Source organism: Dermacentor variabilis, chromosome 1 (assembly GCF_050947875.1).
Source record: "Dermacentor variabilis isolate Ectoservices chromosome 1, ASM5094787v1, whole genome shotgun sequence".
Lineage (NCBI taxonomy): Eukaryota > Metazoa > Arthropoda > Arachnida > Ixodida > Ixodidae > Dermacentor > Dermacentor variabilis.
In genome coordinates, this window is record NC_134568.1 from 118,817,102 (window position 1) to 118,961,280 (window position 144,179).

The 144,179-nt window shown below is 43.3% G+C and overlaps 2 protein-coding genes across 5 annotated transcripts in view; both read right to left on the reverse strand.

The window, feature by feature from the left end:
• Nucleotides 1-6,115: 6,115 nt before the first annotated feature.
• Nucleotides 6,116-89,140, reverse strand: LOC142583664 (carboxyl-terminal PDZ ligand of neuronal nitric oxide synthase protein-like). Of its 2 annotated transcripts, XM_075694157.1 has the most exons (11): nucleotides 88,456-89,140; nucleotides 88,080-88,151; nucleotides 87,629-87,718; nucleotides 87,145-87,203; nucleotides 85,096-85,204; nucleotides 73,707-73,857; nucleotides 68,973-69,253; nucleotides 46,436-46,645; nucleotides 42,508-42,660; nucleotides 41,731-41,976; nucleotides 6,116-17,488 (listed from the first exon to the last, which is right to left on the reverse strand). In XM_075694157.1, the coding sequence occupies exons 1-11, from the start codon at nucleotides 88,561-88,563 to the stop codon at nucleotides 17,132-17,134; spliced, it is 1,836 nt and encodes a 611-aa protein (XP_075550272.1). In that variant the 5' UTR covers nucleotides 88,564-89,140; the 3' UTR covers nucleotides 6,116-17,131. The 2 variants fall into 2 exon arrangements, with proteins under 2 accessions (XP_075550272.1, XP_075550277.1); XM_075694162.1 differs by lacking the exons at nucleotides 85,096-85,204; nucleotides 87,145-87,203; nucleotides 87,629-87,718; nucleotides 88,080-88,151; nucleotides 88,456-89,140 and adding an exon at nucleotides 76,403-77,487.
• A 6,434-nt stretch (nucleotides 89,141-95,574) lies between these two features.
• Nucleotides 95,575-144,179, reverse strand: part of LOC142583645 (E3 ubiquitin-protein ligase COP1-like) — a 56,442-nt gene continuing 7,837 nt past the window's right edge. For 2 of the 3 annotated variants that reach the window (XM_075694151.1, XM_075694140.1), the window contains exons 8-21: nucleotides 139,413-139,535; nucleotides 138,109-138,235; nucleotides 132,918-133,035; nucleotides 132,746-132,806; nucleotides 132,580-132,662; nucleotides 132,365-132,473; nucleotides 117,356-117,437; nucleotides 116,234-116,350; nucleotides 110,319-110,436; nucleotides 107,995-108,119; nucleotides 96,115-96,203; nucleotides 95,978-96,037; nucleotides 95,872-95,916; nucleotides 95,575-95,801 (exon numbers count right to left, since the gene is read on the reverse strand). In XM_075694151.1, coding sequence (XP_075550266.1) covers nucleotides 95,784-95,801; nucleotides 95,872-95,916; nucleotides 95,978-96,037; nucleotides 96,115-96,203; nucleotides 107,995-108,119; nucleotides 110,319-110,436; nucleotides 116,234-116,350; nucleotides 117,356-117,437; nucleotides 132,365-132,473; nucleotides 132,580-132,662; nucleotides 132,746-132,806; nucleotides 132,918-133,035; nucleotides 138,109-138,235; nucleotides 139,413-139,535 — 1,275 coding nt within the window. In that variant the 3' untranslated portion in view covers nucleotides 95,575-95,783. The remainder of the gene's footprint in view (nucleotides 95,802-95,871; nucleotides 95,917-95,977; nucleotides 96,038-96,114; nucleotides 96,204-107,994; nucleotides 108,120-110,318; nucleotides 110,437-116,233; nucleotides 116,351-117,355; nucleotides 117,438-132,364; nucleotides 132,474-132,579; nucleotides 132,663-132,745; nucleotides 132,807-132,917; nucleotides 133,036-138,108; nucleotides 138,236-139,412; nucleotides 139,536-144,179) is intronic. The other variant, XM_075694147.1, reaches the window with a different exon arrangement.

The window sequence follows — 144,179 nt, forward strand, 5'->3', positions numbered from 1 at the left end:
TGGATTAGAACGCGGGACTCTTTTCAGATGCGCTCTCACTTGTGCGCGCTTTGCCTCCGTAGCTTTCCCTTCATGGCCAGAGAAAGTTGTCCACAAGTACAGCAGACGACTCACTTGACGACGACAGCAAAACTGAAGACGTCATTTTGTATAACCCATGCCTCAAATATGTATACGTAGCAAATTGGTGTCAATATAAATTTGCAGTTGAAATAAATCACCATTATCACCACGTGCGCAATCTGTCTCAATGCCCGCAGCAAAATTACGTTGAATCTGCCGCGAAGCGAGTCTCTGCCCCAATCTAGTTCGCTCGCAGCGCCCTTGCAAAATTTTTCCACATGCAGCGCCTCAGCGGGAGAGCGCCGTTCGGCCAACTCGACTATTGTCTAGTACACTATAGACCAAACCAAACAAGCGCGAGCGAGAACTGACACGAGCTGACGAGAGTACGAAACGAGCAATCTGGCCGAGACCAGATAAGAATACACATCGAGCGGCCGGGTGGGTTCGCATGGTTCGCACGACACTCGTTTCCCGCGCCCCCGTCACTGAAGGGGCCACTCTCATTGGTCTCGGCCGTTCGTGGCTCGCGTCTTTCATCTCCCACTCCACGTTCGCTCTTTCATCTTTTGTTATGCTAGTTCGCTCGGCTAGGCCGCCGACGCTCGCCGCAGGAACGGGCGCCTAAAAGCTGCGCTCTAAAATGTGGGTCATTCATGTGCATATGTGCCGCTTTTCAGCGAACCTCTTCGATGCCAACTTTCCTACGTGCCACTCGTCAATGAACTTCTTTGACGTCAACTTGGGTCACTATGTATGTGCCTATGGTATGTGCCATGGGGCATAGCAGACTTCACTGCGGAGCCGCCACAAGGTGCAGCACACCCAGAGGCAAGTGCAAGAGAGGAGCCCGGCGTTGGCACAAGTCTCAGACATGACGCGTTCGGCTATTCGCATACTTGGATAGTCATCGTAGATGAGTGAGTGAGATAACTTTATTTGGAATCCGGCCAGTGGGAGGCCCGGGCCTGGGGCCACCTAGATGGCCTCTGGGAGCTGTTGCTCCTGTAGGGCCTCCATGGCTTGCTGGACGGCCCAAAGTTTATCTTTGAGTTCCGAGCTGAGTAGCGCAGCCGATCACCGCGCTCGTAGATTTTCCAGGGAGACTGCCATTTTATCTTGATATATTCTACATCCCCATGTGTTGACGGGTGGCTCCAGAAGACTTGCATAGCTTGCATACATCACTCTCGTACACCTAAGGGTAAAAAGTCTTTAGCTGCATGGGACTCATATGTTTGTTTGTAATCGCCTCCAAGTAACAGACTCAGCTCTGTTCAGTTTAGTGTGAGGTGGTGGTAATATTCGCCTCCGATTTCGATAGAATTTGGTAATATCGCTAAATCTTGTTAATCTGTCTTTTTCTCTCCAGATCTCCTCTCCTCTGTGTTCTCCTGACCGATGGAAGTCACTCCCTGCTCAGCTCGGCGAGCAAGACCTCGAACTTCGTGATGTGCTACCTCATTGGAGTAGATTGTGGGAATGTCTGCCCGAATTTTTTTTCCTCGGCGTTTGTGGAATTTTGCAGTGGAAATTTACTTCTCCTGGACAGTGTCAATTGTCGGCAATTTTACTATAATTACTAAGTATTATTATTATTATTATTATTACTATTAGTTATTAAGAATGCTGGAGGGATACGCACAAAATTGTGTAATGTTGGCGATTAGTTTCTCCATCACCGCAGCACTGCAGCTCATTGCTTTGGCTATGACGTGGTAGTTTGCCTCAGGGATGGGCTTGAGTTCCCCACGCACCTTCTTCACCAGGCCGAAGTTCCTGTGATTTTTTTTTTTAATACTTAAAGAACCTATAACAAAGGTACAAGATTTACAGCTGTGCGCAAGGTGAAGACAACTTCACAGGGGCCACTAAACAGCTATAATTGAGCTCTAGAGTTGCTTCGAACAGTGGGGAAAAGGTTGGACAAGTGTATTGACTCTGTTTTGAAAGCAACTCGTTTTCTTTCTTTCATAAGGGGGGGGGGGGGCGGTCTCGACCCACGAAGTGACGACCGGATGGGTGAAAAGCTTGTCACTGAAACTGTTCCAGGAAGATAAAGCATTTCTGCTTGCAGATATGAAGCTTTTCTTGAATTGTATATTTTATGAGTGCATTCTGTGCATTCTCAGCAACTGTTTCATCAATCAACGTAGCAGAATCTGCGAGAGTACACAGTTCTCCGCATTCTCTACAAGCACATCTGCCCGTCTTTCCGTCTATTCCTGCTTCCTACCGCGGCCATCCACTTCTTCACATGTGACTTTCCCGGCATTCGTAACATACAGAACTTTTGGGTTAGGTTCTGTAGCCCAGTACGTTCGACGGTCTCCCTGCAAACTTGTCGGAAGTGCACTCTCGGCGTATCAAACTGAATACCACCTCGCGTGTCCCCATGATTGACACGTCACCTATCTTGCAGGGACTTGTTACAACTTACCAGTTACAAAGTGTGCACCACAAACTCATACGATGAGGCTCAATGCATCAAAATTCATATGCTCTATCCACGCAAGCCACAAGCTGCGTTGTCTTGCGCTTAGGTTTGCATGTTCACAGTGGTATTCCACAACTTTCGGCTGGCTAAAAAAGTTTGTGGTGTGTTCACATAAGTTCAACCGGGTAGGTACGGTGCCCATTGTTAATTTTAATCAAAAAATATATTTTTTGCCTAGCAATATGAAATAAATCTTAGTCTTGCGAGAAAAATAAATCTGTTTTCACAAAAAAAAAAAAATGGAAGCAGCCGGTCAGTCATAAGTGATTTTTGTGAATTGTGCCAAATCTGCATTTTGATCAGCTCCCAAAGAAAATGTGTTGTGGCTACGGTTCTAAACAAAGTACGACTGCTATGATGGGGAGAAAAAGATGGCAAAAATGTAAATTGCACAATATTGGTCAAAGTCAAGACTTTTTATTTCTCTGTATCTGCGAGGAGCACGGTTTTCACATTTTCTCAGCCTGCCATGAAAGCTTAGAACGACAGAAAGCTGAGCTAGTTGGTAAGGATTCATTATGCAAAATAGAAGTGAGGCGTGCAGACAGGACACAAGAGTAGAGAAGTGGACAACACGAACGCCGACTATCAACTGAAGGGAGCACTGAAGCGAAAAAAGAAAGAAGACACAGAACTCATCTGCGCATGCTCAGGAATGGTAACACCACGTGTCAATTGGGTACACGTGCCGGTCTACGTGAGAGATAACTGTTAAGGCACCTAATCTCTTCCTTATGTAAAGTAATCGAAGGCTGACTCACGCACGCGCTTCCACCATTATAGATATGCCATGCCTCTACCATAAGACGCGTATCTTCATTCTCATGCCTGTACAATATCGCGCATTCATCTAACTCTGGCATGCAGTTGCAATCTCGGCAATGTAGCGAAAGATTAGAAGGCGATCCACCGGTTAACGACCTTTTACGTTCCATTAGCCTCTGATTGATACACCGTCCCATTTGCCCTACGTAGAACTGGCCACAGCTAAGGGGAATTTTATACACCATACCCAGACAGTACCCAGACAGTCAGTAAAACTGTTGTTCTTATTGTACTTTACTGGACAAATATCTGTTCGTTTTTTGCCTTTTACCCGCTCCTGTTTATTCAGTACGGCAGCGCATATCTTACCTAGCTTATTGGGAGCAGTGAAAGCAACATTAACATCATATCTACTAGCAACTTTTTTAAGTCTGTGCTACACTGAATGAATATACGGAATAGCCACTACTCTTTTTTTGCTATTACTGCTTTCTGTAATCACGTCCGTCCCTCTCGAAACCGACTTCTTTAGGCGCTCAGCCACAGTGGCCACTGCTACACTAGGATAACCTGCTTCTACTAGGCGCCGGACCTGCGCATTAAAACTGGCGCTCATTCTGTGCACGCAGGATCTGGCGAGGGAAGACTTAAGGCACGACATGGCAATTCCGTTTTTTACTAATTTAGAATGCTTGGATTGAAAGTTTAGCAACGGCTTCAAAGATCTTGGGGAGTACTGCCAACAAACATGATTTTGTTCGAAGATCAAGGAAATGTCAAGAAACTGAATTACGCGTCGCTGAGGAAATTCCTTGGTAAACTTTAATCCTCCCCCATAAAGTTTAAATTGCTCACTTACTGAGGTAGCAGCGGAATTGAATTCTTCCCTATTGCAGAAAATCAGGTAATCATCAACGTAACGAAATATCTTGATAACGCTATCACCTAAGGCTTTCTCTAAGCAGTTGTCAACCTTACTCAGGTAAATGTTGCTAAGAATAGGGGCAACCTTTGAGCCAATACAAATGCCTGATTTCTGCAGAAAAACACCTTCTCTTCACCCAATCAGCGTCGACTTCAAGTACATCGAAAGAATTTCTAGAAAAGCTCCCGTGGAAACACCGCATCTGTCAATAAAAGCTGACTCTTGCACTTGTTCTTTAATGCACTCATTTACGGAATTTAGCAACCCGTCATGCAGCAAGGAATAATACAGGTCTTCGACATCCATACTAAAAGCTGTACAATCACCAGGATTTTCCTCTCTCAAATACTGAACTAGTGCCTGAGAATTACGTAGGCAAAAGGGGTCTGAAAAACCTAGTGAAGCTAGGCAGTTCTGTAGGTAACTAGCGACACAGACCTGCCACGTCCCTTTCTCTGACACTATAGCACGAAAAGGAATTTCTTGTTTATGGGTCTTGGCCGAGAAAAACAGTTCTAAGGGGAGGGATTTAGCTTTCTTGACATTATAGACAAGCCTATCAAGATTATGCCTTGACAAGAGGTCAACCGCACGTTGTTTAACTACCGAAGGCTTGAGTTTTACTGGCTGCAAATTCTTTTCTATGGCTGAAATCGCTTTTTCTGAAAACGTCATCTGGCATAATTACGAGATAACCTTCCTTGTTGGATATTACTGGTCTAAGTTTATGCTCCACAAGGTAATAAACTAATGGTCGGGCAGGGTCAGGCATCTTAAAATGAAAATTTGATTGTTTAATGCTAGCAATGCAATCCGAAATACAGCGTGAGCGTTCTTCTTCCGGGACGAACCTGGTTATGCAGCACGGTATGTTTATAACGTCAACGAGTTTTATGTTAGGCTTAAAACAGTGCTTAGGACCTGGATGAGTTTTGTGTCTTCTTTCTTTTTTCGCCTCAGTGCTCCCTTCAGTTGATAGTCAGCGTTCGTGTTGTCCACTTCTCTACTCTTGTGTCCTGTCTGCACGACTCACTTCTATTTTGCATACTGCCATGAAAGTTGTTGAAATTTGAAGCAAACATCTTTGCCCTAGGCTGCTCTGAAAATTCACAAGTGCTCAAGTTTAAACCTGTTATTAAATTAGCACTACTTTTAAAAATATCTTTAAAATAAAAGGCCATCATTGAGTTTCTTAAAAATTTCCCAAATTGAGTTTATAGAACTAAACTAATGTAACCTGGAAAAACATGTTGCATCATGTTTTCTTTCGGAATTGCAAAGCGATAAATTTGACTGAAGAAACAGTACCCCCGCTGCGACATAGGGGGTCCTCACGTGCTCATGGTTGCAGGTTCCTTTCTTTTGAGAGACGAAAATGTTCCAGGACGGTTCAGAATGCAAGGATTGACAAAACAGAAAATTTTGGGGTGATAACACTTGGCGCATTATTGGACAGAAATCGCAAAATCGCATGGGTGCAGCAACAAAACGTTGGGGCATTGTCACATGGTTTGGAACGCTTGCTCCAAGAGGAGTTGCATTACCCCTTCAATTTAAATATTTCATTACCTACATTGACGTTCTTAAGTTAAGGCTCAAATATGTTGGAAATCTCTACTATGTGCACTTATATAAAGGACACACTGCTTCAGGATAGTCTGCCACAGTGTCAGCCATAATGTCAAAGTTTCTATTGCAAATATAGCTGTAATGGAAAACTACTTTTTTTTAGCTCCTGCTGCACACGGCTTCTTTAACCTATGGCAGTGCACACCTGCTGCTAACCACGAGGAAAAACCTGAATTAACATGAGATTGCACATCACCCTTCTTTCTACACAATTAAGGCTAACACAAAGCCAGAACTGCTGAAAACACTTTATTTAGTAGTGCTCACTAGAGAGAGGAGTCTATGACAGCACTCATCTCCATTAAAAAAGAGAAAATCTCCAAAATCCATGCAAAAAATGTGTGTGGCATTTGTTAAGTAGACAGGAAAATGTGGCACACTGTGTATGGTTTATACAAAATCCTTGTCTTATGGCACAAAACAATGCCTTCATAAATAGTGACAATGGCAATAGGTGGTCTCCCTGTGAGAGACTGTGCTTCAAACTGAGCACGAGCAACACACCTTGCAATGTGCCAAGAACAGGATAACAAAAAAACACCAAAGTGAAGGGCAAGTAAATATAATGCCTCTACTATTAGGTACAATGCCCTTTTTTAACCAACCTGAGCAAGCATGCAAGAAAACAACTCGGACAAAACTCAGGCCACACTCGGTGCAGTGAAAGATGTGCTTGTAGTGAAAACAACATGAATGCAGGTGCATCCTGGATCAGCCACCTTTTTTGACATTAAAGCGACTAGGCTTACACTGTTCAACAGTTTTCCCCCTAAAGTTAACAGAAGAAGCTGTCTAATAAGAGACTAACTTGACAATGTCTGCAATCGCTAGAACCTTCAAACTAGAGCTAGTATGACTTGCCCATTCTAGACAATCAGAAGAAAAAAAAAAGAATATTTTGGGAAAGCAACAATTAAGAGATACAAAAGGTCAGTGAATCAAAGTGGGTGACCTCCTTAGGAAGTGAGCAATTACATCCTGCCTATTCAAAATGAGATTTAAAAAAACGAACAAGAAATAAAAAGGGTAATTCTGCTGGGAGTAACACACTGGCTTAAAGAAACTAAAAACCTTAAAAACTAGCAACCTCAAATGCCTGGCATATATTGTTCAATGCCTGAACAAGCTAACAGATAAAGGGGACCTGCATAACTTCGTCAGTTGTAGGCTCTGATACCAAATGATGATTTACCACCTTATAGTGAAGCTAGTACAAACTGCATCAGTTCACTGGCACATCACGGTATTACATGTCGACATCACACACACACAAAAAAGAAAAGGGGCACAGAGAAAAAAATAATAAATGCAAAAAAGAAAAAAAAAACATTCCATTTCAGGACAGAAAGCACTGGACATATGTTAAACACAGGGCGGGAAAACTCAAGGTCAAAATAGCATCACTAAACGAATATGTGCTGTTGGATAAGTGGCTTACAGAGAATGCATTGTTTATAATAAAACAACAAATGACCCTGCATGCAAGCAAGAAAAATGGATGTTGTCCAACTTTCAGAAAATGGCTATTGAACTCACTATGGGCACTTGTAACATGGGCAGCACCTCCAAAGCTGCAATGAGTATTTTACACAGAGCACCTTATACCTTCCTCAATGGTGATGTCAAGTGAGTGGGGCTGGCAATGCGAGTAAGAGAAGAACCGAAGGTGCTTAGGAACCAGTATAAATACAAAAACATTCCCTACAAATGAGAGCACTCAGCTTCGTGCTCAGCAGCAAACTCATTTGAGAGTTCTTCTTAGGTCTGGTGACCATAATGAAAATTGCATCATGCTGAAACTGCTTTTTCACTGTCTGCATATGCAATAATATGAACAGCAGTTGTACTTTTGGCAGTGATCTATATGTGAAAGGATAATGAAGTGGCAAAGAGTTTTTGTAATTTCAACATAAACAAAAGCATTTTTCCCAACTTGTTTTGTGCTTGACTTTTTTTTACATTGCCATGTGCAGTATGGACTTAGTGTTGCTGTAGCAGAATTTCACTGTGCATAAAATATACAAATGCAGCCACACCTTGTAGGCAGACTGAAGCTCAATCATCATTGAAGTCACTTGCCTACTCTTGATGTAGAAAAAACTTTTGAAGATATATGTCAAAGCACTTCTGCGCATGCTGATCTTTTGGAGTACATAATACCAAGCCATACATATTACTCTGCTCATTCTCAAGAAATAAACCGTTCCGAGTGACAGACTTGATACCAATTCATTGGGCAATGTGAAAGACTTATGCACCAGAATCATGGAAGGACAATGTGTTCACGTGAAAGAGGCTTAATGAAAAAGAACAAGACAGCAGTAAGGAGTATTTGGCACAACAGATTGATGGTCACCTGAACAATGCTCATGCAACACAAAAAGGCCTGGATGTAAGTACAAAAGCGCAACTAAGTTGACAACTTTCAGGAACTTGACAGAATATGACTATCTACACTGACATGACCAAAGGCAAGTTTACTAGATGAGCATGAATGCACACACACACAAGAAAAAAAAAGAAAAGAAACAGTTCGGCAAGCTAAATTCTGAAAGAGGAAAACACTAGGGCCTTCAGGGGCTCGCTATCAAGACTCAGGAATGTGTGAATGTGACCCCCTTATCTCAATGAGTAATATAGTAGCCAGTCTACTAAAGTAACACCAGGTAAATCTGTAATAGACTGCGATGTTTCATGCAACAGTAAGGGACAGACAAAAAAACACAGCTACTTAAATAAAACTGGGGCACGAAACATAAGGCTTCTTTGAAATGAGTAGTGGATTGCCCAGAAGAGGTAGGAATAAAATAAAGTGCCATATTTTTAATTGGTAAAATGCATAAAAGAGAGCATCAGCATCTGTTTTATGCATTAGCAATATAAAGATCTTAACAATGCATGAGATTCATGTCATACTAATTGTTGGTGATAATCATTAACACTACCACGCTGAGAGCCACTGTACACAAAAGCTTCCGAAGGCACGAAATTTATCTAATTTTTGCTGTATCAACACGAAAGCAAATATACACTTTTAGGCCTCAAAAATGCAACATGACAGGGACACAAGGCTCACATTTGGCACAAACCAGAGGCTCTTCACTACAGACAACCAGCAACCACAACAGGAAGCACAGAGAGCGTAAAACTTCTGTGGACTTTAACAAAGACATTCGTAACAACCTTAAATACCAACTACATTAAGCACACATGTTCTACGGTGCAACAAGGCAAAACTTCGCATGGCACCTTATGATGGATTAAATTCCACAGCTCATATTATTGAACAAGAGAAGTTTCTGTCCAAATGCATCTAAAGCCTTCTGAAAGGTGTGCAAAGATGCATTTCTGCTCTCTCGAGGTGCGAAATATTGAGCACATTTGTGCTGTAAACTGACATTACAGCAGTCCGCATTTTCTTATGTTCTGATCGGGCTTCCACACAGCAGTTTAAGCCAACATTCATTAAATGTATCCATATGGAAAAACAAACTACAGCACACCTAAATAAACCTTAAATATAAAAAAGAAGGAAAGGGAAAAAGCCCCCAGCAGAGAATGGCAGCACATGGTTTCTTTGTGCTGGATGTGCACTAGCAGATAAAGTGCTAAAAGATACATGTGGGAAACAAGCTTTCAGCTCAGTGCCCTTTACTCTTCCTCATAGCAGTGGCTGTGTATGTGCACAGCAGGCAACAACAGCATGGGACACTGTGGCAGGAACAGGATTAGCAGAATACTGCTGCACCTATTTCTATGTAAATGTGCACATATTGAAACAGGATTTGCACATTAGCCTCTTGTGCAGTGAAATGCTAAGATTTGGATGAGGGCATCCCATTTATTTTAAGCAATGTTCTCACGAGTGCCAGCAGATGGTGTAGCCCATATTCCTCACAGCCATCAATGGCTTGGCCACAATAATAGGCAAGCAGAAAATGTGCCTTGTACAACTTAATGTGCTGAATGAAGAGATCAAATACAACAGCCGCACATCAGCCACAGATATATAGATTTTATGCAGTATCTCGCCACTTGCAGCTAGCAGAGAACGATTCACACTTTTTCATTTCAATCTCAAATAGGGATGAAAGCTACCATTATTGCTTCCCAAATAAAACCTTGCTCATTCCAAAGTGATGATATCATTATGACCAGTTCAAGCACTGATTCAGTGTAAGTGCTGATGCCATCATGAAAGAGCAAGCCTAAATCTATGCTTACACAGCCACAGCTTGTGATCACATCGGTTCACTATCCAGCAACTTGCCAGGCTAGGTGCTTATGAGTTGTAGAATTCATCTGCTAGCAGCACATGTGCTGTGTCACTGCTGTCTGAATTGTCAGTGGAGCTGATAACTTCGAATTTATTCATTGACTGACAGAGTTGAACATATCAAAGCAACACAAGGGTTATAAGAGGCATCATGGTGGAGGGCTCCAGATTTATTTTGACCGCCTGGTGTTCTATAACATGCACTGAAAGAAGAGTACACAAGCTGTTTTCTATTCTGTCCCCATAAGAATCTGGCCATGGCACTTGAGAATCGAACCCGCAACCTCGAGCTCAGCAGCGCAACACCATAGCCACTAAGCTACTGCGGCAGGTGCTATTCAGGAAGTAGTCAACCACTTTCAATTTAAGACTGCAAGGCAGTGGGTTGGAAACGTTTCCACAAATAGTGACAAGGGCACACAACGTGTGAAGTGGCCATGCAGTAATTAGCAAGCAATCCAATGCATCTGTGACAAAGATTTAACATAGCATACACACACTAGTGTAGATGCATACTGAAATACCTGAAGGTGCAGACCCACACAGCAACTAGTGGTAACATATTGTGACAATGTGCTTGACCAAAGCACACAGAACCCTTATTTAGGAAAAATATTGCATGGTTTTACATCTTAAAACAACAATCTGTCTATAAGAGATGTAGTGGTGGGCTCCAGATTGATTATGGCCAACTGAAGATCTTTACAGAGCACCAAAAGCTCAGTACAGGAGTGTTTCCACACCTATCATTGTTGAAACACAATCACCATGGCTGGGGACTAAAACATGCTACCTTGTGCTCAGAAGGAGAATGACATAGCTAGTGTGCCACCATAGCAACTCGTATCAGTCCTCGAGTGCACCCCACTAGTCTAGTGGCGTAAACGTGTTAGCAGCACCATAACTACCACAAACATATTTTGTATCTGTCCTTTTTCAAAGAAACAAGTTGTACAATGCTTCAAACGCATTATAGTTGATCACAGCCTCACAAAATGGCACTGCTGGCACTTGTTTGCAGATGGGTTTTCCAGTACACGCAACAGCACATATGCCCTAAATCTCCTGCCCTTATATGTTAATGACATTATGTTTGCATGCCCCTTGCACTTTTTCAGCTCCATGAACTACGCTTCCTTTAGATGTTAAATCACAGTGCACATGATTCGGCAATAGTAGACAGCACTACACTGCCAGTTAGGGGTCAGAAACGAGCAGTATAGTGAATGATCACTTGATAGTGATATCAGCAGTGCTCACCATGTCACAGAAGCTTGCTGGAACATACCACACTAACGTCAGTTTTGGAGGCTGTTACAGTTTGAAGTCAGCTGCTTGTGAAGGCTTTAAAATCAAACTAAGAGATGCTCTATGCAACAATCATCAATAATAGTTCATTGGATATAGTCAAGTAGACAAACAAATCAAACACCAGCACTCTGTGTTTGTAATTTTGTGTCAGTATGCATTTTGCAAAAGTCTTATCATTATAGCGGCATCAGCCACATGTGCACCGAGAGATGCAAAGTTATGTTTTTTATGTTGCTTCAGCCGAAAAAGTACGAAGTTCGCAAGGTAGAATGTCATCACGAACCCTCACTCCTATAGGCCTACAGATGCTTACAGCTAAACAATACTACGTAAACATCTTATGGAATTTCTTAAACTGTTTTGTGCTTAATAATGAATGTAAGCATTAGGCTACCACATGCCTCACATTTGAAAGTTTAGTGGAAGAGAGATTCACAGCAGTATATGGTCATCCAAAGCACATATAGTGCAATCTTGCTAAAATATATTGCTTCAGCTCCTACTTCATCAATAAAAATTAACTGCAATTAACAGCTCCTCCTAAGGCTTGCCACCTTCCCATTAATGTTAACCCTTTGTTGCATGGTGTCCACTGTAGTGGACAAATTTCTGCGATTTTTAGAGCAAGTTCAGTGTACGCCAGGTGCTCCTGTGCATGCTGGTCACTACAGTGGACAAAAAAGGTGCGTTTTCGATGCGCTAGATGGCGCCACCATACTGCGGCTGCCTCGAAATTTTGCTACGAAGATGGCTGCCCCCTGCTCGAGCGGGTAAGTGACGTTTGTCTTCACTTTTTGGCTTACCATTCGCACATTTCCCTAATTTGCGATGTATAATTATGCGGAAACAAGAAAAGAGATACTGTTAGGTACGCGCCATTGATATTACGACTGAGTAAAACATAGGTCAGTTTTCCGAACAACTTCTTTCAAATGTCCACTGTGGTGGACACCATGCATGGCGGGAAAACGACATGCCCATGTGAGGCTTTTCGTAAGGGTTTACTGCTGCTGCTCAGATTTGAGTGCATTATTTATTATGTTCTATATAGTTTTTAACGCAGCTTTACTTTGTTCTCATTAGGAGGATTCCGGCTTCAAAGAAGAAATTAACCGATGCGGAAATCGATAAACTATTGGATGTCCCGTTGCCACGGGACCAGGTGAATGCGCTACTTGGAGAAGACTTGCCATCTGGTAGTGACGATGATCGCCTTGACAGTGAAGATGATAGCCAGAATTAAGTAGAAGTGGACAGATGGAGTGATATAACCGATAGCAGTGCGAGTGAGGAGGAAGACGTTGACAGCGATGCTGAAGGCGAGGGCGCACCAAAACAGCATCGCATTCAGAAGGAAAAGCCGAAGGTATGGCGTTGGGATAAGAGAGATATTCCTCATTGCACCAAAGTGCACAACGAGCTGAAGCCTAAGGCTGCAGCTGCTGAAGGCAAAACTGCACTGAAAATGTTCAAGCTCATGTATGGTGAGGATCTCATTGAGCTGCTAACATTTGAATCTAACAGGCACAGAATATCTAATCGTCCAAAAATGAAGGTGATAACAAAGAATGAAATGGAGGTTTTTTTGGGCATATGCATGTACATGTCAATAGTCGACATCTCCTTTAGGCGTTCGTACTGGTCCTCAAACACTAGGCAGGACATGGTTGCTGACGCAATGACGGTGAACAGATGGGAGGAAATATTATCAGTTCTTCACCTCAACGATGCTGCTTTAGAAAAGAAGAGTTCTGAGGAAGGCTTCGATCGCCTCCAGAAAGTTCGTCCAATGATCGACCAACTGAATGCTTCATTCAAGAATTTGGCTGAACCAGAGTCTTGCCAGGCAATAGATGAGCAGATCATCCCCTTCAAAGGAAGGCACTCGCTAAAGGTGTACATGGCAAACAAGCCAAAAAAATGGGGATACAAAGTCTGGGTAAGGGCCGGTCAGTCCGGGTATGTTCACGAAATAGAGTTTCACGGAGACAACCTGAAGTCCGACCCGCCTGACGCACCCCAGACTATTGGCCCGTCAGGACGCGTAGTGCTGCGCCTTGCCAGAGCTGTACCTCCAAGTACGTTCCTTTTTTTTGACAATTTCTTTGCGTCCCCAGAGCTCCTGGCACACCTAAAGGATAAGGGACTGCATGCGACATGCACCCTGCGCAGAAACAGGGCAGCTAAATGCCCGTTGATGCCTGAAAAAGAGCTGAGAAAACAAGGCAGGGGCTCATTCGACTACAAAGTCGATAGAGAGCATGGCATGATTGTTTGTGAGTGGTACGATAACAGGCTTGTAATGGTGGCCTCAAATGTGCACGGTGTCAACCCACTTGTAAAAGTGAGGCGGTTTGACCGAAAACAAAAAAAAACACGTTGAGGTCGAAAGCCCTACACTAATCGCAAGGTACAATGAAAATATGGGCGGCGTCGACAAGTGTGACATGCTGCTTTCTATGTACTGGACCCACCTCAAGACAAAAAAATGGTACAAAAGAGTAATTTTTCACCTGACCGATTTGGCTGTCGTAAACGCATGGCTGCTATACCGCTGTGTTGCAGCAGAGTGTAAGATGCAGCTAAGCCACTTCAAGTTATCGATGGCGATAGCACTGATCAAGGCAGAATCAAGGACCACTGTTGATGAAACTGATTTTTCTAATGCACTAGCATGCTCAGCCGCAGCGAAACGAAGGCCGCCTGCGAAAGCAAGCTTGGTGTCCGCAGACGTGCGGTACGACAGCGTAAGCCACTTCCCCCGCCAGCAAACGTGTGCAGCACAAAGGTGCAAAATGAATGGCTGCAAGCGGAAGACAACATACCTCTGCGGGAAGTGCAAAGTGTTCTTGTGCATTGACGGCAAAAGTGACTGTTTTTTTTTATTTCATAATGAAGAGTAAAGTGCCCTTTTGTTATTGGAAGAACTTTGCCTGGTGGAAAAGGCAAACATAAACATTTTTACTTTCCCCTACCGGAGCTGGTATTCATGTTGTCCACTGTAGTGGACATTCTGTATCTTCCAAAATAAACATTTGAAAGAGATGAAAAAATTTTTCCCGTTTTTTCTGATGCAGAAAGACACGAAACAAGAAAAAAATCACAGTTCGCGCACGTAATTATTCCGCATGCAACAAAGGGTTAAACTAAATTCAACAAAGAGGACATCAGATGTCACTCCAAGTAAAATCATTATTTGGTCAATAACTAAAAAACACTATTAAGCACCAGAAGTAGCACCACTGCCGCATGACCCAAAGATTAAAAATTCAGTGGCAATTTAGCAGTAAATGCAAGAGAAATGCCGTTAGCATTACACTGCACCTCTTTGAGGTCCCAGATCCATAATTTAAACTGCATTCATATTCGCCACATTGCAAAGTGTTGTTCAGAAGCTCACTCTAAACAGATCCCACCTCTTTGAGAAGCAAAGTGCAACTGACGGTGGCCCAGAGCAGACCACCGTCCCAGTAGCACTATATATATATACACACACGCACACAGTCGACTCTCGTTACAACGGACCCTGATAATCCCACAAAAAATGTCCGTTATATCCAAAACGCCTCACTTCCGAAACTTTCGTCGCGATGTCTAACAACTTTACTGCAAAGAGTGAGTGACAAACATCCAAAGTAAAAAACAAAAAAAAAAATGCGGCAGTTTTGCCCGAGAGGCGAACCATCGATTGTGATTGCAAATTAAGCAAGATAAGCGTGGCAGCAGCAGCGAGCGAGTTTACCTTCATGCTGCCTCTCACTTCAACGCGAACTAAACGTCGAAAGCACAGCGCATATGAAGCTACCAGCAATGGCCGCACTTTGTCCACATCGCAGATCGATTTCAAGATACAGCGCCTGCGCGGGCGAGCACTTTGTCCACATCGCAGATCGCTTTCAAGATACGGTGTCTGGGACGTAAGCAGCAGCCGTCGGAGTAGAACCCCCCTCTCTCTCGCCTCAACCCCCCACCCCCTTGCCTCGTGTGCAAAAGAAAACGGCGCGTTTCCGCCCTGCCTTCCTCCTTCACGTGCGCGATATTGAGCCGCGATCGCCGGCTGACTCTCGCAAGTCAGTTGTCAGCCCGTGCAACACGACAAAAGTACCTTTTATACGCCCCATTTTGAAAAAAAAAAAAAATTTGTAGCTAATTTCGTCCGCTGTAGCCGATAGTCGGTTGTAGCATGGTCCGTTAAAAACAAACTTCGTTGAATTAATAAAATAGGCAGAATAAACTAAGCCTGAAATACGGTCCGTTATATCTGAAAGTCTGTTGTACGCAGGTCCATTGTAATGAGTGTAGACTATACATATATATATACACACACACACACACACACACACACACACACACACACACACACACACACACACACACACACACACACACGCACGCACACACGCACACAACCTCTACCATGTGACCGGCTTCCCACACTTCTTGCACATGCACTTTTTTCTGCTTTGGCACTCCTAGCGCTAACACATTAAAAAATAAATTCTAGGGTTTCACAAGTCAAAACCACAATATAATTATGAGGTATGCCATAGTGGGGGACTCTGGATTAATTTTGAGCACCTGAGGTTCCTTAATATGCACGTAAATACAAGTACACTATTTTTGCCTCTATCGAAAATTTTGCCTCCATCAAAAAGCAGCCACTGAGGCCAGACCTAAGAATTTTGATGAGTGTCGTGATTAAAAAACATGACTGTACTTTGTGCACTAAAGTACAGTCAATGTCTGCTTCAGCAGTAATTGAGTGAAGTAGATTTTCAATATTGTTAAGTACATATAGCATACATAAATATAAAAGCATCATGGGGCTAAGCACACACCACTTAGACAAGGATGTATAACAACTTAAGAAATTACTAAGATGTGGTGCTGTTATGTTACCAGAGTTACCGCAGACACAGTTGCTACAGAAACACAGTGGACACAGTGGCAGATAATAGAAAGCATTTCAGGGTAATACTATAACAAAAGGTCCAGTCATTGTGAACTGCTATCAAAAGAGATGCACATGTAAAGGAGTTGCGAGAACAAGAACAGGTGAAGTATATTTTCAAGTGATGCTGTGCTTACAAGACTTCGAACTATCAGCATTGAAATGCCAGCGATGGGACTCTGATCACACTGAATATCACTCTTGAATAGGACTTCTACAGGTGCCACATCATGCGATTCAACAGGTTAAAGATAAACAGAAGGAGAAACCGAAAAGAGGGCAGGATAGAGAGAGTGAACGTCAGGTCCATCATCAAATTAGTAGGCAGTATAGTCACAAAAGCACTAAGAAGCCCCTAACTTGCATGTGTATGCTATTTTAAGTGTCTGTGAGACTTTATATAAATGTGAAAGTGCCATGTGTGCTTGGAAGGCCAGCAAGGTGAGAGGAATCAGTCTGACCGCACGCTAAGGTGTGTGTGAACTATTGCCATTAGAGAAAAGCAAAAAACCGTCAATCTTCATCTCCCAAGAAAAAGCCAAATTCAAGGTCAGGAAAATGAAGACTGACTCAAAGCTTCTTGAAGCAGGAGAAGAGAAATGTGTCCAGCAGCAGCCACATTGAATGCACAGATGCTGTGCAGGATCTATCGGAAGGAAAGTTGGGTGCAAGAGGAAGGCAACTGTCATGGGAGCAGAGGTAAAGTATGACCCCTCAGCTTTTGCCAATGGCACCAGTTCCTAGAAAATTCTGCAGGCCAGGCTCGCCTTCATCAATGGTGAGCCGGCTGATGTCAGGAAGCCGGCTCAAAGATGACTGGGAGCTTGGCACTGGGGCACTGAATTGTCGCAGAAACAAGCCTCCGCTGCCCCCAGAGAATGGTGGCACAGGTCCAGCCGACCAGGGTGGTGGTGATGCGGATGATGTGCTGCTACCCCCGTCTGCAAACACAGGCAGCTCCGGAAGGCTGCCAGGACCCATGGCTGCACGGGCTGCTGGTGAACGGCCACCCCCTTGGCCCTCCTCACTCGGGCCTCCTTTCATGGCGCCCGAGAAGCTCAGATCGTCTAGCTGCAGTAATCATTGACATTTAGTCATTCGCCCTGCTAGCAACATACTATGTATGTGAATTGTAGTCTACACTATGCCACAGCCACTTCTGAGTGGAAAACCATGTTAGAAGGACATGCACCAAGTGTTTCACAGCAATAGCCCGCTATGGCACTTTGTCCCTCCCTGCTTCTAAACAACATTTCAGTGCTGTGTGGTAACTGTGATTGCACGGTACACCACAAAGCTGAGATGAATCATATCACAGACTACTTACAACAATATGTTGGCCTGTGGTCATCCCATTTGTAGTAAATGGCAGTGAGCCTTGAAATTAGGTAACCTCACTGGCTTATGCTTTCTCTTAAAAAGGTTTAGTGGAATGACTTTTTGCTATAGAGATGAAACACTAGCATACTGTAGTTGTGAGGTAGATAGCAGACACCAAACAACAACTAATATGTAAACAGAATTTTTTTACACGAATCGTGACAGATACTATATGTTCAATAATCCTTCAAAAGGCCCCTAATGGAGCCCTTCACCTGGCTCCGTCAAAAATATTGGTTACAGTCCACTTCCCAACCACAACAAGGCCGACAGAACTGATCCAATTAATTGGCAGCTCAAATAAAAAAAAAAGTCTGAAAAAATATCCAAACGCATTGGTGCTTCATTTGGCAGTGTTTACCCAATCCTAATGGGGTGCTCAATCCAACATGCACTTGATTTTATAATACGAAGAATGTAGCATTCTCCCGATTCTGTCAGTCATAAATAAGATGAAACCTGCAGAATGAAAATTTATTTACACTTAATGTCCTTCATCATCAATCTCAGCCTAGCAGTCCATTGAGTTTGATACTCCACACTTCTCAACCACTCCGCTACAACTGCAAACGGGATAGTGGCCCAAGCCTAGACTAATGTCACTTCGTCCTGCAATGCGTGCAAGTATCTGGAGCTCCAAAAACATATGCAACTACTCTTACCACTAGTGTAATGCATAAACTAATTTTGTGGTAAGAGGTGGACTACTCTGAGAGCAAATAAAGGTAAAACTTCATCTTTCTTTTTTAATTTTGCACCAGAACCTTATGGTATGTCAGAGTGATGTCACAGATATTAAACTATTTTTTTCGTATTTTGGCCATTGTGGTGTGGTAAGATTTCCTGAAACTTGCTAGGTTCAGTCTTTGGCTCCTTTATAATGTCATCATCATCATCAGCCTGGCTACGCCCACTGCAGGGCAAAGGACTCTCCCATACTTCTCCAACTACCCCGGTTATGTACTAATTGTGGCCATGTTGTCCCTGCAAACTTCTTAATCTCATCCGCCCACCTAACTTTCTGCCGCCCCCTGCTACGCTACCCTTCCCTTGGAATCCAGTCCGTAACCCTTAATGACCATCGGTTATCTTCCCTCCTCGTTACATATCCTGCCCATGCCCCATTTCTTTTTCTTGATTTCAACTAAGCTGTCATTAACTCGCGTTTGTTCCTTCACCCCCAATCTGCTCTTTTCTTATCCCTTAACATTACCCTATCATTCTTCTTTCCATAAGCTTGTTGCGTCGTCCTCAATTTAAGTAGAACCCTATTCGTAAGCCTCCAGGTTTCTGCCCCGTACGTGAGTACTGGTAAGACACAGCTGGTTATGCACGTATATCTGTCATGTAATCTATCTTTACTGACAAAAAATAAACTAGACCCAAGCAGACACTGGAAAAATCCATGACGTCATGGTGCGCTGGTATAGAAACTTCAAGGTGGTGTTAGCTACCCATTTTTTTTCTTGCATCTTTTCAGGTAAGAGTGACTTTTTGGCACATGTAAGCATAATTTATCACAACGGCTCAACTTATTTTCCTCTTTAGTGTCCCTTTAAAGCCTGAAAGTGGCGTATAGTCATCCCATTCCTATGTGAACACCAAAGAGATTCTTTTTCGTATTTGCCTGACCAAAAAGTGCCCAGAGAGAAAGACAGGGACCATGTCATGAGCACATGCAACGTAAGGTTTACTGCTTTGCAGTGCACCTTTGGCACTCTGCCAGTGCTAGAGGTGATGGCAATGAGAGGCGATCTTTACAGTCGGTACCACATGGGCTGCTGTACATATGCTCTGCCCAGTAATGAACATGAACTGCCATATAACTTGTGAATGAATATTTTACAATAAAACGAATTTGCAGTAATGTGTCAATATACATTGGTTTGCAGCTGCTAAAGCAGCATCGACCTAACAGCAACCTCGCGCTGCACGACAAGTCACTCTGCTACCCTTGGCAGGAACCTTCAGTGTCAGGCATGGTTGTGAAACATGAGGGAAAAAAAAGAACATGCACTGCAGAAGTCAAAGGGGGAAATGACATTGTAGCAGTATTGATTTCGAGAAAGATAAAGAGAACGGCGGCTGGCTAGGGACAGGCCATTGCCTAGGAATCAAAGTGGGCGCATGGCTCAGATCACACACAGCCGGCGCGAGGGCCATGCGATTTATTTGCCGAGGAACGACTGTCAGCTAGGGCCTTCTGCTAAGTAAAAATATGCTCCTATTTATTGTGGCTCATTGTCATCACTGATCTTGCATGCCACGATATAATGATGCAGCAATATTTCAAAGGAATAAGAAAAAACGTCCACTGAACACTTGAGTCAAACCGAGGACTTCTCAGTCATGAGCGCAATGCGCTTGCGTGACGCCACAAAGCACCAACAGAGGGCGAGCTTTTTCCGGAGTATTTAGCTAGCTGCTGTCGCGTAGTGCAGCGTGGCTGGGGAGAAAGTGAGCGAAACATCCTTCTCCACATTACCACAGCCACTGGCAGTACCTATGGAAAGGCAACTTTCGAGAAACAAAAGTCTCTAGATGTCTCCCTCGCAACTCATGCATGTTCATGACAGTCAGGTAAACACGAGAAAGAAGCTCTCGTCATGAACACTTGTTCTGCTGTCATCTTGTGATGACAATGGCAATGACGCCAGTTCTGACAGTAGACTGTAAATAATGCCGCAAACAAGGTTTTGGTTTCATATTTGACTTTAACAGTTCAGGCAATTTTCGGACCCATTTTCTTAAAAAAAAATTATGATCTTAGAATTTGGTAAATATGCTAATACAGCAATTCCTCAATATAATGAAATCGCTTTACTCGAAATATTGCTTTATCCTAAAGTTCTTCCAGTCCCAACCCAAATGCATGCATTTTAAGCCACATTACTTGAAGTACACGAAGAGCTTGACCCGCTTGGAACGAAGTGGCGAGCGGAGCATCATCGCCGCCAAGCAGCAGCGACTCTTTTGCACATGTAGTGTCAAATGAATACTACCAACAAATTAGTCTCATGCAGGCACAGAACAGGCCACAAAAGTACCAAACCCACGACTGGTGACCGCCTAGTAACGGGTAAGTACCAAGTGAGTGCCAAGTGCTCCCAGTTGTTTACTGCCCAGCGAACGGAAGCTGTCAAATTCCACGGTGCAGTGCGCCCGCACTGTTAATCTCGGTCGCAATTGCGTCGCTGGTGTCCCCTGTGATAGAACCCACATTAAAATAAAGTTTTCCTGACGCCTTGCATTGCCAGAAAACTTCGGTCTCTTGGATGCCAAAAAGTGGCCAAACGACCATGGGCAGACTTGTGCCGTGGCATTCCATGGGGGGTGCTCGATGGATGAGCGAAGTTTTACCCCTCTAAACAGCACTTCTGGTGCTGAAACGTGCCGAAAAGCACAAAAGAAGTGTCCCTCTGATTATAAGTGCCATGTTCGACACAAGGAGCGACATTAACAAATCGGGAAGATGACTTTAGGGAAGTTGGTCTAGAAATTTGCTCGCCGCTCACTATAATCGGCCTGCATCGCAATAAAACACTGCCCCTAGCTTTGTTGCACTTTTGACAGTGCAAATTGACCGATAACTTGCCAAAAACATGAAAGATCTGAGCCAGTGGTGAGTGAGGCTGTCAACGTGGCGAGTAAACGCAAGCTGGCGTTTCCCTGGCGATTTTCTCGAGCCTGTCATGCTCAATTCATGCCATTCCAACTTTATACAAACGGTCTAAATGTGTGGTAGGGTTACTGAATTTTTTTCCTAGACATTTGTCAATGGCACGGATGGGACAGTGCGTGAACACCAACAGTCGAACCGTAGAATTAGCACAGTGTCGTTGACAATGGTGCGCCGAGAAACTCTTTGCAAGCTCTCTCTTTGCAAACAGCTGCACACCTCAAGAAAAAATAGCCCAGCGATCATGCAAAGTCCCTACTGCAAAACTGTTCAGTTTTCAGGATCGTGCTGCATACCCACAATGAGCAGCTAATCGTTTTTTGAGCACAACAAACACAACCTCAGACTTGAGGCATGGCATCTGGGGCACTTTACAGCGCGATACTCATATCGTCTACCGTGACCTACACAGCCCCCCTAGAAAAGCAGCCACTGCCTTCCCCTCCTCATTTGCTCTCCAGTCTGCAAGCCATCTGGACGCCAGTCACTCCTCTCACTTGTCTTCATGTCAACTCCTCGCCTCCTCGCTGCCAGTTTCGACATCGCTGTTCCTTAAAGCTCACTCTTCTGGCTTGCCTTCCAGAGCACAATCTTCCCCCAATGGGTGCCCTTCCGACGCTCCTGCTTCTTTGTCTCCACAACTCCAATCACCTTTCTTCTGCTACACGTGAAGCCAACGCTAAGCTTGCCATTGCAGCCGTCGCCATCACCAGCGTCACCACCATCACCATCACCACTGACGAGGAAAGCTAGATGCCCTGACAACATTTTGAGGCTTCTGCCTTCTGCGTCACCTACCGCATTCAGTCACTTTGGCGCTGACAGCGCGTGCGTTTCATGATGATGATGTGTGTATTCTATGGTGCAAGGGCCAGGTTTGGCCAAAGAGCGTCATGACAAGTGGTAATGTCAACTATGTATTGTGGATGGCGTGGACAATGAATTCCTCATGGTAGATGTGACATGGCTGTAAAAGGGTCTAAAACCTGTCACTGTAAGTGGCGTAAAATATATAGGTGCTAAAATAATGATGCTGACTAAGTAGTGATGTGGGCCATGGCAATGTGCTTTCGTTAAAAACATGATGCAACAAAACATAACAGTGACACCAGAGTTTCAAGAGAGCCCTTGAATGCAGGGCTGTTAATCACGTGCTATAAAGTTGCCTGGCCAAATGATTTTCAGGGTGTCGGTTTCGGCTAAGAAATCTAAGACTATTTGCAGATTAAAAAGCGGTTCATAGCTAAGAAAAAATGCAGGGTAAAGAGGCATATTTTTGCGATACGCAGAAGGAAAGTACTTTTTCCTCTCTGTTTCTATTGCAGGGCACTGAATAAGGACATGGAGGACTGTGAGACTATTGCCGCACTTACAAGTTGGAGGATCGCCTCCAGTCAAGAGATAAAAGTGAGTACCGTATGTGTGGCCTATCCTTAATCGGCAAAGAAGTACTTCCTTGTACCGTGCTGTTTTCCCACTTATCCAGTTCCCCAGTTTTGGTATTGGCATGTGCGTTTGGATCCATGCTGCAGGCCATGTGTTGTGTGTTATTAGGAGTGCTTCATTAGGCATGCCTCGCGTGTGTTTTTGTGGCCTACAGTGAGAAATGGCTCCGTCTGTGTCCAACTTTGGAGCAGAAAGTTCTGGTGATAAAAGTGGAAAAAGGTGGCCGGCAGAAAACTGACATCGCGAAGGAATTCGGCATACCACCGTCTACTTTATCAACTGTACTGAAAAACAAGGAAGCTGTGCTAGATGGCTTTGAAAAGAGCTTCTCGGTGAAGAGAAAGAGGAATCGCGATTCAAAATATCACGAAGTGCAAGGTGCACTTCTACAGTGGCTGAAGAATGCCAGGAGTGCAAACCTCCCCGTACATAGACCTGCACTTACTGTAAAAGCCGAAGCTCTCGCCCTCCAAATGGGCCATAAAGATTTAAAGTGCAGCAATGGCTGGCTCGAGCAGTTCATGAAACGACACGGTGTGACCTCAAAATCGATCGTTGGCGAAAGTGGAGCCGTGAACCGTGATACTGTAGACATATGGCGCCAACATTGGCTCCAAGCTCCACTTGAAAAGTATAAAGACAAAGACACCTACAACCTAGATGAGGCTACATTTTTCTACAAGATGCTACCGAATCACACGTTCAGGAGCGCTGGCGGATCCTCATCTGGAGGAAAACGGAGCAAGGAGCGTGTCACGGTGCTGTTTCGTGCCAATGCAGCAGGCGAGGACAAACTTTCCTTGTTGATACTGGGCAAGGCGGAGAAGACGCGGTGCTTCCGAAATGCAACTATTCCCAAGGAAAGCATCTGCAGAAGTAACAAATGAGCATGTATGACTGCTGCTATTTTTGAAGACTATGTGCGTCTTCTGGATAGACAGTACAACACAATGAATCGGCAAGTGCTTTTCATAATTGACAATTGTCCGAGCCACGGGAATATCAACAACCTCAAGGTGATCGCTGTGGAATTTTTGCCTGCAAACACAACTGCGGTACTGCAACTGACGGATCAGGGCATCATTGAAACCACCCGAAAGCTGTACCGCAAGGCTCTTTTGCAGCGCATGCTCACAGCATATGACACCAGCAAGAGGTACAACACTGATTTGCTTGGTGCAATCCATTTGCTGAACTTTTCATGGAAAGAACCTACATCTTCAAAGGTCACCAACTGCTTTGCGCACGCCGGCTTTTCCCGTGCCGTCGTCAGTGACCCTTACGATGACCAGCCTGACGATGAACGGACTTGCAGCGATTTGTATGAGGCTGTTCATAAAAATGCTGGCCAAGAGGTAGAAGGCGACTTCGAGACATTCACGTTGGCCGATGCTGCTGCTCCCGTGGTCGCCCCAGCGATGGATGCAGAGCTAATTGACACTGTTGGTAGTCCCAACAAGACGAAGAGCCAGTGGACGAAGAGCCACGTGAAGTGCCAACTATGGTACAGACACGAGAGTACCTACACCTGCTGCGAAATAAGGTTGAATGCATGGGTGACGACCACGGCCTCGTGCAATGCTTGGTCAAATTAGACCAGGGGTTGCTCATGCCCGGTAAGAACTTGAAACAGCCAAAGCTCAGTGCCTTTTCTGCACCTGAATAAAGTTTTGATTCACTGAATACACTGTATTTTCACTTCCTCGCAGTTGTGGCACAATTAAAGCTTGAGTGCTTTAGCTTTTCTCGAGTGGTCACTTATATCGAACTGCCGCTTAGTACAACAAATTTTTTCACCATCCGGCTGACTTCGTTATAACAAGGGATTACTGTAATTCATTGTGAGCTGCTATTCTTCCTCATAAATTTGCTGAAAATCAGTGTTTTCAGTTGAAGATAATATGACTGACACTTCACTTACAGGCCCCTAGCGCCACCAAGACATACACTACATACACTGCAGTCAGTGGGGTCAAGACTGTCTCAAGCCTGTGGCATGCGCCACGTTTTGTACTCAAGCCTTGGTACTCCGTTTGTATCGTTTGTATCTTTTGGCCACCGTCAAAACGATGAAAGTGCACCACTAATGTAAGCAAAATAACTCTTTCAAACAATACATATAGAAAAACATTGCTCGGATAATTTTTAAACTGCCCAAAGCAAATTCAGCTTAAACACTCAAAAGTTTTATAGCATGACACACTTCTCGAATGAGTAACAGCGAGAAAGAGCGAGCTGTGTGGACTAGGCTTGTGCGACTAGTAGTGCTTTTTTGGTTCGAAGCGAATTAAAATCGAATAGTAATTCTTCTCGAATAATTTCGAAGCGAATACTTCGAATAGTAGCAAGTAAAGAAAAAAAACGGCCGAGGGCTAAGGTCTGGGATTTATTCAAGGAAAGTAAACAACTTGATCATTTACAAAAATCTAAAAAATTTCGTGTAAGAACACTAGCTGTTCCACATGCTGGGGTTTGAGGTGCTCCCTTCTGCAGCTTACAACGGCTCCTGCAGTCGAAAAAAGCCTTTCACTTCTTGTCTGGGTGGCTGGTATTGAAAGATACCTACGGGCAGCTGCAACCAGGGTTGGGTAAAGGTGGCTTCCCTTGCTTTTCCACCACACAAGGGGGTCTTCGGACCGGGAAAGAAGGGGGGGCCTTCAATTACCCAGCAATCTCATCCGAGATTGTACGGCTTGACTGATGATGTGAATGTGAACTGAAGTGTGTAAAAGCACTCCCCACAGAGTCCCCTGATGGGTCTGCAGAGCAGGTGCTGTTCTCACTAGTTGCTGTACCATGTTGATCAACTGGCACAGTCTCTTCTGCTGCCGTTGTGAGTAGAGTGAACGCCCATTTCTTTGCGGGTCATTCAGCAAAACAGACGTCTTTGTATCTAGGATCGACCAACATTGCCAATGCAGGAAGGCGTGACATCTTGATATCAGGGAACCTCGTCTTGATGCTACGCAAAAGGTTTGAGGCAAGCAATGCTGCCTCACCACCTTCGGAAACATGTACAGCTAGAACCACCTCAGTACACTGCAACAGGGGAACGACTTGTGACAGCGTAGGATATCTGTGCCCAGACAGTTCAGTTGTGGCATGGTCAAGTGGCTTCAAGACTTGCACAGCTGCATTCATAAGCTTCCACTCACTTGCATTCAAGTTTGGAACTGCGTCATATTCTTAAAGTTCTACAGTGATGACCGTATGGACCTTCACGAGCCTGGCCATCATGGCATGCTCACTGTTCCATCGCGTCGGGATGTCTTGTATAAGCTCAAGAGGGTCCAGCTGCATGTTTCTCTGAATTTCCTGAAGCCGTCCTCAGGCCTTGGTACTCCGTTTGTATCTAGCCACAATTGCTCTGGCCTTAGCACAGAGCTGCAAATACCCTGACACTTCTCTTTTGGCATCACTGACACACAACTGAAGGGTGTGTCCGAAACACTGCACACCACTCCAGGACGACCGGGCTACTGCAGAAGTAAAGTTCCTTCTATTATCCGTAACGATGAAGATCGGCACAGTATCGTGGGCTGGAAGTTCCCACTTCTCTATGACACCTGCGACAAATAGCTCCAGGTTTTCTGCAGTGTGAGAGTGTCATCTCCGTGCAAGCTAATGCATCCATGTGTTGCATGAAGTCAGTGTCCATGACGTGAGAAGTTACACAAACGTAGCTGTCATTTGCCTGCGGTGTCCAACCATCAGTTGTGATTGAAAGCGACTCCACACCGCTTGCAAAAATGTCCCCGAGCTTCTTTTTCACCTTCTCTTTGCTTGATGCGTAGAGGTCCAGAATACAGTCGAACCCGGATATATCGAATTCGACAGGGATCGGAAAATAGTTCGATATAGCGAAAATTCGATACACAGATATAGGCCAAAAAAGCACTCATGATCATAAAAAATTGTGGCTTACCGTTTGGAACAGCCGCAAATCACATAGCATGTGCATACAATATGAAAGCGCTTTATTTCACGGAAAAAAAATCACTAATTTTGGGCTGCTTTTTCCTCTGGGAAATGAAGTTTAAAACACTAGTCTCAATGTTCTCGAGACTGTCCAGGTGCGAGAGCCCAGTGCCTTCCATTTCGCTGCAACAGCGCTGAATCAGGCTGAACGCTGACGCCAGTTCAGTGGCTATGCACGGACGCGTTTGTTCGAAAACACAGTTGCCCTTGTCATCGCTGGAATCGCCGTCTTGAGCACCAGCTATTCCAGCCACAATGTCCTCATCAGCGAGGTCGGCTACCGCTTGAACTTCGCTGTCAGTGTTATTGAAGTCATCAACAGTAACTTCGGACGGGACGGCGCCGGGAAAATTGGACAAGTCGCGGAACGCATCCTCCAAGCACTCATCGTCATCTAAAGCTTCCAGACATTCATCTCCGGCCACTTCAAGGCCTGCCTTGCTGAAACAGTTGGCTACTGTGGCCTGCTTCACGTCGCCCCAAGTGCCGGTAATCACCTGGATCGCGCCGAGCAGGTCAACCTTGAGATCGGTTCCCATGCGGAGGTTTACGAGGAGCCGTTGAATAAGTCGCTTCCAATAGCCTACCTTCAATGCCTTTATGATACCCTGGTCGAGGGGCTGCAGTCTCGCTGTGGTGTTCGGCAGGAGAAACTTCAATTCGATGTGCTGCAGCTTGCAAGTCGTTTGATGGGCCGAACAGTTGTCTACCAGAAGGCAAACTCGGCGGCCCGACTTGACCAACTCAGCATTTCAAGCCTGCAGCCATTCAACAAAAAGGCGACGTGTCATCCAGGCCTTCCTATTACAGCCGTAGCAGACGGGAAGCTGTTTACAGTTCTTGAAGCAGCGCGGTGACTTGCTCTTCCCGATCACGAATGGCCATAGCTTGCACGAGTCGTCCATGTTGGCTGCAAGCAGCACCGACACACGTACTTTGCTCATTTTACCGCCGTGGCATGAGGTTCCACGAAGAGCGAGTGTCTTATTCGGCAACATTTGCCAAAAGAGACCAGTTTCGTCCGCATTGAAGATTTCTGCAGGCGAAAACTTCTCAGTGATCTTCGGCCACTCCTCAGAAAGCCACTGCTGCATCTCCTGGCTGCTGACAGCCCCACTTTCGCCTGAAATGGCCTTTCCTACAATGCCGTGGCGGTTTTTAAACCGTAGCAGCCACCTAGTGCCACCGCAAAAGTTCTCTTTGCCAAGAGCCGTAGGAAACCATTTGGCCTTTTCGATTAACATCGGGCCATCCACAGGAATATTTTTCGCTCGGATTTCAAGAAACCACGTATAGAGTGCCTTCTCCACTTTGTCAAAAGCAGCAGGGCGCACACGACACGCTCCCGAGCGACTTTCCTCACCTGCTTTAAGCTTGATGTCCTGCTTGTTTTTTTAAGAACGTACTTAAAGTACTCCGCGGAATGCCGAATGCGTCTGCCACGAAGGACTTCTTTTCTCCATTCTCGACACGCCGGATTACTTCAAGCTTTCTTGCAAAGTCCAGATTCTTCCTCTTTTTTATGTCCGCAAATGCCATAGCTCACCAGATGACCGCAATCACACACGCTACACACGGCACGTTGAAACAGAGGTACGCACAACAAAACGGGCGATGCGCGGATGGAGCAGTCCGAGCGAAGCCCGTTCAAGCGGCAGTCAACGGGGCTGCGAAGGAACGACAAAGGGAAAAGAAAGAAGAGAGCAGGGAAAAAGATTGGCGGAATATGCCGTCGGAGGCACTGTGTTCGTTTTTTGAGCCCTCTCTGGCTCTCTTGTCTCCCCTGGCCCACGAGCGACCGTGCCGACCCCTCACTCTCTCTCTGTCCCTTTTCCCAGGAAACGTGGCTTGGAAACGTCGCCGCATCTCCATGCCGCGCACTCTCTTCGCTGAACTCCAATGCCCTTGCCCAATGCACACGCCAGGGGTAGAGGAGGAGCGAGAGAGCTCGCGCCGGTGGGGCACAAGAATGGGGGAAAGGCTCTGCGTCTCCGTCGCTAGGTGACGGCCGCACATGCGCAGAGGAGGAGCCTGCTGACTGACTCTGCGGAAATGTTTTCCCCTGAGGACCGGACACGAATGTCTTTGGGAAAAGCGCACCTTCCAGGGGCACGGCGCAGCGCGGCGTTCGATATATCGAATGTCCGACGAAAATGGAATTCGATATACTACTCAATTGTCCTATACTTTTACATAGTATTTTCAAGGGGGTAATCTGTGTGTTCGATATAGCCAATAATTCGAAATATGCGAGTTCGATATATCCGGGTTCGACTGTAATGGCTCTCGAGAATGTTGTCCGAGAGGGCACGGCGTAATCCGGCATAGCGAACTTCATCATGTCGAGGAAACCCGGTTCTTCGACAATGTTGTAGGGGTGCATACCCCGAGCTACGAAGTGAGCTATCATTCTTATCATCTGTTGGGGTTTTGGGGCCGACGCTTTCATTTTCGGCTTGAAACTGTTGGCTATGGATGGCCTTTCGCGTGCGTCCCGCTTCTCTTGGTAGTCCTTGTGCAAGTCCAGGCGTCTCCTTAAATGCGTTGCTAGGGGTGTTGTCGTACTTGTCGGGGTCTTCAGGACTGCCTTGCATTCAAGACATCGAGCTTCCGTTCCCGGTGGAATCATTACAAAAAGGTTTCAAATTGGATTGCTGGCCACATGGTGCTCCCTGGAGTGGTTGAAGGCGGCTGGGATTGATCAAATGCCGCAGCAGCAGAGACAGAGTCGGCCACTAAATGCAATCGACCACACCACCACGCCGACGAGATGCGTTTTTGTACACCTTTGTGCTGAGTATAGTTCTGTTTCCTGGCATGGTTTGGATTGGATTGGAAAAAGTATTACTGAATCCAAAACCGAAACTTCCGAAAACGCCTTCACCCTTCCGTGTGTGGCTATTCGTTCGAGCCGAATACTTCGAAATTTCCGAATAACAAAATTCGAATCGAAGCAAATATCGAACAGTGCATTATTCGTTCAACTATTTGAAAATATTGAATATTCGCACAAGCCTAGTGTGGACCAAAAGATGGACTGTCAGGACTGTAAAAGTTATGCTGTTATTTTGAAGGTGAAAAATTCAACGCAAAATCCAGGACAACCCACAAAGAAGAGACGAGACAAGCACTGGCGCTGACTGCGCTGAATTTTTCACCTTCAAAATACCACATACCAACTAGCGCCAACCGAAGTTTTATGCTGTTATGCTCCCAGCAGGATGGGGGAAATCGAGCTGGAGTTGCCAAATACTGTGAGTGAAGCTGTGCTACATCTTCAGCTACAAAAGTGCAGGGACTTGCACTACCCCTTGACATTGACAACATCGTGTGATCAGATGTATTTTTTCGTTCAGCGACAGTCAGTTCATGTTCTGCGGACATGCTGGTGGGGCCGCACATAATACCTTTTTGCATATGCACGTTATGCACTGGTATATCTTCTAAATCACCACTCACAAGCCTTTTATTTTGTGTAAACATCGATGCCATGATATTAAAGCAGTTTACTTGGAGCAAGTTTGTATGACTAGCATCATGGCTTTGCTTGACCTATGTGACTGCACCAACCTTCAAAAGTGAATGCACAAGCTAGTTCTGATTGCCTAACATTATAAAATTGTGCAGATCCCACACACTGTAGGAATTCTTGTTATGCAAAGCATGTTGCTGATACCTGGCTATCCAGTGTTGTTTGGGGTAGTTGTGTGTGTGGGTCATGAGTGTACATGTGTAACAATAACACGATGACGACTATGTTGAAGATGATCATATGGCAGCAATGGCATGATTTCTATGGTGGCCGTTTGACGTGAGCTTACGACATGGCAATCGTTGGTTCTACATAGGTAACAGGCAAGCGTAAGCAAGAGAAGCACGGATTGTGACGTCATAAGCGACTATGTGTTATACAATTGTACAGCTATGTCATGTGGTGTATGTAAAGTGACTATGTCAAGTGACGATGACATTTGTACTCCGGTGAAGAAATGTTAAAAAATGATTAACTTGAGTGACTATGAAGTCAGTACGACATCGCACAATTTTTATGTAGTGTAAGATGCTACAAAGAAAGTACTGGGAAAAGCGGGCTGGTCAGGGAGATAGGACAGTCTAACGCGGCGCATGAAAGCAAGAGCTGTCACAAGGAAAGAAGATGAGAAAGTGGCCCGAGGCGCACATGCTAAGTATTTCAAAGAACTGGCTGGCTTTGGAACGAGGGAAGTATGTGTGCGATCATGGCCTAATGGATAGAGTACTGGGCTGCTGTGTTCGACGCCACAGGTTCGAATCCACAACTGGTCATACATTATTTTTAGGGGTGTGTGAATGTTGAATGTCACGGAATCGAATTGAATAGCGAACGTTTAAATGATTCGATTTGTGAATCGAATATCTACTATTCCATATATTCGACACGGAGACCCATGCAGTGCCACATGTCGTGCATGCCATGGAGCCCCTCATGCTCGATGCTGAACAAGCGGACGTTTCACTTCATTTTCGGCACTAAAGGAGCATTCCTCTCTTGCCTTCTCCCATATGAGAGCTAAGGGCCTACCTTTTCTCTTTGATCTCATTACCCCAAACCCAACCTCCTTTCATTTGTCTTCCTTCTTGCTCTGCAGCCCACTTCCAGAGACTGTTCTGTGTGCCTTGTGTTTCACAGTTTATGCTGTTTCGGACTACAGTATTTGTGCTGCAGACATGACGATTGCGACATGGAGGCACCATTGCCCATGCCATCATCTCAGTGGTTGGACAAGTCACTCTTCTGAGAAAAGCAAGCGGACTTCTGTTTGGATCTCTAGCTGTTTTCGCATAATATATTGGTGAAATAATTTGCATGCATAATCGACACTGTGTGATCGACACAACACACCACTTGTTTGTAATGCACAAAGGTGGTGGGGGCCCCAACTTTTCAAAGCAATACGCAACAAGAATTATTGGTAACTAAATTCTGGTCATGCTCTTTGTTAACCTCTTCTACTCCTCAAAAGTCATCTCAACGTATTCTCATTCTTCATGCAGAGCTGGCACATTTCTTACAGCAGGTGACTTTCATAATTTATTTCCCCTGTGGGGACCCCGTCTGGACCCCTATCTCCTGTTCACTCGCGACTTGGGCCATTCACCTGCGCGATTGCTGGGGACATGCAGTTCTAGCCTTATTATGGATAGCGTGCATTCGCCGCAGCCGCTGGTGCCGGCGTGACGCGGAGCTTGCTGCTTGCGCACGCAGCTCATGTTATGCCGTGCGCCGCACATAAGAACAGTGCCTGAGGAGCGGCCCCTCTCGCCCTCTCTTCGGCTTCTCTCTCCTTCAGCATCGGGGCTACACATGCGCCTTCGCCCAAAAGATTGACTTTCGGTGCTCTTGGCTGTCGGACGTGCAGATCCACTTGGTCGCGCACCCCTCTGAGCAAGGCGGCCCCTTTCTGTGTAGCAAACCTGCTCGGAAGACCCAGCGTGGCGGAGCAGACTTCCCGGAAGCTTTCAACCGTAGTCTGCGACTGCCACCCTAGTGCTGTACTCCTGTACTGTACGCGCATTTTGTACATAACAGGGAATAAACCCCCATTCGTTGGTACCACGGCTGGAGTCATCTCTATGCCTTGCCGGTGAGTCTGCGAACCCACCACGGCACCCCTTTGCGATGCGCTGCAGAGTGGGGACGAGCTACGTGTCTCCTGAGACCTTAGCTAGCCTGGTCTGGGCACGTTAGCCTGAACCCCCACATATCTGGCGCCCAACGTAGGGCCCGAATCCACGACCCTGAGATTAAGAATATCATGCTCTAGAGACTGAGCTAGTCGGGCCCAGGCACGTTAGCCTGAACCCCCACATATCGGCGCCCAACTAGGTTTCGGCATGGCACCTGAGCAGGCTCCTTTGCGGCCCCATCGCAGCCCGAGTCCTTGGTTGCAGACCTTCTGTCGTTTGAGGCAGCGGACAATGCTGTAAGCTTTAGGGATGCTCTTGGTGGCAACCCCATGCTATCAGATGCCAGGCATGACCCCCTAGGGACGCCTATTGGTCAGTCTGTTCACCTAGCGGCACCCTACGATCCAAGCTGCGGGAGCCCTTTAACTGCTCAGCTGCTTCATCATTCTGCCAAGCAGGAGCCATCCTGCTCCGCCGGCGACAGCGATCCACTATCCGGCCTCAGTTGGCCTGGAGAGCAACCTTTTCACAGCACCGTCAGCCGGCCTCCCACAGGCCCGCACGACGTTCCTCCGCTGTTCGCCGGTCCCTTAGGGCCACGAGCGGGCACATCCAGGCAGGCACCCTGTGAGCCTCACCAGGACCAATCGCCACTGCACAACGCAGCCGCACAGCTGCTATCATCGCTGATGGAAATGGTGCAATCAAAGGCTAATGTCAGGCCTCCCGAGGTGGACCCTAGTCCCTCTAGGCCTGCCCTGCCGAGCAACTTCAAGGCACATATTCCGACGTACAGCGGTTACTCAGACCACATGAGCGCTATGGAAGACCTGGAGTCTCTATGCCAAGACCAGAAAGCGATGAGGCTGGAAGACAGCGTAATTATAGGCACCATATTGCCTGTCTCGCTGACTGCCCAAGCTGCGCGGTGGTACCGCCTAGTCGGTCAGCGCGCTGGTAGCATGGAGGAGTTTAGGACGCTGTTCGGCCATGAGTTCCTCGCGCCCGACTATGAGCAACGCATGTGCTGCGAGTTGGAGCTTTGAACTCAGCACAGGGACGAATCTCTGCTTGAGTACGTGAGAGCCATGCAAAGTCTTTATCTCCTAGCAGAGCACTCGGCGTCGAACTCTGAGAAGGTGGAGAGGGTGGTTCGGCAAGCCCATCCAACCTTCGCCGCTTACCTTCGAAACGGCCGGTTCCATGACCTGGACGATTTGGCTACTGAAGCAAAGCGCATTCAGGGTGACATTCTGGCCACACAGGCCTAGTGCCCGCTGCCGGCAGTGTCGTTGTCCCTTGAACCCCAGTGCGCTTGGAATGGCGGCAACATACCGCCCGCCCGACGCAACGGCAGCCCTCGTTGGTCAAACGGAGCAAGGTGTGTGGGAGCTTTCTGACCGCACTCTTGACTCATACTCGTATGCCAGGCGGGCGTGCACAGTCGCCCAGCCCGGCCGAGCACGAAACTGGGACCGCCGAAGCGGCCCGGCGGTGAAAACTGATACCAATTCCCATGTGGCGCAACAGAAACAACCGCCGGCGCGCCGCGAGCAGCTCGGCCTGCACACAGTGTCGTCTGCTGCAAGTGCAATGAGACGGGCCACATTGCCCGGGAGTGTGCAAACCACCGTGCTACCGAAGGGCACGATCGCCCGACAGGAAACAGCGTGCGCCGCCAGTGACTCTGCCTTTGCAGCTGTGCCAGAAAAAAGTGGTTCCTTAGCCCCGATGGCGTGTAGGGTCGGAATTGATAACACATCACCAGCCCCCTTCCTAGCGCTCACGATCGCTGGTCGAACGTTTGCAGCGCTACTGGACAGCGGCGCCACAGCCTCGTTGTTCTGGGAGGAAGTTTTGGCTCAATTATGCCGGCACTCATACCAGCTGCGAGCCTCTGCGAGCCTGCAACACCGCCTTCCATCTCGCAAGCAGTGCCACTACCTCGTGTGGCTCGGCGATATTGATGGTGCACTGGGAGGAGCGCATACGCCATCACAGGATCGTGTACCTCTCTGGTCTGTCCGTTTCCGTGATAGTAGGCCAAGACTTTCTGGTCCGCACTGGGATCGTGATAGACATTGCTAACAAAGGATACAGGGAGGGCCCTTGTGCGGACCTGAAACCCTTTGCGCATTTCCCTGTCGCTTTGGTGGCACCTAGAGCCTCAGACCCGACACCACGGCAGGAGGAGGGGTGAGTCCCATTCACCCCCCAGACTCCGGCTGTTACAAAACCCGCTGTACACGGCCCCTCGTCGGCCAGCAAAGCGGGCAGAGCTCGTTGCGAGACTCATTCTCCCGAGACGAGCGCAGCACTAGCGGATAGGATTTCACGTAATCCCACGATCGCAAGCGCGCATGGTGTAACAAGCCACTCGCTGTTGCCATTGCCTGCCAGTTTGTCGGAACGTGAGAAGGCGCGCCTGTCACCGCTGCTGAACCAATTTCACACGATGTTTACAGACTGGCCGGGACGCACCACTCTTGTGCCAGATCGACACCGGATCGACACAGGCGACGCGCTACCATGGAAATGCAATCCTAGGCCCTTAAGTGTGGCCAAAAGGAAAGCTATCGACCTCGATATGGACGAAATGATTCAGATTGGGGTAATCCGCCGATCTAATAGTCCGTGGGGTTCTCCGGTAGTGCTAGTCTCGAAAAAAGACAGCTCCTTTCATCTTTGCGTGGACCACCGCCGACTCAATGAAGTCACTCGGCAGGATGCTTACCCTATGCCGAGCATTGACTCAATTGTGGCGAGCCTAGGTAGTGCACATTATTTTACCACTCTAGCACCGATCTGGAAAGCCGCGGTTACCTGCAAGTGCAGATGAGCCAAGGGTCGCGGAGAAAACCGCTTTCCCCTCGCATAGAGGCTTGTATGAGTTCACTCGCATGCCCTTTGGCTGCTTGGGCGCTGCAGCGACTTTCCAGAAATTGATGGACAGAGTTTTGGGAAGGGCAAAACAGCAATACGCCCTATCCTACCTAGATGATATTGTCTTCTTCTCTTGCACCTTTGAGGAACACGTCCACCCCATGGAGGACATCCTCGGAAGGCTGCACGCTCCTGGGATCACTCTGAACCTGAAGAAAGCCCATAGCAGAGACCTGTGTCTCACTGCTAGGCTTGACAATAGAGCGAGGCCACGTTTTGCCAAGCGAGGACAAGGTCCGAGCTATCCTGGAGTACCCAATGCCGGCGAACATACAGGCCCTCAGATGCTTTTTGGACATGGTGAATTACTACCGCCAATTTGTGTCCAACTACGCCGCTCTACAGGCTCCCTTGACCTCATTGTTGAGGAAGTCTACAAGCTTGAGCTGGTGTCTGGAGCAAGATGCTGCCTTCAGGACTCTCTCTAAAACTGTTGTGGACACAGCCGAGCTGAAGCTGCCCGACCTGAACAGGGAGTTCGAAGTCCAAGCTGACGCAAGCGACCTGGGAATAGGTGCGGTGCTGCTCCAAGAACATGAGGACGTTCTTCGGCCAGTGGCCTTTGCCAGCCGGTCGTTGACGCCTCCAGAGCATAACTATTTCGCGACCAACGTGAGTGTCTAGCGTTAGTGTTCACTCTGCATAAGTTTAATGACTTCGTCGATGGAGTGCCTTTTGTTGTTGAAATGGATCACATGGCATTCACCTGGCTGAAGCGCTTGCACGAGCCCTCAGGCCGCATCGCGCGCTGGGCATTGACGTTACAGCGCTACAACTTTGTTGTTCGCTATCGGAAGGGGAGCATATTTGTGGTGGCCGATGCCCTGTCGCGCGCCCCCGTTTCAGACCCGGACACTTTTGACCGGCACTTCTCCGAGACACTTCCGGACGAAGCCGGAGTCCTTGTCTCCAACGGCGCGAACAGAGCGAGTTCAGGCGGCAATGCGGACTATAAGCTATAGGCAATGCGGACGAAAGTGCGTACCTGCTGGACTCTAACGTCCATGGGTATCGCATTCAGCAGACAGGAGCTGCTGGAAGCTCAGCGGAACGAGCCATTTTATCAGCAAATCATGACGAGTTCGAAAAAGAGCACAGCTCCGAAAGGGAGCGAGGCAGCAACGCCGATGGGCGCAAATTGACCGCTGGTATTGCTGTTGGCACTGGGTGCGACGCAGCTGGTATTGCTGCAGGCACGTTGGATTCGTACCTGCTAGATGCTGACGGAGTGCTCCTGCGCTATATCCCATCTGAAGAGGCTCCTCATGAGTCTTTTAAAGGGACACTAAAGGTTACCAGAAACTCAAGTTAAAGTGGTAGAGCAATGTTCTAGAACGTCTAAGGCGTCAATATAATCGCGAACAGAGCTTTAGTAACCGAGAAATTGAGGTAAATGCATGACACGATTTGAGACCCCCCAGCGACATTCCGGTACTAGCCCGATGACGAAAGGACTCCTCATAATTTGTGTTACTAATACTCAACTACTCGTATTAAAAATATCATTTCATTCGATTATAAGACGGAAAAAAATGCTACTTGTCTACGTCTATTCGATTCTAAGAAAAAATAACATTTTGACGTTGCCCTTCAGTAATATGGGTGTTCGAAAGGTTTCGTTTTCGCTCGACTCTGCGCCGCGCACGCTTTGGAGTTTCAGTAGTTTCGTTATCGCGTCGTGCTGTGAGGGTTCTGCTGGCTCGCGAAACTTTCATTTGGAACAAGCAGCGAGAATGCCACGTCCATGTGATGTCGTGGGATGCCCTCGTTGCTTTCCCGCTCCGGAGAGCCGGTGTCGAGGCTGCCGTCGTAGTACGCAACGACGCCGGCAGTGCGAGCCCTCAGCAGCAGGTCGCGCTCGTCGGTGCTCAAATCGCTGAAGTTGAGCCCACCATCGTGAGTCAATCTGTCGGTGTCAGGGTCCATTGCGACGAGCGTCGAAGTTAGCGTCATAGAATGAAGTACCAGCTTATGGGCGTCTTGCGCTGGAGTTTGAGGTATAGTAGCGGCGCCTGGTGGCGGTGCGGGAAACGACATCTGGGTCGTGCCAGCTTAGGTCGTATTGAGCCCTGGCTGTGGCGAAGCACGTTTCTAGGCCGAGTTTTGCGTCGATTCGCACATTTTTATGCCCTGTTGCGAGTGCGAAAAGGCTCGTCGCTTCTCATAGACCACGCCGACCACGCTGCGAGCTCGTCGCAGCCTATAGTTTAACGAAAACGGACTCTCCGTGTGCCGTGGGACGTAATTCGTTTCTCCTTCCGCTAGCCACCATACTCCCGCTTTCGCTCTGCTGTCGGCTCTGTCTTGGCTCTGTTTCTGGCCGCGCGTTCGCGTTTTGCGCAGAAAAGCCGTAGCGCCGTCTGCGGACGCCGTTCTACTCACCGATGGCACAACGTCACTATGAGACCATGATGTCAGTACTCCTCAATCGGAGGGCGGGCGATTTGAACTGCGCTAAAGGTACGCGGACGCTTCAGAACGCATTTTCTCTTAAAATAAGTCTCTCCTTGGCACGAAACAAGCGTTTCGAGGTTTCTGTGATGGTATCTCAACAGTCCACGTTGACTTAATAGTAACCTTTAGTGTCCCTTTAAGGTGGTGATTCCCCGCAGTCTACGGAGGGCCACCTTGAGCTATTTCCATGACTCGTGGTTGGCCGGACACACGAGTGGCTGAAGAGTTGTGCCGCTCTGCAGCCTGGCCAGGCATGAAGCGGGATGTACTTCATTATTCTTGCTCATGCCGCGTGTCAAAGTGTGAAGCCCTGTGGTGGTAAACGCCCCGGCCTCATGTAGCCGATCGATAGCCAGCTACCCTGGCAAATCGCGGCCTGTGACGTTATGGGACCTTTCCCAAGAAGCTGGCAAGGTCACACATTCCTGCTGGCCGTCATAGATCATTCCACGAAGTGCGTGGAACTTTTTCCCCTTCACAAGCTAACAGCACGCGTCATATGGGACAAGTTGCTCAAGGTATTCACCCGCTTTGGTTTTCCGGCAAAGTTGATCACTGACAACGTGTCTTATTTCACGGCCAAGGTGTTTGTCGATGTTTGTGCAGTCTTTGGCATAAAGACCGCAAAACAACGACTTATCGCCCTCAGGCCAATCCGACCGAGCTGATGAACCGAAATGTGAAGCCCTTGCTCGCGGCCTTTGCCCGGTGACACAGGGGCTTGGACGCCTGTCTCCGCGAATAGGTTTCTCTTTGCGCACATCGGTGAACCGTTCGACTGGGTACACTCCCGCTTTCCTCAACTTCGGGAGAGAGCTGCCAAACCCTATGGATCGCGTTCTGCGAACCGGCAGCGGGGCAGATGCCACTGCGTCGGGTGTCTTCGATTACGACGCAAGTGCGCGCTAGGATGAGCAAGGCCTTTCTCATGCCCGCACTAACCTGGAGAAAGCACGCGCTGGACAGAAAGCACAATATGACCGGTCCCATAAAGAGGTACATTATCAACAAAGGGCATCTCAGCCTCTCTTTCGGCCAAGTGGTCGGGCCCATAACGAGTGGAGACTAAAATGTCACCTCTTGTGTATAAGCTGGTGGACTGAAACGGTAGACCATCCGGCAGTCCAGTGAACGTCTCCTACCTCAAAGCTTTTGTTGCCAGAAACAACTGGGAAAAGGAAGAAACACAGCAAGTACAACCGAGCAAGACGGCGGATCGCAATCCGCATACTCGCCAGTACAACTTGCGAAACCGCTCTTAGTCACCACTTCTCGCTAGTAGGCAGAGGGACCTCATTCCCGGCTGAGCTGGCAAGCCGAGAGATGTGACTATAGCGTGAACGCGCGCGTTAAAATGAAAAAAAGGCACTCATTAGCCGAATAAGACGCTTTTTCGTAGTGCACAGCGTTCTCTGAGGGGCGTGGTAAATCAAAGTGATCCACGAGCCTGCCGGTGTGAGCTGTGAAAGCAGACCTAGCCGTTGCCTTGCTGCACGGGCCCGGGGAACTCTATCTTCCAGTGGCGCTCGAATGGCATGAAAGGCACGGTTAGCATTTCAGCGCTGGCCGGAGGGGCACATGAGGCTACTATAAGCTCAATATGACCGTTTCCGTGAGCCTCCTCCTTCCCTAGGGCAGCCACCTGCAAAGGTGAATGCGCCAGGGCGAAGCGTCATTTGGCAAGCTGACGGACGCGGTATGTGCTTCGTGTTCTATGTAAGAACATTGTTGTCGAACTGTGAAATTCGCTGTTGAAGTGTTATTATCATCGGAGTGCGAACTTAGTTGCATGAAGTGTTAATATTATCGGACTGGTGCTACACAGACGCCTACAATGAACCCGCCCCAACACGCCTCGAGGATGTTGACCAACTCGTCCAGGTCTCACGGGAGCCATCGCCGCCGCCACAGGCACCTCCAGTCGCAAGCCGTCCGGGAAGTCACTACGGTTGCACTCACTCCTGAGACCACAGCATGACCCGTGGTCCAATCTAGTGCTTCTGCCACCTCCACATCCTTCCCAGTGCTGTCGTTACCTTCATCTCCACAGCCAGGTTCTTATTTGCCTTCACGCCACCACGTCGATACGTGGGCCATCCAATCCGGCTCCAAAGCGCCAATTTGCTTCGTGTCGGCGAAACACTGGAAAGAACAGAGGAAGGTGGAGAACGACATGAACAGGTGAGGGATCCCACGCATCTTCCGCGCCACACGGTGTCAGCCATGGTTGAGGCCTCGGGCGGAGCAGTCATGGCCCCTGACCCTTCAGCAGTGTACTGCAGGGTCTGCGGTGTGCTGAGGCTGTGCCGGTCCCATGACTCTAGTGGGGTGCACAAGCTTCACGTGAAGAAGACAGAGCCAGCTGCCGGGGAGCCTGGGACAGCTCCAGCCACACAGGTGCTGAAGAACACGGACCCGGACGTCAAACCTGCCCTGTTGCATTCCGTTGTCGGCGCTCTCGCCTCGGACCCTGCGTTCGCGGCGACCATCGCGGCAGCTGTCCAGTCGGCGATGGCGCTGGCACCCCTCCACAGCTCTGTCCTTTCGCGGCAAACCGGAGACACCGACCTGCCTGGAGAGAGTCTCGACTTCGATATTTTCACTTAAGGAAATACAACAGGTGAGACGTCAGCTTTGCCATTGATTGCGGTCAGCTCCCCTTAGGGCCGGCCCGAGTCTTCAGGAGGGGAGGGGTTGTGGGGACCGCTTTTGGACCCCCGTCTCCTGTTCACGTGCGTCTTGGGCAATTCGCCCGCACGATTGCTGGGGACACGCAGTTCCAGCCTTATTTTGGATAGCGTACATTCCCCGCAACCGCTGGCGCCAGCGCGATGCGGAGCCTGCTGCTTGTGCGCACGGCTCACGTTACGCCGTTCGCCCCACGTAGGAACAGTGCCTGAGGAGCGGGCCCCTCTCGCCCTCTCTTCGGCTTCTCTCTCCTTCAGCATCAGAGGTACGCGGGCGCCTTTGCCCAACAGAGTGACTTTTGGTGCTTTTGGCTGTCAGACGTACGGACCTACTTGGTCCTGCGCCCCTCTGAGCAATGCGGTCCCTTTCTGTGTGACGAACCTGCTCGGAAGAGCCAGCGAGGCGGAGCAGACTTCCCGGGAGCTTTCACCCATAGTCTGCGACTGCCACCCTAGTGCCGTACTCCTGTATTGTATGCGCATTTTGTAGATAACAGGGGATAAACCCCCATCCGTTGGTACCACGGCTAGAGTCCTCTCTACGCCTTGCCGGTGAGTCAGTGAACCCGCCATGCCGCCCCTTTGCGTGTGCTGCGGAGTGGGGACGAGCTACGTGTTTCCTTAGACCTTAGCTAGCCGGGTCTGGGCACGTTAGCCTGAACCCCCACACCCCAAGTCAAGAGAGTTATGGCAGTCATAAAATATGGTAGCTGCTCAGCAAATTTGATAATGAAGCTGGCTAATAAAAGCAAGCAAGCGCACAAGAGTCAGTAAAAAAGACTTCAAATTCAGGTAGGAGAGTGTCAAACATTCGCATGTGCTTATCCTATGCGTGTGCCTGTCTTGCAATCACCTTGTCATGGTGAATTAATGAAGCATGCACCGACTAGCTCAAGAAGTTCTTCTCATGCCCAAGTTCCTAATTTAAAATAGTGAAATGAAGCGTATGCTAGGCCAACTGTGTGCTGCTTCCCAAATTCTTTGCATTGTTTCACTTCTTTGTAACATTATTAGTGACTAGCCCAACACATCTGTTGCGCTGTCGTGCCAAATAACCCAACCATAAATGCCCAACTGACCCGTAACTGGAGGTTGCTAGTAGTGACTGAAGGGGACGAGTTGGCTGTGGAGGCACCAGTCAAATGGTGGTGTGGGGGCGTGGCTGGCGGGGGGCTGCTGCTAGCTGCTGCTGCTGCTGATGGCCCTGACAGCCAAGCTAGGCTTCCCAACTCAAAGGGTTCCCCACCAGGGGGCACTGGAGAGGGCGTCTTCCCTGCAGCTGGTGCCCCAGAGAGCAGGTCCAAGAACCGTGGTGGCGGACCAATCTGTAGGGTGGCAATCCATTTTTAACACACAGGCAGAAACAGCAGGCACATTATAGACTGGAGCAAAGCCTCTTCCATCCTGAAGAGTTCAATACAGAAACATGATGACATCCTCATGCACACAAGCACAGACTTTCACAATAATATGTGCACACACAAGAAAAAAGATATACAAGTTTGTGTTCGCATTGCTTTAATTTTTCTTTCAAAGCAGATAAGAGGCTGTGGGCTTTGTCTCCAAAGGTATCAGCAATAAAAATGCCCTTCAGAAGACTAATTTAAATATCAGAATGCCAAACAATTTTAAATATCATAATTCCATTTAAAAGTTTAATGCCAAATAATTTTGCAACTGCCTATACGACAGGTTAACTTTTCAAGTTGGAAGAAAAAGAAGGCGCTGGGAGGGGGGGGATGCTCTATACCAAGAGGGTTCCAAACTCTGAATTCTTACATTATTAGCTCAAGTGAACCGAGAGATGAGGAGTGTCAAAAAGTCGAGCACCAGTCTAGGCAGTACAAGCATGTCACCTGAAGTGGGGATGGAGACAGGTCAGGTTGCAGATGGTCAGTTTTGCCTTCAAGTCGGTTTATCTTCTTTTCCAGCTCCTGGATGTGTTTCACAAGCAAGTGGATGTGCTGCAGCAGCTCCCGGTTGTGCACTATTAGCTGCTGGTTCTGTGACTGCACATGAAAATGAGAAAGCATAAAAGACGCACGCTTGCTCTTCCAGTAGCCACATTAGATAATGAGGTTGAGTTCCATTAACTAAACTTTGGTACGCTGACAAAATTGATCAAATGAAGCAACAAAGTTCGTGAAAAAAAAAAACAGGCATAAAAACCTACAAACTGCTTCACTTGACAGTATATACCCAATTGTAACATGCCCCAAATTTGGTGCACACATAATTACTATGAGTTTATAGTGGAAAATAATGCACACCCAAAATTAACACACACCCACTCTTATAAGCTAATCATTCAGTAAAGAGGACAGAGAGCTCTCAGTATACTACAGGAAACAGTTTGAGCTTTTGGTGAAAAACGATTTGCTGTACTAGGATCATTGCGTAGTCTTACCTACTGCAGCCTGCAAGAAGCTGCTCATGCTACTCCCATCAAAGAGTGTCTTCTATGAAGGCTAGCGCAAGGTCTATATTTTAGTGGTGCAGTTTGGACCATGACATCCAAAGCATAACCACTACTTGTAACAACTGTATCCAACCATTGCTCATGCCGCCAGCATAAAATCCTGTAAACTGGCTGTAGATGGGCAAAAGGTGGCTGCGGCTACCTAGCAATTACATGTGGCCACTTGTGGGGTCTCACACCTGCCTTTAGGACAAAGGAACAACAACACAATAGTGCAAACAATCGAAAGGGCATTTATTGCACCTTTCATACATTAACGCCTGCTAGCCGAATTGCTATTCACAGAACATGCCGATGGGCGCGCGACAAATCGAGTAAGTCCGACTCACCACAACCAGATAACATGCTAATATTTTCACCCCTATGCTGAACACTAACACCTAATCATTTGCATGCACGGTCACACAAACGGTAACGCATGCAAATAATCATTTTTGTCCATTCTGGTGTCCTGCTCCCAAGCCTTTCGCAGGATGATCCCACAAAATGTCCATACCGCTCCAAGTAACCCCACCTTTAGGTGGCGCTAGCAGCGCAACACCTCACACCATCTCTCATACTAATCTGCAAAAACACCACCTGCTGCCGGCTCTTAGCTGCACGGAGAAGTCGGATTTCGACTTCTCCGCGCAGCTAAGAAAGTTGGAAAAGCCATGTGGGGAAAACATCAGGAGATGTGCAAGAGTCAAGCGTCTCTGCACACTACACGGTAAGATAATATTAATTGTTACGGCTTCGCATAGCCAATGGATCAAGGCTGTTCCTGTGGCGTGTGCCAATTCCTGCAGAACAGATGATGCTCTGAGTTGGTATACCATACACAGTTGTGTCCGATAATGAAAGGGCTTCCACAGGCTGGGAATTCCGTCAATTTATGCAATGCAACGGAATCATACACATTCGAACATCCCCATATCACCCACTGAGCAATGGGCTGGCTGAGCACACTGTGTGGACAGTCACAGACAAGTTAAAGAAGATCGGAAGCAGCAATCTAACGACTTCTTACGCTTGCATCTTGTGCAACTACAGGAAAACACTTCAACTATCAGGACTTTATCCTTCTGAAAATCATCTGGGTTACCGGCACACAAGGCTGAATTTGTCTTTTCCATCCAGGAACCACCCCACTTTGTTGGGCAATTTTAATGAAGACGTCGGTTGGAGCTCCATCCCGGGACAATATATCTACATGTGGAACTATAGCACCGGTGACAGGTGGAGCTGGGGACTGTTAAGGCCATGACCAGCACTTGCCTCGTGGAAGTGGAGATGAAAACCAGGCAGGTCTTTGCCACACAAACGAAGTACATAAGAGCAGTGTAATGAATGAAAAGAAAGGCCAAAATGACTGCCTGCGGGCACCTGGTGATATAAAGGACACATGGTGATAGAAGACAAAAGAATGACAATAATAAAACATCGAGTACCATTGTCATTGGACCACATGTGCAAGTGAGTGGTCCATTCAGTGACGCAGAAGACAACAAAGTATGGCAATGTGTGCCATCATGATGGGCCAAGTGGGCATATGAGTAGTTCAATAAACAATAGCTCATGCTATAATTGGGCCACGTTGCAGAGCAAGTGCCTAAAAATGGGTAGTAGCAAGAAGAGCGACAGGAAAACACAGCAGAAGCTAGACAGCGGCCACCAGCCAAGGACATAGAACATGACGGACATCTCTGGAGACCCAACTCTCTGGAGCCAGTGACCAAGGCAGCCAGCCGGGCATCACTGAGTATAAGCAGGGTTCAAGGCTGCCTACCGTTCCACCACTCCCACCATTCACTCCTGCCAAAACCGCCTGCAATTAGGGCGGCTGCGTGAGTGACGACTGCTGTGCGCCAAGCCTGGGCATGCGTGGGTGCCTGGGACAACTGCTAGGCAACCCTGACCCAGGGCCGCAGTATGCATCATCGTCACCCCCATCTCTGTTATCCACTACCACCAGCACCTTGAATCATTGAAAGCCGCCACTAGCCAGAGCCCACGCTAATGGCACTATTAGTGCCACACCTGCCTGTCCACGAGTCAACGCAAATGGCATATCATGAGAGCATTGGACATTCTTTTTACTGACTCGTAGGCTGCGCTTCGGTAGCAGGCGCATCCGAACTTCTAGGACTTTGCTTCAGCAGTGACAGCATCAGTGCATTGTGCTAGGCTTGTTTGCATGCTTTGTTCCTTTTCTGTGTTGTTATTGCAAATGCAATTGAGTGCATTTCAGAATGAGTTGTCAGACTCTCTACAATGTCCTTTCCTCGACAAACCGTATGCCGTCGGCAAGCGAAATGAACATTTGCCAACCTTTAAATCTTCACATGCAACAAAGAAATGCCATCAAAAGATGATACTGCAAGACCAGTTCTACCAGACTACCCAGTGGCAACAGAAGGCAGTATAGATACATCAGTGGTGGCATAAGTGCTACAGTGGTCTACAACAACCAGAAAAACAGTTGACAGTTATGGTTACTAAGATAGACATGTTGCAATGCACTTGCTCCCAGTAGTAAACCCAAGTGCAGAGCACACATGGACCATTGTTTCTTTTGTTTTCTCTCTCCCACCTTCCCATTGTTGTTTCCTTTAAATCCATGAGCGAAAAATAAAAGCTCGTTTTTTGCACAGTGACTCAGACCACTCCTTATCGGAGGAAGTGTGGCTGCTGCCGAAGTAACAATGTCTCAAACCCACAACCTGATTACAGAGATGCTTAAACAGGGGGCTTCAGATTAACTTGGAACACCTGTGTCTTTTCAAGGTGCCACTAATTCTTAGTAGACAAGCACTTTTGCATTCTACCCCCATTACATTGCGGCTGCAGCAGCTGGGAATAGAGCCTGTGACTTTGTGCTCAGTAGCAGAACATCACAGCCACTAAGCTACCATGGTGGGTCATGAGTCAGGTTCTTACGCCAGCGCCACCATGACGCCACAATTTTGTTTACCAACCCGTCTACACATGCACAGAAATTATTGGGCACTGTTGCCACAACTATACTAAATGAAAGATAAAGCCCTTCATTGTGCAACTTATTAAAACCTCACTTATGCTTACTTGTTAGGGCTCCTTCAACTAAGATATCTCAGCCAATGAGTGTTATAGTAAAACAAAAAACAACCTACGAGATTAAAGAATATTAAACTCTGTACAATAATTTCATGACTCAAAGGAGTCCCTCCAGGAAATTTACACTGTAGATCTATTCACCGCAGCACACACAATACCAATCGCATAAACACCAAGTCAGTCAGGAGGATAGGAGGAGAAACAAGCACGCTTTGAGGTAAGGCACCTACCATGGCCTCAGAACGGGCTGTTGCCTCTGCTGAGAGCTGATCACGTAAATGGCGGGCCTGGCTGATGGCTGACTGGGCCTGCTGGGCCTGATGCTCCATCTGACCCCGCATCAGCTGCAGCTGGTGGTACAGGGACAGTGATGTCCCTTCTGGCACCAGGGGCATGGCAGCTGATGGTGGGGACACTCCGCCATCACTCGCAGCAGTGACCTGCACAACCGTTTACACGTATATCACTATCCACTCATCACTCGGAGAGTTCAGAAAGCAAAAAAGATGTAGGAATCAACATATGGCACATGAGTATATTAAACAATGATAGCAGACAACCAACAAACATCTTCAAGTATTATAACACCATACCAGACAACAGTCTTTGCACTGCTTTCTGAACTTATGGTTGAAGGGACAGTAGTGAACAAAATGGTACAAATTGTGGTTTCCTGTGAAAAACTCATTATCTTGGTTTCTAATCTATGAGTTGCATTTTTTTTCCACTGTTCATAGAGTTTCATATTAGTACAACTAGAGGGAAATCTGGCGCTGCGATCGTTCAACCATCATGGGAATGATGGGAAGTACAGGCTTCGGATCAGCATTCTGTTGACTGGCGAACTAGTCTACAAGTATTTTATGGCAGTTTTGGCTTCGCTTCAAGCACAATTGCGATAACCTGCAGAGGGACAGTGCAATGCAGAGCTCTCTGCCTTTGTTGTGTTGCTCAAGTGGCGATAGCGCGCTGAGCCAGCGGCTGGGACGATGTTTGTGTCGCGTTGTGGTGTCGAAACCCTGATGAGAAAGCGACGGCATCGTAAACGATGAAAGATTATGTTTTGACCGTTTGGACCTTGGTTTGTTAAGTGTGTTAGGTTGGCGCTGTAGCGTTACGTGCTTTATGAAACTTCAGAATAGGAAAAAGAAGGCACTACTGATATATAAGACAGACAGTTGTATTACTACTGGCTTGACAATTGAATTTTATTGAGGGCTTTATTATGCATTGCTTGTTTATGTGCTCATTGAAATGCGTGTTTCAGGACTTTGAGAACACAAACTTACTTGTGGTAGGAAAGGCTGCTGCCCCCTGGCTATAGTCTAGTGTCGCAAGATGTGCAAGTGCAAAGCCATGCCATAACGCTTCGGAAGTGGTACGTCAATATAAAATATGATGAAGCATACTCGTAGGAGGCCACTAGCGTCCTAGATAGCACTGTAGCAGATTTGCTTAAAAGTACTTGAAGACGTTCAGCAATCGTGACAGCCAACGCAGCCTTTCGAAAGAGCGAGAGAGTTCGCAAGTGCCTGTCGTCTGCGAGAAAAGTATCGCATTTGCAGCGAGCAGGCGTCGTAGCAGACAACACTTGTAGCATTCCGCTCAAGGGTGCAACACTTTCTCACAATATATTTCCATAAATACTTTATAAGTATTCTTATATAAAAACATGCACGGTTGTTATTGCTGTTGCAAAAATGAATAAATAATTATTCTCTGGCGTTAAATTGGGAACAGAATCGCACAAGAATGCATACCCTGGTATGTTCTGGTGATAAACCATAGTAAACCGTGCTTCCATCCCAAAGTCATACAATGTTTATGTAGCGTGTTGTACATTATATAACATACTGCAGAAATATAATTAGATTTTACGCGATAATATTTGAGTATAGCTTCGTTAACTGCGCCGCAAGCAAACGGCACTAGTCTAAAGAACAAAGTCAATCCGAAGCCTGTACTTCCCATCATTCCCATGTAGGTTGAGGCAATGCTCATGAGAGCACCGTAGACACTAACGCCACATTTCCCTCTAGGGTATTTATTTAGAAACTCTATGCCACTGTTGTCTAACAGGGTACGTGCTACTGCCGCCAAGGGGAGAGATGGGTAATTTTGTTTACTGACGGTGCCATAAAGCTCCCATTCCCACTTTGTTAATTTCATGGTGCTCACTGTTGCCTACCTTTCCAAGTTTGTGTACTAGAGGATGTTTTTTTTTTTTTCTTTATCTCTTATGATATATCAAACTTGCAGTAGCATGCCAGGCCTTTTGCTCTGCTAATCTCTGCAGTTATCATTAAACTTTCTATTTATAGCACACTTTTTCACATAGTGGTTGATGAATAAGGTTTCCTTGTGATATATTCTTGGAAAACACCAGTTTTATTTATTTATTTATTTATTTATTGATACGAATGCATCAAATGGCCCATTGAGCGAAAAAGCCGGTGGCATCTGTAGCAGCAAAATTGTGCCTAAATTCCCATTGGCTGCAACGCTACGTCACAAGCTTGGATCAACAGAGCAGAGCCGGTGCATCGGAACACCTACTACTGCAACAGCATGCTAGGTGTTGCGTGAGGGGAGAGGGCATTGCCACGACACCACGTTACCAGTGTGCCTCGAAGGAGCAGATACAGTGCCGCGACGCTGTGGGGCAAGACGGGTTGTCATCGGCAAGGCAGTCGCGTGACATGTGTGTAAGGGTTCCACCACCTCGCTCTCGGTAGCCGGCACATGGTCCGTATCTCTCTCTCTCTCACACCACCACTGGGCTTAGCTGCTGCACGTGCCTGCCAGCCTTGGAGGCCGCTGTTGCTTCCTTGATCTCTTATCGTGCAGGATGTCAGTAGCATGCGGCGGCGGCACCACAGGCTGCTGCTGCTTGCTGGCTCAGGCAGCACGTACCGCTATGGTACATTACTCACAGTGCGAAACTCAAAAGATGGCTTAGCTGCGTTCAATTGGACCTTAATGTTTTCACATTCACAATCATGAGAAGTGCTTAGGTGTCCTATATTTATTTATTTGTTTATTTATTTATTTATTTATGTATTCATTCATTTTATTATTTTAAATACCCTCAACCACCGAGGCTTTAAAGGGACCCTGAAACGATGTTGTACAAACATACTGAGCTGTTAGAGTAGGTCCTTCTGATATTTAATTGGTGCATCTAAGTGCTCCGTGTAAAGCATGTAACTTATTATAAGGTTTTAAAAATGTACATCGCTACCGATTGCAGCACACTGCTCGGCTAAATTTTCAGCCGCCTCTACCCATTTGATGTAAATTGCCCTCATGACGACAGTAGGGGCGAGCTACCTGATTGGCTACCCAGGGTGCATCATCGATAATTTTTCGAACTTAATGGTGAACAAATGCTGTTCGTAACAGTTGGTATGTTAGTTAATTTGTTTCTATAAAAAGAAAGTAACAGAAAGAGAATGCACAAGAACAATTTTTCAGTACAGTTAAGCACTTCCGGCACACAGCAAGTTTCGCCTGCTTGTGTTACGTGCTCCATCTTAACGAGAGCTCCGCGGTCAGTGTCGGTCTGTCTTTTCGTGAGCACCATGAATTGCCTTTGTTGCGTTGTGGGCTGCAAACGTAGCGAGTGGCAATATGTCAAGCTGCGACATCGTGTCCCTCTGCAAGGCAGCAGATGAGCAGAGTGGCTGCAGTGCATCAGACTATCGGTATCCGATCGGCGCCAGAATTTGCGCATTTACAGCCGTCACTTTACACCGGAGGATTACTACCACAATAGCGTTTCGAGAGTGCGGTATTCGGGTAAACACAAGCGAGGGGACAGGGCCTGGCTGCTTGACCATGCCGTTTCACGGGATGAGCAGAAGCACAAATGTGAATGATCTGCACGGTGCAGCCACCTGGCGGCACAGAATTCAATCAAACACAGTAGCAGTAACGAAGTGTATTCTTCTTTGCCATCGGTGTAAATTTTTTGCAGGAGCGTAATCGTTAACATGCTGTTTTTGTAAATGTTTAAAATGTTTTACACTTGGTTAGAGCAATATTAGCTCTTTGGTTGGTTAAGCTCTGGGCCAACAGGTGGCTGGACTGTGCAGACCGATCAGGCCGCTCACGTACGTCTACGCTAAAGCTGCTTCATTAGCTTGAGTTTATGCCTCCACCTATCCGTCGAAACGCCCAGCTCGCCTGTGGTTACCGGAATACCAGACACATTCAGCACTGTGACAAAATGCTCACAACGCACGGTGCTTCGATAGCTCTCGCTTGGGGTCGACTGCCAAGCAGCTACCGGAGATGGGTTGGAGAGGCTTCGCGCACCCGCTCTTAGAGAACCGGAAGTAGACGGTACGACGTGCCATCATGACACAGAGCCAGTGAAGGCGGAGCTTAGCCCCGATCACTCAGCGAACGAGTTGAGGAGAAAATGCATGTCTATGGAGGAGGGTAACTTGTAATCATCCGTAGCTCTCTTAATATGAGATGCTTCACACAAACTGTGGTGCGAATGATTAACTTTAGCTGTACCCTACGCATTTACGAAATTTGTCCAAACCGTTTGTCCTCGTTAAAGGGGCCCTTTAACGAGGCGAGTGAGGTTACAATTGACAAAGCAATTAACATTTTTTTTAACGTGGCATTATTATACAGTTGTTCTAGAAGCAACAAAATAATAAACACCGAAATACACTAACTACAACAAAAAGTAAAGATGGCATCACAGTAAACAAAAATAGTTCCTAAAAAAGAAAGAAAACAAAGAAACTAACAACAGATAGCAGTACGCAAGATGCATACATACAGTCAAATGCTTCTACAACGAACGCCTCTAAAACAAAATGACCAGTATAACGACGGATTGATTATGTCTCTGGCGAATTCCTATCTTTCATGTGTACTGTGAACGCCTCTACAATAAAGACCACCCCAACAAATTGGCCTATACAACGAAGAAATTCAGGCACACTGATGGTGGATTTGTTGCCTCACAACAAATGGCACATTCTCTGCCCTCTGCCGATGCCAATTAGCTGCGCTCTGCACTAGCACTAACGACAGCACTAGTGACGCACTCGACGAGCAGGCTGATATCATCAAGTGTTATAGTCCTGCTGTACTGCTTCATGAATCGCTCAACTAGTATGCTGCTTGCCGTGACATACCAGTGAGTGCGGCAGCTGATAAATACACTGCAGTTGATGATGATGTGACTATTGTAACTGATGAATGTTGAAGCCTTCCAAGCCCTCTGGGGCAGAAAGGATATGAATTTCAACAAAGGCAATGATGAATAGCTTGTAGACAGGCAAAGAATTTCGATGGCAGGGAAGATGTAGCTGCATTCGATGATCTGGAACTTGGCGTCTCCCCGCATTTCATGGCAGAGCATGCCGTGAAGCTCGGTACAATGAGATTGGCTACAGTTGCACATTCTGCCAGACAAAGTGCGCAGAAAAAATAGCGACTTATTTGAATAACTCTCTTTTAATTCATGTTAAATAAAGGATTTCTCTTCCCTTGTAGAACATGTATAACCTGCTCCAATATGAGTGGTACAGGGCACAATCTTTACAATGAAGTGACCTGTATAACGAAGGATTTTGTTATAAGCATTTTGTTATAAAGATGTTAGACTGTATAGTGAATGCTCAGATAATTTGCACTGCAAGAACAGATATGTATGATACATATAAGAATGAAAAATATATTCAGGCATCATCATCACCAAGAAAACAATCAAATAAAAATTTGCACAAAAGTACATTGTTGGTGACAGATGCGACAGAAGCCAGTAGGTGGTTCCAGTCATTAGTTGTGCACAGAGTGAAAGAATCAAAGAAAGTCTTCATACTGCAGCTAATGCATCCCACTTTATTTTTGTGGTCAAGACAAGAACAACAATAGGTGTGTGGTGAAATGAGCTGGCTGTGCAAAGACGTGTGATAGTAAATTTTATGCAAAAGACAGACAAAATACCCTTCGGTATAGTGACAGCAAAGACAATGGTAAGCTATATTAATGTTATGCTGTCTGTGGAATTGTAATTAGAGTGGCATTATTCTGCACAAGTTCAAGGGCTTGAGAAAGGTTAGCTTGGATAGAGCCCCAGATTGAAGCTGCATATTCTAATTTTGATTAAACAAGTGTCTTATAGGTGAGTACATTTAGAGAGACAGTTGAGTGCATAATGGGCGGGCTATGCAGTGCGAATAACATAACATGGCTGTGGGTATTGAAGAGGCTATTTCTTGAGGTTAGTGGTCTGGTACAATGCAGTGCCAACTTTCTGAGCAACCCTCTGCAGTAGCCATGGCATTGCACTGATAAGCACAAGGTAACGAGTTTGACCCTGGCCACGGCAGACACATTCCGATGAGGGTGCAGGGCAAAATCTTTCTGAACTGCGTATTGGGTGCATGTTAAACAACACCAGGTGGTCAAAATTAATGTGGCATCCCCATTATTGTGTGCTTAATTATCAAGTCATGGTTCTGGTATGAGGTTTAGGGTTTTGCCCAGAATTTTGTTAAAATCTTTCTCAGCAGTTTAGCTCAGAGAAGGTAAAATGCAAAGTATCATATCTTTTTCTCCACAACTGTATATCGTATGTACTGAGATCTTAGTGAAATTACATACAGTACAAACACACAGGACAAAAAAGAGAAGACCCATACACAAATGCTACTTTAGACTGAGATGCATAGCTGATACTCCTTACCACTGCGAAATTCTACAGGCATGCACAGCTCAAACCACTTCCACAATGCGTAAAAAAAAAAAAAAAAAGGATGGAAAAGCGGGGGTGGCATGACGACAACAATGAAAAATGAAATTTTCTGTTTTAACTTTTAACCACAAGTAAAGACAAGAAACAAGGCATGTGCATAAGTTTTAAATGCTACTGATGAATAATATTGGTCTCTTCATACATATTGCACACGGAACATCTGCTAACAAATGTATCAGGATATCTTTGCAAGCTTGCATGGCAGTTGCTTCCAATTCTTGCCAATTGTTTTTCTGTGCTAGGACATGCGCACATGAGAAGTGACAACCACTGTAATTTCACTGCGATTGCAACTAACTGGCCACATAGTCTAAGATTATACATATAGAGGGTCTTCGTTAGCTGATAAACTTATTTAGAACTTTTCTCAAAACCTAAGTGTCCAGTACTTATATCATCATACATGTCTATAGTACCTATGTCATATAACAGTTCGTAGCACCATATAGTCGAAAGGTGCTATAGTCATATCACAGAAAATGCTACAGGGTTGCTTTTCACCATACCAACCTGATATTACAACTCTACTACCAAAATTAAGGAAAACCTCCGTACACTGTCAAGATGTGATAAAAGCAAAGCTGATTAACCCTTTAATGATGGAATTATTAAAGGTTTATGGCGAAAAATCTTTTGCACAAGATTTTTAACTTGATTAGCCCTCGTAATCAAATGCTACCAATATTTTATGTGAAGACTGGATTTTCTATTAACTCCGTGGTATGTCGCGAAACGCCGTCTGCCACCTAGGCCAAAAAATGTTGCACGAATATTGCAAAAAGAAAACAACATGAATCCGAGGACAGTTCATGGCTTAACTTGCGCAAAACTGCTTATTTTGCACTAAATATGACCACACATTTAACGAATGGGGGACAACTTTTCCTGGTAGCCTATGGCGGTTGAACATACTGAAAACAGTTGACAGTTTTGTTCAGACTTTAGTGATTGAGGTGCCTTCCTGGGCCTGATCCACCAGCTAACGCATTGTGCTTAGCTCCGATCTCCGGGAACCGCCGCTGTAACGGCAACATGGTGGACACGGCTAGCATGCCGGAGCTAATTTCCCGTGCAAACTGTGCTGCTCCCTCCTGGGGGCAAGTCACCGTGCAAGCACATGTCGCCGAGATGCATCCTGATTGGCCTCACAAGTGGCGGCCCCCGAGCATCCTCTCCACCCGAGTTCTCTTCCACTGAGCGCTTCATTGCCACGGCAGATCTGGTTCTTTATTCTATGGGCAGATGCTCACAGGCCCGCAACGAAGTGGTTACGTGGGACCTTTGCTCCCACGACTTCTCATTCTTGCACTTGGTAGACTGCTACCCGGTTAACCCTAGTGCAGCAAGCGCGCATACTCGGTTGGTCTTGAGGTGAGCCTTTGCCTGTAAGCATCGTGACTGTCGCACTGTGCTGTATCTTGGGTGAATAAACTCGTGTCTGTTGGCGATCTGACTCTGGAGTCTTCTCTTCGCCATGTTAGAGAGTCGACGAACCCTGCCGCAGCGCCTTTGTGCGTTGCGGAGTGGAGGAGCATCAAGCCCTTTCTTGACCAACGCTCATAGGGTGAGCCTTGTGCAAACCCATCTCCACAAGACAGTTGTGCACACTGCACTTTGCACACACAAAAAACTGCCTGTTCCTTGCCCCCTGGTCACTTGCATGGTTGGCATGTGCTACTGACCATGCCAGTGTCTGGTGCTGTCAGTGCTAATGCAGACTTCAGGCAGGGGGCATAGCCAAGGGGGAGAGGTGGACTCACCAGACACGTGCCCTCCCCCCTTGTAAATACCATGAAGTCTGTTTCAGAACAAATTAAGTAGTATTGCATTTGTCAGGGTTCCATTTTTGACGCACTTAATTTTTCTATTACATAAATGACACCACAAACGTTCCACCCACACCAGACATAATCCTGTATGTCAAAAACACAAACTTCTTTTTCAGAAAGGGAGGTTTCTTTAGTGGGAAGCTACTATCTGGTTTGGTAATTCACCAGGGTGGCTTCAAGTACATAAGCTTGAATTAAAGCCTTAAGAAAAAAGCATACATGCAGGAAAAGAAAAAAAGAAAGGAAGGAACATGTTGTTCTGGCCCTATTACATATGTACAATATCCGCATTATGCATCCAGAGTTCAGCAATGGAGTCATCGAACATGGTACATTGTGAAGAAAAGCTAAATTGGTTTCATCGTGTTGATAACATTGGAAGTCATACTTCTCACACAATTTGTTTGATTGGTAAGTTATGCACCTTCTACCTCCTTAGTTAAACAATACAGCTGCACTGCATACCAGTCCATTCACGTCTATAATACTGTCTTTATACGAAACGGCAACAAAAACCAATGTTGACAGTCTACATGTTTTACAATAGTGGATTCTGTGTGCAAGTGAAAACATGCCTTACCAAAGTCACTTTGCACATCTTTTTAAAAACAGCATTTCAATGATACAAAACCTTACAAGCAAACAGTAAAAGCGACATATACAGTAGAACCTCATTCGTATGTTCTGGAAAAAAATTCGAGAAAAAAATGAACTGGGAAAACGTATGATCTGAAGTTACTAAAAGATTTGGCAGACTCTATTGTAGCTGACATCAATGTAATGCGCAGCGTTGCACGAATCATTGCGGCACAAGATGTTGACATGCGCGAGTTGGTGGTGCCCGAGCAGTCCCGAGGCGTGCACTGCTGTTTTTGCTGCTTCGGCAAGCATACGTATGCACTCCTCGTATTCGGTCTGGGTTGGCAACTTCTTAAGGCTGGGCATTTTGGCAGGAAGTTTCGACATGCTCACTCAGAGAAAACTGTTGAGGCAGGAGACGTCAAAGCGCTTTGAGCTGGTGGGGCCCGAGCAACCCAAGACATGCACTATCGTTTTTATATTGTGTAGTGTGTTAAAAGAGCAACGGGGAACCAAAACGAAACCGAGCTGGTGGCAACGCCAGGATGCGATGCTGCCAGCGTGAAACACGACGCTCACTTTGTGCCACCTGCCACAGGGAATGGTGGCGCATTGGTGTTATCACCTATAAAAAGCGTGCAGTACACTGCCAATGGCACCATACAAGCTGCAACAGACAGGCGAAGATGCTTATTGCAATAGGGTTAGCAGCAACAGCTGTAAAGGTGGCACGCGATGACTCGCAAGATTTGCTTGTACAGGAATAGGAAACTGAGTGCCCGCCGGCATTTTCATGTCACACAGGCGGGTAAGTACTGCGGCAAAGCTGCTGCGTCGGGGGTTACTGTTCTCGATCACACCCGCTTCAAGCCTTGTCTTGTTTACATGGAACCTAGGGACCGAAAAATGTATCGGAGGATCTCGATTTGGCAATGTAGTGAACGTTGGTGTCAAAAAATTGTATTTCTTGGGAACATATCAAACAGTAAAAAATAAATAAATAAATAAATAAATAAATAAAATGAACATAGCTATATAGGCAACAGGTGCGGTATAAGTTTGGACCAGTAGCGCCTTCATGCAGCGATGCAGCAAATGTAACAACATATGATGGCTGGGCCAGGTGCAGCAGGCGCAGCCACCAGCTACAATTTTTATGTTTTACATTGCAGAAACACCACGTGGAACAAAATCCGAACTATGTTGCTTTCTTGGATGCACAAACAGTTACTTAAACATCACTGAAGATGGTGATGCCATACGGCTCCGTCGGTTTTCGTCACTTCCTCACACATGGAACAGCGGAAAGCCTGGATATGCATGGTCCATAGGAAATGGTACGCACGTTTTCGATGGTGCTTATGCTTTTGTCTAACATAAAGGAGGTGTTCATTTGCAAGAGCTCCGTGTTCCATGTAAATTGTGTCTTCACCTTTGCATGTGCGACCACTCTGGAATTTGGGCACTGAAAGCGAACACGCAGGTTTATAGTCGTAATTATGCCGTCCTCTCAATGGCTCAGTCTTTTCTTATAGGGTTTTTTTTTTTTCCTCACGCTTCCGAGCACTGGCAGCATCTGGTACACGAATCTGTGCGCTCTGCATCGACAGCAAACACCAATGCAGCGGTGTGTTCTTACTCCCCGTCAATGCTGGCCTTAAACGTGCACCGGTCACTGCCACCGGTTCTCATAGTGCCAAACTGTGAAATAGGCCAAGACTGAAAATTGGGCTAGTTTGAAAGACATTGGAATTGCCGAATCATCGTAAAAAAGAAAAAAAATGGACAGAGTATGGGAACAAACTGACACATAGACGATTGGCGATGCAGTGCAAGAAAAAGAATGGATGGGGGGAGATGTACATCTATCTTTGCCCAAGATTTTTGTGCTGCTTCGATAATCTGCGATTAAATACATGACAATGTTAACGTGGATAGCAAAACATCTGAATAACTGCTGGAGTTCCACATCATAGCTTGCCGCAGTGAGCTTTGTTTGCGGGGTGCATTTGCATAGCAATTTGCTTTTGTTTTATGCTTTACATACCACCTGATGTCATGAATGTGACCTGCCTCATACAAGCAACAACATTTCTTAAGGGCAAATGCATGAAAATGCATTTTCCAGTTCATTAGGCCTTAAAAACAGCAGTGCGAAATCACTGAAAGCGCCATGTACCCCTTCGTCCCGTCATTTGCAACACATGCCAGTGCTTTTACTGCTGCTATTCGCGGCGCTGTTTGCCAGTGAGCTCATGCTGCCTTACAACAACGGCCCAGTGCCTACTGGGTCAGTCTTCGTGCTCTTGAAATGGGATCTTATAAACCGGGTTCTACCACACAACACCTACAATACTTAGAGAAGGGAAACTGTACCTTCCCCAGTACAACGGAAGTAACAGTAGTGGTGGCATTACGAACTAGAGTATATGACCGAAAAATGGCACTGGCAAAATCAAAACTAATATCATCATCATTACGTAGTGAGCATTATAGCAACTGTGGTAGCGGCTCATGGGGCTGGGTGCACTGCTCGCTTGCTGGTTTTGAGCATTTTCTTACCACTGTCGGGGCGGTATTTGTGTGTACAGTACTTTAACACGATTACAGATATCTTTATTATGTCGCCAAGTGACCAAGTGGCCTCAACTGGCAAAACAAGAAAAACACTTCAACCAAGTAAGCTTACTTTGTTTATTGTCAATGGTGAATGAAGCAGTACACGCCCAAAATTTTTGTACAGGTCAGGTAGACTTAATGCAGTCAGTCACCAAGTTTACAACATACAGAAACACAGATATTCGTCTATTTAATGGAATTGAAAGCTGAAAACTAGCGAAATTTCCTCATCATGTTCGGCGTGCCACTAAAGCGGGGAGAACGAAGCTTTAGATAACAATATTTATGCTAGGCTACCCTAATACTGTAGTTGCGTACAGCACTGCTTGTGATGTTTCATATTATACATATATTGTATGCGTTCAAAAATTCCAGCTAGATTAAAAAAAGAAAGAAAAACTTCTAGGCAAGGATGTAGTGTCAGAATGATAAGCTCGAGCAGCAATGTCCCATTCTTTTCATCGGCAAGAAGCATGTAGCGTAGGAAAAAAAATATATATATATAGATGTTATGCTAAATTTTACAGCACATATTGTCTGCTATTGATATTTCTCGGGCACATTTAGTGTTCACATGTAGCATTGAAGGCTCTGACAGAAGTCAAGTACTCATAGGAAAGCAAGGAACATTATGGAGACAACAGTGCTTACAAGGAATTCTGCAAAAATTGTGTGAATAAACAAGGACACTAAATAAAAATATAAGCGAGCCCAAGTAATGCTCACAGATCCTTTGAAGTACGATTTACGGTTTCATGGTGAAAAAAAAATTTTGCTTTATTTATTCAAACATGGTTGCAAGGAGATGAACATTTCGAGTGAGTAACAGAGGTGAGCAAGGGAAGCCTCAGCCTGGAGCCAACGTTTCAACAAGCAAACACATCTGTGAGGGCGATGATGAAAACAAGTTCCCAAGCTGAGGCTTCCCTTGCTCGTTCACTGTTGATTGGCTGAATGTTAACCCAAACTTGCTATTCTTCAAGTATACTTCAAAAAACATTTTGGCAACACACTGTTCTCAGATTTGTCATCTGCTGTTTGAAGAGAAAGAAAAATTCTTTTTAGTGATTTGTCATGTTTGTGAAATGTGGAGTAGGCCGGTTATGTGAGCTTGCCTTTTCTAGCTATTTCTTATATTACGGTACAGGGCTAGCCTTGTTATTGATTACGTGCAAACTGTACACGAACTATGTAAGAGTGACTGCCAGAGATTCAGTCAGCATGACGTATAATTTCCTCAAAATTGCATTGAGCGGTTTTGATCATTCTAAAATTCTTTGCACTTTCATGCAGCAAATTACCATTATGAGGCAGCATGTGATACTTGGTGGTAATGCCCACCAAGTTGCTTTGCAAAGAGCAGATGACAGAGTTTGTGCATTGGCAAGCAGGAGCGTGCTACATTGCTTCTGTTGTGGTCATCATGGCTATAATGACTAGAAAAGAAACATGCTAACTTCTCTGTTTGTCATAAAACCACCTTAAAAGCAAGTAAGCTTGTATGTCAAATTTTAGCATTCTCGCTCTGTACAGTACAAAACTGTAGACTGTAGCTTTCCTGATAGGGTTCACACCCCTCTATCTGGTAACCTTGTGAACATTTCATGGTGAGGCACATAGTTCAAGACAACCTGTTATCATTATGGTGACTGTTGAGCTTCTTATGGCTTGACATAGGCAGCTTGCAAACCAATAATCTCTCTTTTGTCCATCTTCCTGAAAAAAATGATGAAGCCATGACAAACACGCAAGCGAAAAAATAGTGAAACAAAAGTTAGTCCAATAAATGGACAAATCGCAGTTCTAGGTGAAGTGTCCAGAGACATACCTTGTGAGGATTCTGGCCCTTGACGTTACTTCCAGTGGTGATACATTCACTGTTGACTTGTACGTCCAGACACAACAGAGTCCATAGAGGTGAACAAACATCAGCAGCGTCTTGGAGGCTGGAGTCAAAACACAGAGCCTCAATTACTGTGGTGGAAGTGTGGATGAGTTTGTGATTCCTGCTTGACTAAGAACAGTGCACAAAACACTCCATGACAGAAAAGCGTGCGCGCACACACACACACAAACACACACAACCACACACACAACACTGTTTTGCATGTGCATTTAATTTCAATGGTGTGCTTGAGTGGGCTGTGCTTAGCCAAGCCAACGGTGTAAGAAGTCGCTTGGGTGACTGAGCGGCACAGGCTGGGTGCTAAGCGGAGGGAAGGCTTGGAGTTCTCCTTTCTCCATGTGTTAAGAGAGGGCGCTGGAAACTATCGCCCGCTGTGCCCACTTCGCGCGCGCCGAGATCACTGACTGGTTGCCGCTATGCCGTCGCCACGTGTTTGCTGCGCACCATGTTTTGTCAACACATTTTCCACTTGCCTGTCTCAACCTTCGAACTGTTTCATGAGCCTGCATAATGGGAAGGTGTTTTGTACCGTTTTGCAACAGTGGTTACAAGTCCTGCAAACAAAAGTACTTGCTTTTCAAGCCACCAAACGAAGAAGCAAAACTTGAAGCATGGAGACGGGCTATATCTCGTAAAGACCGCATACTCCAAAATACTGATCGAGCTTGTGAAAAACATTTGGCTTTCATTTTATCCTGAAGACATGGTCTGCGGAAATTGACGGTCATATCCTGATGCCTGGAACAAGAAGAGCGGGCCTTTTAAAAGACGCTGTGCCGTCAATTTTCGAAGGTGCACCAAGCTACCTCTCCAGGAAGATTAAAAGCCCTCGAAAGCAAGTGAGACGGCCAGCGCTTCCTGCGGCTGCTTCTGTGAGTAACCCGAGCAGTCACAACAGCAGCGTGCCGACGTCAGCAAGCAACATAGATGTTTCTCCAGCAGACACCAGGGAAACGTCTTCTGACGATAGCAGTTGTGTCGCAAAGTCCAGTGAGAATGACTCATCTCATTCATTGTTCGAATGGCATTTCAGTGCAGTATCTTGCATTAGCCTACCACAGCCTTCATGAGCAGCGCATCTCATCGACGTAGCAGGAGTGACAGACGTCGTGTTTATTGATGCTGCGGTGGCACATAGGACAAGCGACAGATCATTGGTACTGTTTAACAGGAAGGCGGTCCATATCGCAAGTGGCATGACAGTCCAAGACTACATCTTAGACAAGTTGATAGACTCTACTGCAGTGGGGGTAAGTCCCTTCACCACATCAAACCTTGAAGTCGAATCTATGCTGAAAGTTGTAGACAGCACAGATGTGTGCAGGGGAGGGCTAAATTTAAAAGGCTTTGCTGATGTATCCCCCGAATGTGCTTTTGTGGGCTCTCAAACGACCCGGAGACACAACAAATGCCTCTTGGTAACACCTCAAGGTGCAATCTGTAGTCTGTGTTCTGGCCTTGCTGACACCCTTAGAATCCATGCCGATCGCCGAGCTGCGCGAGCCAAGCAGGATATACCTTTTAAGCGTTTCAGGTTGTCGGTGGTGCCTGCCCATCAACAGAAGCTTTCTGCTTGGCGACATGCAAGGTCAGCACTTCAGCGGTCACGAAGACGACTTGCAAAGCGTAACAAGCTGCTATTGGGGCAGTTGCAAGCAGCAATGCAGCAGCTAACAGATTTGCAGGAGCAAGAACTCAATGAGAAGCTGAAGGGACTTGATATACCGCCACCACAGCTGCTTTTGTTACAAGAGTGTATATCAGCGGCTAGGTGCGCATCGAAAACAAGCAGACGGTATACAGATGAATGGATTCTGTTGTGCCTTTTGCTGCACATACGAAGCCCGGCCACATACTCTTTTTTGCGAAACAATGAGCCTTTGCCATGCATCATCACAGTGAGAAAATATATAAGCATGGTTGGTCAAAAGTGTGGATTTGATGACAACTTCTTCAAAGCCCTCAAGATAAAGGTTGCCACAAAGACCACGTTCCAGCAGAGGGGAATCCTGATCTTGGACAAAATTCAAGTAAAGAAAGAAATGGCTGTCAACTCAGAGACAATGACATGCACCGGCCTTGTTGATCATGGAGAAAAAAATGAAGTAATGAAATCACAGATCACAGCCTCGTCGTTGCTTTTGCTCTGTTCGGTGAAGCCTACTTACAGCCAGTAGCAGTGTTTGTATCTAAAGGACCAACTAAGGGGACGCTGCTTTCTCAACTCCTGATACAGTGCATCGTACACCTGGAAAAAGCCAGAGTGTTCATCGACGGAGTAGTGTGTGATGGTGCATCCACCAACCATGTAATGTGGAAGTATCTCGGCATCACTGGTGCACTGGGTGAAGTCCATAAATCCTTTGAGCGCCCATTGGACAGCTCTAGAAAAGTGTATGTACTGTCCGATACTCCTCATCTCTTCAAGTGCCATCAGAAACAGGTTTCGGGATAAAAAAAGGTTCTGAAAAAAAGACGAAAAACTGATAAGGTGGTCCTGCTACAATGCCCTGTTTGTTGCGAACGGCAAGAACAAAGCAGCGCTAAAGGTGTGCCCCAAAATAACATACAATCACGTAAACCAAGATGCTGAGGATGCAGGTAAAGCTTGCCACACAGATATTTAGCAACTCTGTGGCTAAAGGAATTCTTTTCTATGCAAAGAGGCGCGCACCTCGTTTAACTAATGTTGAGCCGACGGTTGAGTTCACACTTTTTCAAAATGATCTGTTTGACGCTTTAAACTGGCGGTTCCCCGCAGAAGGCTTCAAACTGAAATGCAAGGATTTTTATGTTCTAGAATCTGCATCTGAGTGGCTGGAGTCGTGGGAGCAACAGGTCGTGAGCGGTGAAATCCACAAGGACCTTTTTTTTTTATGCAGTCAACTGTTGAAGGCCTATGCGTGACACTGAAATCTGTTTGGGAACTGTCAATTTACCTGCTGAAGGACTATGGCTTCAAGTATGTATTGACAGCGAAGATTAATCAAGACCTGCTGGAGCATTTCTTTGGCATAATCAGGCAAGCTGGTGGTCAGAATAAGCACCAACGTTTCCCACGTTCCTACAGCTGTACAGCATGCTGAGCTTGTATTTTTTTGGCAAAACCGCCAAAGTTTGGGAATTGTATGGTGCCTGATAAAAGGCAAGCAGTCGTTGTGACTTTGGCTGATATCAGAGAGATATATGAGGGATCAGCAACGCAACATGCAGGAAAGTTGTATGAATTGAAGCAAAGGCTTGACGGGCTCATTGATGAAGGAAGCTGGGAGCGTGATGACATCCTCGATTTAGATGAGCCTGTAGACGCAGCTGTAGTAGTAGTAGACTGCATTGTCTACTATGTTACAGGGTTTGTGTCAAGAAAAATTCACAATGGAACAACCTGTTCCATTTGCAAGGATGCTCTTGAGGAAAAAAAAAAGGTCTTGCAAATGTGTCTGAAGCCAATCTCGTGAATTGCAAAACCAGAGGCTGGCTCATGCACCCAAGTATGCACCTGTCTGACTGCTTCAAATACACTGAGGAAAAGTTTGCAAAGTATGCAGGTCACAGGGATGCATACGACAAAATTACTGATGCTGTGCTGGACACTTTCCACTTCACATTTCTTTGCAGTATGCACAAAGAAGAAATGCTGGCGAAATTGCTGCATTACTATATCGGCCTACGCATGTCAGTAGAGCAGGCAATTGAAGAACAAGCATGATGAAAAAAAGAGCCATGACTTGCGCAAAATGTCAAAGCTTGTGTAAACACGACCTCTTCAATGAACTGAGCATGAATTTTCTTGAGTTTATGCATTTCATGCGCTTTCATCGGGCATATTGTGCGACTTCTTCTGTTATCGCTTTTTTACTAAAGATTCTAAAATTCAATCAATAAATGACAGGAAAAAAACACGTGTTGATGTGATGTTATGCTAAATATGCAGGGAATAGCAAACAGATACAACTGAGGCTTTTTAACAAGTGATGCCAAATAAAGTAGATTAAAATGTCACACGCTTCATTAAAAAACACTGTTAGTCTGTATTATCACACGATTGCGACAGCCCTCATGATCGCACCAGTAGCTGTTCCAAAATCCTATAACAATATGTTAATACCACCGTATTGCTCAGGCCTTTGCTTACGTCATTAAGGCGAGATATATTTATATGCAGCCTCCAATAAAACTGAACCATAAGCCGGCAATCATTCCTCTGCCCTATTTGTTTCATACTGCATGTGAAGTGCAATTTCGGTGTCGGACTTTGTCGGCACTGTGCAAATCATTATTAACATTGATTAGATGCCCAGACCTCACAGTAAGTACAAACCGTTCGAAGGTTGTTGAAAGCGCTGTGTTGAAACGGAAAATTTCAATGCCTCGAGCAAAGTGCTTCTTATACCATGAGCGGGGCACAGTGACAGGGCTTGCGGGAAGCAAAGCCAAAAGGGCGTAAGTTCTTTGCGCCATCTATCAGCACTCCCTAAAAGCAGAGCTTTACTGCAGCGCGCCCTGTGACGGTGTCTTCTCGCCTAAGCTACTTCTTACACCGTGGCCAAGCCTTGATTAGATGACAGTTGCTTCTGCAAGATACAAGTAATAAACACAGTCATTTTAATAAGTCTCAAATACAATTAATCTAACTGTATCCCCAGAAGTACATTTGCCACTAATGTGCAGTGGATCTATCGTGGTTTACCATTTATGCAGAAACAGCCAAACCTATTTATTATTTATGCTATATTCCATGTCATGAATTTGAGCAACGTGGCAAAATAACAATAGCCTCGTTTAAATTGCTTTTGAAGCACTGCTTCTTTACTCACCGGTGCACACGCCCAGAGGTTGCAAGGTTAATCCACTTTCATGGGTAGTCTCCAAGCAGACTGCTCGGTTCCAGCGATGAATTTTCGTGCTAGCCAGCACATTTCTTTCCAGAAACATGTAATTACACGGCCAGGGGAGCTGATCACTAACGATGGAAGCTGTGCAGCCGTTACACCAGTGAAACGCCGCCCCTCCCCCCTCCAGCTGATAAAATTCACCGTCTTTAAAGATATTCACTTGGTGGCGGCTATCGAATGTTGGAAGCATAAACTGGCAGAGATATTATTGTCATCTAATTAAAACGAACCTGTGTGATGCTGTTCAAAGGAAACGACCACCCCATTCGCAAATATTACCATTGTACAAGTTTCTTCGATAAGGGGCCTGGAATGCAATCAACACCAATGGGCTACTGCTTGTTGCATGTAAGTGAAGTCTCAAAACCTTGATTCAAGTAATAAAGCAGATACTTTAATAACAGAAGTCTGATAAAACTATGACCTACTTATTTTGTAAAAAAAATGAAATGGTAACTATGTATGTTGCTTAATATATGTACATTTATGGATAAAATATTTAGCCGCATTGAGCGCCCCTAACAGAAAAAATCTGAATTAAGATGTCCGACCAAATTACAGTAGCTACACTTACGCGCTTCATGCTGGAATGTGTCGTGAATCATTTTTCATCCTCTGTGGCGATTGCTGGAACTTGAGTGTGTGATGGGCCTGGTTCTACTGTATACCCTCAAAATCAGATCACAATATTGTCATGTGGTGGTGACGTTCAAGAACACAGTAACAATACTGTGAAAGACAAAACTAACTTTTATTGGGCGAACCTGTACCCACAAAAACAGGCTACACTTAAAGCGCAACGATAGTGGCGAACATGGTCGGCGATCGTCGAAAATCTCATCAGCGGGTCAAGCGCGTCGGCTTTTATACAGCAGTTGCCGAATGTTCCAGACTAATCGTTCGGACCCGCATGCCTTCCACAAAGTTCTACACCATTCGCGTCACGCGATGAAATCAGATAACACAAGGTTCGGCGACAACAGACAGCCGGGTAGAAGCATCGATAACTTTCCAGAAACTTCGGATACATGCAGGCGCGTCCCGCGCTGTGCGATTACATTTGTTAGGCGGCGAAACGTGGTGGCCCGATAAAGATAATTACACGTGTCAATATACACCTTTTTATAAAGGCTTCTCAAGGAAAACAGGTGAAACATGAAACACACAACTTACAATAAGAGTGTGATACAAAAAAGCTGCAGCACACAAAAACAATCCTACATAATCCAAGAATTTCTGAACCGCATGTCTGACATCATTTCTGTCAAACCTACCGTGGTTACTTAGTGGCTATGGTGTTGGGCTGCTAAGCACGAGGTCACGGGATCAATCCCGGCCATGACGGCAGCATTTCGATGGGGGCAAAATGCCAAAACACTCATGTGCCTAGATCTAGGTGCACGTTAAGGAAACCCAGGTGGTCCAAATTTCCGGAGTCCCCCACTACGGCGGGCCCCATAATGAGATTGTGGTTTTGGCACGCAAAACTTCATAATTTAATTTTTAAATCCCTGTCAACCAAGAATCACTGTTTTTTTTTTAATTTCAAAGAAAGGCACACATTCTTTATTCATCAAGAAATTAGTGTCCATTTCCTGCTGGTTGATACACATAGTTACTCTTGGCTTTGTGCCATTAAAGTTGGGCAGTCTAATGCCATAAACTTTGATTGTTCAATCTGCTTGTATATTATATAAATAACTTTTTTTTCAGTCCTGAACAGAATGCTTTGTATACATTTCCTGCCTTGGCTTTTGTACAATGACTGCAGTCAAAGTCATGTCTGAACTGATTTACTGTTATCAGGCTGCCTATAATGTCTGAGCGATGTGTGAATTATAATGAGATAAGGGGGCTAACACAATGTCAGGCATTTGCGCTTTTTCATTAGAGTGTGCAGAAACATGAACCAAGGAAGAAAGTGACAGGTCAAGTGCTTGCCCTATCAATTTCTTCCCACATCCAAGTTTTCATGCACTCTGACCAGTATGAACTCCATTCTACCTTTATGATCCTTTTCTATGAGCTTCCTAGTCAAGGCAACTGTCAGTATTAATGTTGACTGAATAGACCATCTAAATAAGCAATCAATCTGAATGTCATTCTGCTTGCTGCTCTCTTTTCAAAAATGTTTCTACCAGCTTCTTCCCTCCTGTTGCTGAGCTGATTAAAGGGACACTAAAGGCAAACAATAAGTCAAGCTTAAGTGATAGATTAGTGCTCGAGAATCTCTAAGGCATCAACATTATTGTGAACAGAGCCTTAGTAATCAAGAAATTAAGGTAAGTGCAGGACAGAAATAGAGACTCCCCCAGGACATTCAAGTACTCGCCCGATGACGAAGGCACTCCTCATTTAAATTTTGTCACTAGAACACAACAACTCTTTATAAAATAAAAACATCACTGTATTGCATTACAAGACAAAAGAAATGCTACTTGTCCAGTTTTTTTTTCCATTTTTAGAAAAAAGAACTCACTGACATTGCCCTTGACAATGATGCAGGCAGTCAAAACGTTTCATTTTCGTTCAACTCTGTGCTGCCCGCACTTTCACATTTCAGTAGTTTTGTTATTGCGTAGTGCTGCGTTAGTTTTGCTGGCTCTTGAAGCTTGCACAAACTGCCAGTAACGGAGAATTCCACTTCCATGTGATGTCGTGGGATGGCTGACCGGTCCACACCATTGACCAAAACCAGCTGCAGTGGCGAATCCACCACTCTGTCTTGGCGTTTGTGTTTTGTGCAAAAAAGAGACCACTTTCTGTCGGGGGCTATTTTACTTACCAAAGGCAGCAAAGGGCAGTGATGGCATATGCAACGCCACCACTCCACGGTTGGGTGGCAGGAGATTTCAATTGCGATAGAGGTCTTCGGACCCTTCAGATGCAATTTTCTCATAAGCCAAGTCTTTTCTTCGCACGAAACAAGCGTTGCGAGGTCTTTGGAATGGTATCTAACCAGTCTATTTTGACTTAGTATTTGCCTTTAGTGTCCTTTTAAATACAAAGGCTTTATCAAGAGATTTACCTTTCAGTTCAAACAGTCATATTCTCTTATATGAACCACACTGTGCAGCCAGAGCGAGTAGAATAAGGTGATCCGAGGAGTTCCAGTTTTTGCTAGTCACAACCATAGTAACAGGTAATGAAGTCAAAGAAGCAGTACGGGAAATGAATTACGTTTGATTAAAACGTAGAAATAGTAAGGTAAAGAAAAAGGAAAGTTGACGAAAAGATAACTTGCCGCAGGTGGGGACCGAACCCAAATTATGCATGTGGTGCTTTACTCATTAAGAGACTGCTGCAGCCATTCTCTGCCCACTTTCTTGGGTGTTTGTGCACAAATTAGCCCTGGGAGCATTAGCCAGCACAGCTCACGGCCAAGCCTGTTACTCAAAGGCTGCAGGTTTGCCCTGTTGGAAAGCATATGGTATACTGATAGTTTTGCTTCATTCATATGGACACTCTAGCATCAGATCAACATTGTCCATAGAGTAAGCTGGCCATAATGGTAAATTCAGATGAAGAGAATGAAAATTAAGTACTAATATTGTTCCAACATTAGCTGGTTCCTACATCTTGCCAATCACAGTGGAAATGACATCTCACAAAATGGATACTTCGTATCCATCTGACCACTTCTGCACATTAAAGATTGCAGAGCCCAATCAAATTGAAGTGCCCCATGAGACATGAGAGAGGACCAAAGGCTTCACATTGATTAATTTCTTGACAATGGCGCTTTCATAGCTAGGCGAATCATACTTGCCAGCTGCATTTACCAGTGTTTTGTTCCTTCATGCATTTTCGGTCACTCTTGCTCATGAAAAATTGCCTTGTATCCAGCACATTGCTGAAGATGAAAACCACCAGAGAAGCTGAACACACTTGGCACTTATTATGGGTGGCAGCATTGTTTATGTGTGAATACTAAAGCCTGCAGCATTCGACAAAAGTGCCTTAATAAAAACACAAACTATGCGGCAAAGTAGCTTACGGTATGTAGATATATGAAGGAGCAACACACTTTAATCTTTCTTTTCTTTTTTTTTTATCTTTTTTTAAAGTCATTTGCATAACCCTTATTCTGGATCACTCCAGTTAATCCTCATGATCGAAACAACCATAGTGCATCCTGATGAGCAATCAACTCACCAATGGCTGAGTGCAAGCAATCTGGTTCACAGCTGGCTTTGATGATTGTGACTGTTGCTGCTGCTGCTGCTGTTGTTGCTGTTGTTGCTGTTGTTGCTGCTGTTGCTGCTGCAGGAGTGTCTGCTGTGAGCTCCCTGTTGCTGGGGATGAGGATGAGGCCTTTGAACTGCAGTGAGAATCTTGGTGTGATGTTTCAACAGGGCTGGATCCTGACAGTGGTGCTAGTGGCTTGGTGTCGTCGCACGTGCTGTCTCTGTCAAACTTTTCACTCTGGTCCTTTTCTGCAAGCAGTTACATCACGTGAGATTAAAACAGTTGTATATTTGCAACCTGCCAAAAGTGGCACTATGACAAACAGCAAAACGTCTTTCGTAATGCCACGAATCATACTTAAAAAAAGAGACGTACAATATATACTCGTGAAAGTGCCGCACTTTATTTTTTGATAGTCTTCGCTGGGTGCAGCCCTTACACGAACCAGGCCGATGGTGGCCTGCTAACGGTTCGTACTGTTTCTGCAACAGTAGCAGATGGTAAAAGAGGCGAAAATGGCATAATGCTGCAGTAAACAACCTCAAATGCCGGCCTATTGCCTCTGACCAGCGCTGACCCAAACAGGGCTCCCTTTTCTAGAGGCGAAATGCCATCGATTTGACTGGAAACATTGCCGACACAGCTGAGACAACGTGCCACACAAAGAAATAATGGCGCGGTGGCGCTGGCCTGAGCGATGTCGACAGAAAAGCAGCTAGCATCATCTAGCAGCAACGGAACTAACTTCGCTTTCCGGCGGGATGTTTTTAATTTTTTCCCAAAATTTTGCTCTCCAAAGTGGCAGTGTGGCCCTTATGTGACTACATATGGTAAAACAAACAACTTCTCATTATATTGTATCTTTGTGTAAGTTGGTAGTTTATAAATAGCAAAAACATTCAGTGCAGAAAAAAAAAAGAAACAATGTGTGATAAGGTCAAGAAGACAAAGAGAAAAACATCTGTGTTTAGTCTTGACCTTGTCCCTGTCTTTTCTATTTTCTTTTTGCACTGCAAGTTTGTGCTATTATTGGCACTCCTACACACCAGCATCTTGTACACACCCTTGGGGACTATGGTCTAAGAGCTTAGGCACCATGACAACATTGAAAAAAAGAAGAGCGAACATTCTTTACAGAATGGGCATGCAGCTTTGAATCAAGTGAAGCAGCTTGCACATATGACCAACTGTAGTGCAGATCACAGTTCCAGTTTTCCCGTCCAGGCCACGCAAAAAGCAAGTTTCACTTATCTTGGCCATGCTGCTTTAGCTACTACTGACTCTAGTAGAAAAACACATTCAGCAGACAGGCTCACTAATGCTGAAGTAAAATAGACCTTAAAGGGCCCCTCGCTAGGCCCCATAGCACATTTTGGTTATACGCTGAAAAGTTGTTACATGCCCTCTAAAGAGTGTTCTATCGCAAGAATTTTTCAAATTAGGTCACTCTTGCAGGGATTGAAGTGCCGCGAACTATTGTTTTCAGGAGGCAAGAGTCACTGCCAACCCAGACACTCTCTCCACTTGCTCAGTTTAGCCTCCGCAAGCGAAATTTCTTCCCCGCCATCTCCCGTACCAGAGCCGGAGGATTGCGTGACGAATACGTCCTGGGCCCTGCCTTCTTTTTTTCTCTCTCTCGTGTTCTTCCCGAGTGGCGCACTTCCGGTGACGGTCTCGTGTGCAGGCTGTTGCTTTTGCCTCATTTTAGGCAGCAGACGATTTTGCGCGCTCTGCACGGGAACCCCTGATTAGTGATATAAGTCAGTGCCACAGTCACGAGCAGTGAGGCAGGCGCAAGAGGGTGAGAGAACATGATCGTAGTGCTGAAACATGGTAAAAAATGACAGATTTGTTCTCTGTATATGTGACTTCACAACATGGGAACAAGCATATGAAATGAAAGTACATCTCTCTTGCTACGGTAAAAAAGTAAAACAAAAACCCGCAGACATTCGGTTTCTGTGTTTTATTATTTTTCTAAACTTTAAGTGGTACATTGAAGCAACAGAATAAGTACATAACTGCCATTGCCTCAAATAATTATCTAAGTTACCTGTCACTGTGAGTGACGTCACAGCACGGCCATGTACGTAGGCGCATTTGCGCAAATGCTGTTGACTCTCTGGCTGGGAGCACAGCACTCGCGAGAAGATGGGCAAACGGCATTGAGTTTGAATTTTAAGCTCTTTCCGCGGCGCTGTAGGAATGTAATACTTACCATACACAATTGCTAGTGCACATTGTATGCGCAGCGCTTGTCAGCTCAAAATGGCCAGACCTGGTGAGGGGCCCTTTAAAAACTCTGTCTACTCTCTCAACTCCTTCCTGCAAATGCCTATCCTCCCTCAGTCACGCATAACCAACAGATTCAAGCCCTTTATTCATGTCGTTCTGAGAGTTCTTTCCCCTCTGCCACTACACTGTTGAAAGATATCACAAAACTGTTTTACTTTCTTTTCCCTGTTCTTAGTCACTGTTGGAAAACATAGTGCCTTCATTGCGCACTGCTTAGTAGGCAACGCTCAGAAATTCTGGAACACACAAGAAGTCCGCTCTTGCACTCAACAAACTGCACATTAGTCACCCTGATATTTGCCTTGAAGGTCACCACAAGAAGGTGCCCAGAAGTGCCCCAGCATTAGTTCAAAGGACAACACAAAAGCTTTTAACTTGTAAGATATGCTGCAAGCAACACAAGGTCAAACAAAGCCTTTCCTGTCAGAGATGTGCAATGTAATTTCATTTAACCCTTTTTCACCAGAGGAATGGTGATTTGATCACGACAATCTTTTCTTAACACAATAACTTCTACACAGGGGAACCCCATACTTGCAAGACTTCTTACCAATACTATTGCATAAGATATTTATACTATTGCAAGATTTCTTCACTATATCTGGTTCCTGAAAATTACTGGTGTTTAATAGTTTAGGTTCTTTTTTAATAAAATATATCTGTAGAAAATTATGTCCAAAGCTACACAACAATCTATGAGGGATGCTGTAATGCACAGCACTGGGATAATTTTGACAGCTGCGGGTTCTTAACACCAAAAAATTACTATTAAGACTAGAGCCTTGCAATCATTCAGCTACCATGGTAATGATGGTTAGTACATGAATTTGTCTAATCTTCGTGCTTGAGGGTGTTATATTTTACACTCTAACTTCCTAAATTTCAAAGAAATCAGTTTTTTAATTACGGCAAGGTAAGAAGTTTGTGCGCACATGTATAATTATTGCAATTTGTTGCATCTATACTGCATTATTTTGGTGAAAATGATCTATATGTCAACTTGCAAAGCAGTTTGATGCATGAAAGACAAACTTTAGGCAAATCCATGTACTGGCCATCATTTCTATGCTGGTTGCACCGCCACGTTTGCAGCTCCTTTAGATCCTAGTGCCAGAGCTTCCTCTAGTAATTTTGTAGAGAGCTATGCTTAACATGCACCTGAATTAAGTACATGAGCACTTTTGCATTACACCAACGTCAGAAAGCAACATGGAATTGGGAATAGGATAATAACCTCTGTGCTTATAATTATTAAGGCTTTAAACTAAGCTTAAACTGAAATTAATTTATTTATGCAGACATGAAAAATAAGAAAATGAGTAGAAGATCACATAAACCCTATCATTGAATGAAAGTAAAGACCAGCCAGCCACTGCCAGGAACAGACATCTTGAAGTTTTTTTGTTTTTTTTATCAGAACAAGTAACATTTTTTTTCAAATTTGTCGTGCGCATGACAAGATGTATGCAAAAAAACAAAAACAAGACTGCTGCTATTCCTTGCTTAAAGCCACCCAGAAACAACCAGACATTTTTATTTGATGTATTTGACATAAGCACACAATAACATGTGTTTATGCGAAAACGTCAGATTTTTTTTATGTTTCAATCATTCCATAAAAAAAAAGGCAGCATGACTTGCTCATTTACTGTTAGATGGCACACTGTCCACATCTGTTTCTGCAATGTTGTGATAAAGAATGCCAGCTGACAGCATATGATTGTCCATTTTCCCCATGTCCCCATGTTCATTTTTTCAGTTCCCTTTTCCTCTGATATTTTAACACATTATGGTTGCCTCCAGGGAAACATAATACAAGTAGTCGCCGTGGTGGCATAGTGGCTTTGGCATAGCGCTGCTAAGTTCGAGGGTGCAGGATCAAATTCTCGCACCTGTGGCCGCATTTCAATGGAGGTGAAACAAAAAAAAATGTCGATGTACCAGGCAATGGACGCAAATTAAAGAAACCCAGGCGGTCAAGATTATTCATGAGCCCCCACTACAGCATACCTCATGATCATATCCTGGTTTTGGCTAGTAAAAGCCTGGAATTTAATTTTTTAATAGAAGCATAAGAATTTTTGTGCACCGTCTCCTAATCAAATAAACACACAAACCTACTCTGACTGTGCAGGCAATCAGCAAAGTCTATAAGACAACAGTATAATTTTACTTCTCAATCATCCAACTTTAAAACCTGGACAAAAAAGAAACTATTCTAATAATGTTTTCTTGAATTAGCTTAATTCAGAATGAGTAAAGGAGCTAAGACAGATAGGAAAAAACACAGAAAAAGAGATGGGGAGCAGCACTAACGTAAATGAAGAAGTACTATAGTACTTTCTTTTACTCTTGCTCTCAATTATTGCTCTGTTAGGGTGCTCAAGCGACAAGTGTTGTGCAGACCTCTGGAAATAGAGTTGTCACTGCTGCTGTGCCGAGTGGCTGACGGGAGACTGTCACTGGCTACCAAGTTGGAGGTGGCATTGGCCAGGCTCAGTTTATGGCACACCTCAAAGGCTTGCCCAATGGTGCGCACCACCCGCATGGCCTGGCTCTGCAGCAAAACACAGAGATTACCAGTCTGACACCCATAATGAGTACCTGAGCAGCACCGCAACAACATTACGGCTACATCTCCTACAGAATGAATGCCTGCATTGGCTTATGTAAAAAATAAAAATTTAATCTAGGGGGTGTTAGGGAAATATTCACACAGTGAAATACGGAGGCTTCATTCCAAGTTTTCTGCCAGCATGCCCCAACAATGGCTACTGGAAGCACTCATGTAACTTCAAGATTTCTAACTCAGCATCTGCCCTTACTTGGACTTTGATAAATTAACCTCGAGAAAGGAAGAGGGGGTTTCTGACAAAAAAAGTTCCCTGCAAGCTGCTTGCACGGAATCATAGAACTTCAGCCCCATTTGCTATTTTTGAAGAAGTATAATGCTGAATTCAATGCAATACATTTTTACACAAAAAGCCTAAATTAAAGCAACAAGCTACATGCTGTATTATCAGGCATAACACAACTCACCCTTTCCAAAGGTTGATAAGAAAGTTGCAGCGTTAACGTGCCCATACATCCTTTTACCACCATCATTTACCCATTTCTATTTGATATACTTCATGAAGTTATTGCATTTCAGCTCTACATTTAGTGCACACATGTTATGTGGGTATTTTTGTACAGACACCATGCTTTGCGTTCTCACCAAAGCAGTTCACAATAATTCAATTATTTTGTGCTTTCCATAACACAAACAGACAAACTTTCACTAACTCGAATGTTTTCACCATGTGCAGGGGTGACATAAAATAAAAACGCCATATCATTTAATTCCATTTTCTTGTCTTCATTTGTTTCAATAACATTAGCATTTGCAATGATAAATGCCAAAATATAAAAGGTTAAAAAGTGCTGGATAAATAAAACAAAGGTGGCTTAGAGGCAATTTGGCACAAAAAGTACCATAAAAATTAGTCTTAAATGCGAGGCCAGCATAAGAATATTTACTGGCAGAACAAGCCTGAATCAAGTTATTCTAAACATTGTACCCGAGTATAACTTCATTATGCTTTAAAAAACTAAACACATTTTCAGCAAGTGTAGGTACTCATTTAATAAATGGTAATTCCATCCACTCCATTATGTTGATTATCTCAAAAACACAAGGCTCCACCTGGTACTGTTTGTTATCTGCTTGACTGCCCTTTCCATTACCTCAATTCAGTTCATCTCCTGTGCCATGTGTTTAAGCTTGGCAGTACTAGAAATAAGTATGGTACCCAAGCAAGTTTAGATTCACCAGTCCACAAAACGCAATTTTCGCCACGTGCAAGAAAATTTCATTATCAACATGCTGCTTTAGAAAGCATTCAAGTAGCATGCACACCATGAAATCTTCCACTTTTAAGGAAATAGCTTGTTGGTGAAAAGCTTATCACATTTGTGCCTCATGTTCTCTGCTGAAGTGCAGATGCAGAAGAAAGGATTAAAAACAACACACTTCAAAATAGAAACAGCATAAATGGTTGTTTTCTCTTATTCTCAGCCTAGCCCTTGGTACTGCAAGTTACAGAATTGGTTACAGATGTAATACATGTACTGTTAACATAGAATTAGGTGCTACTTCATGGTACTAAGAAACAAAACTGATATGTAAACTGACATGAGACTTCCACATGAAACTGCTGATGCAAACCCACTCAAAGAAAGGCTGAGGTCATACTGGAAATGAAACAATCACAATGACAAGAGTGACTTGGTAAACAAATCTGACAATGTCAGAAAGGCCTTCATTGAGCCTTTCTGTCACTTCAGGATCACAAGGAACTACTTACAGCTTCTGACAAGTTCAAGGCATAAGCTCACACTGATGCTTCAAGCATAGTTGACATGACCTGCTCCTTCTGATTTCTGCCATCATTTCAGGTTTTTTTTTTTTTTTTGCTTTCCTACAGTGGCAGGCAGCTCATCTACAAGCTGACATTACAAGCATAACAATATCTCTAAAGGCAACAATCAAAGTTGGTTCAGCCACAGTGTTAATGTACACATCATACCTTTCCACCGCTGTCAATGCTCAAATCTACTCAATACTCAATGTACCATTGCAGTAGCAAGGCAGGCAAATTCAGTTCAATAACATTTACAACACTGCATAACCCTATGGGAATTGTAAAGTTAACTATATCGTTATGCTTACGAATACACACACACACACACACACATATGCGCACATACATGCACGAACATACACGCACACACACACACGCACACATGCACAAGAAGCTTGACAAGGCTAAATAATGTTAAGCTGTCCAAGTATAATTGCCCTTTTTGGGGCATTACAAAATCAAAAGCACCATAGAGGCAAAAACAATATGATGACAGAGTTCTTAAAGCAGAACAAAGCAGTAAACAAGCTGGCAGGTAAAATACATGTTTCGACACATGTCAAGACAGCAGCCACTTGGCCATAAAGTGTTCCTTTTCTTTTTTTTGCTAACTTAAGTATATTTCATTTCGTAGTTGATCAAATTTAGTCCATATGAAAGGCTTAGAAATTAATACATTCACAGCACGGCATCCCTCACCTGGAGTTCTATGTCCTCTAAGCTAATGCTCCTCTGAAGGCATGACGTTGTTCCAAAATCTTTTTGCAAATCACACCTTTTTGCACCAGCACTGAAAAGAGTCTTGCTGTTGCGTATCACATTCCGTGTGGCCTTGGTTGAAATACAGCCAGAGTTTGTCTCACACCCATTGTCAACTTCTGGTTCACGAAAGCTGATTCTCTTGACTGCCTTATTTGTCAATATAGCTGGTTCTTTCTCTTGACTTGCCTTTCCCTTCTCTGTGTGGGAGCCAGACCTTCCAAACTTTTGTGAAAATGCTCTACGCATCCTTGAAGTGTGTGGCCGCTGCCATCACTTTTGGCAGCCTTCCATATCAACATGTAGCCAGTTTGTTTTTGACAACCCAGGGTCTCTCTTATGGCTTAAATAAATCAATAAACAGGTTAACTAGACTGATAAAATCAATGAGAGATAATGCACAAGGAACAGCAAGCAGATGACAGTTGCAGTAACAAATGAAGCATTCCATCTGCACTTAATCTGTGCTTGATCAGTGAATGCCACAAGAGCACCAAGAAAGAAAAAAACTTGCATATAGAAATGCAGTGCCGTAAAAGTAGTGCAGAAATGCCAAAGGCCAAAGTTGCACTACTGCACACAATAAACGAAGGCTTCATGCATGCACCAGGCTTGTAGACCCTATCGAGCATCACAATAGGACTATTCTCCTTTTCTTCTAGCAAAGGACCACATCACTTCACACGCTGGTACTCCACCACAAGAGTCTGAGAAGAGACAAGCAAGTACTCGGTGTCCCTACTCAGTTCATGCTACACAAAATTAGCACTGCACTTAGGAATAAGCTCCCCTGGCGTGTTCCAACAAACCAAGCATCAGAGAGGGAAATCAGTCTTCTTTCAGCACACAGCACACAAGATCACTTCCTTAAGCTGAAGCCCAATACAGCAGTCAATTTTTTTTAGATATGCAAAAGAATGAATGGTACTGCATGAACAGTAAATATCTAAGACTCCCTCGCAAAAGCTTTCACAGGGTAGAAAATGCCTTTTTCTCACTGGCTAGACGACGAACTGGAGGCAGATTGCCCGGCTTTACGTCAGACGCATCGTGAGCAGGCCAGCCCCTCTCCCTCACCATTCTAAATTGGGCCCTCTCCCTCGCAGGCACTGGAATAGCGCACCACCGACCCTCCAGGGGGAGGCCAGCAGCTCAGCTCCGCCTCCCTTCCCTTGCTGTGGTGATGCGTGCGACACGCACAGTGCATGAGGGCGTGCACTTTGTTCCTGGCATGCTGTAAAAACAATCTCTAACTTGCGCGTCCATGAGCAGCTGGCTTCTTTGTCGCCCAGTCATTTGTCTTTACTTTTGTTGTTTTAGCCATTTCTTTGTTTCTAGTAATTGGGGCCACAAAGGAGGCCCACACAGAAGTGTCAGAAAGTGTGTAGGACCACACTGCTCACAGCTGAAGAATGGTAAGTAGCCTGTACTTGTAAACAAATTTGACCTGCAGTCCGTTTAAAGCCTCGTAACAAAATAAACCATCTTCAAATGACTACAACAGAAATAACTATTTTATGCAATAATTCCATCAAGCGCACAACAGCTTAATTACACCCTTTTGTGATTAGCAGCACTTTCAAGTCAAAGACGCAGCTACTAATGCATTAAAGATAGCTAGTGCCAATATTCTCAACCAAAAACAAATCTCGGCTTATATTTAAAAGGATACACACCCTGCCTGACCCTGCCTTTTTCCATACAGGAAGCAGTGTCACATAGTTGCTCAATTGTTTTACAGAATATGTGGAGCAACCTTTTAATTGCATTGTCACACAAGAATGGATAAAGGAATTTTTTTAACTGGCAGTAATATAAATGCTGTTAGTGGCAGTGCAAAGGTGACCAACCGCAGTTTCCCACTAAATATGCCATTTATGAAAACTGTAAAGCTTTCTTTAGAATTTCTTGGTGCAATTTACTGTAGTAAGTTTTGGGTGCGTTTTCCTTCTAGTACACTATGTAACCACAAATCATACTGAAGTGCGAAACATAACTTAATAAATCTACCCTGTTGCTTCAAAGAAATATCTAGGGGTGCAATTTTTAGGCTGAGCTTTCTACACAACACATGGAACAAATTTTAAAGTGCCATAATGAAAGATCGCTGATTTTTTTCCCATCCTAGAACTGTGACATCACTATCTCGAAAAACAGTCACAGATATAGAACAAACATTTGGCAAAATATAACTATTTGGCATAAAGAAATAGTTTCATGGAGCATAAAAGGTTTCAACATCAATAGTGACTCCATCATGAACCACCAAAATCATTATAAAAACAAGTATGTTCCCAAATACTCACCAGAAAATGAGAGCACAGCAACTTAATGCAAGAAATTGGCTGGACCAAAAAAAGAAAGCGCAAAAATGTTCTTTTTGTTTTTTTTTTCCTGTGCTTAAGAGGAAACTTTAGCTCGAGAGCTTCTATCTAATGCATGGAAATGGAGGAATAGTTCTTTTTTTTTATTCTCTGCACAAAATTTGATGAGGTTTGTTGCGTCTAAAAGCGAAATTTAAAATCAAGTTCCTCTAGAAAGCAGATTTTTTATTCAGGCCGTCAGTTTTTTTTTTTTTTACAAGCATTGTTGAAAATCGCAAAACTGAAAAAAGTCAAGTAAACAGTTTCAACACTTTAGCAGCAATTCTGTAAACTGCACCTAAAGACATCCAAAGCAGACAAAAATTATACACTGCTTTGAAGTATATCCCCCAATTTGTGAGTATGAATTTTGCAAAAGCCTTGGAAACACTAACAAGTTCCATAATCTGTAAACTGTGGAGCTATGGAGTTGTATACTTCTCGCTTCAATTTCCTTACTTTACCAATTCTCTGCAATTGTTGCAAAAATTATGAAATCCTAAATCAAAATTCTGCTACCAGCAGTTACTAAAACTTAGCTTTCTCTACAGAATGCAACAAGTTTCATTCAAATCAGTCCAGCGGTTGTTGCATGAGAGCATTTCTGCATTTTACATGTATATGAATAGGAAAACCGGAGTAGGTCCCAAATTAAAGCTTCCTTTTAATATAGCCTGCTACTACTCATTGCCTGCCACATGCAAAGTCACAGCAACGGTGACATAACAGTGACACAACTAAACTGCCCATACCTTCGAAGTAGATTAACCATTCATTTCCAAAAACAAACCAATTACGAAATGCATAACTTTGTTGTGTGTAAAAGAAATGGTTTCAATCATTCTCCAAGCTGCCGTTCCGACCCCTCACCTCCACAACCCCCAAACCCTGCTTTCTTTTCAAAAAGCCTGGCTGCTTTGCTTGCAAAAAGAAAGTTCAGTGAGTTTTACATTTCTTATATATTCCATTGAAGGAATCCAATTACAAATTGAATTGCTTCAGATTATATGTAAAACGATGTAGTTTCAAACCAGATCCCCCCTTCCCTCTTTTTCTCAGCATGGATTTGTTTAACAAAGAAAATATATGACATTTGTGAGGAAAGCCTTCTATGATCCACAGCACACAACAGCTTTACCTCCCCTCCCCCCCCTAAATTGCAGTGCATAAACTGACTTAAGCATGATAGAATGCTAAACAAGTCATCTAGTCCATCATGAAACACAGCATGAACAAGAAGAACTACGAAAAATGAAAGATGACATCTGGTGTATAGTAAGCATGTCCTCTTTTCTTGTGTGTAAAAGCTTTCTCCAGCTGGGTTTCCTGATACAAATATTAATGCTACAAATTTGTAAACTGAAGGGGGCACATACTGAGGTATTCTGCCACCTTCCATAACACTAGGTAATAATTCTGCAGTAAAAAGCAGATGGCCAGCTCGCCTGTGGTTAAACCAGAGAGGATAGTATTCTAAACCCAAGACAAGTTTCTTTCAAAGGCACTTACTCATTAACTGCATAAACAAAAAGTGTGAGAGGCCTGATCTGTTGTAGGCACATATGTTATAATGAAGCAGTTCATTTTTTATTGGTATAGACTGGAATATAGGCAAATGTATGTCTGCTGTTCGTTTTATCATCTCCATGCCCTATTCACTTATGAGCACAATTTAGGTGTTAATAACCCTTTTAGCAGTTTTTTGACTACATTTAAAAGACTATTTTGGGTGTTCGTGCCAACAAAGTGTTTACATTGAATTTTTATGCCAAAACTTTTCTGTGTTTTCCTTTCTTTCCCAAAAATTTCATACTTGGGGCATAGTCTTCCTTTTGAGTCACCAGGTACCTGGCGGCACTGAAGTGAACCTTATTTGCGACTTCGCCCGCCACCCGGATTCTCCCATCGGGAAACAACTTTATTGTGTTGAATGTGGTTGGGAGTTGTATTTACGAATTCCTATTCATTCATAATAAGAATGTAGAGCATTGTGCAACTTTTGGAGATGTGATTAGACAGTAGAGCACCTTCTTTGCCACTGCCCATCCCTCAACACTCGACGATGTGCTCTGTGAGCCAGTCTCAGCTGCCTGGATGACAGACCGCTCTTAGAAGAAAAAAATCCTGGGATGCTGGCCTAAGCACACTCGCATGCACAAGGCCACAAAAGCCCTATTGCACCTCTTGAAGGCGACTGGACTGTATGAATGCTTGTGACTGCTGGCAAACATTCTTCTGCAAATACGTTCCCACTGACCACCGCTTTATTATCCTTATTTTTCTTTTTTTTCTTATCCACCTTTTCCCACCCCGTGTAGAGCAGCCAACTGGGCATGTCTTTAGCTAACTTTCCTGCCTTTCCATAATTATTTCTCTCTCTCTTAGCCTTGGTCAGCTTATGCAAATGAGCAAATGAATCATGAATATTTTCAAGTTGAGCCATTCGTAAGTGTTATTTGTCTTGCCATTCGGTAACAATTGCAAGAAGATCTTGATATGCAGCGTTTTTGTGGTCTATCAACACATAGCTGCTACCTTAGCAGGCATACTGAACAGTCAGATGTCCCTGTGCATTTTCATTCTCAGCACACTCAGATTGGAGAGGAATGATTAACCCCAATAGGCAGTCTACTCTTACAAATCCCTTCTCACACTAATTACCCATTGCAAATACCACTTAGGCATTTGAAAGTGCTCCAAAACTTGAACAATTAATTTCCCCGAGCATTGATAATCTTATTTCTTCTCAGGTAAAACCACTCAAGCTGTCAGGAAGTTAGATCCTGTATCATTTTTCTCCCTATTTCACTGCCATCAGGAATGTGTACAGGCTATGCATACGATCTCCAGTGAGACAAAATTTCATTTTCTAAGTAGCCTGTGCAAAAGAAGAGCTTTTATACCTGTGTCCACAGGCTATAAAAAGACTCCATCTTTGCCAATGTCTACATGCCCCAAGGAGAGGCACAAAGAAATTGATGTCTTCCGAAACTGACAACAGACACTAAAACCTAGTCATACTACAAAATGCCATTAGTAATAGTCTTTGACAACTTCCAAAACTGCCCACAGAAAACTTGCTGCAGCAACAGGCAAGGCAAATTTCCACTGATTTATGAAGCTACACTTAAAATTATTTCTGGAATGCAATGTATGCAACAAATATCGCAGCCAGAAGTTCTTATGCAATAATTATTGCTGTATTACAGTGAAGAAATTTTCTGCACTTAATCATCAGAAACAACCCATTATTCTAAATATGCAATTTTTTTTTTGAATGCATACAAATAGTGAAGCATATCACTGAAAACTTATAAAATTTTATTGGCGCATATATTGGTTAATGGAAACAACTATATACCAGTCATACCCAGTTTCTTGCTTTGATAGACTACTAAAAAGTTCATAGCATTAAAAAAATTTTGCTTCTACTCTGTTCACCACATTAGTACTCTTCTGTCAGATGCTACAAGTTTTGTTCCATGACATACAAGGTGCACAAGGTATTTGAGGACATAGCTTTATATGGCCATAGACATTAACATTCTCATCGGTCTAGACGCTTAACATCATCTACAACAACCTCTCTGTAACCTATCTAGCACATTTATTCCAGAATATCAGCTTTCAATCTGGCACTGGAGATGAAGCAGTACATTCCCCTAGTCGCCTTGCACGCCGACCAAAGCGACTTGGAGATCACCACCTTCTTGAATGTCATGAAATGGTTTGTTTTCTCGGTGAGAAAAGAGTTTGTGGCCAATTATCTATGACAAAGACAATTAAGAGCTGCCAGTGGTCAGATGTCATTCAGATGGTTGAATTTCTCCAGCAGGTGGAGGTCATGATAAGTGATAACCCTGAAAAGCCGATTATGGCCACTGACGATAAACATCAGGTGGGAGAATCAAAAATCAAGCTTCCTGTGCCCAATTTCATTAGGTGCCGCTCCTAAATTCTGGATTTGCTTGTGCTCACAGTGCCTGCACCACCCAAAAATGTCTGGTTGCAAACTTCAGCACCCATGTTACCCTCAATATGGCGTCCTAGTTCCAAATATCTAAACCTGTACGCTGCTATGTATGGTCGACGTCACTGAGAAAAATACTAACAAATAGCCACACAAAGCTAAAAACTTGCTAAAGCCTGCTATTGTATAAGCACTGTCCAACATTAAATGACACTATTTGATCCGAGTGTATAGACGTTATCGAAGCCGAATTCAGTCAATATTGAGGCTGAAGATAGTTTTAAAAAAGCAGCAAAAGTATTTGGAACGAATATACCAAATCTTGCATGAAATATCAATGCTATTCCTGATGCTGTCATTATGTCCTCAAACACCTCGCACATCTGGTACACAGTTTTCAGCTTCTTTTCCATGAACAATGTTGTCGCTTATAGAGAATTGTTCTTACCCCACAAAACAGTCCACAATGTTTCAAGAATTTCCCTTGCATCTTCACACCTGTTATGTGTTGCTATTTAACACTTACAGCCTATTCATTTTCCACAGAGAATCATGGTCTTGCCATTTGGCTGGGAGAAATACATTAACAGACCGTGTTACCACCATTCATGTTCCCAGCTGTTTGCAAGCGGCTTATGAGTGAATCTGTTAGCAGGTTCTCCCAACACAAATAAACAAACTGACATTTTTTAGCCACAATAATTCACGCTTCTGCTCAGGTATTTTTTCTTGATTGCAACACCCACTTCTACTCCTTTTGTGCTGAAATTTTAGCTTAGGTGCCGCAATCCCACTTGTTCACTGCCTAAGGAGCTAGCCTCTATTTATCAGCAAACAGGGCATGAGCTTTTCAAACGCATGTAAACAGATACAGCAAACACATAACGGCCACCTGCACATGCAACAACCCACAGACACCATGTGAATCCCTTTTACCTTGCACCCACTATGCATACACTTTGACAATGGGATAGCAAAGCCTAAGCTAGCAACCATATGCAAAGCATGACCAGTATTTCCCCAACATGGGTTACATGCTGCATCCCAAGAAACCCCAGTATTTCAAACAAGAACCGTAACAATATGCAACTAACTTTACATGCCAGGCACAATGTTCAACACATGCTGACAAACAAAAGATTAAGGCAAGCATGCAAGTTAACATTTAAAAAAATATTAACAAATCAGTTATCTTGAACCCTGAACATTGCAAATGTGACTAGTGTCCCCATAGCAGTTCAAGCACATTCAGTACAAGCAGCTAATTTTTCTTGTACAATTTAGCTTTGTGCCATCTGCTACAATGTCTAATTCCTCCTAGGCATAGCAGTTGACATATAAGAGCGCTGTGTGTTGTTGAGAACTGTAATGTGCATTATGTCTGTATGATTAAACAAGTCATAGCAACACATACAAGATAGCAGTGCAATAGTAGAAATTAAATATAGATGACAAAAGGAAAAGAATCTTCACAGCTTCAAAGCGTCACTTACGATATAAATGGTTTAAACCATGCCTCAAACAGTTCAAGAGCTGAGGCATGTTTTAAGCACTAATGTATGAGCAGGTGTTCTGGCTCTTCTGCAATTATGATGGAAGCTTGCAAAATGTTCACACCCAATATTTTGTTACACTTCAGCTATGCACTTCTATATGGCACTGTTGATTGCATGCGCCACTAATTCAGTGTCACAAGAGCAAAAGACTAGCACTATTTGTTTCTCCTAGTATGTGCCATCTATATACACATAAAAAAGAAAAAGAAAAAAGAGCCCAAGGTAACTGCATTGGTACACTGCTGAAGAATGCTACATTACATTACTGCATTTGAGCTCAGTTAATTTGATTATGTATTATATTCATTCATTACAACCATACGTCTGCTGCGGTCATCTTATAAATGCTGAATCTCCATTATCACTCTGGACAAGAGAAAATTTCATTAATAAAAGGCCTCATAGGAGAGACACGACGATGAAAAGTCTTCTGCAAGAGCTACAATAATGCGACAGACTAGCTGACTATGACTTGTCTTTCACAATGCCACCATGGCGCTCAGCTCAAGTTTATGATAATGAATGTTCAAAAAGGTTGTGTTCTCCTAGTGGACACTACAATACTACAATTCTTTGCACCATCAATAGCAATAGTATTTCATGTTCAACCACTTCCATATTCAACGTAGGTTGCAATATGAACGGTCACATCCCATAAGCTGCTATGTGCATCTGTTAAATGCATCCCACCGAGTGAAGAAAACAAGAAATGCCGAGAGAAGCGAAAGAAAATTCAAAGCATACCTTCTTTTTGGACTTGAACACATTGCACTTAAACCCATTGCTACCACCATCTCGTGCAATGTAGCTGAAGATCTTCAGGTCTTGAGAATCATGAGAAACGTAGAATATTCTGGAAAGTGTAGAAATACTAGTGAGAACAGGCAGAACCGATCAGGCAAATTGTTTCAAGAAAGTACTTTAGACAAAGTGATAATGACACAAAGCTGAAAGCTTTTATTGAAGAATGATACAAAACATGTGCACACACACACGTACACATGTGCAAAAAAATAAGTGACCTCATATCAGAAAACACAAGTGCAAACATATCAGTTCAGGCTGTCTTAGTAAAAAAATATGAATTGAGAGCTAGCACGTCCTGTCAAAGTGTTATCAAAAGTTTCAAATTGTCATTACCACATTCAGGCTCAATATTACAGAATTTAGAAAAGTGCAGTGGTAGTTGGGAATAGTACCAGAATATTGTCTGGTACTATTCTCAATTGGCACTGTGTTTCATGTGACCTCTGCATCTCATCATAACTTTCTACATCAAAAACACAACAAAACAAAATGACATTAAAACATAGCTATTATTGACACAAGTAATCAACAACCAGGCTTCTTTTTCACAGGTACAACAAAGACTAGCTAATTATTGAGAAGATATCATCAATTACATATTTCCATTCTTTCACTAAGCTGAATATATAAGCTGCAAATCCTCTTTCTTTAACCATTGTCAATTACTAAGACTGAGTAAAGCATTCAGCCAATAAAAGAATAAAGAAAAACAGGCTGGCACAACGACTTGAGCATTGTAAATAAAGAAAGCACTGTTTTTAAATACTCATTTTTTCCTCACTCATAGTCGAGTGGAACGACCTTGATAGTAAGTGGGTCGAAATGGATGACGTGGATCAATTTCAAGCATTCATTGAACACAGTACGTGAAGTCTGTTTCATGTCATTTGTCTTTAATGCTTTGTACTTAGATAATTGTGTTTACTAACCATGTATAGTATTCTTTCAAGTTTTTCTTTATTCATTAACTGTTTTACTATTTTGATGTGTACTGATGCCAATCCCACCCTGCCACATCCACTAACTGAGGCTAGCAGTATTGTAAATAAAAGAAAAATTGAGAAATATTATATATGTTAAGTAAGACAAAACAAAGAACAGGAAGTGCACTGGGAAATTTTGCATTTAATTTTCCTTAGTACTGTTAAGATGTTTCAGAATGTGAGTAACCAAGTCACCCAGCTTTCAGCAATAGTGAGCAAAATAAATAAGGTGAGATCAAGCAATGTGCACTTATTAGCACTTAGATACAGAATTTGAGAAGGCAGAGTGAGTAATTTCTATTAAACCAATGTCCGCGCCCGGGTACTGGATTTGAGAGTGAGGAGTGAGTAATTTCCATTAAACCAATGAACAACTTAATACTCAGGTTCTTCCCACTGCAGTAGAGCAGTTCAAGAAGCTCTGCCACAGAAGTATAAAGCTTTGACCATCAAAAGGATATTCACTTGCATAACTAAATATAACAGAGTATCAAGGACATTCCATGTCGCAGGGACACTATCAACCTCACAGCTATAATCAATATGCATGGAAATGTAGAGTGGTCTTAAAACTATCATACACTAAACTTTTACAGCATATAGTACAGAACTATTCTAAACCATTATTGTGTGCCACGAATGAAACATGAGCAAACTATTTTATTGTACTTATTGTAGGAAGTATGATAAGAGATATAGTTTTGCATTCTTTTCAAGTTTATTATAAAAAAAATTAAATTATGGGGTTTTACGTGCCAAAACCACTTTCCGATTATGAGGGATGCCGTAGTGGGGGACTCTGGAAATTTGGACCACCTGGGGTTCTTTAACGTGCACCTAAATCTAAGTACACGGGTGTTTTCGCATTTCGCCCCCATCGAAATGCGGCCACCGTGGCCGGGATTCGATACCGCGACGTCGTGCTCAGCAGCCCAACACCATAGCCACTGAGCAACCACGGCGGATAAATTTATTATAAGTATGAGAGAGGGAGAGGGCTCACCTATAGATTGGATGATTCATTACGAGGTACCTGTTGTCGTCCCATGCCCACTGGTTTTTCTAAAACCATAGCAGGTTTCACATGAGAATCGTGGTAGTTAAAAGTACATACATTATGCAATGAAGCACCATGAACACAAGATGGCATGCCAACTAGCCTGTGTGTGTGGTCACAAAATTTTGCTAATGTATACGACAAAAAAAAAAGTTCAAAGAGATGAATACTAGTAATGGTACAGTTCTTGTATTTGGCTATAGTGCATTTCACCATTAGTGGCACATGTATGATGAAACACTACTGCGATGCGAGATTGAAAGGGGGAAAATCTACTGAAATTTTTTGCAACATTGCACCCTCAGATACATGCATGCATTACTAATTAAATAAAATAAGGAAGAAAAACAATGAATGGTACAAAATCCACACAATGCTTCGAAAGCAAAGACTTTCCAGCGCTATTCACATGGAAATGGAAAAGACTCACATGTTTCTTGCGCAAGATGATTTTCACTCCATCAACCGAAATGGTAATTGTCACCTTCTTTTTCTTGACTGACTCTGCTTTGAATTCATACTGCAATAGATGATAAGGCGTATCTATGCCCAATTATTCCAGTATGTCTCAAAACAGAAAAAATGGTTTGTTACATACACTAGACAATCAGTCATATGTGCAAAAAATGTCACACAGAAAGCAAAATGAGCTCACCCTCTTGTCAGGTACAAAACAAATGACAATATTAACACGAAGGCTCAGAGCATTCTTTAGAAGACAGCTGACAAGAGCAATTAACAGGGTGTGGATTTGACCGAGTTCATAACTGCCAAAATGAGCTACGCAATCTTTTGAATGACTGCTCAATGCCTTGGCAATTAGAACTCGACAAAAGCATGCAACCCGGCAAAATAATCAAACGAACGACCGCAGATCTCACCCGAATTCTGCGCATCGCTGCGACGATTTCGACTCGGCTGCTGGGTCGAGGAACATCCATAGTGCCAATGTACTGGCGAAGAAAAATACAAAGACACGCCACAATTTAACCGGGAAAAGTTCTGAGTGGCATTTATTCTGCACTGTTCTTTTACATGCACCAACACATAACCCAATACTTAACGTGACACGCCCCACACGTTACAACCGCGCTGAGCGAAAACTGGCGATCCCTGAACTCTCACACTTTTGGTACCTGGAATATGCTGGCCAGGCGTTCGCACGACGACCTTTGCACATTATTCTCAGCGACAACAAACTGCTCCTCTCCTTAAGCGAGGTGACTGAGCAGGCCGACGGTAAAAACAAGCGCTTACCTTGGCGTTAAACGATATTCCATGTTGAAAAGCTTCTTCACTGTGCAGGGGAATTCTGCTATCGTACGCATCGTCGCTTACTAAATTATACTGCTTCTTGGATGGCATGATGCAGCTGTGCACACCATACTTGTCGCTATGACGCTTCGGCCACTGGTACCCAAATACTTGGAAGGCGCCGGACGGTGCACATCAGAAGACTGAGCGTTGGAATCTTTCTGGTACAACACGCACACCAAGCAAGTGAAAGTTACAAGAGAAGCGCCGGAGCACTTTCACATCCGGCGATCCCGCCTAAGAGACGCGCCCCCCTTTCCTCCGATGTTCTTGTCGTAGGATGCTATTGCCGTATCTCCAGATCTTCCGCGATCCGAGTTTCGTCGCCGTTCCCTTTTTTGCGCGCCTCCGATGCTCACGTTGTACAAGCGTGCAGGTGAAACGTTTCTATCGGTGCCGTTGATCTAAGTGCCGGGTTATCCAGCACCCACAGCACAGTGGCGCATGGTCACGGCAAAGTGTTGCAAAATGTGCCCAGTTCATAATGCATGCGATTTGTAGGAAGGCATGTTACGTTTGTTTTTCTTTACTTCGACAGACCTTACATGACCGTAAAGCCGCTACAACTTTGGCCTATTGAAAATCAACTTGACTTGCTTCCTTTTGTATTTTTGTCAAATGATGATGATACTAAATTTCTATTTCAACGGTTGATTTTGTTTAATTCAAAAGTACGCTTACCATCTTTATGACATTAACACAGAATATTAAAATAGTTGCTAACGAAACATGCAACTGCAGAAATTAGCAGTTAGCGCGCTTGCGGTCAGCCTCTCAGCAAAGCCATGGCCAGAATAAAAACAAAACAAAAACTAATGATTGTACCGAAACTGATAGCATAACTATGGCATAAACTCATGTTATAAAGCAGTCCTTCTAAAAAATATTTAAAAAAAACTAATATAATCGTCACAGCAGCAACTTTCGCAGCAGTTTCATCGCAGTTAGATTGCACTTTTTTCCCACTGAACGAGTGCAAATGCAGCGTCAAAATATCTGCTGCCTATATTTTTGTGCAGTGTTCAAAGACCACAGCTTTTCATTTCCTTTTACCTTTTGCTTAGCAAGATGAGCTAATTCACAGTACCTATAATCTGCGACTTCTGCGTAATAGTACACTCAACCGAATGCGCCAATAGAACGATTTAGTGTAAAGTGTGGTAAAGTTGTACTGGTTGTACGTACGGTCAGATGTGGATGAATGGCGGAGCGCATACGGCTAGCGGTCGGTGGGGCACGTGTGCTTACGTCTACATGACAGTTTCAGCGGATGACAGTTTCAGCGGTTTCAGTGACCTGGGTTTCAGTGAACTCTGAGTGCTTTTACAATATGGTCAGCTGCCACTCGTGTGCTGTCAGCGGTTTATGGTGATGTACAAATCGCATGGCAATAGCACGCGACCACCCTTCTGGAAATTTGCCGTTGTGCGTTAATCACAGAACTTGTCATGGGTGACTACTACGATGTCCTGGAAGTGTCCCGCGATGCCCCTGTAGATGAGATCAAAAAGTGTTATCGAAGAAAAGTGTTGCAACTTCATCCCGACAAAAGGGACAGTGGCGATTCCGAGGAATTCGTGCGGTTGAACATGGCTTGGAAGACATTGTGCGACGAAAAAAAGCGCAGAGAGTATGACGCGACTGTGCGGCACTGCAGTGCCACACTGAGCCCACCGATCAGCGAAGAAGTTCGCTTGTCCGATATGACATTACATGCAGACGGCAGTTTAACTTGGAACTGCCGCTGTGGTGGCCTGTACCAGTTACTCGAAGCACCTAGGCAAGAGACACTCATTTCTTGTGATGCGTGTTCTTTTCACATTTTGGTTATCGTGTGAAGGTCAAACGTCCAGCAGGAAGCAGTGAGACGTCTTCAGCCTTCACGCCATCTTTATTATGCATATGGAAGTGGTATTGAAGCGCGGCCGCGTGAATTAAGCCAAAACTGTTGCTCTCAAATGTGATACAGTACTGCAACGTAGCGTGCCGGAAAGATGGGGTTGCTTTCAGGTTGACCTGTGTTTCGTATTGTACTGTTCTCATCATACAGAAAGGAACTATTTGATGTACTCCGATGGTTGGAGAAGCCATCGTCGTGAATCTGCAATATTCCATCTGCGAAATTAAAGGGAACACTGAAATGGGCGCTTCTCACTTTGCTGGCGCCCTAGCTGCAAGTGTCTGCGGAAGCAATGTCCAGTGCACTGACGGAGCTACCAACCACAAGTTATCTGCTACTTATCTAGGCGACTGTACTCTTGCGGGAGAAAAATCTGGACACGCTCTGCACTTAAGTGTTCCCTTTAACAGTGGGCCTCTTCGTACATGAATACATGTGAAAAAAAAATATGGGGTGTGCGAATATTGAAAATTTCGAATACGAATTGCTCTTCGATTCGAGAATTCACTATTCGAAATTGTCGAACATTTGTTTTCTTCAACTACTATAAGGGACAACAGCTGTTGCATTGTGCAGGTAGAAAGAACAATGCCAGCAAAGATTCTTTAGAATGATTTTCATGCAGAACTTTTGCTGCGCAAACGACCCAGTTCTTGAGCAAATGCCTTGAGGAGACCACTTTTGCTCAAGTTTACAGTTGTTAAATGAACATGCCTAGCCATAAGCAGCTGATGAATTTGTCATGGTTTAAGCAAAGCAATTTATGATTTCACAAATGTTACCACATTAAATTCCTATCAAACTGAGCTCCTTCAAGCACTAAACTCTTATGTGCATCTGGTGACATGCCATTCCTTTGTTTCATTACTGTCATTGTCATAGGGCACCAGATATATATATATATAATTTATAGGCTCCTCGTCAGACATACAAGAGCGAGTTAACGGCATTAGATGTGTAAAATAATGTAAATGTGTCTTTTGTTGCTGGACTCTACACAACCTTTATATTTTACTTTGCATAGAAATTAGAAACATTTGGTATTCAATTCTATATTCTAAGAATGTGAATTTGGTTGAACTTCAACATGCTGAACAGACAGCAAAAACAACAGGACTACAGAAAGACAGCAACATAGACACTGACTATCAACTGATGGTTTATTCGAGGAACAGATATGTATACAAGGAGAAGGCAGAAAGCAAGAAAGCAATTCCACTTTTTTTTTTTCCATTACATGCCTTCAGCTTGCCCACATGATAGATGCAATTAGCTATAGTTGCCAGCCAGCCAAAGCTCTTGAATCATTTGGTGCCTGAAGACTCGCAGCTTTAGTTTTAATATGAACCAAACATATTACCGCGGCAGCTGGATAAAAAGAAAGGTTATCCAGCGGCCGTGATATTACACACAAATTATTTGTATTCAAAAATGAACTATTTAGTATTTTATAATATTTGAAACTAATCAAATATTTCACAGCAACCGACTGGTTGCTGTTCTTTATTTGCTAAACAAAGTATTAAAAATTATCATAAATGAAACATTGATGTTTACCAAAAAATGCAGAAAAAAATGGGTAGTGCAAGCTTTTTTTTTTTTTTTTTTTAACAGCAGAAGTCTAAAAGATGTGATTTTTGCTTGTCTGTAATTTGGTGTTTTTTGTAGTCTAGTCATGTAGCATTTTTATCTTTCGTGCTACAATCGGTGATATTTTCCTTGCATCAATGTGTCTACAGCACTCCAGTCCTTTAGGAGATTTTTTTTTTTTTTTCCACAGCTTCTGCTCTTTTTTTGGGCAACCATTTATTTCGCGTTCTTGAAAAGCTAGTCATACTGCAGGCATTTATTCTTGGAAATCTTGTTTGCAACCAGGCTCAAAATTTTGAGAAGCAATTTGTGCAGTTTTTTTAATGACGATTGGTGATCTTGTTTAAAATTGTGCCTAATTGTCCCCAATAGTTAGCGGTCTTTTTTTTGTTAACTAGTCAGCACAAGCCTGGTACCTTATTACTCTTGAATAAATATTCCTGTTGTAAATATTGCCTCTGCATTTGACCATTTAATACTTACTATTGGTATTCAAGAAAGTTGATACATTCCCCCACCTCTAGTTCTTTTGTGACATTGGCTATCTTTCTTTCTTCCCACCTTTTTCTTGTATATACTGCTGTTCCTTGAATGAACCAGGTGGGCAATGGACATGGCGTAAAAGGTTTTTTCTCTATCTTGAATAAACCGCCAGTCAGCACACATTCTCGTCGTCTCATAGCCCTGTTGTCTGCACTGTTTGTTCAGTATGTCAGTTCAAATATAATTTTTCTCAAATATTTGCTAAATCTAAAATTTTTGCAATTTGAATATCCCTAGAAAAAAAAAAAACTTGCTTTCAGAGCTGCACTGTCAGCAGTTACCACCAATGCTGGCTTACTCTGGTAGGGGGATAGTGGAAACAAATAACAGTGTATCTGGAAAAAAATGTGGCAAAGACAACACTGATAAAGTAGCATACCAAGTAAAGCGGATGAGGGATACGTAATCAAATTTCTTTATTTTTTAGCATAACACCCTCCAGCATGAAATGCTTAGGGCTGCAGTCCAGGCCACTTGCTTACTTCGCATTCATCTCCATTTTTCATAACGTATGCTACCACTTATATTTAGAAAAGCAAGTAATTTGTGGCTGCTTGCAGCCACATTTCGTCTGAATAAATGACATATGAGGGAATTTATCTCGCAACATACCTTTCAATTATAAAGGTGACCAAGGGTTGTGATCAACTACTCAAGAGGCTCATGTGTTCCCTGCAGTAAAGACCTTTCAAAAGCATTAACCTGGCTTCTTAGCAGGGCCAAATAAACAGGATAACTCCATCAAGGGTTTCAGCAATCTGGGTTCATAGACTAAGCATATGCACACCTGCCAACCCTAAAACTTGAAAAACACTGAAGTGAAAGCCAAACAGTACTAAACATTGTGGAAAAAAAACTAAATATTGTATCAATATGTTGACTGCTCATTAAAGGTTCACAGACTTGTTCTCAGGCACTCTGCTCTATAGCTTCAGCAAGAATGATCCCCGCTGCAGGCAAGCAGAAATGTTTATGAAATTTATAATTAAATATTCACACAACAGCTGTATTTGTGTTTTCTTTAATTGGCCTTGTCACAAACCATACGCAAAAATTAAAAATACTTGTCAATATGACAATCCTAAACAAGTGCTAAAAATCTGGCAGTTTACAATAAAATCTTAAAGTTTGCAACGTGTGTTTACAGGTGCGTACAAGGTGCATGCAAGCATTACATTCTCCCTTGCACAACATGAAAGAGAGCACCTAGTTCGAGTCTATGCCAAAAAAGAATTTTCACGTACAGAATTGCTCAGAAAACTACTTGTTAAATATTCACATCAGCTTCATATCCACATCACAATACAAGCAGCACACAGGCACCTTTGATTGCGATCTGACCCAGTCGGGGTCAAATTTCTCTATCGCAATTGGTTCCTTTGTGTAGAAAGAAGCCAATCACAAATTCAGTATTCTATCAGTTCATCTTGTACTACTCACACGTATAAATGATTTGGGTAGGACGCAAAAACTAGGACAAAAGGAATTGCTCATACTCATTTTGCTGCGTTACCCATATGTTCCCCAAGTATACCAACAAGACCAATATTTCATGTTAGTTGCACGAACTTCATCCTTAAAGTGCCCCTCACCAGGTTGGGGCACTGCAAATCATTACACCAATGTAGGCCACAAAAGAGGCTGGAAATCCAAATGAAAGCCTACACACCCTTTTTCTCGGAGCAGCCGCTTTCCTGCCAGAAGAGATGACATCACAGGCTTGTAACACACAAACAGACAGCAGCAAAGCGACTTGGGCCATGCTGCACGAGCCGCCAGGTGTTAAATAATCCATAACATCAAAGCAGAAACAGCTGCATTAACCTTATTAAAGAATCAAGTTTTGTCTAAGAAGTTCAGGACTTTGAGCAAGTGGATCATATGCTAAAATTAAAGTGGTGTGTCAAGGTATGTGTAGTTTATATAATTCGTGATAGTATTTGACCCCTTGTATAGCATTAGGTGGATCCGTGGCATTTGTCCCATGCTGGTTGTTCTTCCTGTCAGTAAAAGATTGTGTGAGGCATGTGCTGTACTCAATGTCGGCATAGTATGAATTTAAATAAAAGTTGTTTTGTATTGGGATGCTTTCCATTCACCAAGCACAGGTTTAGTCAGGTGGATGTTGTTACTTGTGTTAGAGTCCCTATCATGTTGCCATTTTGATGCCAAAGCCCTGCTGAATTATTTAAATGCCGTCTTTAATTGGTACAGATGCATATTCATCAGCCTTTTCATTGTGTGGTATCCCTGCATGGCTTGGGACCCAGCAGAAACTCTACCTTGACTTAGAAAACAGCATTCTTAAAATATGAAGTATGGGTTCATGCTCAAACATTAAGTGGAGGGCCTTTAATGCAGTTCATGAATCAGTATATAAAATGGCTTTTATATCCTTTTCGGTAATTATATATATATATATATATATATATATATATATATATATATATATATTACTGCCACATGAACGCTTTGAAAACCAAGGCAAAGTGAGGTAACCTAACACTCCTTTCCCTATTTTTAATCACAACCCCCCATCCACGTGCTGTCTTAGAGACATCTGTGTAAAATTGTGTACGACTTCTGTACTTATGTATAATATGGAACTCTTGTATCATGTGCTCATTCGGAATGTTCATTTTTTTTTTTAGGTGGCTTAATGTTCAATCACATAACTGTGCAAGGTCATACCATAAGTGTACAAATACAGTAATGGCCGACCTCACAATGAAGGCTTACTAAGAGGCCTCTGAGTCACTGGTAAAGTAGAAGTGTGAGCAGGAAGTATAATTAGAAAACAAAAATTGCTTAATTAACGTCATTCTTGCAGGCAGAAGTTTGCAATTTATTTACAGCCTTTAGCTCATAAAGCCACTGAATAAACAGGCCGCTGTTCATCTGGCCCCCCAGCAGACACTCACCCCCACTAGACCGTAAATGCATAAGGTATGGTCACGTTTTCCAGGCTACCTTTTCCTCACGCAAGCGTTGCACATCATTCACGAAATGATTTGCACAGCTTTACAAGATTTGTTTTTACAACATGTTCAGTGCATTTATTTTGTCCACACATGGAAAACAACATTTATGGGAAAACAAAATGTATAGGTAAACGAATACAGTATGTACACAAAAATAAAAGTCACTAAGCAGCACATTCTAACTCAAAGAGTATAACTGTGCAACTGCATGGTGTGACGGTGTCTGAACTCGAACAAGGTGCCCAGAAGTTCAGCTTTCATACCAACTCTAGCACCTGCAAGAAAACAAGCAAGAAATTTCGATAAGAGCTGAAGTATAAGTGAGAGGAAAACCAGCTTTCATACCTTGATAGTTCCTTGACTGTTAGCTGCTACCACTACACTGGAGCCCTATAAAGACATAAATGAAGACTGTAGCATAGCAGAGTTAGTTGCAAACACCGTAACTTACTATTCTCCAGCACACAGCACTGACAAACTCATTGCTGTCTTCCTCTTTTTTGTCCTTTTCCTTAAATCACACAAACAAAAAACAAAATCAGCTGAATATGCCATGCCTTCCCACCTGAAGGTGGGTTCTGCACTCACCAAGATATTCCGTACCACGTCAAACCTGAATGTCAGCACTTGCTTGGACAGCCCCTTGTAGTAAATGTACAGAGCATTGTTTTCACTTCCTGTATGAAAAATGAAAATAAATTGAGAGTCGTACATGATGCATCTTCAAATTTTTCCATTCACAGTCATTATCATCATCAGCCTAATTTTATGTCCACTGCAGGTCCCTGCGATCTTCAATTACCCCCTGTCCTGTGCCAACTGGTTCCAACGTGCGCCTGCAAATTTCCTTTCATCACCCCACCTAGTTTTCTGCCGTCCTTGATTGCACTTCCCTTCTCTTGGCACCCATACTGTAACGCTAATGGTCTACCAGTTATCCATCCTATGCATTACATGGCCTGCCCAGCTCCATTTTTTTTTTCTCTGAACATCAATCAGAATATCAGCTATCCCCGTTAGCTTTCTGATCCACACCACTCTCTTCCCGTCTCTTAACATTACACCTAACATTTTTCATTCCATCACTCTTTGCACGGTTCTTAAAGGGCAACTCTTGGCGATTTTTAGATGTCAATGGATGTCGATGAAATTCGCTGGGTACGTTCCTCTGCACAATTCCAGCATGTCCTCAAAAAGTCGGGTTTGAGAGTTGCACAGATTTTTTACAAATAAATTTAATTTATTGCCTCGAACACCCTACCTTACTTCCTCCTCAGTTACGGGCCACATTGTGTACGACGTCAGAATTGTTCTATGCAGAGCATGCCGGGATCATGCAGACGACAGCGACGAGAGCATCGAGGAGGCGACGATCACGAGCTAGTGCATGGCATGAGAAGTTGCTGTCCTGAGAAGTTGCGTTCCCTGTAGACGGGCAAGAGATGGGAGGCAAGTGGTGCTGCGTTGTTGGCTGCGCGAACTTCAGCCCTCGCCATCTGCACACAGTTTAAGCCGATGCCGACCGCATTCAGCCAAGGTTAAGCCTATATGTCACAGTGGCGTAGTTTATGAATCTACTGCTGGCGGACCTGAGCAATTGACCTGAAGCTAATTAAGCCATCAGGATGAATAAAATTCCTTCTGTAGTTCAGTTTTGACCATATGGATTTGAAATAAACCATTTCTCATTTCATAGAGTGCACACACAAAAAGTGAGAAGCGACGACACAGAGCAGTATCGACATCGGTACGTTGCCATTTTCGATAGAAAGCTTCAAGCCGCACTCACCGGCACTTCCCTAAATTAAATGCAACTACGAATATGGGCGTATTTTTATGCATTGTCATGCGGACTCACTATTTAGCTTCCGAGGTGCACTGCTTGCCTCGTATCCCAAATGGGCAGCAAGCGTAGGGCCCCTTCGATACAGCAGTGTAAACAACCACCTCGTTCAGCTGCCAACAGCGTCAATTCTTACATCTGCGTTTCCGCAAGAAAACTATGCGTTCTCTAAACGAACGATCATATGCCCAAAGTCCTCACCTGTGTCTACTTTACGGAACATATGGCGTGCATGAAGAGAATACGAAGGAGGATAAGTAGGCAGCACAACAACGCTCCCGTACTAGGGTCTCCCACTCGCTGTTTTCGAAGGTGTGTGGCCGCTCATAGCAGCACGATTCGGAGTGATGCAACAGTGCTTACATGCACAAAATCTGCCTGTATTGATGTGTTCTGACATTAATTGATATGACTGATGAGCGGCTAGCATTTTGTTTCAAGTGAATGAGGAGTGGCCACTCTACCTGCCAATGTAAACGAATGCACTGGTCGGTGCTTTGGACCGTCAGCGGTGTTCTTGTGGGATACAAATGTGGAAAATTGTGCTCCACATCTTGCAGCGTGCATGCGAAGCACTTCCCTGAGAAGGGGTAGAACACCTAAGATAGCAAGCAGCACGTATAAAATCAGTGGTTCCCTTGGTTTTCATTTTGCAGTATCATATGTAGCGCATGGGCGCTGGCTCTCGTGGTGGCGGGTCAAATGCGAATGGCAATTTGTCGCTGTCGAATTCGTCAGAATTATAACTGTCAATATTTGACAGATGCCAAGAGCTGGTGCAGCTGACGTTGACACAAAAGGTCCGGCATGGTCACGAATCAGCTGAGCGCCTGCTTTTCGCTGGTTTCGTTTGCTCAGCGGGCAAGACTGGCATGCCTTGCACGCCTTCTCCTCTGGGGACACTCGTGACATCACACGAAGAGGATTGCTCGGCTGCTTTTCCAGGTTTCGGTTTCGTTTTTGCACTTTTTTGCTTATTTAACATTATGTTTGAATTTGTGGAACAATTCTACTATCAGATGTGTGACAGGAGGGTCTTGGGAACCTAAATATTCCATTAGCTTGACATGGTCAAAAAATCGCCGAAGTTGCTCTTTAACGTGTTCTCGAGCTTCTCTGTCAACCTCAAATTTTCTGCCCCATATGTTAGCACCGGTAGAATGCAGTGATTGTACACCTTTCTTTTCAATGACAGTGGTAAGCTCCCGTCAGGATCTGGCAATGCGTGCCGTATGTGTGCCAACCCATTTTATTCCTCTGTAAATTTCTTTCTCATGATCAGGGTCCCCTGTGAGTAAGTGACCTAGATAAGTGTACTCCTTTCCTCAATATACGTATATGTCAATACAGTTAATCCAGTAAAACCTCGATATTAAGTCAATACAGTTAAACCTCGATATAACAAAGCCAGTAAAATCCAAGTTTTCATTTCTATATCGAAATTTCATTGTACTGAAATTCGCCCTTTTATGCAAATAAGTACAGTCACCGATCAATTTTTTTTACATGGAAAGGGGCTGCAGGATTTTCTGCATTATTGGGCAATCGAAAAAAGTCGCTGTTCCGCCCAAAAGGTGAAGCAGCAATTGTGATAGCAAATTAGTAGATAGCTGTACAAAGTAAGGATAGTATTTTTGTCGGCTGTACAAACTTGTAAACATTCACTTACTAACTAAATTAACAATGATAGAATGTGTAAGCATGACTGAAAGAGGGTGCAGAAAGAAACGGACACACAGAGACAGCGCCATCGTTATGCCTGCCTCTTTCTATGTCTTTGTTCAGTCGTGCTTACACATTCTATCATGGATTAAAACCAACTAGCCCGCCAACGCGTTTTAACTAAATTAACAAGCATGGTGTCACATGTGCACAGGTAAACATTAACCCATCTCGCTCAATTAGCGCGGAAACTCCCTGTCAAAAAGCTGGAGTGAGGAATCGCGGCAGCAGCAAGTCAATTGACTTTCCTGCATCTCTCGCTTCAATGCGAACAAAGCGTTAAAAGCAAAGCGTATACGAAGCTACCGGCACTACGTGCACTCTGCAAACATCGCAGATCACTTTGAAGACTCTTTGCACATGCGGCAGATTATCTCTTTAGCAGGATGTGTGGCTGTGTATGCACTCAGCCGCGCTTACAGCTATTCGCAACCACAGCCGAGATGCGCGCCTACTTCCCACTCCGTCCCCTCGTGTGGGCGCTTGATCACGTTACCGTAAGCTCGCTCCCCTCCCCCTTTTTTCCCTTTGCTCACACCGGAAGGCAGCACTCATGAAGCCACCATCTTTATTCTCACAATCACACACTTTCACTCGCACTGAAAGCACACAGTACGCGGGGCCCAATAGGATCTTATCACACTTGGACTTATACGGAACATGATGCGGCTCCACTTCGGCGCGCGATTTAAGAGGTGCGTTTGCAAACAACTGCTTGTAATTCAATCATTTGACCATCTGCATCCGCGCAAGTTTCCATTTATTGTCTTGGCATTCCTTTGTGGCTGCAGTGAAATTTTATTATATTGAAATTGCATATACACATACTTCATTACATTGCGGTTCTAAATACATGGTGTTCTATGGACAAGAGGTTATGAAAAGTTGAATACTTTGTTATACTCAAGTTCGTTATATCGAGTCTTTACTGTGTGCGTGCGTGTGTGTTTTGTGTGCCATTAAATGCTGAGCAAAAGAAAAAGTACGCACTGGGTGTCTATGTCATGTGCAAAAGTAGCTGCAAACACAAAGTGAATTTTTACTGCATCACCAACATGCCAAGTGTTTCAACGAAGGCTGTAACTGACTGATAGGGTACAACATCCGAAAGCAACACACAAGAGTGTGAGACGCTGTAACAGAGGACTCTAGAGATCAGATTTTTTTTATGTGCACCCAAAGCAAGGCACATGAGCATTCTTGCATTCCGCTCCTTTTAGAATGTGGCCACAGCCCCGAGAAATAAAACTGGCAACCTCACATTATGCAGCAGACTACAGCCGTTGGTCCACTACTGTGGCGGGTTTTTAGCAGACTTAAACGAACACTGAAGGCAAATACTATGTCAACATGGACTGTTAAAATACCATTCTAGAAACATCGCAGCGCTTGTTTTGTGCCAAGAAAATACTTAGTTTACGAGAAAATTAAATCTAAAGGATCCGAATAGATTTAGCAAAATTCAAATCGCCCCCCGAGCGGGGAGTGGTGATTTTGCATATACCATCACTGCCTTTTACTGCTATCGGTGAGTAAAATTGCACCTGACAGACGGTGCGGCGGTTTTCTGTGCAATACACAAACGCACAGCCATAGAGAAACTGAGCCAAGACAGAGAATTGGATTCACCACTGCAGCTGCTCTCGGTCATGTGGTGTGGACCGTTCGGGAATCCCATGACATTGCATGGGTGTGGCATTCTCTGCTACTTGCAGTTGTGCAAGTTTCATGAGCCAGCAAAACCAGCGCAGCACTACACAATAACGAAACTACTGAAACGCAAAAGCGCGGCCAGCGTAGAGTGGAGAAAACGAGACCTTTCAAACGCCTACATTGTTGTCAATGGTAACATCAACAGAGTTCTTTTTTCAAATCAAACAGAACTGAACCAGTAATATTTTCTTTCATCTTACAATACAACACAATGATCTTTTATTACGCGTTGTTGAGTACTAGTGACAAAATTATATAATGAGGAGTGCCTTCGTCATCGGGCTAGTATTTGAATGTCCTGGTGGAGTCCCTAATCGTGTCCTGCATTTACTTTAACTTCTTCATTACTAAAGCTCTGTTCACAATAATATTGATGCCTTAGACATTCTCAAACACTAACCTTGCTTGACTTATTATTAGCCTTTAGCCTTACTAGAGGAAAATATTAAGTCAAGCTTGATTGAAAGATTAGGCTTCTTTAATAAATGAATTCATCACTCGTAGCAATAACAGTGCTTATGTAAGCAAGAAAATAAAAATCTAAAATCAAAGTGGCACCACATGCTGTGGAGTGTGGTACCTCTCTCATATGATGCCACGGCAGGGCTAGAGGGGAGATGCATGCTCTTTGATACGGCCTGCGCTCCCATCAGTGGAACAATGGGTTGGTGTCTTGACAAGTAGTTGCATCGCTCGCGGAGTGGGCACGCTTCGACCCTGCCCTACATCCCAGCTGAGAGGAGTTGGGACAGTGTCAAAGGCACACACGAAAAAAAGTGGTCGGAATGGCCGGAAGATTAATTTCACCCCACCCCCCCTCCGTCTCCTCCTTTGGCCTGGCCGTGATTCTGTACAGTTAGCTTAGCCGAAAAGGGCAGGGTGACAGCGCCGTGATCCATCTGCAGTGAAAAGTGGGAACTAGCACCGAAGCGCAAGGCGTAAGAAGAGTCCATGCATTTCCCCTCTAGCCCAGTCATGGTGACGTGTGGTGTGACGTCAGGCTGGTGCCATCCACTAGCCAGGAATGGAGCCAAGGCAGGAAGCGGGCAACTCAAGGGACACCACCAATGCGAGTTGAGAGAGGTGTGGCTGATTTGCAGATAGTGGCAGAGGTGGTTACGCGGAGATTATGTCATGGCCTTGGTTTTCGCGCGGGTGACTCAAATTGAGTAGCAGCATCAGGATGTTCAGTGGCAGTTTCTTATGCAGTGTCATATATTTGCACCCATAAAATGTTGATAGACTTCTATGCTGATAAGCTATCGAATTAACTTAATATTTCCCTTTGTGTATCTTTGTGTAAGTAACTTAAAAAAAGTGCAGTAGAGAAAAAAATCAATTTTCAAAGGGCCCTGAACACTTTTCTAACTAATCATAGAATGGCCTCACTATTAAAGATTGTTGTCTCATGAATCTCATGCCGCAAACAAGTTTTCATATCCTTCAACTATAAGTAGAGTTATTGCACCGATACCCAGCTCTCTCTTTCCTTTCAACTTCAGTAGCGTGCTGGAAGCTACACAGTGGAGAAGTCGAGGGGGCAAAGCCCTGGCCAGGAGTTGAATGTCGCAGCAATGAAAGGGCTTGTAGCAGCAAATGTGGCGGCCACCGTATACTACAATACGCAGCCTGCGGCTGCCATCTCGGAGGCCATACGCAGGACACAACTATGCGCAGTGCAAAGATGAAATTATTTTCCTGTCTTTTTGAGATCACAGACATATCTTTTTAATTTATTTAACTCAAAATAAGCAATTATGTATTACTGAGAATGCTCTCGCTATCACGAATTCAGCCAATAGCATTGGTGAGCCAGCTGCTTTTGATGATGCTGCATGAGGACATTGTGGAATCGAGTGCAAGCGATTGTTTGCTGTGTATGACAGTAGATTGTAAGTTCTTTGAAGCATGCAGTGCAGTAGTATTTGGCTCACATGTTCGCAGCAGCCTCTATGACAGATTGGCAATGTTTTCTTACTATGTTAAAAAAATGTCTCAGGGCCCCTTTAAGGAACACTTTATTTGCACAGACAAACCAGGGTGTTTACCAAGTTGACATTTCCAAATTCCCTGCGTTTTCCAGGTTTTCCCTGAGTGCCTTTGCAAAATTCCCTGAGTGACACAGAACTTTATTTAATGTCAAGATGTGCTGGGGACACTATGTCGCCCGATGCTGTCACTCTCTAGTAAGCCTGCTAAAAAAATTTTTAAAAACGACTTAATCCAGTTTGAATAGTAAGGAGTAGTGTCTATTTTATTCAAAAAGAAAACAGAAGAGAGGGGTTAGTAAAATGTAAAGTGAATAAAATATCTTCAAAGAAACAGTAAAACCCATTGCAAATTAAGACGAACATTTGGAAATACGAATAAAAAGTAGATGCATATAGAAGCAAATATTTTTGAATATGATTTATTTCTATCAGCTGATAGCACGCTCATTGGTATGAGGCCCAAACTTTGTCATAAGTGAGATGCTCTCTCAGCAGCTGGAAAGTCAACCTCAACTGTCCTGGCATATTCTCAATCTGCGCACAACACCTCAGTGTTGGATTTTACTGCAGTTTATTTTACTTTTTGAATGACGGACACCTGCATATCGTCGTCAGCCAACACTTTGTTTCTTGAGCTCAAGCTTCTTCAAAGAAGCGGCGACATGCTTCTTTTCCCGTTCATTCCTCAATGCGTCAGTCCTTTCTGTTCTCGTCCTCCATCCACCGTGTGTTCACCCCACGGACCACTTAAAGCATCCTCTTGGTCAGTTGTACAGTCAACGTCCGATTTTTCGGACTCCCTAGGAACCGCGAAAACGTGCGAAAAATCAGGCAGTCCGAAAAAGTGAATGCAAGTCTTTTAGAGCCCTTAGTGGCTCAAATCAACACAAGCACGTCCGAAAAAGCTCTGAAGGCCTGCCAGAACACTTATTAGGCATATCGGTGCTCGTACTGTGACAGGAGACGGCGCATGCACGCGTGTATAATTAAGGAATACATACTGTGTCCCGTGACAATTGCCCCTTCCTACACTTAAGCTTCACCGCAATACTTTGCGTATGCTTCACCGCGTGATATTGCCGTATTGAGGCGAGGCTGACTTTAGGGAACCGGTATTATGCAACACGCCGTGCATTCGGAGCTTCGAAGCCAATCGCGAGGATTACAAAGGCGGAGTCGATGTCATTGCTGGCAGCGGCGCATTCTTTCAATGAAAAACACGGCACCGGACGTTGAAGCAGCTAGGCCTAGCGTTACCGCAGTGGTGGCTACGGCTGCAAGCGGATTTGCGTGCGACAACGCCGGTTCGAGGCGGCGAGATAATCAAAATGGCGGCCGTGGTGGCTTTGATTACTGCCGTTGCAGACCTGCGATCACGGCAAAAAGTCCGGAAAATTAGACGTCGAAGGGTTCTTGAGTCCGACATTTCAGACGTTCTTAAACATTGACTCTATGGGGTACGTGGTGGTGCCGCGAAGCCGTCCGAAAAAACGGGCGTCCGCAAAATCGGTCGCTGACTGTACACTGGCAACTCCTCCAGCCGACCGCAGGGCGTCAAAGACGATTCGTTACGATTCCGCTGTTACTGTTCCGCTGTTAAAAGTCGCGCATTAGCGCGACTTTTATTCCCTTTCAATAAAATTACAGCTAATTTTCCCTGATAGAAGCACAAATTCCCTGAGTTTTCCCTGAATATTCCCAGACTACTCAAAATCCCTGAGAATTCCCGGTTTTCCCGGTTTCTAGACACCCTGTAAACATAAGAAGTTATGGCACAGCAATGATAAACTGTTCAATCAAAATTCACTAACATTTAATCAGATATTGCTTTTCATTTTCAATCTGAACAGATCTTCAAAACATCACCTACAGCATATAATTCAATTTCAACCCTTCAGCTGCATTACTTGGAAGATGTGAACCCTACTTGCATCAAAAATTGCAATGTCCAATTAGCTAGTTAAAAATGTCCCACTAATTAACACAACTTAAGTTTCACTTCAGGGTATATGAAAAGATGAAAGTGTCCCATCTGCCACAGGAGGCTGTTTTTAAATATGTAGATTTTTTAAAAAGCATGTTTGGAGAACAAACCAACTGAACATAGCCTAAATGCAAACACACCAAAGCAGTACAGTGTTAACATTTTGTGTCACCTGGCAACATCAAGTCCACTCAACAACAAGAAAGTACACGGTATAATGTTTTATGCCGATTCCCACATTATTGTTGACTGGCTACTGTATGCTATTTCTTCTGACTCCACATTGCAAGCCTACAGAAAAAAAAAGGTACCCAATCAACACACAGATGCAGTTTCCTGGCTACCACAAAGGAAATGTGGAGACAATGGGTGTAGTTGTAACACATGACAAGTGCATAACAGCAAACTTCAGGTACGTAATGTATGTAAATGGAATTGCCTAATAAACTGCCCATTTTACTTGGCATTCTCACAATTTTAGACTTAGAATAATAAATAACTCAGATCACCATGGACTTCCATAAGGTTGAGTTCCAGCTGCGTGTGTACAGTTTGGTAAACCAGGACAGCAAATTAAATTAATGTACATATATACCAAAAATGAAGTGTATAAGGAAGTGTCTGTATGACCTTGTTGGTTCGACATCATTAGGACTTTGTCGGCAGCTCTTTTTCTGTATGTCAGCTTGTTTCTGCACTACAATTTGTCGTTGTAGAGTGTGGGCCTTTCAGCTGATGCAGAAAATATATACATACAGTAAAGCCTTGATAATAGGAAGCTTTAGCCTGGAGGCTCGTATCTAAATACATAGGAAAAGAGAAATTGTTATTTTTGGCAACCACTAGACCAAATTTGCTGAGGTTAGTCGCACTAAAAAGAAAAAGTTGAAATCTAGTGATCGCTGAAAGTGGAATTTTGATTTAGGCTGTCATTTTTTTTAGAACAATTGTTGAAAATTGCAAATTTTCAGAAAACGAAACTATCAAGTTTACAGCTCTGTTACTCAGCAATAAAAAACGATATCACAATTCTGTATATTGCATCTAAGAGTACTTCTAAAGCAGACCAAATTGATGTATTATATATGGCTCTTAAACAGACCATTGATATGCAAGTAGAACTTTTGCGAAACCTTTGTAAACATTATAACAAATTTACACAAAATTAAGACAAAAGTTAATATATTGTTACGATAGGGTGCGCTTATTTAAAGATGAATTGATGAAAAGGGGCCATGCCGACACCGGGCCACTGCAAAGGCAAGCGCACTTCGTTCTCCTCTTCCTCCTTCTTCCTGTCGCCTTAGCATAGCACTCCTCCTTTCACAGACGAAGCCCGCTGGGCGAGTAACTGTTATGTCTACTCGGAGTCATGGGCATGACAGCATTTCAGGCGGGCGACATGAACAAGCTGTGTCTTCTTAGAACGGTAGCCATTAGAAACGAGACGAGCAATCGAATAGGTCACATCACTTAGGCGATTCGTGATGACGAAAGGCCCGGTGTAACGAGCCAGAAACTTCTGGCACAGGCCGCGCTTGCGAAGTGGTGTGCAAAGCCATACTATGTCCCCTTTGTTGTACGACACATTCCTATGGCGTGAATCGTAGCTGATCTTGGAGCGGTCCTGGGCGCCGTTGTTTTACCCTGCACCGTCCACCAAAACTGTTACGATGGGGTGTGTTTATTTAAAGATGAAGTGATGAAAATTGGGCCGTGCCAACACCGAGCCGCTGCAAAGACAAGCGCACTTCGTTCTCCTCTTCCTCCGTTCTTCCCGTCACTTTAGTGTAACAATATCAAATTTGTCTGCTTTGGATGTTCTAATGAATGCAGTTTACTGAAGTGCAGTATCTGCTCTTGGTGCAGAGTTATGGATCTGTAAACTTCAGGATTTTAATTTTCTCAACCTTACCGGTCTTCAGCAATTTTTGTAAAATAAGTCAAGCCCTAAATCAAAATTCTGCTGCTAACGATCACTAGGATTTAACTTTCTCTCTCAATTGCAACAAACTTCATTAAAATCGGTCAAGGGGTTATCTCAGAAAAGCATTTCTGTGTTTTACATGTATTCGAATAGGCAGCGTCGACGTTCGGCCTGAGCTTAAGCTTTCTCTTAATTCGGATTTCACAGGATGTCCGAATTAACTGACTGTCAAATTATCGAGGGTAAGAACAATTAACAAATGTTTACAACATCGACATGCTTTTATTTACTGAATGAATCCACAAATCCTGTTTCTACTTTGCATGAAAGCGGTGTGGAAGCTGCAATTTTCATCATCTCATGGTTGATTAGCGCACACAGCGGCACGGGCTTCAAGACTTCCTTCACAGTGCAGTCACAACGCAGTTTTCATCTGAGAAATGCTTTTCACTACCCCACGCATATCCTTATTACTTTTTTGCCAGAGCACTGGTCAGCAACACATCGCCCGTCCATTGCTATGTAGTCAACAGGTTTGATGCCAGCGTGTAGGCCACAGCAGAATTGGCCATCCTCAACAGCTTCTGCCGTGTTTGTGACACTGTACTGTGAAAACGAAACTACTGCTCGCTGCAACCACTGCAAACAAAACAGTGCTCACTATTAACCCGATCATGGACAGCAACATGGAGTAAAGAAATTGGCGACCATGCAGTTTTGGAGCGCCCAACACAAACTCAGTAAAAAGAAACTGTTTGTCACAATGGATGTGGATGAGCCATGGTCTCTACCGATGCGATCATGGATGGCAGATCTAAACGCACGCAGCCGACGCGGTGTCAAGCATGGCAGTAAGTGCAAGAATAAAGGCTATAAAGGCATAAATAGGCACAAAGCATTTTTTCATTCTGGTACAGTTCCCGCTGATGACTATGGCGATGCGGACTTCGCCGCTTCGCTTGGTTGAATGCTAGCGGTGCTTTTACTCTTTTGTGTTGCACATTTGTGGCACTCCACGCATGGTGTGCTTGCAGGGTCGTACGAATTAACCAGTGTGTCGCCAAATAAGACCGAATTAACAACAGTTTGATGCCATTAAATAATGTAAACACTTGTCGTGACCAAAGGACGAGTCTGAATTATCAGATTTTCCAAATTACTGAGGGTTGAATTAACAAAGTTTTTCTGTATATATTTCCTTTCCTGCAACTTGGCTGCCTAGTTACATTTCAGGTGCAACTGTATTCGCTTATACGCACACACACATAAAGACCTGCATCAATCTTACCACATGCCACGTAATCTCCATCAGTTGCAAGGCCAACGAAGTTTTTCTCATTGAGATGCCCCTTGAATGATCGGAGGCAGTGGGGGTTGCTGATATTCCACAGCTTCAGTTGGCTGTCAGTGGAACTGGGTGGAGGAAAAAAAACATTGGTAGTACAAACCAGTAAAATGTTAGATCGTATACCTCAAGAATGAAAATTAGAGCAAATCTGGTTTACATACAAAACAAAATGATTTTTTTTTTCAATGTTAAAACTGAAGCTTAACACTGCAGCCTGTTTGTATGCCACCCTATAAATTGCAATGTTGTCCGGTTTTATTTTACAGTCGCAGCATGGCATCACTAGTAGCTTTCAGCCATTGGCCTCATATGCAACCAATGGCAGCACTTTGAGGAGCGCTTTAGTAGCATTAGCAAGAGGACTAGTCTTTCTTGTCTGCTACGCCCTAGCTGGAATTCCTACATTTTCATTTGTTGGCTCCCACTTTCAATATGTGCACACGTAGCACACTGTATGTACCTTTTTATTGAGTGTTATATTTATAAACGTCAGTATTACTGGCCAACAAATATTTTTTTTTGTGCCTTGCACAAAACCACGGTTGCCATGGCCTAGGAGACCAACCACAATACCATGGCTCGGTCGCTAAACATCACTCCAAATGAGACTGCATATTTGAAATCTAAGCACAATCTCACAGCTCAACAGCAAAATGGTGTGCCAATTAGGTGGCAGTTTGCCCATAATTCCACTCATTTGGTGCTAAATAACTGAAGCTATTGAGGATGAAAAACAACAAGTCACTGACCAGTGGTTATTCTCCAGCACAGCTACAACCAGACTTGTGCTTAACAAATTACATGCACTTAATTACTTGTGATTACATTTCTTGTAATTGATCAATTATTGTGTATGATCACTTAATGTAATTGAATTAGTTTTTTCCAGTAACCAATCACAGCAAACCCTCAAAATATTTTTCCTGGATGTGGTTTCAATCCACGTGTTTTTCAGATGTTATCTCAAAAGATTTGATGCCGGAGTCCGGATATCTCATCTTCGAATATACCAGGAAAACAACAACAAGGCAGTGTTTGCAGCGTCGATTGCACTCGCCAGCCAGGCTGCACTCCTTGCTTAACTTTCCCACTTTTTTTTCTATCTATCACCACCTTTTCTATCTGTCTATCATTGGCTGCTCGTTACCATTTTGCTGTGGCCTTACGCAGCAGTGGTGAGCTGGGAGTCGGCCTTTCTTTTTTTTTCCCTCTGATTAAGGACATTGTCAGTGACGCATCAATGTGGTAACAAGATATTAATCACGACCTTAGGCAAGGTGATTAGCACTTTTGAGAAGGTGCGATCAGCCCACATGCTGCGCCCGAAAGAAGTCACCATGCGAGCCCATAGCGTTTTCCGGAATTCATTACAATGCAGAAAGATGCAACGTCAGCTTTTTGGATGCCTGAAAATGGTTACGCATGGACAACTGGCGTCAAATATTGCATTAGGATCAGTCTTCTTTAATCTGTGCAAAGCATGCAGTCTTGGCACACTTCTAGTAACGCCACTGCCCACAGATGCCAACGTTTCCAATGCTGATGCACATAAAAGTGACCAAAAATATTACTAACGGTATCTTGGAAAGGCTCCATGCAATCTACACACAGCCAGAGGGCTTCTATTTTCACAATTACGCTTATCTCGAACTATTTTCTGGTTTTTTACAGCTTCAAGTTAACGGGGGTTTACTGTACATGTAACGAGATCTTTTATTCATGAGAAAAGCTGTAACAAGTGATACAGCATTTAACACTTTCAATTTGGCAGTAACTACTCTAGAATGCTTGCAGTCATACTAAATAGCAACCTCGTAGATGCACATGTTCTGACAGGTAAGCTCTGGTGTCCCCTATTTGTTTCATCATCTTGACAGCAGGTCACATGCCCTGTACTGTCATCAGTGCATTCCTTTTTTTTTGCAATACTCGAAGCCCAAACAGCGAAGCCCTGCGCACGTGTCATCGTAGTTCAGTGGCTATGGTGTTGTGCTGCCATGCTCAAGGTTGTGGGTTTGCTCCATCGAAATGCGTAGCGGCCGCATTCAGATGGGGGCAGAATGCAAAAATGCTTGTGTACCATGTACTGGGTGCATGTTAAAGAAACCCAGGCGGTCAAAATTAATCCGGAGCCACCCACTACAGCATGCCTCATCATCAAAATGGGGTTTTGGCACGTAATACCCCCTGAATGTTGTTTTATTTCATATGAAATGAGCACCCGCGATTCAAATCTGCCAGAAATGTGCTCATAAACAACTTACGCAGACACCAGCTCTGTCGTGTTGAGGAACTTGACATAAGAAACAGCCTTCTTGTGGCCTTTGAAAACACCTAGTGGCTGCTTCACACTTCTTAGGTCATAGTAGTGGACGCAGTGATCTTTTAATGAGAAAAGCAAAGAGAGAAACTGTAAGCTGCAGTTCCAATAAGAAAACACACAATGTGTTGCTGAGTCAATTCAGCCATAGGCACACAAAAACACACTAGCATAGGCAGAACTAATCAGCATCATAGTCTTGAAAATTACCAAGTAATGTGGCTTACTTCAGAGCTAAAGCATTTAAGAAACACAGAATAACCACTATTAATGTCGAAGATAGATGCTCCTATCGAAATGTTGGCCAGCCTTTCTGAAGCACCTTATCCCAGCTTATAACCTTTATACCACAATTTTAATGTGAAGAATTCTAAGCCTCAAGTGTGCACTTTACAGGAAATGGGTATCCCACATTGTGCCACATTTGGGAATGGCCCACTTGGTAAGAAAACAGGTCGTAATGTTTTTTTTTTCATTGGAGCACAATACATCAGCAGAGTACATCAGTTTAAACAAGGTACAGTACATGTAGAATGTCGCACAAGATTACTGAAATTTGAAATTGCGAATACATTTACTGTACTTTAATCAACATTGTCCCCTACTCGCTATGATAGACACCGAAGCATATATGCAGCGAAGCATTTTTTGCCTCAATCCTGCACTTTGTGGGCAGCTGCTTGTCTGGCTTCAATTTCCAGTGCACTACCTTCGAGGTTGGCCACCACTGTCGTATTTCCGTAGACTTTTTGTCATCGTCACCCTGTCATTGTGTCGCCGTATTACTTTTTGCCACCATGCTACTGTTATCATTGCATAGGTGTTGCTGTTGACATCATCGTCACTATCATTGATGTCATGCAGTCATTATCATGCCATTATCACACACACTTGCTCACCTTACATAGACTTGTTTAGGGCTCCTTACGGAGCCCTAAACAAGGCTAGATAGCCAGGAAGTAAAAAATAGGCACAATAGTAATGAATCAGCTGCACTTATTAAAGCTCTTTTTGGTAGGATCATGCAGATGAGCTGAGCTAATCCATAACATGGAAAGGCTTAAGGCTTGTGCTGCCAAATTTCCTGACTTACCTAACAAAATATTCAGCTGTAATAACAACATTATATGTGTACAGCTCTACAAGTAGGGAGAACATTTTCTAATATTTGTAATTCCTAGATTCTCTTGCTTGTGGTACTATTTTCATTATGCAGAATAACCTCAGTATCAATGTCACTGAACAATAACACAGGGTAAAATTGAGAAGTTACAGAGCCAACTAATACAGTTTCCTTTCAGTGAACCATTTTCCATGGAAAATATTGCAGTGCATAGAACAAGGGCACAGAAAGCAACAAAAGGCACCATACTACACTATGATGTTTTTGTCTATTCTTGTCTCTTCATTCTACACACCGTAATGCTTTCCATGTATCAGTATCAAAAGCCGAAAATTCAGCATTGTTTCAATCATTTTTCAAGTATATAAAATAAATGGCACAAATGGTTCCCATGCTATGTCATGTACCTTTTAATAGTCATTTCTAAGCAGCAGTACTTCTAAGCACTTGCACTTGTATCACTTGTATACAATGTACTTGTACCACAAGGCGAAAAGTGCACGAAAACATGGTGCATACATAGCGCAGTATCATATGTGAAAAAATATTTTCTGTACTTATGCAGTCCCTATGTGACCTACACTTGCAAGAAGTTCACGAAGAGCACTCTTTCAGCTGGCACTATTTGTCATGTACAGCTCTCCGCAAGGAAGGTGTCCATCACTGATTAATCAGTTACATTCAAACAAAATTACTAATGTCCTTTTATGAGAATAGCATTTTATGCGAGTATATTGGCTAATTAATCTTTGCTTCTGTCTTGGCAAGCTGCCTATAGAATTAGTTCACAATCAAAGCCAGCTCCACAGAGCTTGTAGCATTCCCACCAAGGCTTAATTGCTTTAATATAAATATCTGCTCCATGAATTCTGGTTCACGCGGGTTTGCAGCCATACTCGCATGAAATTTCCCTCACTGTTCCATCACTGGTATCCTAGTGATTCTAAGACTTGTCTCAAATTTAGGTTGATCATTTAATTACTGTCAGGTACACAGCTCGTGCCAAGAAATCACACAGTTCCATCACTGGTATCCTAGTGATTCCAAGACTTGTCTCAAATTTAGGTTGATCATTTAATTACTGTCAGGTACACAGCTCGTGCCAAGAAATCACACAAGCCTTAACAATCCCCGATTTGTAGTGCACCTTCTGGCTCATGAATTGCTCGGTGCAGGTTTCTGGCAAATCCTTATACACCCCAAAGTTGCAGAGTGCCTCTTCTTGTAGCATCAGCATGCTGCCCTTCCAAAAGCACAGGACAAATATCTTACAAAAATGAGTAATTCGAAATCTCGCAAGTGTAACCAAAATGATTTTTGGTGAACAGCAGCATTCATTCCCAGTTGCGAAGGTGTACATATTCTGTCTGCACTCCGATTATGACCGCTGGCACCTGCCTGCACGGGCCCTCTCTTCTGTCTTTACAAGCCATTGTTGTCACCTGGCTTCAGATAATAAGGCTCAGCGGTGGCCTTCAGCTCTGAAGCAGACAGCTTATTGTTGCCTCCTAGCTTCAGCAGCAGCTGGTTCTTCAGCAATGCCACATGAGTTTGCATAGCCTTCCTTCTGCTGCACAACAAGCATTCATGTTCACAGTAGCTGCTTGCGCTCTGAACCTTAACCTGTCAGCTGTTGGATATAACTGTCCGTGCACCTTGGCTTCCATTCTTATACTAAATCACTAGCAATGCATGCAAAGTGGTGCTGTACCTTCACTGTACACAGGCTGTCCAGAAGGTCTGAGCTACTACATGAAACTTGCCACACACTAACACAGTCTAGCTTGGTCATCAAATTGGCACTCAGTTCATTATACCCACACTTTCATTACATCTGGGAACACACGGTAAAGCATACACTGACCCCCCCCCCCCCAAAAAAAAAAAATTTGTGTTAGTATGTGACCTGGACAGCCACCTCCTTTCCTCCCTCACCCTACCTGTCTCCAGTCACGTGCGACATCTGCTATTAAGACTTATTGGGTGTATGCTACCTGAATAAGCTGAAAGTAGCAGCATTCCTCCTCTCCTAGCATCTCCCTCACAGCATGCCCCTTCCCTCGCTGCTCATAACCTGTTTGCTCTTTTTGATCACAGAGATAGTGCTTAGCAGCACTGCAATTGCTGCGATATCAGGATTCGCAATTGCCACGATCGCAGGGCTGAGCACTGCTGTCAGCAGCAACTGTCATGGCGCAGGCACTCGTAAAAAATTAATAAATAAATGAATAAATGAAACGGACAAGTGGAAAACAAAACGGCCAGGCAGCTCCATTGGTGCTTCAAAGGGAATGGTGCCAGCACAACCAACTGACTGTGCTCCACCAACAGGAAGGTGCGGATAAGTCGTGGACCTCACCGCCTGCCCTCGTTCGCCAGCTTTGGCAGCAAGATAAAAGATTTCAACTACTTTTACTTTTATTCAGGGGGCCTAATTGGGTGCGGCTGTACGTGCTCACTGGCGGCCAGAATATGAAAGCTACTTTTACAAGACCTCCGACACCAACCCAAGGAGGACCAACCACAGAATGTCCTGCACTGCACTGAAAATCTTTCACCGATGCCCGACAGAGCCAAAGCTGTTTTAGCACAGCGTGGCGCAATTTCTGTCATTTTTCGGCTTTCAGCGCAATTTGGCACAAATTTGCATATCAATATGGCACAAGTGACGCAGAATTCCCACGAATGCATGCACCAAGATGATAGCAGTGATGGAGCAGTGCTAGAAAGGCTCTGTAGCAACCTTCAGTGTACTAACAAAATATATCACCATATAAAATTCCCAGAAAATAGCTTGCTGATCTGAAATCTGGCAGCACTGCAGCTAACTAGATATAATCAAGCCCTTCCAGAACTAGAAGACATTATCATAACATGCTTGTAGAACTGTGCTTTTTGATAACTTTGTGCTGGCTCTCCTACCGAGTAGATACTAACAATGCTACAGCAGCACAAAACACATGAGAGTACCTCAAATTCTAGGCTCTAGCCATCAGGAAAGTGAGGTCGTCACAGACACTGCATGATATGTGCACTAACATTTGATGATTAGTTGATATGCTACAAGACACCTAAATACACCATGCTTTCAACTAATATCCTCAACACAAATACAGAAACAAAAGATTGCAACATAAAAAACAAGTGCATTACAGCTATGAAAATGAAGAACAAACAAAACACTGAAAGAGCAGCTAAGCCATGAAACAAGTTGCATGTCACAGAACTAAAGGCACTGGTAACTGCAGAAAATGTAATCACATAAAAAAACAGCATGCACCACAGAGGTGCACTCTAAAAGAGGTGCTCATGCAAAAAGTGGCAAAGCTTTAACAACTCCAGTGCCATCAAGTTCACTAGCGCATGCTAGTAGAAATGCAAGCAGCAAGTAACAGTATTGGGTATAGATACCAAGCCTAGAGCATCCATCCTCCTCTAAGGGAAAGCACAAAGAACAAAACAAAACCAGGGGTCAGTGCCATTCTAAAACAAGCACATAAGTAAGCCTGCATTGCACCATTACAAAACACCAGCAAGTTCCACAGGACATACACCACGCATAAGAAGCGCATACGATCTGTTTCCACATCGATATCCTGACACTTGAACCTTGACGTGATGCCAGCACTAGATATGAAATGCACAATGGCATTTCATCAAACTCTCTTAAATAAAACCTGTGTTTGCTGCAGCGTATAGCACACATGCCCATATGCAACCTTTTGTGAACCAAATGAAGCAAATGTTTTGTTCCTACATATTACATACTACCATGGTACACTGGTATTATTCAGTGTACTGAGGTTTGCATGGAAAATACAGATTTTAGCATTTTAGTAGATAAAAAAAAAGATACACATTTGAGTATAGAGTTATGTTGAACAAAATTAAATGGAGTTGCCTCCATTGAAAGGAAAGCTTCCATAGAACCTGTTGTATTCAATATAATCGCTATTAGAACAGCTGCATGCTTAATTGACAACCTTGGTTAAACAAGTAAATGTAAAAGCAACACCAAAGGTGCAACAGCCTGTTAGCAAATCTTATTTGCACACTTAATGGTCACTCAAAATATCATTCATTTTTAACATCCAACAGCATAAAAGCACTTTTATTTGTTTCCAGTCGCCCCTCAAGAAAAAAAAATGGAAAAAAGGAGTTCCACATTGTCTTTTTTTTTTCTGTCTTTTCTTGTGTTATCGCCATATAGAGGAATGTGATTTTTCTTTTCAGGAATCACTGTGTTGATTTAGACAGCCAAATGCCAATCTCATTGCTTTCCAACATAATGTTTTGTGAAAGGTTCCCTTGAGTTGGACAATTTGCATGCAGTTACTGAAACGCAAATTTAGGTACAAAAGTAGCTACTCAACGTTTGTGCTTCTCCTTGAAACAGATGCTTAGAAAAGAGTAAAGTTAATTCACAAGTAATAACACTAAGTCATAAGATTTTCTGGGCTATAGTATAAATGCCACTATAGGAAGGGGCTCTGGTTGAATTCTGTCCAGCTGAGGTTGAGGCCAACATACAGCGTAATCTCATTTTACCCCCGTAGGAATGTGGCTGCCACAGCCAGGAGTCAAGTCTCCCATCGTGTACTCAACAACAATTCATTAGTTAATTTGGTTCCTTATGGATATCTTTATACTAAAAAAAAACTATTTGCCTGTTCTTGGTATGAGAGTTATCAACAAGCAGTTTTTCCAAACAAATAGCCAAAGTGAAAAGAACCTACCAGCAGAGCCAAGTGCTAAGTGATATCTCGACTCCGGGTTGAACTTCACACAGCAAACATTTGCTTTGGCTTCCAGAGACGTCACTGAATGGTCACAGGATAAAGACCATAACTTCACTGAAAAAAAAATAATTTTCAATATAATAAAGGGCACTGGTCTCAACATAAGATGCTTCAACACTTAGAGCTATGCATGTACCATCTGGCACTCGTCTCCAGCTGACTAGGAGCAATTCAAAATGGCACAGCTCATTTTATGGCATCAAAGTATTCTAGAGAAACTGGTGTTACATCCCTAAAGCAATCACTTTATCTTCCATCACGCAACTCCGTTTCACAACTATGCCTCTTATACACCCTCTATTACAACCCCAAGTCACAACATCCGCCATTAAAGGAACCGTTTAGACCATCCTCCCGTATCGGCCACTGTCATTCCAAAACCTGCATCAAAGGCCACACTTATACCATGCTCTATTCTTTCCTGATGCAATCAGCTTTTAGAACAGCCTACCCAACCATACTGCGACATGCATGGAGCACATGGAATAATAAGCAAACTTAATAAACTACACGAGGGTTGCACATTGAACTACTGCATATACTACTTTGAAACACAAATATGATGCGGTAATTGTACTGGTGCAAACACCAGTTTTTCGTCCTTCAAGACATATATCTTCTGACCAAAGTATAGCTGGTGCTCCTGTAGCAACTAGAACCATCTTATTTTGTCTCTTCTAACATGCCTCACCCTCTTGCATTTGCTTACAGTTTTAGAAACCCACACTATTCCTAGCATTCTAATTATTCGGATTGTTTCTTTTTGTGTTTTATGTTTATGATAATTATTCACCCAATCAATTTTGTGTGTATTTCCCTCCTGTTTTCCCAATCAAAACATATCTATGTTTGTATTCCATTTGTGCCCTTTACTGTTTTCATTATACTTATCCCAACATAAACAAGAGTCTTACATTACATAATGCTTTCAAGCTCTTTGGTCAAAGATTGATGAAATTAAATGTTACTAGAGAACTCATGCCTCACAATGGGCACAAGTGTTAAAAACAGAAAAACAATGTTTCAAATTACGGGCAGGAAAAATATTCGCCCACCAACCTTTTGCGTCATCTGATCCTGAAGCAATCATCTTTGTGTCAACCTTGTTAAAATCAACACTCCAGCACCGCTTTTCATGCTCCTATCACAAGGACAAAAAAAATGGAGGTATTTGCAAATGACCACACAAAAAATAATAAAGCAGCACACTAAGATAAAGACAATCTGGTACTGCAAAACAACAAACCAAGGCAGCTGGTTACTGTTGCAATTTCTATCCATATCTTGATCCTTTCTTACTCTGCAACTGTACCTTTTTTTTCTTTTCAGTTTTTTTTTAATAAAGTTTAGTAGCTCTAAATCAAGTGAGGTGTGTCCACTCAGTGACAACTCTCAATGACCATAAGGTTGGATATTGATACGAGAAACTTGCTGGGAATGTGGGCAATCACATGGCCACAGATCTCCATTGTTAAGGGGGATGTGAAAATGCTTCTATCAGTGTCGCAGTCTCTTTTACCACCGAGGCCTTCCTTTTCCATTTGCCATTGGAAGTACACCGCGAGGCACTGGAGATGGTCCAGTGCAGAATGTGCAATGACAGCCATTGTGATGCCTTCTTCCATCATATTTATCATCGACGTGCTTGCAAATGTGCTATATTTTCCTGCACAATGAAGCTCACCAATGGTGGTGGCTTTTATTTTCAGTACTGCAACAACTGCAACAAGCAAAACAGGAGTGGTGTAGGCTCTGAAGAATTTAAATGCAGGAAACCCGGTACCAAGCCCAGGAATTAGGGACATTAACATCTAGTAGCCCTTAATGGTCATGAGTGGAAACTGGCGCAGCTTCAATGGAAAAGGGCTATTTTCACAAATAACTTATCAATGAGGCCATTATTTAAAAATGTCCAGAGGAAGTATATTTGACATGTCTAGCCTGATATCCTGAATGAGCAGTACTGTTTTCCATGGCCAAAAACCCGTTCCAAATTGCATGAGAAGTTTTAAGTGTGAGAGTTCAGGAAATCGTCAAAATTTGGAGGTAGCTTAACACAGTCAAAAGTGGTTTCCAAATAAACTACAGTGTCACTTGGAGTTTTCTAGAGGCTTTACAAACTCCAAAGACTCCAGTTTCAGCTTGTTTTAACCACATAGTTCGTCAAGCTCACAGAAACTTACCCGAGCACCATACGAATAAAAAATCCCGATGTGCATGGATGTTGATCAATACAAGCTGTGCATAGGAAGAGGCATGTTGACATTATTAACTACTTGCAGTTGTCAATAAGCTATGCTTCAGAGCTGTGAATGGAGGCCAAGGAAGTTGCTAGAGACAAACAACTACTGCACAAGCGAATTTGTGGTGAATTTGGCAGGAAAGCAACTGCCATCACAATGTGTTGTATTGGATGATGCAAGTTTAACCAGTGACCAATACACTTGACCATAGATATGCTTCTCCTGCGAGTGTGCTTACAAGTAAAAAAAAAAAAAAAAGAACACCATTAACATTTTCCCCCTTATCTACCTTGTAAACGCACATCGTATGTACGCTCCATGCAAGCTTTTCAGCAGCTTTCAAAGTTGTGTACGATAGCACACTCTGTGCATTTTGTGCTAGGTAGCGAATGCAACCATAAAGTTAACTCTGGAAAAAAATATAAAAAACGCCTTCGCAGAAATGCTCATGTGAAAGTACGCGAGGATAAGTCAACTGCATGAAAATAATCATAAATTGATAGTCCTGGCAGTAATGCAAATGTACAGCCAGGGACCAAGTGTCAACCTACCTTTCTCCAATTAGGCTATGAGCCATTCTTACTGTTATGAACTCCTTATTCTATATAATATATATATAGAATGTATAATTATAATTATTTGATTATATAACTCTAATTATATTAGGAACTCCTTATTCCTTACTTCATTTATAGGTCAATCACTCCCCGTGCCTTTGAGAGCCAACACTAAAAGCAGCTGCTCCCAACTCCTGTAGAAATTGGTTAGGCACTACTAACAGCAAAGAAGTTTGTTGCTACGATCGTGAACGTTGATAGAAACGTAACAGTAATTATTTAAATTAATGCGATTCACGAACCTTCCCTGAAATAATGTGGCACCCACAAACACACACATTGTTGAAATTCTTTGTCTGTTCTGTTGATACGTGCCAGCCCAGACTCTGGCATTCACTGCAGCCACATTTGCTTACGAAATTTCTAAAAAAAAAAAAAATTTTAATTATGGGGTTTTACGTGCCAAAACCACTTTCTGATTATGAGGCCCGCCGTAGTGGAGGACTCCGGAAATTTCGACCACCTGGGGTTCTTTAACGTGCACCTAAATCTAAGTACACGGGTGTTTTCGCATTTCGCCCCCATCGAAATGCGGCCGCCGTGGCCGGGATTCGATCCCGCGACCTCGTGCTCAGCAGCCTAACACCATAGCCACAGAGCAACCACGGCGGGTACGAAATTTCTGATAACTACTTTTGGTTACCTTTTCAAGTGTCAATTATTACAGCAGCAATGAAAGTTTCTGGCTGTTGTCAATAGGTGGCCATGTGTACTGTTATGATGATGTACTACACTAAAAATTCACATATAAACCACGGCTGCACTGTACCTTGAAGATTTTAGAAATTTTCGTTTGGGTTTTATGGTGCAAAAATTTGGCGAGTTCCCCTTGTCAACAGTTTCATTCATGCAGAGCCTGCTGTACTTCTGTGCAAAAGTGATTCAGTCAATATTAAATGCAGGTACACTACAATTCAGTTACTGTATTGCAATTTCGCACACATACTGCACCCACCTTTATGTCATTAATTCAAGCGATCTGGGAACCTGCATTTTCAATTTCATACAATACTGTGTCAAACTTCACACATTTACAATACCCAAGCAAAATAACACCACCAAGCAACATAGCTGCCAAATTTTTTGACAATAACAAAAAAGAAATAAATGGTGTCCACCAGTATCCACAACTGCATGAAGACAAGTACTTCCATGGAAAATCTGTACATTTACATGTGCCTGACAAGATGTGCAAGCACCCACTGTTTAACTCTTTCGTTACTGAGCACAAAGAAATTGATCAATTTGGGCCACAATTTTTCTACACACTGTTAAACATTGCCGTCACATATCCTGCAAATTACGCATGGTATGCATGGTATCCTGCAAATTATGCAAGCCATGCATGGTATGAAATGACAACCACACTTCAATTATTGGTCAGATTTGACAATTTTCAACACATTGGGGAATCTAGAAAAAAAAAACTTCGACAGCAGGTATCGTCGAAACTAGGCTTCAGTACTCCTAGCACTCCCACAAACAAACAATGCCAAACCTGCGCTTTGATTGACTCGGCACAATAATTTTTAAATGATAGCAGAAGGGAATACACAGAAGCTTTTGTTGGGTTGTCTAATTTTTTTATTTTTTCTATGTTGTTTCAACTATGTCCAAACCATCAGTACATGCTCAGGAGTGCATGTTGTTTTGAGGATTGTGTTCGACTAATATGAAAAGCAATTTCATTTTATCACCCTGCAGGCTGCTTTTATCCATCAGCGTTTCAACAGCATATGTATAACTTATTACAAACAATCCTTCCCATCATGTGGAGTTTTTACTCACACAAGAACATGCAGTTAACTTCCAACTGACCATTGGCAGAAGCTTTACCAGCAGTATAATCTCGTACTTTTGGAAAGCTAACTGAGCAAATGCCCTTATTCATTACTGTGCAAAACTGTACATTACCATACATTACTGTACAGTACTGTACAAGTGCTTTACCGTACAAAGAATGTGAAGGCTCCGGTTCTAGGGGCATGACTAGACCAGCTTGTGCACAAAAAAGCTGTTCAAACACAATAATCAAATATGAGGAGGTTTGAACATGCTTCGCAATGTGACAATAATTGCTTTCAGAGCTTAAAGAATGCAGTACAAAAGGATACAAGTGCTTATTGCAATGACTGAAGACAAATGATCCCTGCACCATGGGTGCTTACCCATTTTCAATCTGCAAAGAAACAGCTTTCCCACATAGCATGGACTTCATATGGCTGATATTCTCACCACCAAATATGCTAATATTTTCCTTTTGCACGGTCTAACTTACACAAGTTGGGAACTAGGAGCAAGGCACATATTTTACATATTTCAGATATTTTTTACTCTTTGTACTTATACTAAATATAGCAATTACTTGGATTCATGCTTACTGAGGTGCTTCTCTGAAGTTTCACATAACCATTCTCAAAAACTATATGAGCAATATTTCTGCTTTACTTCCATTCAAAGCACCAATGAACGGGATACAATTTAATGTGTCACGGTATACACTGCAACTAATACATCTTGAAATAAAGCTTTAAAACATAAAAGCCTCAAGAATGAGCACATTTCTAGCAGTAACGAAAGAGTAAAAGAAGTCATACAACTTTTTTGTACAGTGCTCAGCGACTGAAACGTGATACTCAGCTCGCACGATGACCAGCCCTTTTTGCGCCACCAGTGGGTGCACTGGGGACACCAAGCCGACATATTATGGTACAGGAAGAAAGAAAGGGCCTTTATGATGTATTGTGAATGCATTCGGCCTCGAAGATATCACCCAGAGCTCACCGGTGGTGCAAAAAGCACTGGCCACCATGTGGGCCAATTATGTTTAAATTGCTCAGCACTATTCATGCTAAATAAGACCTGCTTATTTACTAGACAATACTATTATGAACATCTGAGCCTAATATTATTCTATTTGGAGCAGGCTACCTACAGCTTCAGTCAAAAGACGGCCTGCTCTTTCCTTCAATTTACTGAAATCCCCACCACTTTTCATGTATACCCCAGACCACTTTTGATACTATGGCCACTGGCAAGATCTGTTTAGACATCAGGACTAAGCAATGCCTTTGACAGAAGCAAAAGTGGATGAATATCATCGTAATGATTTCTATTGGCATACCCTTTGAAACGGGGCAGAAACATAGTTATCTAGCCTGCATGAGCTAATGAGGTACTATATACATGTATTGCAGTCTTGCATTTTGCCTATTTCTCCTCTCTCTTCATTAAAGCCTCTATCTCTATATAGTACAGTTACCTATGCCTATAATGATTCTGGTTTTATCAGGCTTTTTCTTGTGTTTTTTTTTTCCACCAACACTCTAAATGTGCCTTGTTTATCTCAACTGCTGATCGGTCAACCCCTTTCTTGCCTTGGACGAGCTGGGTTCGTACATGGGTTTCCAGTAAAAACAGCCAGGGATGAGCTCAGCTCATCAGCAGTACTTTTTATTTTCTAACAATGCCATAGATGAGCTTATTGTCTCGGTGCTTAGTCGTTCCTTTGGGAGATGGTAGCACACATTTAATGGGAAAGCACAAGCAGAACCAAATTTATTTTTTCTGAGGACGCAGAGCAAGTTGATAACTTGGGTCTTTAAAATAATTTGGCCATTTCTGGTGAGAATTTGAGATAATAGCGCAGCACTGAAGGCGTTAATGCTTCCATCTGCTTTGAATCCCAATGCTTCTGCATTACGACTCAGCATTACAATGTGCTGAGCCCCTTCTGGACTTTTGCTGCAGCAGACACATACCTCATATTGTTGGAAATATTTGCTCCAGTATGCTTTTGTCCTCAGGCAGCCAGCTGAGCCCTTAAATAGAAACACACTGTCCCTGATAGTGTTATCGTACAGATTTTATCTCCCAACTTCTTTCCTGCCACATTTGTAAATCCCCATGGGCTTTTTTTCTTTCTATCTTTTGCATCCAATTTGCCGTTTCCATTTCTCTCACTTTCAAGCTGTCTACTTGCACTCCCAATTACCCTAAGATTTGGTTGCCTGTTTTCCCAACCTCTTCCTCCATTTCGTATCCACACCTTTGCAGTACAGATATTTGTGCACTTTAGCCACTTATTTCATTTTATCCATGTTTCTGAGTATTTCTTATTCAAAACTAACTTTGTTCTGTGCTTCTCAGACTTCAAAAACAGCTCAACCCATTTCACTCTGCAATGCCTTATTTGTGGCTTTACCGTGGGCCCCCAATGCCAATTGGCCCAGTGACCTTTGGTTAACTTCCAACTACAACAAGATTTCCAATTTTAAGCAGAAAACGGTATTTGAAAATATTAGCACTAGCATCACTATGCCTTTCCAAATAACAGCATCCCCTCATAGTTATTGCAGACCCAAAGTGCTCTATGTTTCATTGTAGTTACAGTATGAAACTTCCCCTTCAACCCCAAATTATCTGGGTGCATGTTTGAGTAGGTCCTTCCTTCATTTACATAAATAAAGGAAAGGAACTGATAAATAGAATGGTAAACAAATTGATGGGACGATGCCACCTACTGGTGCCGAAAAACACCACTGTGTCGACACTATGACCACCGCAATTTAACCCTGCCACACCCATCAAACCAAATATACTCTGTTCAAAATCACATCAAGAAGCATTCAGTATATTTTGTATTTGGCCTAATTAGATCACTTTTAAATTTTACCTGGCTAACTATTTATACATTGATTTAAAAGCTTGTTTCATAGCCTGAAAGCCTTAGGTCACCTTTGACAAAACACGAGATTTTATTGTTGGTAGCATGTAGTCGTTTGCACAATTTTTTTCCCTATGCTAAACCACACATTAATGAGAAAAAGTTCATGTGTGCCCGAGCAGTACAGCTGTAAATCGTACCCACAGTCAACTAATCCTATGCCTGAAATGGATAAGGAGCCCTGCAATTGTTACATGTCACCTGCTTTGAAGGTTGTTGCTGTAGTTGTACAAGGAATTTTGTCTTGCCTGATGCTACAAATCAAAATCACACATGACAGTTCCTGGTGTTGGGCTGAACTGTTGCCATTTAAACAAACTGTTGCACGCAACTGATCAGCAAGCGGTAGAACCAGTCCCTGGTAAATGCTTGGCACCCAGCTCTATAAACACAGTCTCAGGACAAGGAATCGTGTATGCTTAGCACAACTACAAGAAGCTTTACAGCAGCACTGCTGATACACAAGCAGTTTGTTGCATTCTTCTCACTTAAATGTGACAGCAGTAAAGGCACACTAAAGAGGAATGCCAAGTTAAACTGTAATAAGCCCACTTCATAATTTGAAAGAGTGCTTCTCTGCACTGCACACTTGTTCAACTAACAGTGGCACCGGTCAATATTCAAATGAAGACAAAGTGGTAGCTGCACATGCTCAGGCTCATCTTTTGCACATGGTTTCATCACACAAGAAGCACCTACATTTTCCATGTCATGACTCATAAGACAAGCAAACTGCTCATACTGTTTGGAAAAATCAGTACATCACCATTAGTTAGGCAAACTGTTTCACAGGAAAGCTAGCTTTACAATTATGAAAAGGGTCTATAGTGAATTGCACTGCAAAAGCTAACTGGCCACTCTTATAGTGACAAGACTCTTGGTAAGCCAGAAGAGACGCAGAAATGGATGACAAGTGGTGACGATGCACGGATGTTCTCACAGCAGATGGCCATAAAGTCATGGACTTGGACAGCATCTGCTCAAGTCTAGTTAATTGTTTTTCTGTAAAGAAGAACTACCCCGTATCCTAGAAGAATCAAAGGCTAGACGTAGCGGGTTTTGAGAATTCTGCCTGGTTCAAAATTACCCAAATACGAAAAATGATGAGGAGTAGTCAAACAAGGAATGTTGCTTTAAGCCAATGTTTCGACAAGGAGACTTGCCTTCGTGAGGACAAGTCCCCTTGTCGAAACGTTGGCTTAAAGCGACATTCCTTGTTTGACTACTCCTTATCATTCGAAGTTTTCATCTTCCTTTGAACTTCTGTCTTGTTTTGATTCCATATAAAAGAAAACACTTCAAAATCTGTGATGTTCCACCGACGTACTGGCATGAAATTCAATAGAAAAGTATTGCCTTTATGTTCTCCACTGTAGTAAACCTTTTCCAATCAAATGAATGAAAATACTGTTTTGCAAGAATACCAGCACAAACTGAGTTTAGTGCCACTCTTTGGTGTCTCTTTTAAGGAGACACAAAAAAGAACAACACTATGTTAACTGTCTGGTAAAAAATTTTAGCAAAACTTGATTTGTATTCATTTGGCAGAAACTGTTTGGCGATTAGTTGAGAAAATGAAGGGCAAAGCTTCTCTTCTTGAATTTTGTGCTTTAACCACAGCACCATTATGTCAGTACATCATCACAAATTTATAAGCATTTTCACCTGTCCGGGCCTTTATTCCTCTAAAACAGGTCAAAACTGACTGTTTAGCCTCTGGTTTCTTTAGAATGCAATGTCTTTTTCTTATATTTTATTTATTCACAAACTACTGACTAGTCTCAAACAAATGTTGTCCAAATCTCATGACACTATGAGGAGCTACCACAGGCACTTGTTCCATCTTTGCCCGCCAAATGGTTCAATGGTTTCTGGCTTATCAAAACTCAACTCACAATAAAAATGACTCCAGAAGTGGACTCTGTCCAAGCTTTCTCTGCCTATGATCAGTTCCAGGTGAACTTACGTGGATAGTCGGCAGCTCAGAGCCACGACCATCTTGTAGTGCTCAGTGCTAGGTATATGTGTCTGCTTACGCCGAGATTTGCCTGTGCTGCTTTTTTGGTGTACGTAGCAGCATACGTTTGCTTTCTGGTTAAAGATAAATATTTTATTCAAAGGGCACTAACAGTGACAGCACAGCTAAAGGTACAAATGGCAAATATAGTGCAGTATCTGTACTCTGTTAATTAATGAAGGCATCCACACCTTGTTGTTTAATGGGCAAGATGTGTTAACTGCACTGCAGTAGGATCATAAATCATACTTCACATGCTAAAACGAAGGTAATGCATGGTGACTGAAATAAAAAACATGCCATTGTAAACAGTTGCACTTATCGGTCATCATGGCATCACAGCAGTTGTTTTTTAATGCAGCTTTCTTTCCTCCACGTCATAGTGAAACCTTTCCCCAGGTATAAACAAATTTCCCTATTTCTCTAAACAAGGCCTAAAATACCTCGATATAGGGAAGTTCCCCTGGGTTGACAGCACTGGTGCCACAGTGCATAGCACTACATCAAGGCTATGAAACGGTGACGAACAAAGGTGGTGCAGTTGAAAATAGCTGAGTGGCCCAGAAAATGGGCAAAAAGGGCAATAGAAAGAACATTTTTCATAATTGTTTTTCTTCTTTCTACAATTTTTTCATAATTTAGAAGTCATATCTGCGCTTCATCCTTCCATAGATCGCCCTTTATACAAAGAGAAAAGCCCCAGCAATCATCAACATCAGCAGCAGCACGGGTGCACGAAAGCACATGTATGTGCACCAGGCGCAGGAATGAAATGAAATGGGCAAATTGACAGCCTCTCATTGACCGCTTCACTTCGAATCACATAGATTCCGAGATGTGTGCCGCAGCTGCATATTTTATTTAACGTTTATTTATGAAGTTGTGTAAGGAAAGTATGAAAAGTATGAAAGTGCAGAAAATTTTTAAATAATTTCACTCTCTCTCGAAGTCTGGATGCTCTCTCAAAGCCACATTTTCCACCTTGGGCACTATCGGAGATCGTTGTTTGAAACACATGTTCCGTTTGCACTCAGTTTCGGCTCATGCGATTGGCCTAGGCCGCACCGACGGGCGCCGCTGCCGACATCGGCACGGGCTAGGCCAGTTGCATGAGGCGAAACCGAATGCAAACTGAAAACACATTCCGAACAACAATCTCTGATCGTGCCCCTTGTGTTAGCAAGATTTATTCATGTTCAACAAAGAAAGGCATGTACTGAAAAAATAAGCTCAGTTTCTATGTTTGTAGGATTTTGCTATTTCAAAGATTTTCTTGAAATAAAAAAATAGTCAAGAGTTCAGCACCAAACCGAAACTTTTTTTGTTCCTGTTTTCATTTTGATTCACCAAAACGAGTTCAGTTCTGGTTCAACTCTGTAGCGAAGACATAACAGTTCAAACCAGGTCGAACTGGTTCGTTGGTTTGCATAACCGAAGAACAATTACAGGAAAACAGCACAAATTTAGTTTGTGCAAGAACTCGACGCAGCTGCGTTGAAAGACTACGCCTGTTGTTTGTCCTTCAGGCCGCATGTATATACAAAATAATTATGTAAATCCAACACCAATGCTGGAATCTATATGAAGCTTTATTGAGGTAAAGAGAGAGCAGAATATATAGAGGAAACGCAGAGGTCCTTCAGCACACTACTATGCTCAGGAGAAAAGGGAAGAAGAGAAAAATAGAGGACTGAGGAGTAATGATGAGGACAGGCAGTAGGATGTGATTATATACAAATTCGTGTTCGAAGGGCACATTCACAGCCTTGAACCTAGGCCTGTGTTAACTAAATATTCTAAGAGAGCCTTGATAGCTCGCTTCATTGATATGTCCCCTCAATGGCCCAGTAACACTTTTTGGTGCTAACAAAAAAATCAATGCCTGCCATTCAAAATCACACTGGGGACCAGCAACAAGTATAACTTCTCCACTGTCTCGGGTACTTTGCACGCATCTCAATCCGAGGAGTCCGTGCGTCGTATGTGATGCAAATATTGTCGGGCTAACAAAAACCTTCTGACCCCTGATGCAATACACTCAAAACACTACTAACAGTGCTGCTACTTTTAAAATCAAGGGATGATGGTGTGTATTTGCAAATGAGGTAGCACAGCCACAAGTGCAGGCAGTGCATGGATGAAAAGCTTCAGAAAAAGGTGGCCAACCTGAACCGAAAATGATATTTTCCTTCCAGTTTCATTTTGGAGTGCAAAAAATCGTACCATTCCAGTTCAGTTCTGTTTAGGTACAAGTAATTTTTTTTTTTTTTTACAGTTTTCAGTTCAGTTACAGTTTAATACCCTCGTCAGGACCTCCCATTGACTGTCCTTATCTGAACGCACCTGAGTGCAATTTACCAATTCAGCCTAAAGAATCCTCTTTAGTGTTCCTTTAAAGGACTAAGGTGCTGTGGATGACTTTTGTGTAGATGACCATGCTTGGATGAGAATCATGTGCATGAAATGTTAAGCCAGTGCCACCACCTGCTAACAAGAAAAGCCAAAGATTTGGTTAGGCCACAAGTCAAAAAGCAGCTACAGTGCAGCTAAGGAATGGACCATCTTTATAATCTCTGAAATAACAATGCTTCCAGTGGGTAAGCCCAACTAATCTAAGTTGGCCAGTTCTGCTGAAAATTAAAGAATAAGTACAGCGCACACCAGCTACAGTCATGCAACATAAATTTGTATAACAGCACAACACAACAGCCATTACCTTACTAAATATGATAGAAATTAGAGCCCTATCACTATAAGCCACGATGCAATGATAGTGACATGCATTTTAATTTTAAAAACTTTATAATATATGTATATGTTCTTGTGCTTAGTGCAGCTTTTCTGTGCTCAAATTTTACTATACAAGACTGAATTTCCTCGTCTGCATCTTTAATGTACCACTTAGCATCCCTGTTTACATGGTTCACCAAGAAAAAATGAAAGGTCATCATCTTATAAGCAAGCTATTAAATACACATAGACCAATTTCACTACTGCTCAGCAACTAAAGAAAATGGCGTAGATAATAACGGGTGTAGCAAGGTGGCTTGTGGGCTGGGCTGCCTCATGTTTCCCATTTCATCAATGCCAAACTGCTTTGCAATCTCACTAAAGGCAAGAAAGCAAAACAAAATTTTCACACAAACAGCGATCCCATCTATTTGCCCTGCCATACCCGTTATCCACGCCGTTTTCTTTAGTTGCCAAGTCAGATAAGCAACAATGGCAAGTTTATTGCAGACCAAAAAGAAAATTCAATCCTGTAACAAAATTTGAGTGAAAATGAAGCAGTGGTAGGTACAAACAAAATGTGGGGAAGTGCACTAACAACTGTGGCAATTTATACATATAACTAAATAATTCACTCAAGAACTGCATTCACATCACACAAGCATTGATTTTAATAGAGAAATATATTTATTTCCCTAACATTATAACTCTAGCTTTTCCTTTTTTTAATTTATTTGCAAATGTATGTTACCCACATAAACTGCACGCTTCGTAAAAATGGTGCCAAGATTTCTACAGATGACAGAAAAGCAAAAATGAGAAAGAGAAGAAGCACATCTAGGTAAGTGCACACCTTTGTTTCCACAGACCTGGTGACTCTCATAAGCAGACTCTACAGATGTGTCCAGGACTTTAGATTGGCAGAGGGTGATAGGGAAGATGCCACCATGACTATGGCATACGCCAGAAGAGCAGTGCAAATGAAAGTAAAATAATGAAGCAGCTCGTCATGCCAGGGAACATGCACAGCAAAAGGAACAAGCAGAGAGCATGCGCAGCAGAATAATGAAAAGCCGAAAACCACCATTGGGCTCAACTACTGTGCCTCTTTCACTAGATGAATAAACATTTTATAAGTACAAAAAAACATGCAACTGGAAGTCATCCACATAGCAACTACTCAGAGAAACATTCAAGTGCCAGTGCAACTGCTTTATTGATTTTTACTGCACCTTACAAAAAGCCGAATGTGCAAATTAGTGGATCGAAAAAGCAATATCAGATGATCATTAGCAGAAATGCATGAGAGGAAAAACAGGGGAAGCACATAAATGATGTCAAATCAAGAGCCTTTATGGTACAACTGTTTCAGGTTTCGTTATTAAGTGTAAAAAAAATTTTGCTCAATACACAGCAACACAACAAACATAACAGGCAACAGAACACTACAAAACACAACAAACAATACATATTCAACAATCACATTAAAGCAGACGACATTAAATAAACATTTTAAGGTTCTACTTGCTATTAGGCAGAACATTACGCTTCTAGCGTAGTTGTTAATAACACATTTCAACATTTCATTACACACTACGTGTCATTTCATCACTGTAGGTTTTGTTGAAGTTTGTGCATGTTTGCTGTCGTCGTATGCTGTCAAGCAAGTGTGTGCGTATGTGTCCGTGCATGCATGTGTGAGTTTAACAGCAAACTGCACAGAATTACTATTTAATTGCAGGAATTTTCAAAATATGAGTCAATGAATTTGTCAACACATATTTGTTCCCTTTGGCATGGCATGCCACACTGAACTTCTCATGCCACACTGCAATCCACGGATGGCATGCAGTATGCAGAGTCAAAGGGGCAATGGCATGTCCTGCCCATGGCGCCATTTCCTTGCATCACCGCATTAGGCAACTTTAAAGTGCTGTTTGCAGCACATTCAACTGTATTTACACAGAATATGTTCTCCACATCATGAATGTGTACATCAGTTTCACGTGCATCTCAAATTCTAGTACACAGGTTGCGGTATTTACACAGCTACTTTCAGGTACACAAACTATGTTTAATTAGTTCAGCATAGGCAACACCTGTTGCAAAGACTAAAAGAAATTGTACATGAAAGTAAAAAATTTTTTGCAGTTACCAAAAGCAAATCAATAAGGTATACAGTAGCATCTTTCTTTGTGAGGATACAATCACATATCGACAAATGCTCAGATGTAGACTTGTTTACATTCAAGAGATAGGCACACTGGTGCAGCAGACTGAGATGATGTGCATACACTTATTTTAAATTGGCGGCACCTAACAATGAGACAAAGTAGAACACACAAGCTTACTATGACAGCATGTTCATGCAGATATATGAAATAGTTTATAGTACCACCAACATAAAGCAAATGCAAGCACATCAAATGACATTGCACTTACACATTTGCCAATGTTTGTAATAATGGCACAACTCAGGTTCCAACATGCAACTCTGGAACTACAGCACACTTATAAACTGCTACACAATGAGTGCACACCACACACCAATGTGATCATGCATAATGAGCATTCCACCGTCTTTTTTTCTGTTTGTTTCAATTTATGCATATGGTGGATGGCATAAACAGAACAAAGCAGAACAAAGGAGTAACGGCTGAACTGTATCACTGCGTAACCTCGCACTGCCAATGACAGGTGAAACTGGCATATGTGCAGCTACAACTGACAGTGGTCCCAGCTAACTTTAGCCAGGGCTTAAAAATATGTGAATGGCATGTAGCTGGACAGAACCAAGTTAATGTTGTTTGCCGTTGCTGGGAGATACTCAAATTATTTTTTTTATTCTGTCTAATTAAATAATTACTTTTAATTAATCATCTTCTCAGATATAATGAGATGAACAGTGTCAATGAGAAAATTGTAGAGTGACATGAAAAACTCACGATACGGCTTTCTGTTGCTCAGTAGGTGTTACATAAAAGTGTTTTTCCGAGCGTGAAAGAAGCCCACAAATACACACAAAATTACTGTGCGACTGGCCATTCGAGGCACTTTGTGTGTATTTGTGGGCTTCTTTCACGCTCGGAAAAACACTTTTATGCAACACGTACTGAGCAACAGAAAGCTGTATCGAGAGTTTTTCACGTCACTCTACAATTTTCTCATTGACACTGTTCATCTCATTATACCTGAGAAGATGATTAATTAAAAGTAATTGTCTAATTAGACAGAATAAAAAAATTATTTGAGTGTCTCCAAGCGACGGCAAACAACATTAACTTGGTTCTGTCCAGCTACATGGCATTCGCATATTTTGAAACTCTGGCTAAAGTTATGTGGGACACCCTGTATAAGGACTCTCTCTATACAATCAGCTGCAGCTTGAATTCCACCACTGAATCTTTAATTAAAATTACAAAAACACCCTCAGTGCTGGTACTAACGACATTCCTGCACACTTTCAAGAAAAACCTAGTTTGCAGCACATAATGCCACAGTCCATCACATTTTATCCTACTGTAATTGAACACACAATTTGTACTTGAGTGTCAGTTCTAGACAGCTCTTTTGTACTGCACAGCAATGCAGTTCAGCAGCTACTCTCATGTTCGTTTTACTTTGGAACAGACCTGCAAGCAAGTTTCTTTTTACCAACTGTAATTGCTGAACATCTGCAAGGTGCCAACAAGTTACCAGAGATGCCGTTCTGCACAAAATATGTACAAATCTCACCTGGTACATTTTGACCTTCTGTCCAGTAAAAGCATCCCAGATGGTCACAGTGCCTTCATAGTCACTAGAGGCCAGCATGCCCTTATGATATGAACTCCAACTGATGCAACTGGAAGTAAAGAACATAAGGAACATGCCACAACAGCAGCAAAACACAAAAATGAGCAAAGGAATACACAGAAGTTACATTAAACTATGTAAACAATGACACTTACCTTATCTTTGAATTGCACATCATTTCATTGACAGGGTAGTGGATGTCCACAATGTCCTGTATAACTGTGCCATACTCAAAGACCTGACAAAGAGGCACAACCAGAAATTCAGATTCTCACCAAGTTTCACACTGTCATTTACTAATATTTAGAAAAATATCGATACCTTTATCTTCTTGGTGACCCCAGCTATGGCAAAAAACTCATTGTCCTTGTCAAATTCTATGCTGAAAAAAATAACACTAATGAATAAATAAATCAATCAATCAACAAAAACAGAGCGGCATTAAAACTTGGAGATGCAGACCCTGTTGCTACACGACATGCACAACACTTACCTGGAAACAATGCTGGTGCCATTGAGCAGATCAGTGGCATAGTTGAGTGTTGCCAAAGGGCGCATGCTGCTGTACCTTGTGAACTTTGAAAGGTTTTCTGTAAACTCCTTTAGGCCATCTGTAATGACACCAACAAAAATTTTCAATAATTTTGCACAAGAAAACATTTTTTTACATAAGCTTTACACAAATATTGTCACAGGAAAGGCAGTAAGCAGTAGTGTATATTACAATGACTGCATATATATATGGAGTGATCATTTTTAAGTTTTCTGGAATTTCAAAAAATTGCATGTATCAGATAGCATAATTCTTGTCCTGTTGGCATAATTCTGGAAAACTTAAAAGATGATCCCGCATATATATATATATATATATAAATAAATAAACAAATATATATATACCCCAGAAATGTGGATGGGAAAATGGTGCCGCGGTAGCTCAACTGGTAAGAGCTCGCACGCGTGCTGCGAAGACGTGTGTTCATATCCCACATGCAGCCAGTTTCTTTTCATCCACTTTCATTTCCATTACCATTTCTTTAATTCAATCAATAAGTGCAAGTAATTTCCCCTATATCATTCTTGGCGTCTTTGCTTGTTGGCTTCTTATGGTATGATTAATAAAAATCAGGCCCCTCGGTTTCCTTTCTTCTCGTTCATTACATAGTGAGGGTTTTGAATATGGCAGCATTGATGCCTTCAGTAGTATGTGTGGGTTTATTGACCAGTTGCCTTCACCCATAAAGGTCAGACATGTGACGCCTGTGGCAGAAAGGATGTTCCACATCCGCCGCCAAGGCTTGTGAGTGGTGGCACTGGCTAACACTCCCAGGGTTAGTTCAAGTAGATAAACATAAATACCCCAGAAAAGTGGATGAGAAAACGGCACCGGGGTAGCTCAATTGGCAAGAGCATCGCATGCGTAATGCAAACACGTGGGTTCATATCCCACTTGCAGCCAGTTGTTTATTCATCCACCTTCATTTCCATTTATTTGTTTCTTTAACTGAAATAGTAAGTACAAGTAATTACCCCTATTCTGCCCTTGGTGTGTTTGTTTGCTGGCTTATGATATGACTAATAAAAATCGGGCCCCTTGGTCTCCTTTCTTCTTGTTCATATGTATATAGTACCTTTTGGCATCAAATGAAACATGAACAGCAGAGCGCATGGCCCAAGTATAAGCGAAGGTATAGTGCACGCTGTATAGCCGTCACCATTGACAGGCATGCACATCCAGTTTGGCCGCACTACGCAATCCCCCCTATAGTGAGATATTTTCACTTCTGTTCTGTAAAACGGCCAAACATGCTCAGCACGCCCATGCTGGCCACCGTTACGGCTGCCAGCAATAGCGCACTGCGCAAGTTTGCCAATCAAAATCGCATGAGCGGATCTATCTGTAACCATGATGGTGCAAACTGCACCTCGCGCTCCGCTGTTCGCGATTCATTTGCCGCCAATAGTACTTATGGTTTTGTCGAACTGCGCAACAATACTTGCCATAAACTGCAATGTTTTAGCTTCTGTTTTCTTTCATTTTTTTTTTTAATTTTCTCCCTTTCAAATATAAGAAAAAGAACAGAATCAAAGATATCTCGCTATAGAGGGGATCGCGCAGTGCAGCCAAACTGAAAGTGCACACCTGTCGATGGTCATGACTGGAACGGCGTGCACTGTACTTTCACTTATGCTTGGGCCACGCGCTCTGCTGTTCAAGTTTCATTTGATACTGATAGTACATACTGCAATGCGGCAACATCCGTAATACATTTGTATCTCTGAGAAAAACTAAAAGGAACTGCAAACAGGGCTCCATGCAGGGGTGCGTGTCCACCAATTGTGACAAGTCTTTCAAATCACAGAATAATTATCTCAGCCCTTCCCGTGCTTCAACATTTTCACTGACTTTCAGAATTTTCGTCTGCTGGCTATCAATTGTGCTCTTTCGCCAAGAAGAGGCCAGCACACAGCCTGCATGCTTGTATTACTTTGTTCTTCTGGATCAGTTCAAATATACATTGTGTCCACAGCTACACACTTAAATTTTATGCTGTTGCACATTCACTGAAGTAGCACACAGGCAGAATGTCTGGGCATGTCTTAGCAATTACAAGGCATGAGATGTGCATAGATTCTGCTTTGCCAAGTACAACACCATAAATCCCATCTACCTGAAAAGGCGGAAAGTCTCTGCCCAACAACAAGTAAAGCAAAAAAAAAAAAAAGGACTTGTCTGAAGCAACTATCTTCAGAATCATACTCTGAGTGTACATCAGTTGTAGTCACAGTCAGAGAACTTGCTACTGGAAAATAATGGCATGAAGGTCATACAAAAACTTTCAGTTAATAGAATGAGGCCAGCAAACTAACACAAGACTGATAAATGTCACTCAAGTGAAAATTCCAATAGAAAAACTAGTAGCCTGTGAGGTTATTGACAAATAATAGCCTATTTCTTTGAAAATAATTAATCAACCAGTAACAAAAAAATGGCATTTGCAACAGGACCAATTTGTTTGCTCAACAGAATTGGACTCATTAGGACTTATTGGCCCCAATTGACTACACTACAGAATTTGCCTTTTTTATTGATCATCTAGAATTTTGAATGGTACAACAGAGGCCAAGAACAGGAGGGGATGACGCACACAGTGCTATGTCCATATTCTTCTGCGCTTGTTCTGGGTTGCGCCGTTCAAAATTTCCAGCTGTTCACTAGATCTTATATGCCCGAAAAAAATAATTGAATTGTGGGGTTTTACATGCCAAAACGACATAATCATGAGGCACGCCGTAGTCGGGGAATCCAGATTAATTTTGACAACCTGGGGTTTTTTAATGTGCACCCAATGCATGGTACACGAGCATTCTTGCATTTCACCTCCACTGAAATGCAGCTGCTACGGCCGGGATTTGATCCCATGCCCTCAGGTTTAGCTGCACAACAACAAAGCCACTACCCCACCATGGTGGGTGCTTATGGGCCCCGAAGGTTAGAACGGAACTGCACAATGGCGCGCTTCCTTCGACACTAAAGGACATTGTACAAATTATCTATTGATCAATGCTGCACATAATTCCCGATCCCTCAGCTCTGAGGGGCTTATTCTGTTCTGCATGCTAGCCCAGATATCTGCAGAGAGACAATGCACGGTGTCCGACTTTGCTTTTGAAGTCAGCTCTTGCTTAATCTCAGAAAATGACTGAAAGAGAGTCCTGAATGAAAGAGAGTCCTTCCTGTTGTTTAATGGCCTCACATTCTTAGGGTTCTTCACACACTTTCCAGGAGCTATCTATCTGTCTATGTATGTTTGTATCTATGCATTTATGTATGTTTGTATCTAACCATTTTTCCGCCTACCTGGGTCACTGGGTGGTCTGTGGTCGAATAGTTAGCGCATCGGGCTTCTGTGCTGAGGTAACAGGGTTCAAAACCAACCACTGGATCAACTTGGGCCCCTGAGTATGTGCCAATGTATGCATACGTGCCTCTCTTCAACAAAGCTTTTTCACGCTGACATAGACCACTGTAGATGCGGGACTGGCTAGGCACTGCTGGTCGAAGAAACTCTTTGATGCCAACTTGGAGCACTGGGTATGTGCCACTCAGTCTGTGCTGGTCTTCAATGAACCTCTTTGATGCCAACTTGGGCCACTGGGTATATGCCAGTAGGTGTTGCATGCCACTCTTCAATGAACTCCTTCGACGCCTACTTAGATAACTGGGTGTGTACCATTGGGAATGTGCCACTCTACAATGACAAAAAAGATCTCCAAAATTTCTTCGATGCTGAGCGAAGTTGAAGCTATGTCATAAGGGTTCCTCAAGAAAAGCAACTGGACGCATTAGCAGGCTGCGCCACAAATGCACCAAGTATGAGCTGCTTTCAATGAACTCCTTTCACACCAATGATTTGGAGAGCTGTGCTGTAAATGCACTGTGTATGTGCCGCTCATCAATGAACCTCTTGCCAACTTGGGTCACTGAGTATGTGCCACATAGTGTGCAGCACACAAAGGAACAATAGTTTCAGGCACCGTCGCGCCACACTTCTCGTCCCAGAGGCCATACGGAGACTTTTCAGCAGCACCGCTAGATGGTACAGCATGTCCAGAAAGAAGTGCGAGAAGGCAGTCCGGTTAACACGACTCCTTTCTCAGCATTCGTATGCACCCGTGCACCATGTATTTCAGATGCCACCCCAGGCTTTGCGGTGGCGGCACTAGATGGTGCCAAGTATTCCTTGGGTAACGTGATAGAGGAATCCTGCTGTAGTACACACTTCATACATGACTCGTTTCAACGGTGGCAATACATTGTGTGGCTATATTGATTCAATGCTAATTCATTACCATCGACAGTCATCGTGAGATGGGTTCTGCCGCAAAATTTTTCTTCGTCTGTAGAACATCAGATGCTATGTTCTATGAGAACCAAGCATCTTAAACTTGCTGCTGAGAGGAACGATTGAAGGCACTGCACACCACTAGACACCACAGAACGTTATGAACTAGATGAAGCTATGTGGGACATGGATATTTATGCTTACATACCATCACCAGTTTCACTGCACCTCTTTAAATTGAATAAGTTTGATTTATGCTTCCCTATTTTACTTTTTATACCCATGAAAAGAAAAAATTTTCTTTCAAATTTTTAGGCTTTACCCCAAGCCTTTACAACTATAATATGACCAGTATGACTGCACACAACCAAGTTAGTTAGCAAAATATATGCAAGTTTACAAGTTTAATGGAACAAATTGTGACATAGCATCTAACAAGGATTCTAACAAAATTGTACTTGAACATAATACACGCAAACTGACAAGCCAATGAATATGTTCAAAACAGCTGCAAAGTTATCAGGAGCCCATCCCACATTCTTCATCCTACAAGAAGTGTGAATTAGTGCAAAGCTAGCATTAGCCTATAAAAGACATGCTGGCCATTCAGAAGCACAGTACATTCACAGATGACCATATGCCCAGTGCTGGCAAAAATTCCAAACTGTTCCTCGTAAACATTTGCAAAAAATAGTCTCATTGTCGCTTACAATAACAAGCTAGCTATGCTCTGGTTCTTATGAAAAGGCTGTTGGTGTGAAAAGTGACAAAATATTGCTAAGTGATCAATAAGCGCCCATTGATATGCCTGCACTATAAGGTTCCCAGATGAAGACCGACCAGCAGACATGGAGTTGAGGCTCTTTGTCCGCGCTGTGAGGTAGCAGTCTTCCAAGTCATCGAAGTGCAGGTGGACACGTTTCCGGCGGGATGCCAAAGTGGTCTGCACCCACTGTGGCTTGCTTCCCTGATCACAAATAAGGCAAAAGCCGCACACACATGCAACTGATTAAAATTTATAGAGTGAATTAATTGTGCACTCAAGCTCCTAAATGTTGAAACCGAAATTAAAACAATATAATACACTGGAAAATATAAGCGACATTGTGAGAGCATGCTACTAAATTTGTAGAAGCATTGTGAAAATGTCACGTATACACAACAGCAGAAGCCAGTGGTGCTTTTCAGATGGAATCATACAACCAAATATTTTTCTCGATCCTGTCACCTGCCCAACTAAGTTTCAACCCAATTCCATTGGTACTCAGTCGGTTGAATCTCTTACACAATGCTCTATACATGCACTGTAACCCCAACAGTTCAGACACTTGCCACAATATCCCACTGCCTATGGCACTGTTCTGCTGAGCACAACGTCGCAGGTTCAATCCTGGCTGTGGCGGTTGCATTGTGATGGGGGTGGAATGCAAAAACGCTCGTGTAATGTGCAGCGGGTGCACGTTAAAGGAGCCCAAGTGGTCAAAATAAATCTGGAGTTGCTCACTAGTGGAGTGCCTCATAATCAGATTGTGGTTTTGGCACATAAAACCCCAGAATTTAGCATTACAAGTGCACCTTCCCACAGAAGTTATCAAAGTATTAAAATTACACCCACCCAAAAAAATGTCTTCTAGGTCAAGCACATAGTATGTAATTGAGGCAGCGTATGTGTAAGTTATGCAAAGACCTGCATAGTGCCCACTTTGATTTTTGACTGCGTGCTTAAATGGGGAAGAAATTTGGCTGTGTTGTGGTGACCTCATTATGAAAACATATTTGCTGCCAAATGCAGTTTCAGGCTGAAATGAAACATAACATGACAGAACAAACTAGAAGGTGCATTTCCATTTCCAACTTGCCAGTGCATGCAGCACTGCTGCAGTACATTCACAAATGCTTAGTTTTGGGGCTAAAGCATATTTAGCGCCAAGATTTTGCGCTAGAATTCCAAGTAATTACATGTAAGAGGTCTATTACATTTGCTTCTTGTTTTCAATTTTATTCCGGTCTGCCTGTGCACATTATCGGTCCCCACACTGTACCGGTTAATCCAAACAAGAATGCAAAATGTAAATTTAAGTTTCCAAAATAATGCTGTTTTATCATTTGCAGATTTTAAACAGGCACACACAAAAAAAACTTACATGCTTGCTGCCATTGAACCCATCCTGCATGGTGCTTGAATTTGCTGTACTGGTTGCATCCCCACCAGCTAAACAAGATGCAGGATCAACAAGCCAACAATTATCTGGAGACTTGGAACTTTCCTGCAAGGCAGTGATCCCAAAATATTGTAAGCCTTTGAGAAATATCAATAACTATGCATAGAAAACAGAGGTATATTATACACAAAGTCTACTTGAAAAAATATGTACCCAAGTCACACAAGCCAGACGACCCCCTAAAAATTGAGCAGTGACGCTTTGCACTTTGGAAGCTTTAACAGTTTTATTTTAGGATATTGCAAAGCAAAATTTGTGTGTGCTACACATGCCCCCCCCCCCCCCGCCCCCTAATCCAAACGCATCCAGTACAATCCCTTATCGAAAATAAACCACATAGAAAACATAGTACACAACTATAACTTTGGTCTTACAGAGTACATCGCCTATGTAGTACCTACAGCAATGTACACGATGTGTCGCACAAATAAAGAACATGTGATGAATTTTTGGTGCACAATACAAGTTAGTGGTGGCATGGCTTACAGACCTGGCAAACAATCTCTGACGAAAAGAAGAAAACAACACAGTTTAATTGACTTCCACAGAAGCACCAGTCTTCTCATTATTACATATAAAGAAAGTACCTTTAATGTAATTATGTGCTTAATATGACTAACACGGCAATTGCTCAGCATATTCACAACAAAAGCTCATTGAAAACAGGTGAAGGAGAGGGGGGGTGTAGTATTTTATAAATGTCCACCTAGTGGAGATCTCCATTTCGGCTGCTGCTGAAGTGCTGATTGGCTAGGCTGAGGTACTGGTGAGAAGGAAACAGGCACCCACAGCCAATTTCCTTCTCTCTGGTTCAGCTCCGGCCAATCAGCGGTGGCCAAAATGGACAGTCCATTAGGTGTCATATACAGAATACCCCGCTACCCCCCTACCCCGAAAGGCCTGAGTAGGGGGTGTTTCAGTAGAGTTGAACAAATTATAATGTACTGGAGAAGTACAAGCAGTATGCACTGTTTCAAGGAAGAGGATGACAACGTGTTAGTCGAAGCCTTGTGCCTGCATTGCCTTAGCTGTGTGACCTCTCCCTGCAGTGCTCTGCTATCAGAAGGTTTCATTAAACCAGAACACCTCTCGACACTAAAAACTGTGTAGCAATGACAATATTTCTCGGCAGCATGCAGTTCATATCACTGAATTTCACCATCTCTCATAGCCACATACTACTATGGGTAATTAATACCATCATGTAAATGATGCAACCTTTATTTTACGATATTGCACCGCAAACTTGGTGATGCCTTCTCCATGAGTGTAGGACACCTTTATTCACAGAGTGAAAATACAGTATAGACTGGTATAGGCCGAGTAGAAGTGCCTGCTTGTTTTCTAGGTAAATCATAGTCACTGTGGCAGCACCAAAAGTGGCACAATATAGTATGTTCTTTTCTTTCTGTCCCGTCACTTTTGCACTACTGCTATGACAAAGACTTGTGTGCAAAACACACATACAGGTAAATGCTACAGAAACACACAGTCAAGTACCATCGTTAGAAATATGAAGGGGAACACAGGAGAGCACGTCAGTCACCCAGCTTGAGATGATACACAGTGGCAACCGTCAAAAATAAAACGTAAAGTGAGGCATTGTTAAGTTCACTGATGGCGCTCTGGCTGCGCTTTGTTTCTACAAAGCAGGTAACATCATGTCGGAAGCTGCCATTCCCACCATTTTCATAGCAGTGACATTCATCAGTACATTCAAGCGTATTGCCAGTCTTTGTGAAGTCTACAGGCATTATCACTGTCAGTTGCAGATGAGATGCTCCCTGTGTTCTAGAAATGCAGGTGGGACGAGAGTGTCATCGGTGAACTTAGCTTTGCCTCCCTTTCAACTTTGTTTTTGATGGCGGCAGCTATGCAACCCCCGAGCTGGGTTCGAGGCTATCTGACACATGCTCCTATGTTTCCTTTCACATTCCCTTTCACCTTCATATTCCCTTTTATGTTCCCTTTCACTGCCTAAAGTTATGCATGCGATGTATTGCAGTAACAACATTTTTAATTTCTAGCATCATTGTTTTTGTACCCTATCTCACAAGCAAACTTGCAGCACTGCAGGAGGTATGGGGTATACATAGGCAATAGCCTCGCGTAGCGCAATATAGTTATGATGGACGCAACTGTCTGATTATTAGAGAGATCACAGAGTTTTAGCTTTGTATGATACGTAATACAAGAGGCCCTCAGAGCATGTGCGTTGTATGCCAAGAATTATTATAATGGCTACCGCCAGTAACCATGATTGTGTAACAATTTGGCAGCGCCCACACGGCCCAGACTGCTAGCTTCGATCCAAATTTGCACTTGCGACTTGATCTCCGCCCTGCCAGCACAAAATAAATAGTAAAATCAGCCACTCCATAGTCTCATCTTACGCTGAGGACAGATCATTAGGTATGTTTTGTCCTTATTATTCAGGTAAGCTGCTTGTTTTGATGCTGCTAGGCCTACAAAGATGGTGTCAAGCCAGAAAAGTGGTTTGACTTCCACCTACCAAATGATGCCACAACCAATAGCACTGCATTGGTGATACAGAAAGCTCTAAAAGCCTAATTCTTCACTGCATCATTAATTTAATACTATGCTCTAGTACAGTGCACAATGACAGTATGCTAAAATGTTGATCACTCAGCATGTCTACCGTGGTAAAGTGGAGAAATGGCATATTCACAGTGGGTCTAATGTATCATGGTAACAGCTGTCATGGAGTAATCTAACATTGTTTGAGTAAATGGCACCAGACAAATAAAAAAATCCTGCATTTTGCAGAGCAGGCAAAGTTCCTAGCATTAAGAGGAAGCTTTAGCTCGAGTGCTCCTATCTAAATACATGTAAAAGGAGAAATCGTTTTTCTCGGCAACCACTGCACCAAATTTGACGAGGTTTGTTGCATTTAAAAGACAAACTTAAAATCTAGTGACTGTTGGTTTCGAATTTTTGAGTTAGATTGTCGATTTTTTATTAAAAATTGGCAAAAATCGGAACTTATCAAAAAACGAAACTATCAAGTTTACAACTCTGTAACTTAACCACTAAAAATGATAATACAATTCTGTGAATTGCATCTAATAGTACATCTAAAGCGGACAAAATTTATATGTTACACATGAATATAAAAAAATTTAATCATAGGGAAATACAACTTTTGCAAAACCGTTGTAACCAACGTAACAAATTCACGTAAGATGTAAAATGACATATTGAATTTGTCCGCTTTGAATGATCTAATGAATGTCGTTTACAGAACCGCGATATCAGTTCTTGATGCAAAGCTATGAATTTGTAAACTTCGTGATTCTATTTTTTTCTAACGGTCAAATATTTGAAAATCGTTTTAAGAAAATTCAAGCCCTAAATCGAAATTCCGCTTCCAACAGTCACTAGAATTTAACTTCCTCTTTCAAATGCGACAAATTTCATCAAAATCGGTCCAGGGGTTATCTCATAAAAACGTTTTTGCGTTTTACATGTATTTGAATAGGCCGCGTCGGAGTTGGGCCCGAGCTAAAGCTTCCTCTTAAATGTGTTTGGTGCGGACAGAAAACAATGCAGCGAGAGTGCTAGTATGAACACAGTTATGAAGAGAACCACATTTCTCTCAAATGCCAGCGAGCTTTCACTGTACCAATGGGTCTCCAAACATAAGAGAGACGGCAAGATGGCAAACAAATGCCAACTGGATGCCAGCCAAATGATGCAGCGCAGGTGAACATATTTAGAGGAGTGTGCAACCAGGCTATTGGCCAATGAGGCAGCAAGAAATTGCTGAGAAAGAGTATAGATAATGCAACGCCCCTATGTCACATTCATGCAAATGTGGCCTATGGTTACAGTACCAGTACATTTGTTGCATGAAGGCACCCACCGGTTCGGGGAGCACAAATCAACAAGACAGCAAGCGGACTCTGAGCAGATGACGCGGCGTGGATGAATATCTTTTGAGGGGCTTTCACTCTTCCTACTGGCTAAGGAACCCTGCAGCCTCCACAGCACTGCAAGGAACTCTACTTGGGATGGAGTATAGAATTTGGGAGTGTGCTTGCCGATACACATGTATGGCTACTAGACAGTCCATACTTAAGCAACACATAGCTCATTAATCAGGCAAGATTCCCCCCAACATTTCTTTTAACATGAAGGTTTTCAATTCCAGTAATTGCAGAATTTGAGCCAGTTAATGCTCAAATCATGCCTGTTTATTGCATGACTACTACCAATTTATTACAACTGCCCCCAAAGTGTGCAGGGAAAAATGTTAATTAAAACACAAGGTTAATAATGACCAACAAATCATTTACTGGACACAAATGAGGAAAATACACTGTATAAACAAGTATCTAAGTCCGATGAAATTTTAAAATTAATATTCTCCCATGCAATAAAGCCAAAAGAATGCCACATTCAAAAGAGTCAACCTATCTAATAAGTCATTCCTCTAAGCATATAGTGAATAGCATTGGAGAGATTGTGTCTCCTCACCTGACCCAAAACAAGCAACCATGTACTAGTTGCAATCAAGCACAAGTTATGCATTCACCACCTAACAGGCAAAAGCGAAACATGCACGGGCACCTAACGATGGCAAACATGTCAACGCTGCCTGCTAATGCAGAGTGCTCATCATTGCCACAAATTTGCCAAGTGTTACACGTGAGTTTATATGCTAATGAT

Excerpts from the sequence above, each read along its gene's own strand:
- LOC142583664 (XM_075694157.1), bottom strand. The coding sequence starts at position 88,563 with ATGCCATCCAAGAAGCAGTATAATTTAGTAAGCGACGATGCGTACGAT. Across the intron at positions 69,254-73,706 it reads TGACAACTCTATTTCCAGAG|AAAAGGACCAGAGTGAAAAG; the intron begins GTCTGCACAACA and ends AACTGCTTGCAG. Across the intron at positions 17,489-41,730 it reads CTAGCAACCTCCAGTTACGG|CTAGACGATCTGAGCTTCTC; the intron begins GTCAGTTGGGCA and ends TGATTACTGCAG.